The sequence below is a fragment of the Hyla sarda genome, chromosome 11 (assembly GCF_029499605.1).
Source record: "Hyla sarda isolate aHylSar1 chromosome 11, aHylSar1.hap1, whole genome shotgun sequence".
NCBI classification, from domain to species: domain Eukaryota; kingdom Metazoa; phylum Chordata; class Amphibia; order Anura; family Hylidae; genus Hyla; species Hyla sarda.
Window position 1 is genome coordinate 86865693 of NC_079199.1, and position 103823 is coordinate 86969515.

The 103823-nt window shown below is 45.3% G+C and overlaps 1 protein-coding gene across 3 annotated transcripts; it reads left to right on the top strand.

Moving 5' to 3' along the window:
- The first annotated feature begins 17416 nt into the window (after positions 1 to 17416).
- ARNT (aryl hydrocarbon receptor nuclear translocator) lies at positions 17417 to 98590 on the top strand. 3 transcript variants are annotated; one of them, XM_056545980.1, is made up of 21 exons: positions 17417 to 17643; positions 38956 to 39061; positions 40974 to 41018; positions 43518 to 43562; positions 55877 to 56090; positions 73422 to 73635; positions 73736 to 73838; positions 76632 to 76697; positions 77843 to 77928; positions 78305 to 78381; positions 78506 to 78640; positions 81324 to 81398; positions 85111 to 85262; positions 85524 to 85634; positions 88452 to 88527; positions 89768 to 89891; positions 91994 to 92096; positions 92879 to 93026; positions 93145 to 93289; positions 94812 to 94963; positions 97522 to 98590. In XM_056545980.1, the coding sequence occupies exons 1-21, from the start codon at positions 17622 to 17624 to the stop codon at positions 97609 to 97611; spliced, it is 2289 nt and encodes a 762-aa protein (XP_056401955.1). In that variant the 5' UTR covers positions 17417 to 17621; the 3' UTR covers positions 97612 to 98590. The 3 variants fall into 3 exon arrangements, with proteins under 3 accessions (XP_056401955.1, XP_056401954.1, XP_056401956.1); XM_056545979.1 differs by having other exon boundaries at positions 17420 to 17643; positions 91991 to 92096; XM_056545981.1 differs by lacking the exon at positions 17417 to 17643 and adding an exon at positions 34617 to 34787 and having other exon boundaries at positions 91991 to 92096.
- The last annotated feature ends 5233 nt before the right edge of the window (positions 98591 to 103823 follow it).

Sequence of the window (103823 nt, forward strand, 5' to 3'; positions counted from 1 at the left end):
CCGGAGCGCTCGGCGTAACAGTACCCCCCCCCTTGGGTCTCCCCCTCTTCTTGGGGCCTGAGAACCTGAGGATCAGACTTTTGTCCAGGATATTGTCCTCAGGTTCCCAGGACCTCTCTTCTGGACCACAACCCTCCCAATCCACCAAAAAAAAAGTTTTTCCTCTGACTCTCTTAGAGGCCAAGATTTCTCTGACAGAGAAGATGTCCGAGGAGCCGGAAACAGGAGTGGGAGGAACAGATTTAGGAGAAAAACGGTTGAGGATGAGAGGTTTAAGAAGAGAGACGTGAAAGGCATTAGGGATACGAAGAGAAGGAGGAAGAAGAAGTTTGTAAGAGACAGGATTAATTTGAGACAAAACTTTAAAAGGACCAAGATAGCGTGGTCCCAACTTATAGCTCGGGACACGGAAACGGACATATTTAGCGGAGAGCCATACCTTGTCTCCAGGGGAAAAAATGGGAGGAGCTCTTCTTTTCTTATCTGCGAATCTCTTCATGCGAGAAGAAGCCTGTAAGAGAGAATTTTGGGTCTCTTTCCATATGGTGGAAAGATCACGAGAAATTTCATCCACAGCGGGCAGACCAGAGGGCAAGGGGGTAGGGAGGGGGGGAAGAGGGTGACGGCCGTACACCACGAAAAACGGAGATTTGGAGGAAGATTCAGAGATTCTGAAATTATACGAGAATTCGGCCCAAGGTAGAAGATCTGCCCAGTCATCCTGGCGGGAGGAAACAAAATGTCGTAAATAGTCACCCAAGATCTGGTTAATTCTCTCTACTTGTCCATTGGATTGAGGATGGTATGCAGAAGAAAAATTTAATTTAATCTTGAGTTGTTTACAGAGAGCCCTCCAGAATTTAGACACAAATTGGACGCCTCTATCCGAGACGATCTGTGTAGGCAACCCGTGAAGACGAAAAATGTGTACAAAAAATTGTTTAGCCAACTGAGGCGCTGAAGGAAGACCAGGAAGAGGGATGAAATGTGCCATTTTGGAGAATCGATCAACGACCACCCAAATAACAGTGTTGCCATGGGATGGGGGTAAGTCAGTAATAAAATCCATACCAATCAGAGACCAAGGTTGTTCGGGGACAGGTAGAGGATGAAGAAAACCAGCGGGCTTCTGGCGAGGAGTCTTATCCCGGGCACAGATAGTGCAGGCTCGCACAAAGTCCACCACATCAGTCTCTAGAGTCGGCCACCAATAGAAGCGAGAGATGAGTTGCACAGATTTCTTAATGCCCGCATGACCTGCGAGATGGGAGGAGTGACCCCATTTGAGGATCCCAAGGCGTTGGCGTGGAGAAACAAAGGTCTTTCCTGGAGGAGTTAGTCTGATGGAGGCTGGAGAAGTGGAAATCAGGCAGTCAGGAGGAATGATGTGTTGAGGAGAGAGTTCAATTTCAGAGGCATCTGAGGAACGAGAGAGAGCATCGGCCCTAATGTTCTTATCAGCAGGCCGAAAGTGAATTTCAAAATTAAATCGGGCAAAGAACAGAGACCACCTGGCCTGACGAGGATTCAGCCGTTGGGCAGACTGGAGGTAGGAGAGGTTCTTGTGATCGGTGTAAATAATAACTGGAAATCTTGATCCCTCCAGCAGATGCCTCCATTCCTCAAGTGCTAATTTAATGGCTAGAAGCTCTCGATCCCCGATGGAGTAGTTCCTCTCCGCCGGAGAGAAGGTCCTGGAAAAAAAACCACAAGTAACAGCATGCCCGGAAGAGTTTTTTTGTAGAAGGACAGCTCCAGCTCCCACTGAGGAGGCATCAACCTCCAATAGGAAGGGTTTAGATGGGTCAGGTCTGGAGAGCACGGGAGCCGAAGAAAAGGCAGACTTGAGTCGTTTAAAGGCGTCTTCCGCTTGAGGAGGCCAAGACTTGGGATCGGCATTTTTTTTTGTTAAAGCCACAATAGGAGCCACAATGGTAGAAAAATGTGGAATAAATTGCCTGTAATAATTGGCGAACCCCAAAAAACGTTGGATGGCACGGAGTCCGGAGGGGCGTGGCCAATCTAAGACGGCAGAGAGTTTATCTGGGTCCATTTGTAGTCCCTGGCCAGAGACCAAGTATCCTAGAAAAGGAAGAGATTGGCATTCAAACAGACATTTCTCTATTTTGGCATAGAGTTGATTATCACGAAGTCTCTGAAGAACCATACGGACATGCTGGCGGTGTTCTTCAAGATTGGCAGAAAAAATCAGGATATCGTCCAGATATACAACAACACAGGAGTATAGGAGATCACGAAAAATTTCATTAACAAAGTCTTGGAAGACGGCAGGGGCGTTGCATAGACCAAAGGGCATGACCAGATACTCAAAGTGTCCATCTCTGGTGTTAAATGCCGTTTTCCATTCATCCCCCTCTCTGATGCGGATGAGATTATAAGCACCTCTTAAGTCCAGTTTGGTAAAAATATGGGCACCTTGGAGACGATCAAAGAGTTCAGAGATGAGGGGTAGGGGGTAGCGGTTCTTAACCGTGATTTTATTAAGACCGCGGTAGTCAATGCAAGGACGTAGAGAGCCATCTTTTTTGGACACAAAGAAAAATCCGGCTCCGGCAGGAGAGGAGGATTTACGGATAAAGCCCTTTTTTAAATTTTCTTGGACGTATTCAGACATGGCAAGAGTCTCTGGGACGGACAGAGGATAGATTCTGCCCCGGGGTGGAGTAGTGCCCGGGAGGAGGTCAATGGGACAATCATAAGGCCTGTGAGGAGGTAGAGTCTCAGCTTGTTTTTTGCAAAAAACGTCCGCAAAGTCCATATAGGCCTTAGGGAGACCGGTTACATGAGGAAGCACAGGGACACGGCAAGGTTTACTGGGAACCGGTTTTAAGCAGTCCTTGGAACAAGAGGGCCCCCAACTCTTGATCTCCCCAGTGGACCAATCCAGGATTGGGGAATGGAGTTGAAGCCAGGGAAGTCCAAGAAGGATTTCAGAAGTGCAATTGGGGAGGACCAACAGTTCAATCCTCTCGTGATGAGATCCGATGCGCATTAGAAGGGGCTCCGTGCGGAAACGTATAGTACAGTCCAATCTTTCATTGTTTACACAATTGATATAGAGGGGTCTGGCGAGACTGGTCACCGGGATGTTGAACCTGTTGACGAGAGAGGCCAAGATAAAATTTCCTGCAGATCCAGAGTCCAAGAAGGCCACAGCAGAGAAGGAGAAGGCAGAGGCAGACATCCGCACAGGCACAGTAAGACGTGGAGAAGCAGAGTAGACATCAAGGACTGTCTCACCTTTGTGCGGAGTCAGCGGACGTCTTTCCAGGCGGGGAGGACGGATAGGACAATCCTTCAGGAAGTGTTCGGTACTAGCACAGTACAGGCAGAGATTCTCCATGCGGCGTCGTGTCCTCTCTTGGGGTGTCAGGCGAGACCGGTCGACCTGCATAGCCTCCACGGCGGGAGGCACAGGAACAGGTTGCAGGGGACCAGAGGAGAGAGGAGCCGGGGAGAAGAAACGCCTCGTGCGAACAGAGTCCATATCCTGGCGGAGCTCCTGACGCCGTTCGGAAAAACGCATGTCAATGCGAGTGGCAAGATGGATGAGTTCATGTAGGTTAGCAGGGATTTCTCGTGCGGCCAGAACATCTTTAATGTTGCTGGATAGGCCTTTTTTAAAGGTCGCGCAGAGTGCCTCATTATTCCAGGATAATTCTGAAGCAAGGGTACGGAACTGTACGGCATACTCGCCAACGGAAGAATTACCCTGGACCAGGTTCAACAGGGCAGTCTCAGCAGAAGAGGCTCGGGCAGGTTCCTCAAAGACACTTCGAATTTCCGAGAAGAAGGAGTGTACAGAGGCAGTGACGGGGTCATTGCGGTCCCAGAGCGGTGTGGCCCAAGCCAGGGCTTTTCCAGACAGCAGGCTGACTACGAAAGCCACCTTAGACCTTTCAGTGGGGAACTGGTCCGACATCATCTCCAAGTGTAATGAACATTGGGAAAGAAAGCCACGGCAAAACTTAGAGTCCCCATCAAATTTATCCGGCAAGGATAGTCGTATTCCAGAAGCGGCCACTCGCTGCGGAGGAGGTACAGGAGCTGGCGGAGGAGATGATTGCTGGAGCTGTGGTAGTAACTGTTGTAGCATAACAGTCAGTTGAGACAGCTGTTGGCCTTGTTGCGCAATCTGTTGTGACTGCTGGGCGACCACCGTGGTGAGGTCAGCGACAACTGGCAGAGGAACTTCAGCGGGATCCATGGCCGGATCTACTGTCACGATGCCGGCTGGCAGGTGGATCCTCTGTGCCAGAGAGGGATTGGCGTGGACCGTGCTAGAGGATCGGTTCTAAGTCACTACTGGTTTTCACCAGAGCCCGCCGCAAAGCGGGATGGTCTTGCTGCGGCGGTAGTGACCAGGTCGTATCCCCTAGCAACGGCTCAACCTCTCTGGCTGCTGAAGATAGGCGCGGTACAAGGGAGTAGACAGAAGCAAGGTCGGACGTAGCAGAAGGTCGGGGCAGGCAGCAAGGATCGTAGTCAGGGGCAACGGCAGAAGGTCTGGAATCACAGGCAAGGAACACACAAGGAACGCTTTCACTGGCACTAGGGCAACAAGATCCGGCGAGGGAGTGAAGGGGAAGTGAGGTGATATAGGGAAGTGCACAGGTGTAAACACTAATTGGAACCACTGCACCAATCAGCGGTGCAGTGGCCCTTTAAATCGCAAAGACCCGGCGCGCGCGCGCCCTAGGGAGCGGGGCCGCGCGCGCCGGGACAGAACTGACGGGGAGCGAGTCAGGTACGGGAGCCGGGGTGCGCATCGCGAGCGGGCGCTACCCGCATCGCGAATCGCATCCCGGCCGGAGGTGGTAACGCAGCGCCCCGGGTCCGTGGAACCGACCGGGGCGCTGCAGTGAGGGAAGTGTAGCGAGCGCTCCGGGGAGGAGCGGGGACCCGGAGCGCTCGGCGTAACAACCTCATCAATGGTAAGTATGTTTTTTGTGAGTAAACAAAAAGAATCTATTTTGAATAGGAAAAGGCAAATTCATAGTAATATAAACATAAAGAATATTGGTTCAAACCAACTACTTATATTAACAAAATCAAAACTGAAACCGCTTCTTCATCACAAATTCACTGATGCAAGTTCCATACCAGTTCTTAAGTTTACTTTTTTTTGTGTCCCTCCCTATTACCCTTTTGTTTTCTTTCTTTTTATTTATTGTTATTTCTCCTTGTAAGGCCCCCTTTACATATGTCCGGCATCAGTTGTCCGTTCCCTTCGGCACTGCAAAAGCTGCGCCGGAGGAAACATGAAGCCAGAACCGATCCCATAGATTTGAATGGGACCGTTCACAATCATCCGGCGTCTCAGTTAAGATGCCGGATGATTGGACTCGCCGGACCGGCACAGACAGGGGAATGCATCATGCTTTGTTTCCCCGTCCGACAACCACAAATAATGGACGCCGGATTATGCACAATTGATGCACTTCTGGCATCAGTTGGTGCATCAGTTGTGGCAATTTTCATCCAGTTTCGCCAGAGCCATATATGTAAACCTAGCCTAACAAAATACAGATGATACATATTAAGATAGAGCAAAGTGTGCTAAAAATTTAGTGAATAGCTTAAATTACTACAGGATACATGGAAACCTTATTTACATTATTTTCTGTGTTGAAAATCCAATAAAAACATTTTAAAATACAAGTTTGAGATTATTTAGATTGGAGCAAAGACGTCTTAGGGGGATCTGATCACAATGTACAAATATATGAATGGACAGTACAGAGATCTTTCTAGTGATCTTTTTATACCTAGGCCGGTAACCATGACAAGGGGGCATCCTCTACGTCTAGAGGAAAGAAGGTTTCACCATCATCACAGACGGGATTCTTTACTGTAAGAGCAGTGAGACTATGGAACTCTCTTATGAAGTATTTATACATTCACTTCTGTGGGAGTCATGCAAAAGTAGGGGACAGGCTACCTGGGTGCTTCCAAAATCCCAGGCAACCTCTGACAGGAGTTTGTTGGGGAGACTTGTTTTGCCACTGAAAGTGTAAAAACAAGACTTAGGCTGGGTTCACATCACGTTTTTGCCATACCGTTTTCAATCCGTTTTTCTAAAGAAAACCGTATGGCAAAAAGACGGATGGACCAGTATGGGAAAAAGTAAACCGTATGCCTTTTTAAACCGTATACTGTTTCTAAAAGTGCATACAGTTCCGTCCCTTTTTATAAAAAAAAAAAAAAAACATAAGTTTTTGAAAATGTTGTCCATTTTTAATGGGAGGGGTCTTGGGTGGGGACTTTAGGATGCAAATGTGCAAAGTAAAAACCGTATACGGTTTCCCGTATGGAACCGTATACATGTGCGTTTACCGCTGCACACAGGATCGTCACCAGTAACTCTGCATACTAACAGAAAAGTTTGCATTGTACTCTTTGGACCTGAGGAAGGCACTTTGTGTGTGCCGAAACGCGTTGTCCACTCTTTTTGCAAAATAAACAAGTTTTACCTGTGCTGGCCTGAGTCTCTCAGTCCTTTCACATACACGAGCAGCACCTCCTAAAAGATCGTTGTTTCGTAGCTCCAGCTACCTATACTGTTTCTCCACTGGCTCTTGCATTAGAGCCCAGACCCGGTCGGAGCGCAGCAGCTCCCATCCAACAACTCACAACCACAATTTGTGAGCTACAAGCAAAATCAGGCACAAGATTCTGCATTGCACTTTTCACTGGGAGCGCCCCCTATTTTTGTCCTTCTCTACACACAGTCTAAATTTGAAGTCCTTTTACTAAGATGTATGATGATGATCTGCCTTTACCCAGGACATTTTATACTGGAAGCCTCAGGATAAAACAACTCTGCTTGCAATTTCTTCTGAAGCTTCTATTAGCACTATGCAGCAAAATTGATTATATGGTTTCGCTTTACCTCATATACATAAAACTCTTTCTATTATAAAGTGTTAGCAAACTCCAATGGACTACACATAAGCAAAGAATTGAATTACCCAATGTGCTGAATAAAAGTCATAAACAGTATAATGGCTTTGAGTGTTATTAGTTCATTTACATTGTGTTTGTTTATACATGTGACAATTAGATCTCATTTCGTTAGCAATGTTTAGGTTTCTATTCAATAAAAGCCAAGAATGGATCTGAGAAGAGATTCATTTTATAAGTGTCTTCTATTCATGGCTTTAAAACTTGAATGTGTGAATGCAGCCTGAATTGTAAGGTCCTTTAAGGTCAGGATGGGGAAGTGCAGCCCTAATCCCACCTGCTTCTCCATCCCTACCTACTTGGACTATCTGCCCTAGGCAATGGCCCCCAACTGGGTGACTGTCCCTTCCTAGCTCACAGGAAGGTTAGGATAGTCAGGGAGCCAGATCACAACCAAACAGGCACATCAGTGAAAAGTCAGAACCAAAACTGTAGTCAGAAGCCAGAGCCAAGGTCATTGCCAGGAGGTAACATTAGGGACAAAGTCAGTAACCATAGTAGAGTCAGAACCAGGAAGGAATGCCAGAAGCAGGAAATCAGGAAACATGCCAGGGTCAGAACACAGTAGATTTAAAGGAGAACTGCGTGAAAACATTGTTTTATCCCTTATGCCCGGACTGTCCTGCCTCGGCTGTTTATAGGCAGTGTCATGGTGCCTGGGCCCATTACATAAGTCCTTCAATGTAATATGTTTGATTATAAAACACAGACTTATATTGGGATATAACAACTTGTGTCACGATGCCGGCTGGCAGGTAGTGGACCCTCTGTGCCAGAGAGGGATTGGCGTGGACCGTGCTAGTGGACCGGTTCTAAGCCACTACTGGTTTTCACCAGAGCCCGCCGCAAAGCGGGATGGTCTTGCTGCGGCGGTAGTGACCAGGTCGTATCCACTAGCAACGGCTCACCTCTCTGGCTGCTGAAGATAGGCGCGGTACAAGGGAGTAGGCAAAAGCAAGGTCGGACGTAGCAGAAGGTCGGGGCAGGCAGCAAGGATCGTAGTCAGGGGCAACGGCAGAAGGTCTGGAAACACAGGCAAGGAACACACAAGGAACGCTTTCACTGGCACTAAGGCAACAAGATCCGGCAAGGGAGTGCAAGGGAAGTGAGGTAATATAGGGAAGTGCACAGGTGAAAACCCTAATTGGAACCACTGCGCCAATCAGCGGCGCAGTGGCCCTTTAAATCGCAGAGACCCGGCGCGCGCGCGCCCTAGGGAGCGGGGCCGCGCGCGCCGGGACAGAACAGACGGGGAGCGAGTCAGGTAGGGGAGCCGGGGTGCGCATCGCGAGCGGGCGCTACCCGCATCGCGAATCGCATCCCGGCTGGCAGCAGGATCGCAGCGCCCCGGGTCAGAGGACGTGACCGGAGCGCTGCAGCGGAGGGAGTGAAGCGAGCGCTCCGGGGAGGAGCGGGGACCCGGAGCGCTCGGCGTAACAGTACCCCCCCCCTTGGGTCTCCCCCTCTTCTTGGAGCCTGAGAACCTGAGGAGCAGACTTTTGTCAAGGATGTTGTCCTCAGGTTCCCAGGATCTCTCTTCAGGACCACAACCCTCCCAGCCCACTAAAAAAAAATTTTTCCCTCTGACCTTTTTGGCAGCCAAAATTTCCTTGACCGAGAAGACGTCCGAGGAGCCGGAAACAGGAGTGGGAGGAACAGATTTGGGAGAAAAACGGTTGAGGATGAGTGGTTTGAGAAGAGAGACGTGAAAGGCATTAGGGATACGAAGAGAAGGAGGAAGAAGAAGTTTATAAGAGACAGGATTAATTTGACACAAAATTTTGAAAGGACCAAGATAGCGTGGTCCCAACTTGTAGCTAGGGACACGGAAGCGGACATATTTAGCGGAGAGCCATACCTTGTCTCCAGGGGAAAAAACGGGGGGAGCTCTTCTTTTCTTATCCGCGAACCTCTTCATGCGTGAAGAAGCCTGTAAGAGAGAATTTTGGGTCTCTCTCCATATAATGGAAAGGTCACGAGAAATTTCATCCACAGCGGGCAGACCAGAGGGCAAGGGGGTAGGGAGGGGGGGAAGAGGGTGACGGCCGTACACCACGAAAAATGGGGATTTGGAGGAAGATTCAGAGACCCTGAAGTTATACGAGAATTCGGCCCATGGAAGGAGATCTGCCCAGTCATCCTGGCGGGAGGAAACAAAATGTCGCAAATAATCACCCAGGATCTGGTTAATTCTTTCTACTTGTCCATTGGACTGGGGATGATATGCAGAGGAAAAATTTAATTTAATCTTGAGTTGTTTACAGAGAGCTCTCCAGAATTTAGACACGAATTGGACCCCTCTATCCGAGACAATCTGCGTAGGCAACCCGTGAAGACGAAAAATGTGTACAAAAAATTGTTTAGCCAACTGAGGCGCAGAAGGAAGACCAGGAAGAGGGATGAAATGTGCCATTTTGGAGAATCGATCAACGACCACCCAAATAACGGTGTTGCCACGGGAAGGGGGTAAATCAGTAATAAAATCCATACCAATCAGAGACCAAGGCTGTTCGGGGACAGGCAGAGGGTGAAGAAAACCAGCGGGCTTCTGGCGAGGAGTCTTATCCCGGGCACAGATAGAGCAGGCTCGCACAAAGTCCCCAACATCCGTCTCCAGAGTCGGCCACCAATAGAAGCGGGAGATGAGTTGCACAGATTTCTTGATGCCCGCATGACCTGCGAGATGGGAGGAATGACCCCATTTGAGGATTCCGAGGCGTTGGCGTGGAGAAACAAAGGTCTTTCCTGGAGGAGTCTGCCTGATGGAGGCAGGAGAAGTGGAGATCAGGCAGTCAGGTGGAATGATGTGTTGCGGAGGGAGATCAACTTCTGAGGCATCCGAGGAACGAGAGAGAGCATCGGCCCTAATGTTCTTATCGGCAGGACGAAAGTGAATCTCAAAATTAAATCGGGCAAAGAACAGAGACCACCGGGCCTGGCGAGGATTCAGCCGTTGGGCCGACTGGAGGTAGGAGAGGTTCTTGTGGTCGGTGTAGATAATAACAGGAAATCTTGATCCCTCCAGCAGATGCCTCCATTCCTCAAGTGCTAATTTAATGGCTAGAAGCTCTCGATCCCCGATGGAGTAGTTCCTCTCCGCTGGAGAGAAGGTCCTAGAGAAAAAACCACAAGTGACAGCATGCCCGGAAGAATTTTTTTGTAGAAGAACAGCTCCAGCTCCTACTGAGGAGGCATCAACCTCCAATAGGAAGGGTTTGGAAGGGTCAGGTCTGGAGAGCACGGGAGCCGAAGAAAAGGCAGACTTGAGTCGTTTAAAGGAGTCTTCTGCTTGAGGAGGCCAGGACTTGGGATCAGCATTTTTTTTGGTTAAAGCCACGATAGGAGCCACAATGGTAGAAAAATGTGGAATAAATTGCCTGTAATAATTGGCGAACCCCAAAAAGCGTTGGATAGCACGGAGTCCGGAGGGGCGTGGCCAATTTAAGACGGCAGAGAGTTTGTCTGGATCCATCTGTAGTCCCTGGCCAGAGACCAAATATCCTAGAAAAGGAAGAGATTGGCATTCAAACAGACATTTCTCAATTTTGGCATAGAGTTGGTTGTCACGAAGTCTCTGAAGAACCATACGGACATGCTGGCGGTGTTCTTCTAGATTGGCAGAAAAAATTAGGATATCGTCCAGATATACCACAACACAGGAGTATAACAGATCACGAAAAATTTCATTGACAAAGTCTTGGAAGACGGCAGGGGCATTGCACAGTCCAAAGGGCATGACCAGATACTCAAAGTGTCCATCTCTGGTGTTAAATGCCGTTTTCCACTCGTCCCCCTCTCTGATGCGGATGAGGTTATAGGCGCCTCTTAAGTCTAATTTAGTGAAGATGTGGGCACCTTGGAGGCGATCAAAGAGTTCAGAGATGAGGGGTAAGGGGTAGCGGTTCTTAACCGTGATTTTATTAAGACCGCGGTAGTCAATGCAAGGACGTAGGGAGCCATCTTTTTTGGACACAAAGAAAAATCCGGCTCCGGCAGGAGAGGAGGATTTACGGATAAAGCCCTTTTTTAGATTCTCCTGGACGTATTCGGACATGGCAAGAGTCTCTGGGGCAGAGAGAGGATAAATTCTGCCCCGGGGTGGAGTAGTACCCGGGAGGAGGTCGATAGGGCAATCATAAGGCCTGTGAGGAGGTAGAGTCTCAGCTTGTTTTTTGCAGAAAACATCCGCGAAGTCCATATAGGCCTTAGGGAGACCGGTTACTGGAGGAACCACAGAGTTACGGCAAGGGTTACTGGGAACCGGTTTTAGACAGTTCTTGGAACAAGAGGACCCCCAACTCTTGATCTCCCCAGTGGACCAATCCAGGGTTGGGGAATGAAGTTGAAGCCAGGGAAGTCCAAGGAGAATCTCCGAGGTGCAATTGGGGAGGACCAAAAGTTCAATCCTCTCATGATGAGATCCGATGCTCATAAGAAGGGGCTCCGTGCGGAAACGTATGGTACAGTCCAATCTTTCATTATTTACACAATTGATGTAGAGGGGTCTGGCGAGACTGGTCACTGGGATGTTGAACCTGTTGACGAGAGAGGCCAAAATAAAATTTCCTGCAGATCCAGAGTCCAAGAAGGCCACTGTAGAGAAGGAGAAGGCAGAGGCAGACATCCGCACAGGCACAGTAAGACGTGGAGAAGCAGAGTAGACATCAAGGACTGTCTCACCTTTGTGCGGAGTCAGCGTACGTCTTTCCAGGCGGGGAGGACGGATAGGACAATCCCTCAGGAAGTGTTCGGTACTAGCACAGTACAGGCAGAGGTTCTCCATACGGCGTCGTGTCCTCTCTTGAGGTGTCAGGCGAGACCGGTCGACCTGCATAGCCTCCACGGCGGGAGGCACAGGAACAGATTGCAGGGGACCAGAGGAGAGAGGAGCCGAGGAGATGAAACGCCTCGTGCGAACAGAGTCCATATCTTGGCGGAGTTCCTGATGCCTTTCAGAAAAACGCATGTCAATGCGAGTGGCTAGGTGAATAAGTTCATGTAGATTAGCAGGAATTTCTCGTGCGGCCAGAACATCTTTAATGTTGCTGGATAGGCCTTTTTTGAAGGTCGCGCAGAGGGCCTCATTATTCCAGGACAATTCTGAAGCAAGTGTACGGAATTGTACGGCATACTCGCCAACGGAAGAATTACCCTGGACCAGGTTCAACAGGGCAGTCTCAGCAGAAGAGGCTCGGGCAGGTTCCTCAAAGACACTTCGGATTTCCGAGAAGAAGGAGTGTACAGAGGCAGTGACGGGGTCATTGCGGTCCCAGAGCGGTGTGGCCCATGACAGGGCTTTTCCGGACAGAAGACTGACTACGAAAGCCACCTTAGACCTTTCAGTGGGAAACAGGTCCGACATCATCTCCAGATGCAGGGAACATTGGGAAAGAAAGCCACGGCAAAACTTAGAGTCCCCATCAAATTTATCCGGCAAGGATAAGCGTATCCCAGGAGCGGCCACTCGCTGCGGAGGAGGTGCAGGAGCTGGCGGAGGAGATGACTGCTGAAGCTGTGGTAGCAACTGTTGTAGCATAACGGTCAGTTGAGACAGCTGTTGGCCTTGTTGCGCTATCTGTTGTGACTGCTGGGCGACCACCGTGGTGAGGTCAGCGACAACTGGCAGAGGAACTTCAGCGGGATCCATGGCCGGATCTACTGTCACGATGCCGGCTGGCAGGTAGTGGACCCTCTGTGCCAGAGAGGGATTGGCGTGGACCGTGCTAGTGGACCGGTTCTAAGCCACTACTGGTTTTCACCAGAGCCCGCCGCAAAGCGGGATGGTCTTGCTGCGGCGGTAGTGACCAGGTCGTATCCACTAGCAACGGCTCACCTCTCTGGCTGCTGAAGATAGGCGCGGTACAAGGGAGTAGGCAAAAGCAAGGTCGGACGTAGCAGAAGGTCGGGGCAGGCAGCAAGGATCGTAGTCAGGGGCAACGGCAGAAGGTCTGGAAACACAGGCAAGGAACACACAAGGAACGCTTTCACTGGCACTAAGGCAACAAGATCCGGCAAGGGAGTGCAAGGGAAGTGAGGTAATATAGGGAAGTGCACAGGTGAAAACCCTAATTGGAACCACTGCGCCAATCAGCGGCGCAGTGGCCCTTTAAATCGCAGAGACCCGGTGCGCGCGCGCCCTAGGGAGCGGGGCCGCGCGCGCCGGGACAGAACAGACGGGGAGCGAGTCAGGTAGGGGAGCCGGGGTGCGCATCGCGAGCGGGCGCTACCCGCATCGCGAATCGCATCCCGGCTGGCAGCAGGATCGCAGCGCCCCGGGTCAGAGGACGTGACCGGAGCGCTGCAGCGGAGGGAGTGAAGCGAGCGCTCCGGGGAGGAGCGGGGACCCGGAGCGCTCGGCGTAACAACTTGGAATTATGTTAATGAGTAACAAAAAAATAAAGATTAAAGAAAGCCCCAGTCTCTTATGTCTCTTGGTGTTTAAGTACAATCCAGACACTAATGAGATTTATAGGCGTTAACTAGCCTTATTAATTACACCATTTATGTATAATTCCACAGTGATATGATGATATCTGTTCACCTTAGTAGGGATTGCTTTAATGACATATGAGCATACATTCACTTGCAAATTAACCATCACTTTGGGGCAGCGTCATGACCTGGGGTGGACAGGGAGAGTGAGCCCTTAGCTGTCCCTAATAACACTCTCCTTGCCTACTTGCTCATCTGCCCTAAACGGCAGATCTACAACCACGGTGCCGGTCCCTTCCTGCACTTAAGTGCAATGGGCGTAAAAACAAATAGTACTGTACATAGACGGTCACTGGTCAGAAACATAACAGGAAAACAACCAAACAACTAGATAAACCAGACAGGATATAAATGTACAAACAAAGCAGGATATAGCGTACTAACATACAGTTCAGAAACCGGAACCAAGAAAAATGGCAGATATGCATAAATGAACAAGACTAGAAATGGAATGAATAGAGAGCAGAAATCAGAGATGCAGGGGATAAACAGATGAACTGAATGTCAAACACTAAACAGGTCCAGAAACATAGGAGGTGGAAGATAAAAAGGACTCGCGGTGGCGCTGCCTTGGAAGTCGAGGAATCAGATTTGGATGCAGTAGGTATTCTTAGGTAGCATGTATTTTATTCATACATACATAGCAATTGCATAGAAATTTGCATTTACCGACTCCGTAGAAGAGCCCGGTCGACTCTGCAGGCTGCAGCCTAGGACCTCCTGTTCGCTACCCTTATGCCAAGGGGTTACATGCACAAAACCAAGACTTACCTATGGTGAGCTTATTACTGAAGGGGACCTGGGACTCTCATAATCCACAGAATTACGCGAGGCGCTGCCCTCCATTTTTTCCTCTTATTTCCCCAGAAACATAGGACACTGACTGAGAACAGGATGAGTCTGAACAGACTCCACAAAAATCAAACTCCAAAACATGGAAGAAGACAGGTCAGGCTACCAAACAGGAATAATACAAAGCCAAACTCCAAACATGGAGAAATACAGGTCAGGATACCAAACAGAGAGAACAGACAAAGCAAGACTCACAGTGTGAACACATAATAAGATCACAAGGTTAAAGCAGAACGGACATACTGTACATAATCCAAAAAAAACGACAGATGTACTCCAGACTAAAATCTATCATAAAAAAGGCATATTAACTAACCATGGCTAAAACACAGATATATCACAATACAAATACAAGGTGCAAGATAAACCAGACATGGTCAGAATAGCACTAATCACCAGCAGCCAGTAACACCGGAAGAGGCCTTTTTATACCTCCCAGGGCTGGAGGGTTAACTCTTCCTAATCCAAGAAAGAATAACACAGAAAACAATATAGGCAACCTAGTGTCTGAATAGACCCCAACACAAAAAAATACAAAAACATACAAATGGACATTACAAGAAGATTTATCAAAACCTGTCCAGAGGAAAAACTGCTGAGTTCTAAAAAGGCCTCTAAATAATTAATGTTTATTTTAACCCCTTAAGGATCAAGCCCATTTTCACCTTAAAGGGGTACTCCGGTGAAAACCTTTTTTCTTTTAAATCAACTGGTGCCAGAAAGTTAAACAGATTTGTAAATTACTTCTATAAAAAAATCTTAATCCTTCCTGTACTTATTAGCTGCTGAATACTACAGAGGAAATTCTTTTCTTTTTAGAATTCTGTCTGATGACATCACGAGCACAGTGCTCTTTGCTGATGTCATAATAAAGATAACTCTTTATTTATTGTTGTCCTTAGTGGGATTTGAACCCTAGGCCCCAGGACTGCAAAGCAGCAGTGCTAACCACTGAGCCACCATGCTGCCCTTAACATACATCTGCTATGCACGGTTGCTAAAATGGACAGAAATGTCAGCAGAGAGCACTGTGCTCGTGATGTCATCAGTGTTCCAAAAAGAAAGGAATTTCCTCTGTAGCATTCAGCAGCTAATAAATACTGGAAGGATTAAGATTTTTTAATAGAAGTAATTTACAAATATGTTTAACTTTCTGGCACCAGTTGATTTAAAAGAAAAAAGGTTTTCACCGGAGTACCCCTTTAACCCCTTAAGGACCAAGGACGTATGAGTACATCCTTGGTCCCACTCCCGTGATATAGCGCGGGGTCCCACGGTGACCCCGCATCATATCACGGCGGGCCCGGCGTCATAGTGAAGCCAGGACGCGCCGCAAATAGTGCGCGGCACTGATCGCGGTGCAGCGCGCTATTAACCCTTTAGCCGCGCGCTCAAAGCTGAGCCACGCGGCTAAAACTGAAAGTCAAAAGTGCCGGTTAGCTCAGTGGGCTGTTCGGGATAGCCGCGGCGAAATCGCGGCATCCCGAACAGCTTACAGGACAGCCGGAGGGTCCCTACCTGCCTCCTCGCTGTCCGATCGCCGAATGACTGCTCAGTGCCTGAGATCCAGGCATGAGCAGTCAAGCGGCAGAATCATCGATCACTGGTTTCCTATGAGAAACCAGTGATCAATGTAAAAGATCAGTGTGTGCAGTGTTATAGGTCCCTATGGGAGCTATAACACTGCAAAAAAAAAAAAAAGTGGAAAAAAAAAAAGTGAATAAAGATCATTTAACCCCTTCCCTATTAAAAGTTTGAATCACCCCCCTTTTCCCATAAAAAAAAAAAACACAGTCTAAATAAAAATGAACATATATGGTTTCGCCGCGTGCGGAAATGTCCGAATTATAAAAATATATCTTTAACTAAACCGCACGGTCAATGGCCTACGCGCAAAAAATAGTCCAAAATTTGTAACAAAGGAATAAAAGGACTGTGCACCTAATGGAGAGACATCTCACCTCCAGCCCCAAACGCGCATTTTCGCCCGTGCGTTTTGGGCTGCAGGTGAGATGTCTCTCCATTAGGTGCACAGTCCTTTAATTCCTTTGTTACTAACTTTGTAGGTACCCAGCCTTCCTTTTCTCTATGCCTTTGTATTACCTTTCTCAATATGCTGTATATATTCCTACATCTATATACCTATAATACCGTACCTTACATCTATTTACTTTTGTGACATCCCTCTGTTTTCTGTTTGTGCCATTTGCCGCACCTGAATATATGTTTATTGTCTACTCATTTACGTTGTCCTTGTTTTTAAACAATAAAAGCTTATTATTAAATGACATTAATATATATCATGTGGTTTACTTTTTGGGGGTAATATTGTGACGCAACCACAGATAGTATCACTATTGATTTTAGTTTTTTTTTTGGTGACCTAAAACTACAACTCCCAGCATGCCCGGACAGCCGTTGGCTGTCCGGGCATGCTGGGAGTTGTAGTTTTGCAACAGCTGGAGGCGGTCTGGTTGGGAAACACTAGTATAGCATATGGTGCAACATTCCGGGAGTTGGAGGATTGGTTGGATAAATACCGGCCATTGCATTGCTGGTGTTTTTTAATATAAAGTGACCAAAATACCGGCTGTGCCAGTAAAACACCGGCCAGGTGGCAATCCTAATCACTGTGGCCTCAGCCACCATCCTATTGCTCTCTGAATACCTAATCTGACTAATACCTAAATAGGGACATGAGACTGCTGCTAAAATCGAAACTCCTACATGTTTCGCCACTTAACGTGTGGCTTTATCAAGGAGACATACTGACAGCAATCATTGATAAAAAAAAAAAAAAAAAAAAAAAAAAAAACTACACTCTCTACACATAAGAACTAAAACTCCCAACACACTCTCTGCACATAAGAACTACAAATCCCAGCACGTGCCGCTAAATGTCACAGAAAACGTCGCAAAAGTCGTTCAGCCAATCAGAGCGCCGAGCTCCCATCAACCAATCACGCCAAGGTATTCCCCGGTCAGCCAATCCCCGCGTTCTTACGCAACGTCCCTCTTGCGTCATGAGCCAATCTAACTTGCTAGCCGTACCCTACGCCTTTCCGTGAGACCGTCTGCTGATTTCTATTGGATGATTGTGCTGCCAATCAGATGCTGAGATTCCGCCCCCTCAGTAGTAGCAGGCTGAGTTGAGTTACACGACCCATATTCCCGTTTAGTTGGGTGAAAAAAAAAAAAAAAAAAGACAACATCGTATCGCTGCCGCCATCTTGTTACCGGGCAGCGGGAGGAGCGGACGTATTGGAGCTTTCGTGGGGGCTATAAAAGCCGGGATGGCAGCGGCCGCTCATCCAGGTAAGGCGGCGGGGGAGTAGGGAGGCCGGACCGGTGGTTGGGTCAGTGTTACCTGATTGGGGGGGACACCCCGAAAACTCCGTGCTCTATACTTTATGTCTTAGTGTTATGCTATTGAGTACGGGGACGGCTGCCAGAAACTTCCCCATGTATTGCGTCAGAGCCAAAAGTCTCAGCTGTGCGACATATACCCGGAATGTCGCAACCTGTCAAGTGAAGTTCTCTCAGAGTCACTGACTACCTCTCATCCTTATCAGTCCTTGAAATAAAAAATTGTGCGCAAAATGTCTTTCAGTGTTACTTGCTGAAATAAAATGGCGCAAGTCATTGGTAAGAAATAATAAACATATATATTTTTAGTGTTTGAGAGAGAATTACACAGGTTTAGCGTGTAATGCCGCCGGACGCCATGTTATGTGGTGCAGAATAGCACGGACACGTCGTAACTCTTTCACGTCTCCATTGTGGTATTTTTTACTTTCAATGGTTTCAAAAATGAAAATTATTATAATTTTTTTTGGAAACCTTTAATAAATATGTAGGGTTCTTACACCAATTTGTTGTCGCACACCTTTTTATTGTGTTTTGGTTGGCTTTACTTTCAATGTTTTTTTATACTAGTTGTAGTTTTACAATGTTCGGGTGCGTTCACACGCTATTACTAGCAGCCGGTTTCCGGTGCGGGAATACTGCTGTGAGTTACGTTACCATTGATTTAAAGGGTACCTCTCATCAAAAAAAAACTTTTGATATCTTATAGATTAATGTATGCAGAATAACTTTACAATTGCATGTTATTAAAAAATATGCTTCTTTCTATTTCATTTTCCACTTTGAAGAAATGACCACTAGGGGTCTCCCTACCAGTCCTGGCAGCAAGCATTTCAGACTCATGCTGGAGTCCTAAACACTACGAGCTGCCAGTCTGTTTTGTTCACAAAGGAGAACACTCAGAGCTGCCAGCCTGCTTTGTTCACAGCCTGTTTGGCTGTGAACAAAGCAGGCTGGCAGCTCTGAGTGTTTAGGACTCCAGCATGAGTCAGAAATGCTTGCTGACAGGACTGATCGGGAAAAATACAATAGAAAGAAGCGTATTTTTCATTAACATGCTATTGGAAAGTTATTCAACATTCATTAATCTAAAATATATCAAAAGTTTATTTAATGAGAGGTACCCTTTAAATGGGTCCACAGACAGTCCGCAATACTGTCAGATTTGCCGACTGTCCGCGGACCCGTTCAGATGAATCATAGTGAAACTCGCACCCTAATGGTCAGTTCACACCTGTGTATTTTGCTTTAGATTTTTTTGTTTTATTTTTTCCTTTACCTATTGAAGTCAATGGCTCTCATTTACTAAGAAAATAAATACATGGATTATTAAACTTACAATAAATTCCAAAACCGTAGAACTAGTATATAGTCTACCAACAAAATCATAATTCGCACATTATGACGCAAACAACGTGCGCAAAGGAATAAAAAAAGTTTGTAAGCGCTTACAAACTTTTTTTTTTCTCTGCGCACGTTGTTTGCGTCATAATGTGCGAATTATGATTTTGATTTTGTAGCTAGACTATATACTAGTTCTAAGGTTTTTGAATTTATTGTAAGTTTAATAATCCATGTATTTTTTTTCTTAGTAAATGAGAGCCATTGACTTCAATAGGTAAAGGAAAAAATAAAATATATTAAACAAACAAAAAATCTAAAGCAAAATGAATGGAATCAAACGTGAATGGAAAAAATACATGTATACTGGGATGAGAAAGTCCTGTGTGAGTACACAGCTGTATGTCTGTATATGAGGGTTATGCTACACAATAAAGAGAGTGATGTTTGAGGCACAGATTAAAGGGATGACAACTATAACGTCTTGGGGACGCAGGGGGTATGCATACGCCCTGCATCCCCGATCCTTAAAGGGGTACTCCGCCCCTTGACATCTTATCCCCTATCCAAAGGATAGGGGATAAGATGTCAGATCGCCGTGGTGCCGCTGCTGGGGACCCCCGGGATCCCCGCTGCGGCACCCCGCTATCATTACAGCACAGAGCGAGTTCGCTCTGTGCGTAATGACGGGCGATACAGGGGACGGAGCAGCGTGACATCATGGCTCCGCCCCTCGTGACATCACGGCCCGTCCCCTTAATGCAAGTCTATGGCAGGGGCGTGACGACCGCCGCGCCCCCTCCCATAGACTTGTATTGAAAGGGGGCGGGCCGTGATGTCACGAGGGGCGGAGCCATGACGTAACAATGCTCCGGCCCCTGTATCGCCCGTCATTATGTGCAGAGCGATCTCGCTCTGTGCAGTAATGATAGCGGGGTGCTGCAGCAGCGATCCCCGGGCTCCCCAGCAGCGGCACCGCGGCGATCTGACATCTTATCCCCTATCCTTTGGATAGGGGATAAAATGTCTGGGGGCGGAGTACCCCTTTAAGGACTCAGGGCGTACCTGTCCGCCCTGGTCCAGTATAATGGGTTTAAATCGTTCTCAACAGCAGAGAACAGGTTAAACCCGATGGGTCCCGGTTGTTAAGGGCAGCCAGGACCCACGGTTAATGCATTAACCCTCTAGACGCCGCGATCAAAGTTGACCGTGACATCTAAAACGAAAGTAAAAGAATCCGGGCAGCTCAGTGGAACTGATCGGTACTATTATGACAAAATTGCGATGTCCCAATCAGCTTACTGGACCACGGGAGGGTCCTCACCTGCCTCTCTGTTGTCTGATAAGCGATCTACTGCTCCATACCTGTGCAGCAAGCTAGAGCAGCAGATCGCCGGTTACAATGATCAGTGCTTTGCAATGGCAGAGCACTGATCAGTATATGCAATCAGAAGATTGCATGGCTTATGGCTTAAAAAAATTTATGAAATCAAAGTTAATTAACCCCTTCCCTATTAAAAATTTTAATCACCCCCCTTTTCCCATTTTTTAAATAAAATAATGTAATAAAGAATAGAAATAATCATATGTGGTACCGCCACGTGCGTAAATGTCTGAACTTTTAAAATATAAGGCTAGCTAAAGCACACGGTCGATGGCGTACACCTAAAAAAAATTCCAAAATTGTGCACTTTTTGGTCACTTCGTATACCATAAAAATATTAATAAATAAAAAGCGATAAAAAAAAAGTCCCATCAAAACAAAAATGCTACCGGTAAAAACTACAGATGACGGTGCAAAAAATGATCCCTCATACAGCCCCATACACGGGGGGTAAAAAAGTTACAGGGGTCATAAGATGCCAATTTTAAACATACTAATTTTGGTGCATTTAGTTTATAAAAAATTTTAAGTATTAAAATATAAATTGGGTATCCTTGTAACCGTATGGACCTACAGAATAAAGATAAGGTGTCATTTTTACACTGCATAGAAACGAGAGCCCCCAAAAGTTACAAAATGGCATTTCTTTTTTTATTTTTTTTATTTCACCCCACAAATAATTTTTTGGTTTTTTTTCCTCATGGTTACATTATAAAATAAGTGATGTCATTGCAAAGTACGATTGGGGATGCAAAAAACAAGCCCTTATATGGGTCTGTAGGTGCAAAATTGAAAGTGTTATGATTTTTAGAAGGGAAGGAGGAAAAAGCGAAAATGCTAAAATTAAAGTTTGCTGATCCTTAAGGCGTTAAGACAGAGCAAGAGTAGAGAGAACCATTAAAAGTGAATAACAGAACAAGCCAATAAATTAATATCAGTGTAAAGTGCAACCTGATAGAGCTTACTAAATAACAGCCACGGCCTAAAAGCAGTATTCAGATATAAAGTGTAGCTACAGAGACATACAGCTGACAGGACTTACCCCAGTTCCACACCAGACCTCCGACGTGTTTCGCCGGGATGGGCTTTATCCAGGAGTAGTGTGGGACTGGGTTAGCGTGGTATATATATCGGAGACAACCGATAACAACACAGAACATATTAGACTCCCCTGAGATGCATGGAGACTGGTCGCCGCAGACGGAACACACCATCTACTGTCATGTGACCGCTGCCTCACATGACGGCACCTCATAGAGGGGTGGAATCGCCTGTGAGCACTGGCGGATCTAGATCCGACGTTGCATTATTGAACTGCGCATGTCATGGTTAGCAAAGCGCAGGAGAATAATGGGCTCCACAAATTAGGGATCAACCGATATCGTTTTTTTAGGGCCGATACCGATAATCGGTGGAGGTTAGGGCCGATAGCCGATAACTTATACCGATATTCCGGTATAAGTTATCGGCTATTTATCCCACCGCGACACCGCTGCAGATCATTGATTTAAAGCGGGCGCTTTAAATGCACTGCAGTGGCTTTTGCGGTGCCATAGACCGCCGCCGCCACCCGCTTCTCTCCCCCTGCCTGTCCGGAGGTCCTGAGACCTATCACCGCCACCGACCCGCCGCATCGCGACCGCCGTGCAGCACCGCACCGCAACCGCCCCCCCGACCCACCGCACTGCCCCCCCGACCCACCGCACTGCCCCGGCCCGGCCCCATTGCCTCCCCCATCCCCAGTTTTATAATTACCTGTTCCCGGGGTCCACTCTACATCTGGCTCCGGTGACGTCCTCCTGAACTGTCACTGTGCGCACTGACGGTGACATTGCACACGTCATGTCACTGCGCACAGCGTAACGCAGGATGCAGCAGGAGCAAGAAGAAGCGTGGGCTCCGGGAACAGGTAATTATAAAACCGGGGATGGGGGAGGCAATGGGGCCGGGGCGGTGCGGTGGGGGGTGCGACGCGGATCGGGGCGGTCGCGGTGCAGTGGGGGCGGTGTGGGGCATTATCGGCTTATCGGCAAGGTAATTGCCGATACCGATAATGCCCAAAATCTGGATTATCGGCCGATAATATCGGCCATACCGATAATCGATCGATCTCTACTACAAATATGGCCGACTCTATCTTTATTGTGTAGCATAACCCTCATATACAGACATACAGCTGTGTACTCTCACAGGACCTTCTCATCCCAGTATACATGTATTTTTTTCATTCACGTGTGATTCCATTCATATGTTTTTTTTAATGTTGTCTTTTTCATACATTAATAAAGAATTGTCATTTCTATTAAATTTACTACGTTATTGGGGGTATTTTTGTGCGTTATGCGCCTGTAGGTGTCTATGTTGGTGTGTTTGAACCAGGAATCGGAGCTGGGATTTTGTAGGTTAATTTTATACCTTGCCTTGAATTGATTGAAGTCTTCTACTGAGACCTGTTAAGTGGTACATGGTGCCAGCTACTTGTGCCAATAGTGTCAGACTACAACACCTTTCTGGACTTGTTACCCACTAAATGTGCTGCTGCTAGATGAGGGTCACGGTGAATTCATAGGTTTGCCCGTTGGTTATTTGTACTAGGTTACTAATTTAAAGGAGTAGTCCAGTGGTGAACAACTTATCCCCTATCCTAAGGATAGGGGATAGGTTTGAGATCGCGTAGGGTCCAACTGCTGGGGCCCCTTGCGATCTCCTGTACGGGGCCCCGACAGCCCGCTGGAAGGGGGCGCGCCGACCTCCACACGAAGCGACGGCCGACACGCCCCCTCAATACAACTCTATGGCAGACCCCGAAGCGCTGCCTTCAGCAATCTCCGGCTCTGCCATAGAGATGTATTGAGGGGGCGTGTCGGCCGCCGCTTCGTGCGGAGGTCGACACCCGCTATCTGGCCGGAGAGCCAGGGCCCCGTACAGAGAGATCGCAGGGGGCCCCAGCGGTCGGACCCCCCCGCGGTCTCTAACTTATCCCCTATCCTTAGGATAGGGGATACGTTTTTCACCACTGGACTACCCCTTTAAGGAGACATTGTATTGCGACAACTGTGAGTTCCATCTATGGGCAGTATGCAATGGTGCGCTGTGGACTGATGCATGATGTTTGTGTTTACATCATAGTCTGGATGGTATTGTGCAATAGGAATTTATATTGCTTACTATCTGTATTTATTGTCTTTCTACGCTGCGGTACATGTATTATACCAATAGGCAGAATACAATAGGACTAGAGATGAGCGAACTTACAGTAAATTCGATTCGTCACGAACTTCTCAGCTCGGCAGTTGATGACTTTTCCTGCATAAATTAGTTCAGCTTTCCGGTGCTCCGGTGGGCTGTAAAAGGTGGATACAGTCCTAGGAGACTCTTTCCTAGGAATGTATCCACCTTTTCCAGCCGACTGGAGCACCTGAAAGCTGAACTAATTTATGCAGGATAAGTCATCAACTGCCGAGCCGAGAAGTTTGTGACGAATCGAATTTACTGTAAGTTTGCTCATCTCTAAATAGGACCTTTAATCATTGTGGACCCTGTTATACATTAAGGTAACTACTTTTTCCTTACAGTCTTCTCCATACTATCTATATCATTTTATTCATCAGTTACTGATCTGTGTATGTTGGTGTTTTGGTGTTCCTCTCCTTAATTTAACTTAAATCTCCTTGAGACGTGACATCTTTGTTCTAGAGCAGTGGCCCCCAAACTGTGGCCCTCCAGATGTTGCAAAACTACAACTCCCAGCATGCCTGGACAGCCAACGGCTGTCCAGGCATGCTGGGAATTGTAGTTTTGCAACATCTGGAGGGCCACAGTTTGGGGACCACTGCTCTAGACTGAGACAAATTGACAATTTATGTGACGGTGACCACTCTTTTCCATCCACCATGCTGAGATACATTAGGGTTTTTAACTCTTTTCGTCCACTATACATATTGAGGGAGATTTATCAAAACCTGTGCAGAGGAAAAGTTGCACAGTTGCCCATAGCAACCAATCAGATCACTTCTTTCATTTTCAACAAGGCCTCTGCAAAATGAAAGAAGCGATCTGATTGGTTGCTATGGTCAACTTTTCCTCTGACAAGTTTTGATAAATCTACCCCATTATCTTTTCATATCTTGTTCAAGGTTGTATTATTTACGTGCTTCTATTTCTCCTCTTCCCCTGATGAACCCATTGTCAACACTTGGTAGAAACATGTTGGCACATGGAGCATGAGAATTGTTGTACATAAGGCTGCCACGGGAATATTGCTTACCAATGGGGTAGTCTTTATAGTTTATCCCTTTCCACACTTATGGGTAGTAAGGGTTAGGACATTTCTAGGTAGGGTCATTTAGAAGATAAGTACTTACCTGTATCCTTATTCCCCTCCTTTGTAGGTCACTATTGGGCCTTACCATTTCCTTGTGTATGTTTTATATTGTATACCCCTAAGGTGGGCCATTTTTTCACTTGTGTTATGTGAATTCAGTTTTTTAACAATATTTAAATAAAACTTACATTTTATACAAACCATCTACGCCTCATTGGTAGAATTTGTTTATAGTGTATATGGATTGCTTTTCTCCAAGGGCATGTTAATCAACGCCATGGGGGGTGACTATTGATCCTGGTACCCCTTACTCTGTATTATATCACAATAGAAATATTATACACTGCTCAAAAACACAAAGGGAACACTTAAACAACACAATGTAACTCCAAGTCAATGACACTTCTGTGAAATCCCACTGTCCACTCAGGAAGCAACACTGATTGACAATCAATTTCATATGCTGTTGTGCAAATGGAACAGACAACAGGTGGAAATTATAGGCAATTAGCAAGACACCCCCCAGTAAAGGAGTGGCTCGGCAGGTGGTGACCACAGACCACTTCTCAGTTCCTATGCTTCCTGGCTGATGTTTTGATCACTTTTGAATGCTGGCGGTGCTTTCACTCTAGTGGTAGCATGAGACGGAGTCTACAACCTACACAAGTGGCTCAGGTAGTGCAGCTCATCCAGGAGGGCACATCAATGCGAGCTGTGGCAAGAAGGTTTGCTGTGTCTGCCAGCTTAGTGTCCAGAGCATGGAGGCGCTACCAGGAGACAGGCCAGTACATCAGAAGATGTGGAGGAGGCCGTAGGAGGGCAACAACCCAGCAGTAGGACCGCTACCTCCGCCTTTGTGCAAAGAGGCGCAGGAGGAGCACAGCCAGAGCCCTGCAAAATGACCTCCAGCAGATCACAAATGTGCATGTGTCCACTCAAACGGTCAGAAACAGACTCCATGAGGGTGGTATGAGAGCCCGACATCCACAGGTGGGGGTTGTGCTTACAGCCCAACACCGTGCAGGACGTTTGGCATTTGCCAGAGAAAACCAAGATTGGCAAATTCTCCACTGTCACCCTGTGCTCTTCAGAGATGAAAGCAGGTTCACGCTGAGCACATGTGACAGAGTCTGGAGACGCCGTGGAGAACATTCTGCTGCCTGCAACATCCTCCAGCATGTCCAGTTTGGCGGTGGGTCAGTAATGGTGTGGGGAGGCATTTATTTTTGGGGCCCCACAGCCCTCCATGTGCTTGCCAGAGGTAGCCTGACAGCCATTAGGTACCGAGATGAGATCCTCAGACCCCTTGTGAGACTATATGCTGGTGCGGTTGGCCCTTGGGTTCCTCCTAATGCAAGACAATGCTAGACCTCATGTGGCTGGAGTGGGTCAGCAGTTCCTGCAAGATAAAGGCATTGATGCTATGGACTGGCCCGCCTGTTCCCCAGACCTGAATCGGATTGAGCACATCTGGGACATCATGTCTCTCTCCATCCACCACAGACTGTCCAGGAGTTGGTGGATGCTTTAGTCCAGGTCTGGGAGGACATCCCTCAGGAGACCATCCTCCACCTCATCAGGATCATGCCCAGGCATTGTAGGGAGGTCATACGGGCACATTGAGGCCACACACACTACTGAGCCTCATTGTGACTTGTTTTAAGGACATTACATAAAGTTGGATCAGCCTGTAGTGCGGTTTTCCCCTATGATTTTGAGTGTGACTCCATATCCAGACCTCCATGGGTTGATAAATTTCATTTCCATTGATAATTTTGTGCGATTTTGTTGTCAGCGCATTCAACTATGTAAAGACGAAAGTATTTCATATGATTAGTTCATTCATTCAGATCTAGGATGTGTTATGTTAGTGTTCCCTTTATGTTTTTGAGCTGTGTAGAGAATGACATTGTGATAGGGGAGGTTTCGGCATGGGCCCGTCCTTTTTAGGACGACAACTCCGCCTAGGATCGGGCTATACCTGGGATATTGTAGGGAGTTTTAGGCTCCTGACCAATCCCCACTTTGTTGTCCCATGTTGAGTCCCTCCCTGAGTCACGGGGCTAGGACAAGAGATAGCCAGGCTTATATCTTAGCCTATTTATATTGTTCCAGTGGTGATATCAACTGGTGCTACCATTATGCTAGTGGCAAGTACTGTCCTTTATTTGTGTTTATGAGTATATATCCCTTTGTCGGGCACCTTTTTGGTTTATGTCCAGTTTTGTGAGGACATTTTTATGTGAGGACATTTCTAAGGTACTCCAATAAATGTTAAGTTTTAGTCTACATTTTGAATTACTACAATAAATACAACCCTTCACTCTTAGTAAATGAGGGTCAATGTGTATAGAAATCGGCAGCAGAAAATCTGTAGCAAATTACACAGGTGTAAATTTCTCCAGCAGACCCCATTGAAGTTGACATAATCTGCTGTAGATTTTCTGAGGCTAAAACCCACAGCAGGAAACTCTCAAGAGGTCCGCCTGTAATGTATTGAAAGACCAACAAAAAGAAAAGAGCTGTGGAAAGTGGAGGAAAAACTGCAATGTCGCACATTGGCTCTGACGCGATACATGGGGAAGTTTCTGGCAGCGGTCCCCGTATTCAATAGCATAAGACTTAGGCTGCATTTCATGTTTTTTTTTTTCCATCTGTTGAATATATTTTTTAGAAAAGGATAGCCTTAAATCATATGCCAATAAATCAAATCAGATGTGTCTAAAAATCTTTTATCTGTCAGACATATAGTAGGTTTTCATACATTTTTGAAAAAATCTCATTTTATATTTCTTGATCTTTCAGGATAGTTGTTAAGCTGCTGCTTATTTGTGTTTAAAACAAAATAGACAGTAATGTGAAAAAAATCGGGCAAAAACATAAATGGACCAAAATGGGTTAATTTGTTGGATTCAGTTTAGCAATAGAAGTAAATAGATATGTATAGATAATAGACAATTCTATGCAATTAAAGAGTACCTGCCACTAAATAAACTTTCAAAACTAACTCAGGCTATATTCCCTAACAATCATCTCACCCTTTAGAAAGCTGTGTATATTACCTTTATTCTTGCTCACATAGTGCAATCTCCCAGCAGGAGAAAGTGGGCGTTTCCCAGCAGGCATAACCTCACTGAAGCCTGCTGGGGGACCACTTCCGCCCTCACATGGTTGCAGCACTGTGATGAATAGAAGACCTCAAGCTCTGTGCAGCAGCTTTCAGTCTGTGCTTCTTTCCGTTAGGCTCTGTTCAGCTTTTTGTCTATGCAGCTGCTTTCAGTGAGGCTCTTTGCAGCTGTCAATCAAGCGCAGTGTAGAGAAGCACTTCCTGAGTTTGGTCTCCTGCCATTACAAGCAGGAGACCAAAATCTGAGATTTTGACCAGACAGAATGTGTTCTGGCCAAGAAGGGAGACCCCTGGTGGCCAGAAATATACAGCATATATATATATATATATATATATATATATATATATATATATATATATATAATTTATTTTTATTTTTTTTTTTTAACCGAACGCCAATTACAAAAGTTATTTATTTGGCGTAGGGAATCAAATATTAAAAATCATGTTTAATGACAGTGCCCATTTAGGGATATCACATGACCTTGACGGATGCAAAAATTGTGTTGTGAATGCGGACGTAGATGCTGTTTTCTTTTGGGTGACATACATGTGACAGTGTAGCCCTAGGGTGAGTTCACTGTGTTTTTCTCTCCATTTCACTGTGTCCATTGCAGTAAGTTTACTCTTGTTGTACACAAAAATATAGTGAACTACGCTATTGTGTACAGCAGTGGTCTTCAACCTGCGGACCTCCAGATGTTGCAAAACTACAACTCCCAGAATGCCCGGACAGCCGTTGGCTGTCCGGGCATGCTGGGAATTGTAGTTTTGCAACATCTGGAGGTCCGCAGGTTGGAGACCACTGGTGTACAGCATAGCAAAAGTGGTAGCATTAATGTATGTTTTCTGCAGGTCACCACCAATACCGCATTTATACAGTAAAACCTCTCTGGGACGACCACTTTAAATTGCATTGTGTGGCGGCAGCTCCCGGTCTCTGTTGTGTCATGTGACACTGGACAGGAATTGCCCGCTCAGCTAGTTGCGGCAGTGACCAGCCTAAGTCAGTGAATGGAATGAAAAGAGAATGAGGGAATAAAAGAAAAAAAGGCCAGCGCCTCGTGTGATACCGTAAATCAAGTGGATCCCCCAACAGGGTGTGCTCTCACCTGGTGACCCTCTTGAGGGTTAAGCGCGTCTCCCCTTTTGAGGGGTATTTGTTGGTGTCCGTGCTGCAGCCGAAGGTGCCTAGACCGGTGTCCTGTGCAGGAACCCGTTGGGTGCTTGGTGAGGAAGGAGAAAAAGAAGGCCCTTGCATCCGGCGCTGCTCGGTCCAAAGATGGTTCAGGGAAGACGTAGCTTACATTAAAATAGTTTATTTAAATGTAATAATAAAACTATTTTAAAAAGCATGCAGGCAATGACGCGTTTCGGGATCAGCATATCCCTTCTTCAGATTGCAGATGTATATAGGAAAAATAAAAATGGACATTAAATAGACAGCAAATGGGCGCCAAAGAAGATATTCCAGGTCAGAGGGCGTGTCTCCCACACTGTTCACTAATTATTCAGGAGAAATTTGTGCTTAGTTTTCTGGATCAGCGGGGTCCCTGCAGTCAGATACCCACTAATCTGCCAGGTAGACCTGCTAGTGGGTGTAGATTGTAATTGAAGTCCGCACCAGCTCTGGGACGCAGTCCTACATTGGTGGGACTTACTTAAAGGGGTACTCCGCTGCCCAGCGCTTGAAGCAAACTGTTCCGAATGCTGGAGCCGGCGCCAGGAGCTCGTTACATCATAGCCCCGCCCCCTCCCATAGCCTTTAATTGTGGGGGTGGTAGGGCTGGGCGGTATGACCAAATATGTGTATCACGGTATTTTTTTAACTTAAGGCAGTCCCTCGGTATATAACGGTATTTTCACCCCCAAATCATGTGACCCGCCAGCGCTGTTCTGCCCAACACCCCCCCCCCCCGCCCCAATCATGTGACCTGCGCGCGGTGTTTGGCTTCACCCCGCCGCCAAATCATGTGACCCGCCAGCGCTGTTCTGCCCCCCCCCAATTAATGATCAGCCGAGCGGGGTACTACTCGCATATGTCAAGCACTGCCCTCCTCCTCTTTATTGGGGGCCGCCGGTGATGGAACTCACTGTACGTCAGTGGTCTCCAACCTGCGGACCTCCAGTTGTTGCAAAACTACAACTCCCGGCATGCTGGAAGTTGTAGTTTTGCAACAGCTGGAGGTCCGCAGGTTTGAGACCACTGCTGTACGTTGTATCCCTATGCCCGGGCTGCAAAAGTTAAAGAAAATAAACTGTAACTCACCTACGTCGGTCTTACGCTGGGGACTAGAACGTCGGACAGCCGTCAGCCTATCACCGGCCGGAGCGATGTCCCGCCCCGGCCAGTGATAGGCCAGAGCCGGCCAGAGCTCCTTACATGACAGTGGGTTCAGCCTATCACTGGCCGGGGAGGGACATCACTCCGGCCGGTGATAGGCTGACGGCTCTCCGACGTTCCCGTCTCCAGCGTGAGGCCGACGTAGGTGAGTTACAGTTTATTTTCTTTATCTTTTGCAGCCCGGGCATAGGGATACAGTGTACAGCAGTGGTCTCAAACTTGCAGACCTCCAGCTGTTGCAAAACTACAACTCCCAGCATGCCCGGACAGCCAACGGCTGTCCGGACATGCTGGGAGTTGTAGTTTTGCAACATCTGGAGGTCTGTAGGTTGGAAACCACTGGCGTACAGTATAGAGTTCCAGCGCCCGGCGGCCCCCAACAAAGAGGAGGAGGGCAGTGCTTGCGGGTGACATATGTGAGTAGTACCCTGCTGGGCTGATCATTAATTGGGGGAGAGCAGAACAGTGCTGGCAGGTAACATAGGATTAGTTCCCCGATGTGGGGACGGGACAGCGCTGGGCTGATAATACATTCCCTAAGGGGGAGGGGCCAAACCGGTATTGCGGTATGGGAGTAAATTCATATCGTGCAGCCCAAAAAATTCGGTATTCGGTATGAACCGGTATTCCGCCCAGCCCTAAGGGGTGGGGCTACGACGTCACGAGCTCCTGGCGCCGGCTCCAGCGTTCTGAACCGTTTGTTCCAAGCGCTGAGCAGAGGAGTACCCCTTTAAGTAAGTCCCACCAATGTAGGACTGCGTCCCAGAGCTGGTGTTTTGTTCCAAACGCTGAGCAACGGAGTACCCCTTTAAAGGGGTACCTTAATGTTTGGGAATACGGGATAAGTGTCTGATCGCGGAGGGGAATATTGGGTCTGTCTCCAGCGCTTCCATAGAGAATGCATGGATTGTGTACTGACCCTGCGCTCCATGCATTGGGGAGATTCAGGGCCCGTTTGTGGAGATCATGGAGGTCGGACCCCCCCCAGTATCACACACTTGTCCTGTGAATAAAGGATATGTTTTTAAATGCTGAAGTACCCCTTTAAGACCTGTGTGTGAAATGCTGGTTTTGCTGCGGCTTCTTCAGTACCACCGAAGAAGAGGCTGACATTTTTTTTTAGCATCATACGTTCTTTCCTTTGGTTACCAGCACAAACTTCTGACGGTGAAGATGTCCGTAATGAAGAACACACAGATTTCCTATGGGCCGGCGTACACTCACACAGGAAGAACTATGGGAAAATCTGAGGCCTGTTCTATGGCCTGTTCTATGGTTTCTCCGCTAGCATGCAACATCCTGATATCTCCTCATTACAAGGAAATCGGGAAATGAAAGCAAGATGTCCGCCTTCTTGTTGTATTTTATTCCTATACAGCCAGTGACCTCATACAACCCCTTATCACTTCTGCAGTTAATCTGCTTTCCTCCTAATCCTCCCTGCACCTGAATCGGAGAAAAGAAAAGCCTCCACTCGGTAATAAATCCCTGCTGCTCAAAATAAGTTACACCCAGACTATGACGGCTGAGTAATGGTGGTAGTATCATCCCGAAGAGCCCAAAACTATGTATTACCTGCTGGAAACTATTCGGCTCGGTGTGCCGCTCCCGGCCTGGGATGTACAGTGTTCACTTCATACAAAGGCTTCTGTTGGGGTCTTTGCTGGTACATTATTTTGGCCTTCTGGACCCCAATGAAAGTTTTTTTTTTTTTTAGAGTTCGGCCTCTGTGCTCAGAAATGCTTTAGACTTGATAAACTGAAAGGAAAGTAAGAGTAAGGCCGGGTTCACACCACGTTTTTCAAATATGGTAACCGTATACGGTTTTCCGCAAAAAAACGTATACGACCGTATCCGAAACCGTATGCATAGAGAATGCATTGTTAACCGTATTCCAAATGTTGTGTACAGTTGCATCCGTTTTGCCTCGGATACGGTTTTGCCGATTTTTCAACCGTAGGCAAAAACGCTGTCGACCACGTTTTTGCCTGCGGTTGGAAAACCGTATGCGAACTGTATGCGGTTCTTTTAACATTGTTGTCTATGAGAACCGTACACAGAATTTCAGAATACGGTTGCACACGTTTTTTCTAATCCGTTTTTGGAGTTGACACATGCGCAGATTGGAATTTCAATAGAACAATAGTAACTTTATTAAATTGCTGGAAAACTAATTCCAACAAAAGAGCAAAACCGTTGGCAAAAACTGATGCAAACGGATAGAACCGTACGGGGAAAAACCGTATACGTTTTAATTTGGAGTCATACGGTTGTATAAGGTTGCATACGGTTTTTGCCATACGTTTTTTAGCGGAAAACCGTATACGGTAACCGTATTTGAAAAACGTGGTGTGAACCCAGCCTAAGAGAGCTCCAAGGTGCATTAAAAGAGATAAAACACAATATAAAAAGAAGGCATGAAAGCCGCTCGCCACAACGAGTTGTGTAACAACATACACAACAATGGCAAATGCATATGAGAAATGGAGATATTTGCTGCCCTCCGCTTATAGTAACAACGAGGATCGGTAAGACTTCAGACAGGACCCAGCTCCACGAGGCGCAGGATAAACTCAAAGGAAAGACCAAGTAAAATCCAATAGGTAGTTTATTCCCAGAATGCAAAGCATTTCACTGCAATTTTGCAGCTTCATCAGGCCTAATGAAGCTGTGGAATTGCAGTGAAACACATTGCATTCTGGGAATAAACTACCTATTGGATTTTACTTAGTCTTTCCTTTTGAGTTTATCCTGCGCCTCGTGGAGCTGGGCCTGCCTGAAGTCTTACCGATCCTCGTACAGGAAGGATGGATGGCCCGGACCACCCTCCCCGGACGGTCCCTGCAGCAACTGGGAAGGTGAGTCAGGGTTCTGGGATGGACAGGGGTCTGTATAATATACTATACCTACAGTAGGCCCTCCAGCTGTTGCAAAACTACAACTCCCAGCATGCCCGGACAGCCAACGGCTGTCCGGGCATGCTGGGAGTAGTAGTTTTGCAACAGCTGGAGGCACCCCTAGTTGGGAAAGACTGACCTATACTATACACTACTATATAGTCCAACATGCTGGGAGTAGTAGTTTTGCAACAGCTGGAGGCACCCCTAGTTGGGAAACACTGACCTATACTATACACTACTATATTAGTCCAGCATGCTGGGAGTTGTAGTTTTGCAACAGCTGGAGGCACCCCTAGTTGGGAAACACTGACCTATACTATATAGTCCAACATGCTGGGAGTTGTAGTTTTGCAACAGCTGGAGGCACCCCTAGTTGGGAAACACTGACCTATACTATACACTACTATATTAGTCCAGCATGCTGGGAGTTGTAGTTTTGCAACAGCTGAAGGCACCCCTAGTTGGGAAACACTGACCTATACTATACACTACTATATTAGTCCAGCATGCTGGGAGTTGTAGTTTTGCAACAGCTGGAGGCACCCCTAGTTGGGAAAGACTGACCTATACTATACACTACTATATAGTCCAACATGCTGGGAGTAGTAGTTTTGCAACAGCTGGAGGCACCCCTAGTTGGGAAAGACTGACCTATACTATACACTACTATATAGTCCAGCATGCTGGGAGTTGTAGTTTTGCAACAGCTGAAGGCACCCCTAGTTGGGAAACACTGACCTATACTATACACTACTATATTAGTCCAGCATGCTGGGAGTTGTAGTTTTGCAACAGCTGGAGGCACCCCTAGTTGGGAAAGACTGACCTATACTATACACTACTATATAGTCCAACATGCTGGGAGTAGTAGTTTTGCAACAGCTGGAGGCACCCCTAGTTGGGAAAGACTGACCTATACTATACACTACTATATAGTCCAGCATGCTGGGAGTTGTAGTTTTGCAACAGCTGGAGGCTGTAGGGTTGTTTGTTACATCTATTTGAAAGGGTACTCCACTGCCCCAGTGTTCAGATCATTTTAGTTCCAAAAGCCCATTTAGTTCCGCTACGCCACCTCAATGTAAAAAAAAAAAAAAATACCGTGATACTTTAGAAAAATACCGTGATACTCCTTTTTGGTCCTATCGCCCAGCACTATCCACCGGAGTACCCCTTTAATGTGCAGCGCCGTGTTTTGTGGATGTTCTCTCACATTTTCGCCTTGAGCTTTATTTTGGGTGGCGCACTTCCTTCTAGTGGATGTGGGTTTCTGAACTACTTGGAGAAGTGTATGGCGGTGACAGGAATGTATGTAGTCAGGATATGGTGACATGGTGCGTCGGGGGGTGCGGGACATTGTTTGATACTATTTGTGGTGTTCTCTGTCCTTCACCGCTGGCACATAATGAATATTCTTGTGTATTTTGGAGCAGTAAAACAATAGGAAGACTATCTGTGCGGCAGCGCTATGATCTGTGCAGATGGAAGCGGTGCAGTAATAACCTTGCATGTACTGATGGAAACCATATGACGGGGTTATAAATAGCGAAGCGACATGTGTTACTTGTTTAGTTTGCGAACCAAAATCTGCTGCAGTGTTGGAGCCGACTGTTACCATTATCTTCGTTATCCAGCAGGGTTTCCGCGGCTTTGTTATATTTTGTCTTATTTTTGTAAGTATTATACATACAGGGGTTTCTGTATTATAATTACTGGGGCACTGTTTGCACGCTGCTAGGGTCGGCCACGCCCATCGTGACATTGCGACCATGCCCCCTCAATGCAAGTCTATGGGAGGGGGCGGGACGCCCCCTCCCATAGACTTGCATTGAGGGGGCGTGGCGTGCTTCTTTAAAGGAGTACTCCGGTGAAAAGCTATTTTTTTTTATTTATTTTTTTTATCAACTGGTGCCAGAAAGTTAAACAGCTTTGTAAAAGACTTCTATTTAAAAATCTTAAAGGGGGGTACTCCGGTGAAAACCTTTTTTTCTTTGAAATCAACTGGTGGCAGAAAGTTTAAACATATTTGTAAATTACTTCTATTGCAAAATCTTAATCCTTCCAGAGGAAGTTTTTTTTCTTTTTAAATTTCTTTTCTGTCTGACCGCAGTGCTCTCTGCTGACACCTCTGTCCATGTCAGGAACTGTCCAGAGCAGGAGAGGTTTGCTATGGGGATTTGCTTCTACTCTGAACAGTTCCTGACACGGACAGAGGTGGCGGCAGAGAGCACTGTGGTCAGACAGAAAAGAAATTTAAAAAGAAAAGAACTCCCTCCGTAGTATATAGCAGCTGATAAGTACTGGAAGGATTAAAGGGGTACTCCGGTGAAAACCTTTTTTCTTTTAAATCAACTGGTGGCAGAAAGTTAAACATATTTGTAAATGGCTTCTTTTAAAAAATCTTAATCCTTCCTGTACTTATTAGCTGCTGAATGCTACAGAGGAAATTCCTTTCTTTTTGGAACACTGATGACATCACGAGCACAGTGCTCTCTGCTGACATCTCTGTCCATTTTAACAACCGTGCATAGCACATGTATGCTAAGGGCAGCATGGTGGCTCAGTGGTTAGCACTGCTGCCTTGCAGTGCTGGGGACTTGGGTTCAAATCCCACTAAGGACAACAATAAATAAAGTGTTGTTGTTATTATTATAATAACGTCAGCAGAGAGCACTGTGCTCGTGATGTCATCAGAGAGCATTCCAAAAAGAAAAGAATTTCCTCTGTAGTATTCAGCTTCTAATAAGTACAGGAAGGATTAAGATTTTTTTTAATAGAAGCCATTTACAAATATGTTTAACTTTCTGCCACCAGTTGATTTAAAAGAAAACAGGTTTTCACCGGAGTACCACTTTAATCCTTCCAGTACTTATCAGCTGCTGTATACTACGTTGAAGTTCTTTTCTTTTTAAATTTCTTTTCTGTCTGACCACAGTGCTCTCTGCCACCACCTCTGTCCGTGTCAGGAACTGTTCAGAGTAGAAGCAAATCCCCATAGCAAACCTCTCCTGCTCCGGACAGTTCCTGACATGGACAGAGTCTGTGTCAGCAGAGAGCACTGTGGTCAGACAGAAAAGAAATTTAAAAGGAAAAAAAAACTTCCTCTGGAGCATACAGCAGCTGATAAGTACTGGAAGGGTACTTATCTGTTTAACTTTCTGGCACCAGTTGATTAAAAAAAAAAAAAAAAATTCACCGGAGTACCCCTTTAAGGTACCCTGTTTTCTTGGCATTGTCACCTTAGATTGATTTTATAGTACTACATAGGTTAATCTGGATGGTTTGAGATGTTTGTTACATGAGAATCTTTTCCTCCTGTATGCTGGCTCCAGAAAGTTAAACAGATTTGTAAATTACTTCTATTAAAAAAATCTTAATCCTTTCAGTACTTATGAGCTTCTGCAGTTAAGGTTGTTCTTTTCGGTCTAAGTCCTCTCTAATGACACCTGTCTCGGGAAACGCCCAGTTTAGAAGCAAATCTCCATAGCAGACCTCTTCTAAATTGGGTGTTCCTGAGACAGGTGTCATCAGAGAGCACTTAGACAGAAAAGAACAACCTTAATCCTTTCAGTACTTATGAGCTTCTGAAGTTAAGATTTTTTAATAGAAGTAATTTACAAATCTGTTTAACTTCCTAGAGTCAGTTGATATATATATATATATATATATATATAAGTTTTTTCCTGGAATACCCCTTTAAGCTACTTTGTGGCTAAGGTTGACCCATGATGGACCACAGGGCAAGTCTCACCAAATATACCATAACGTTTTCCTTTGGCGATAAGGATGCAGATAATATGGATAAGGAAATATATAAGATGTATGAAGATTATATAAATAATATGGATGGCGATGTGCATGATGATAGGTACATAGATGATAAGATTAGCAAAAAAGGCAAAGGTTTATAGGGCTGGGTGGATGACCCCTCAAAAAAATGAAACCAAAAATTGGCCACAAAAATGGTTGTGAACTTGTCACATGTCTGTTACTTTATGCTAGGGCTGCATCTAACAAATAGTTGTAAAAATCAATTAGTTTGCTGATTATTGGTTCAGGTAATCAGATTAATAAAAAAAAAAGAATTAGGGGACCAGGGAAGGGTTAACTGGAGAATGGAAGGAAGTGGGGACTGCATTGTAAAGAGTTAAAGGGGTAGGGTAATTTTTTTTTTTTGTTATTTTTTTTTTTATATCATCTGGTACCAGAAAGTTCAACAGAGTTGTAAGTTACTTCTATTTAAAAATCTTAATCCTTCCAGTACTTATCAGCTGCTGTATGCTCCACAGGAAGTTGTATAGTTCTTTTCTGTCTGACCACAGTGCTCTCTGCTGACACCTCTGTCCATGTCAGGAACTGTCCGAAGCAGGAGAGGTTTGCTATGGGGATTTGCTCCTACTCCGGACAGTTCCTAAAACGGACAGAGGTGTCAGCAGAGAGCACTGTGGTTAAATTAAAAAAGAAAAGAACTTCCTCTGGAGCATACAGCAGCTGATAAATACTGGAAGGATTAAGATTTTTTTTAATAGAAGTCATTTATAAATCTGTATAACTTTGTGGCACCAGTTGATTTTAATAAAAAGTTGTTTTCCACCGGAGTAACCCGTTAACAGGAGAAAAGAGAGGCGACAGCACCTGGAAGGTTAATAGAGGGTTAGCGGGACGGGCAGCAACTGTAGGGTTAACAGTGGAGAAAAGAGGGGGGCAGCACCTGAAGGGTTAACCTATAAACCTCGCTGCAGGGAAGAAGTTGTTTACAGACCTTAGTGTCAGGAAATTGGCGGCTAGTCCTCTGATAAAGCTGGGTTGCCAGCGAAACGTCAGGACTCTGGCTTGTATCATGTTTTAATCTCAGTGGTTACAGTCATCACCATCACCTCCATATATTAATAGCCTCAACAGTGGCCATATAAATATAAGTGGCACACAAATGGAGAGGCATTTCAGTAGGCAGACACATGTATATGTGCTAGACTGACCCTGTGTGGTACTGGCACCCAGAGGGGTCTTGTTTAATCACCATATGTGTTTTTCTTTATTATTTTAAGGATATAATAAAAGTTATATTTTAATATTAGTTTTTTTTTGGAGGGGGGGGGGGTTCTAGTTTAGGGTACCCCTTTGGTGGTTTCTCCTAAAGTTGTTGTTCATTGTTAGTTACCCTGTAACCTCCTGGGGTTTGTTGTTTATTACAGTACAGTAAATATGCCTGTTAGGCTGGGTTCACACCAAGTTTTGCAATACAATTCCCGTATACGTGCTCAATTTGAAAACCATATGCATTGACTCTCCATTGAAAACCATATGCCAAACGATGCGTCCGGTTGTGTACGTTTGGCAACCTGTACGGTTTTGTCAGTTTTTTTTTTTTTCTCGTACCCAAAACTGTAGCGTACCATGGTTTTTGGTCCGGGTGAAAAAGCGCATTGAAACGTATATGTTTTTTTTTTAAACATAAGAGTCAATGGGAACCGTACAGAACCGTATGTGCATACTGTTCCATCCGGTTTTCATCATACAGTTTTTGACTTTGCACAGTTTTTTTCTTGGAATATCAATCAAACAAGTGAAACTTTATTCATAATGGAATGAAAAGTTAAAAACATATACAGATTTTTTCTTAAAAAAACGGATGCAACCGGACATCATTTTTCGAACTGTATACGGATTAAAATTTGTACACACGTTTTGATACAGTTTAGTCAGGTTTTGAGGAATCTGTTTTTTTTTTTTAATGAAAAACCTAATACAGGAACCGTATAGCAAAAACGTGTTGTGAACCCAGCCTAAAGTCTGTTTTTTGCTCATTAGCTGATTCCTTTTCTTTCTTTTTTCCCGTAGAGATGGCTTCGGATGTCCCTGCTCTCTCGGTGCCCTCAGGCAATCCAGGTTCAAGTTCCCAGGCCGGTGGGTCCATGGCGCAGAGAGGCAACAAGCGTCGCTCAGGGTATGATATGGTGATAATGAGACAGATGCTATAGATATGTACAGAACATAGCTTTCATATTGATGTGAGGGGATCATCCCAATAGCTGGCAGTTTAGCCCTAGCAGAGATCATCTTGATTCTCATTTGGCCCACATATACTGTAGTGCACAGCCAGGACCCTGTTGTACCTGCCAGGAACAGAGGAAAGGCCCACCCCCGTCAATTTAAATCTAAGAGGGCATGGTCAGGGTACACAGTATTATAAAGAGTAATTTAATTGTGTTCCAAATTCCCCCCTACCCCCCCAAAAAATAAAATTACATAGCACACACCACACATACAAGCTATTGCCATTATTGTAAAAACACTTAAAGGGGTACTCCGCCGCTCAGCGTTTTAAACTGTTCCGAACGCTGGAGCCGGGAGCTTAGGATGTCATGCCCTGCCCATGCGGGGCCATGACATCACGAGCTCTCAGCATCGGCTCCAGCGTTCGGAACTGTTGGTTCCAAACACTGAGCAGCGGAGTACCGTATATACTCGAGTATAAGCCGACCTGAATATAAGCCGAGGCCTCTAATTTCACCCCAACAACCCAGGAAAAGTTATTGACTCGACTATAAGCCTAGGGTGAGAAATACATCATCCCCCCCATGTAATCATCCAGACCCCCGTCATTAACACCCTCATCATCATCACCCTGTCATCATCCCCCCCTTCATCATCACCACCTGTCATCATCACCCTGTCATCATCCCCCCCTTCATCATCACCGCCTGTCATCATCCCCCCCTTCATCATCACCCTGTCATCATCCCCCCTTCATCCTCACCCTGTCATCATCCCCCCTTCATCATCCCCCCTTCAGCATTACCGTCATCATCCCCCCTCATCATCACTGCCTGTCATCATCCCCCTGTCATCATCCCCCCCTTCATCATTACCCTGTCATCATCCCCCCCCATCATCACTGCCTGTCATCATCCCCCTTCATCATTACCCTGTCATCATCCCCCCCTCATCATCACTGCCTGTCATCATCCCCCCTCATCATCACTGCCTGTCATCATCCCCCCTTCATCATCACCGCCTGTCATCACCCCCCTGTCATCATCCCCCCCTTCATCATTACCCTGTCATCATCCCCCCCCTCATCATCACTGCCTGTCATCATGCCCCGGTCATCCCCGCTTCATCATCCCGCCCTTTATCATTCCCCCTTCATCATCACCGCCTGTCATCATCCCACACCCGCCTCTCATCATCCCCCTGTCATCATCCCACAACCCCTCTTCATCATCTCCCTGTCATCATCCCCCCTTCATCATCACTGCCTGTCATCATCCCACATCCCCCTTCATCATCACCGCCTGTCATCATCCCACCCCCCCCCCTTCATCATCACCTCCTGTCAATATCTGAACAGTGGGCTTCAACCTGCGGACCTCCAGATGTTTAAAAAATACAACTCCCAGCATGCCCGGACAGCTGATGGCTGTCTGGGTATGCTGGTAGTTGTAGTTTTGAAACATCTGGAGGTCCGCAGGTTGAAGACAACTGAGGGCGGAGAGTTCACTCGAGTATAAGCCGAGGGGGGTGTTTTCAGCACAAAAAATCGTGCTGAAAAACTCAGCTTATACTCGAGTATATACGGTACACCCTTAACAAAAAAAAAATAAGGGAAACCACTGTGGAATGTTTTTTTTTTGTTCCCATCCTGCTCTCTCTTCCCCAAAAGAATTCTGAAAAAAAATTGTACCTTTAATTCATCTTTAAATGCAACAACCCCAAAATTATATTTGTTTTACATAAAACAAGTTTTCATTATGCAAAAATAAACCAATGGTTATTCCATTTTCAATTTGACTGTAAGGGGGTTAAGGCGTTATCTTTTATAATACTGCAATAATAGTGCTCTCTTTATTTCCCAGGCTGGATTTCGATGACGATGAGGATTCGAACAGTAAATTCCTCAGGTACATATATATTTTGTTTGTGTATTTTTCTGCAAAAATAAATAAATAAAAAAGCCACGAGTTATTTCAGCCAATAATGGTTACTGTAGCAGTTTATTTCTGCTTAATAACATAGGGAGAGATTTATCAAAACCTGCCTGGAGGAAAAGTTGCTGAGTTGCCCATAGCAACCAATCAGATCAACCTTTCATTTTTAACAAGGCCTCTGCAAAATGAAAGAAGCGATCTGATTGGTTGCTATGGGCAACTCAGCAACTTTTCCTCCGGACAGGTTTTGATAATTCTCCCCCATAGTCTTATGAAGCCCAATTGTCATATGCCAAGGTGGCCATACACATTAGATGATTGTCACTCGAGCCCACCAATCTTTTCTGGATTATTTCACCATTTATTATGTATGGCGGGGTCCTGATGGTAGATGTCAGGGGAGAAAAGGATTGGGCAGTTATAATTCACATGCCCGATCCATGGGGGAGATTTATCCAAACCTGTCCACAGGAAAAGATGCTGAGTTGCCCATAGCAACCAATCAGATCGCTACTTTCCTTTTTGAAAAGGCCTCTGCAAAAGGAAAGTAGCGATCTGATTGGTTGCTATGGGCAACTGGGCAACTTTTCCTCTGGACAGGTTTTGATAAATCTCCCCCCATGTTCTTTCTGGAGATGAGTCTTCACCAGGAGTGTGAGGCAGCATGTTTTTTGTTTTATGTGCATGGGTAAGGGGTAGTCAGAAGGCATAGTGGTCAGCTGAGCTCTATTTAGAATGTATGACCTGCCTATCATACCAGCCCCATCTTATTGCTACACTTATATTCTGTATAGACCAGTCGTCTCAAACTGTGGCCCTCCAGATGTTGCAAAACTTCATTTCCCAGCATGCCCGGACAGCCAACGGCTGTATCGGATGCATCAGTTTGTGTCCGTTTTGCATCCTGTACGGTTTTGTCAGTTTTTTTCCCGTACCCAAAACTGTAGCCTACCACAGTTTTGGTCCGGGTGAAAAACCGTATAGAAACGTAAACGTTTTTTTTTTTTTTTATAACATGGGAGTCAATGGGAACCGTACAGAACCGTATGCCTATGCCGAAACGCCAGCGTTGGGGTGGTGGCGCTCTAGGTGCCTGTCTTGTGACTCGTGGTAATGTCTGTTATTTACATGCTGTATATTAAATATTACTTGTGATTCTTGTGTAACTTGAGGTTTTATTTATACCATGTATGGCAGCTATTATGTATATACTACCGTATATACTCGAGTATAAGCCGAGTTTTTCAGCATGATTTTTCGTGCTGAAAACACCCCCCTCGGCTTATACTCGAGTGAACTCTCCGCCCTCAATGGTTTTCAACCTGCGGACCTCCAGATGTTTCAAAACTACAACTCCCAGCAGGCCCGGGCAGCTTATACTCGAGTATATACGGTAATAACAATTAGGCTAATTTTATGGCAGCCTTTTGTCCTCCCCCTCCTGAATGGAATCTCTCCTGTTTTTTAATTCCTATATCTAATAAAGATTTATTTGTAGTTGAAATATATATTTTTGAATGATTTTTTTCGATAGGTAGTATGTGTATGTATGGGAGGTCATATAGCACCACAAATTAGGGGGGTATTCATAGGCATTAATCCTAAACTTTGATAGTATTATACTTAAACCCCGTTATCTGAAATACGTTCATTCAGAACCGTATGTGCGTACGGTTCCATCCGGTTTCCACCATATGGTTTTTGGTAGAGATGAGGGAATTTACAGTGATTCGATTCGTCACAAACTTCTCGGCTCGGCGGTTGCTGACTTTATCCTGCATAAATTAGTTCAACTTTCAGGTGGTCCTGTGGGCTGGAAAAGGTGGATACAGTCCTAGGAGAGTTTCCAGCCCACCGGAGCCCCTGAAAGCTGAACTAATTTATACAGGATAAAGTCAGCAACTGCCGAGCCGAGAAGTTTGTGACGAATCGAATCGCTGTAACTTTGCTCATCTCCAGTTTTTTCCATGGAGTTTCAATCAAACAAGTGAAACTTTATTCATAATGGAGTGAAAAGTTAAAAACGTAGATGTTTTTTTCTTAAAAAACGGATGCAACCGGACATCATTTTTCAAACCGTATATGGTTTTTAACCACATACGGATTACAATTTGTACACACGTTTTGATACAGTTTAGTTTTAGTCCGGTTTTGAGGAATCCGTTTTTTATCAAAAACCTGATGCGGGAACTGTATTGCAAACACATGGTGTGAACCCAGCCTCCTACTAAATTTGCCTCTACTAAGGGCACTGCAGGGGAAATGCACAGATTAGGTGATCGCTGGGGATCCAGCGCAAGTGTTTTCCATAGACACATGACGCTCTGCACGTGTATCCCTGCATGGACTCCCAAGTGACAGATGTCCTGCTGGTTGTCACAACACAAGGTGTTGGCTCAGCTCTGGCAATTCAAGGGACTTTATTGTGAACCTCTTTTCATCTAATCGATCTGTTTCCCTTGTGAATTTCAGGTGTGATGATGACTCTCTCCCTAATGACAAGGAAAGGTTTGCAAGGTAAGTTATCCTTTGTTCTACGTTGGTATGCCCCGTACAGGGAATTCATTTGCTTGGATATATATATATATATATATATATATATACATACACAGTGGTCCCTCAAGTTACAATATTAATTGGTTCCAGGACGACCATTGTATGTTGAGACCAGAACTCTATGGAAACCTGGTAGTTGGTTCTGAAGCCACCAAAATGTCATCCAAAAATAGGAAAAAGTGAGAATTAAACAAAAATAAGTAGATAACTAATATAGATATAGCAAATTCTTTCATGTAAAAGTAAAGATCTGCTGGGAGCTGTAGATCACTGGCTATGTCAGTGTTTCCCAAAGAGGGTGCCTCCAGCTGTTGCAAAACTACAACTCCCAGCATGCCCGGACAGCCTTCGGCTGTCCGGGCATGCTGGGAGTTATAGTTTTGCAACAGCTGGAGGCACCCTCTTTGGGAAACACTGGTCTATGTAGAGGACAGAAGCTTCTTCAGGGTCCTGTACAGAACATGCAGTGTCCTAAAAAAAAAAAAAGTAAAATGGAGCCGCCCTCACCTGATGCCCAAAGGAGCGGCTAACCCTGGCACAGGTAAAGAGTAAAGAAAAAAAAACCTGAAAATGTAGCCAGCACCTAAACCCAATACACGGGTGCACGCTGCTGTGGCAAGTACAAAACATGTAAAAAAAAAAGAAAATGGCAGCAGCACACTTGGTCAACAAAATGGAGGCTCTTAGCGCACTTTTTGATCAAAATGTGTCCCCCCATCCACCACGCGGAGGTGGCCTCTTATCAGATGGGTCCCTAAACACTCACCTACCTCAGGCTGGGTGACATGTTGGATCCACTAACGATCCAAACCACCTCCTGTGAAAATAGGGGAGGGGATGCATGGCTACAGAGGGAGCCACTCCCCCCAAATTTGCACAGCAATTTTTTTACAGGTAAAGAGTACAGAACATGTAATACCTCCCTGTACTGTAGGGGGCGCTACCAGACACCAGTCAGTGCATGCACTTCAGTAATACAGGGGTTTTACCAGTGAAATGTCCATTCTGATTGGTCGGTTCTTCCAGCCATTGACACGTTTCGCAGATTCCATAGCATTGTATGTTGAGTCTGGTTTCAAGTTACAATGGTCCAGAAAAGACCATTGTATGTTGAAACTATTGTATGTTGAGGCCATTGTAAGTTGAGGGATCACTGTGTGTGTGTGTGTGTGTGTGTGTATATATATATATATATATATATATATATCTCAATGTGTACGTGTGTATGTTCCAGCATCACGTCCAAACGGCTAAAGATATTTCCATGAAACTTGGCCACATGTTACTTATATGTCAACAACAAACATAGGATAGGTGATTTAACCCTTACTCACCCCTTTTTGCAAGGGTCGGGGTTTTTGTTACAAGTCTATGGGAAATATATGTTACTGCATAACTTCCAAACTGCTGGAGATAATTTCGATAATACTTGGTCACATGTTACTTATATGTCAAATAAACATATATATATAAATTAGTTAAAATTAACCCCTAACCTACCCCCCATCCTATGTGAATGATGGGGTTTTTGTTTCAAGTCCCATACAAGTATATGGAGCTTCCGGTACCTTTCTCCGCACGTCCTGGTAAATGCGTCATATGGGGATGGGATATGAGGTCAGGATAGGAGGTGGGGATATGGGGTTGTGATATGAGGTTGGGATATAGGGACATAGTATGAGGACAGGCTATGAAGATGGGATATGAGGTTGAGATATTAGGATGGGATATGAGGAGGAGATTTGGAATCGGGATATGAGGAGAGGATATGGGGTCTGGATTTGAGGACAGCATATGAGGGAAAAAAAAACTTCCTCCTTTGTTGCTTTTCCTCCCCCACAAAGATTAGGTAGGAAAATCCGGGCAGTGTTGTATACTCGGCTAGTTTTATATAAAACACAACGGACATTGATGAGGAGCATAAAAAACAGTGAAGTGCTTCTGATTTGTGGCAACGTATTAGTGAACTGTGCTTGTTGCCTTCATGACGTGACCAGGACTGGTGCAAGGATTTTTGCCACCCTAGTCGAAAGCTAACTTTGCCGTCCCTTGACCTCCTCATCATCTAATAACCTTACTGGGGTGACACACTGTAACATACATCCTCCTCATGTAATCTCCTTACTACTGGGGTGACACACTGTAACAATCCTCCTCCTCATGTAATCTCCTTACTACTGGGGTGACACACTGTAACAATCCTCCTCCTCATGTAATCTCCTTACCACCGGGGTGACACACTGTAACAAACCTCCTCATCATCTAGTAACCTTACTGGGGTGACACACTGTAACATACATCCTCCTCATGTTATCTTCTTACTACTGGGGTGACACACTGTAACAAACCTCCTCCTTATGTAATCTTACTACTGGGATGACACACTGTAACATACATCCTCCTCATGTAATCTCCTTACTACTGGGGTAACACACTGTAACAAACCTCCTCCTCATGTAATCTCCTTACTACTGGGGTGACACACTGTAACAAACCTCCTCCTCATGTAATCTCCTTACTACTGGGGTGGCACACTGTAACAAACCTCCTCATCATCTAATAACCTTACTGGGGTGACACACTGTAACATACATCCTCCTCATGTTATCTTCTTACTACTGGGGTTACACACTGTAACAAACCTCCTCCTTATGTAATCTTACTACTGGGGTGACACACTGTATCAAACCTCCTCCACATGTAATTTCCTTACTACCTGGGTGACACACTGTAACAAACCTCCTCCTCATGTAATCTCTTTACTACTGGGGTGACACACTGTAATAAACCCCCTCCTCATGTAATCTCCTTACTACTGGGGTGATACATGAGGAGGGGGTTTGTTACAGTGTATCACCCCAGTAGTAAGGAGATTACATGAGGAGGGGGTTTGTTACAGTGTAATCTCCTTACTACTGGGGTGATACACTGTAACAAACCCCCTCCTCATGTAATCTCCTTACTACTGGGGTGACACAGTGGTGCTGGCTGGGCTGGTGCTTCGGATGCTGGCTGGCCACTATCTTTCTTGCAGCGTGCAGAGCGGCGCCCCCATCAAGAGGACTCTCTTGCTATCTCTGCACCCTTATAGTAACACTCCTGGGGCCGAAATATTCTGGCAGCATCATCCAGCGTGCTTCCAGCTGTTGCAGAACTACAACTCCCAGCATGCCCAGACAGCCTTTGGCTGTCTGGGCATGCTGGGAGTTGTAGTTTTGCAACAGCTGGAGGCACGCTGGCTGGGAAACACTGATCTAGTGAATGGGCTACTTTAGCTATACCACATTTCTTTGTTAGATGTATTATGAACAGGGACTTCCCTTTGTCCTCTCTCACCCTACGGGCACAGGTCACTCCATGCGGGGGAGGGTAGTGTATACTGGTGGCGCTCCATACATGCAGTGGAAGGAAGGGGGTGAATTGCTGGTGGCATGCGCTGACAGCGCTCCATATGAGCGCTCACTCACCCAGCAAGCTCTGACAGTAGGATTGATTTTGCTTTATTGTGGCGGTGAAGTGCGCCCCCGTCAAATGTGCACTATAGGCAGCTGCCTCTTTAGCCTATAGGAAGAACCGGCCCTGCGTGTGACAATTATCATCACTGGATGGTGCTTGATTTTAAGAAAGGATTCAGGAAGGTTCAGTACTCTGTGCCCGCCTGGGGTCTTGGCACAGTGCCATATCTTATGGGATTTATTGAGACCACCCATTAGGTATGACCAATAATCAATAAAGGTCTGACATGTAGGAGTCCCCCTGAATATTGCTTAGACATGTTTATTAATTTTGCAGCGATTTGTACACAATTGTGGCAGAAACGCACCATTTTTGCTGTATCCTAAAGGAAATGCTGATCTAGGTGGTCCCAGAAGGCTTCTTTCCAGGCTTGATTGATAGGTCTCTACTTGTGTATAGGGAGATAACTATCAGTCAACCGCAGTATAAACCAGATGGGTTCAAAACTGATAGACTGCTGTAATCTGGGAGCCTGTGCCCCTCCCATGCTGTATGTGCAGCATAAAATGTCTGATAAATAGGGATTTGTATAGGGTTTATTACTCTGTGGACAGAAAAAAAAAAAAAAAAAAAAAAAATATATATATATATATATATATATATATATATCATTTTATTTTATTTTATTTTTTTCAATTTAAACGAACAGCATGCTGTTTTTTTTTTTTTTGTTTGTTTTTTTTGTGTCTAGTTATATTCCAGTGAAATGATGGAAACCAATGAACCCCATTATCATCTGTAGGGTTTCGTAGGCTCCATTGTTGTCCAACATGCAGCAGACTGTCCGGCTTTGTTTTCTGCTGCTGTACATGACGGAGGCCCTGAACAGACATGTCAATCTAGTCTAGTATATACATATAGGGGGGTATTTATCAAAACTGGTTGTTCTATGTGGTTTTTTACCCTATTTTTTTTGCAGTGTTTTCGACGGACTTGCGCCGAATTTATCATTTGCCGCACGCTATATGGTAACTTTGGCGTTTATTGGGGTTTACTAGCCAAAACTGATGGTATGGCACTTTTTTATGTCAGTTTAAAAATGACTTTGAATTGCGACAAAATTGCAGTATTTGTAACCGTTTTTGCGACAAAGTATAAAAGGCGCTAATAGTAAATTCCCGACCACTGCAAAAAAGAAGCTGTCAAAAGTTGATTTGCAGTCGGAACCTGAAAACGACGTAATGTGAAAGGCGCAATGAAAAGTCGCAAATCGCGATGTCTCAGTGGAAATGCGACAATAGTACGCAATAAAAGACGTGTATATGCAATGATAAATACCCCCCCCCCCCCCCCCCCATAGTATATACATATGTATTGTAATGTTTTGTATTGTAATTCTACCGATCCTCAGAAAGAACATAACGTGTCATTTTAGGGGGCGTGGTGTAACGTCACATGGGACGTGGCTGTGACGTCACTACCCCTGACGCCCGGACCCAGCATACTAAACGAACGCCAGGTGCTGTACAGAGACCCCCGCGATCAGACATGTTACCTATCGTTTGGATAGGGGATAAGATGTCTAGTGTAGAGTACCCCTTTAAATGAACTGGTGCCAGAAAGTTATACAGATTTGTCAATTACTTTTTAAAAAAATGACTATTTAAAAAATCTTAACCCTTCCAGTACTTATCAGCTGCTATATGCTCCACAGGAAGTTGTGTAGTTTTTACCAGTCTGAGCACAGTGCTCTCTGCTGACACCACTGTCCGTGTCAGGAACTGTCCAGAGCAGGAGCGGTTTGCTATGGGGATTTGCTTCTACTCTGGACAGTTCCTTAAAGGGACAGAGGTGTCAGCAGAGAGCACTGTGCTCAGACTGGAAAGAAAGAACTACACAACTTCCTCTTTATGCTGCATGCAGCAGCAGCGGATAAGTACTGGAAGGGTTAAGATTTCTAAATAGAAGTCATTTACAAATCTGTATAACTTTGTGCCACCAGCTGATTTAAAACCTTTTTTTTTTTTCACCAGAGAACCCCTTTAAAAATTTATTTAAAAAAAATGGAAAAGTAAATTTGGGAAGGATGTGAATCCTTTTTTATTTTTAACATAAAAATGTTATTACAATAACTGACTGGAACCCATCGGGCCCCTAGGAATCACTTTACATGGTGTAAAAAGTAATGGCTAGCACATGTATTGACTCCGTGGGTCTGTGTTGTTACCAGGATCAGTACTTAAGCAGCTCTTGTGTGATATCAGGGATTGTTGGCTGCAGGCTTCCTCCTCGGTAATGATGTATCTGGAAGCCTCAGGCAAATGCTGCAGACTGGAGGGGGGGGGGGGGGGGAGACAATCTGGTAAACAAGGGACTTCAGTATTTCCCAACCAGGGTGCCTCCAGCTGTTGCAAAACTACAACTCCCAGCATGCCCGGACAGCCAAAGGCTGTCCGGGCATGCTGGGAGTTGTAGTTTTGCAACAGCTGGAGGCACCCTGGTTGGGAAACACTAAAGTAACTTGTTTATTAGTCAAAAACCAGAGTGATCTCGTCCCTCCTTACGTCAGAAATATACAGAGAATGTGAGACTAGAGATGAGCGAACTTACAGTAAATTCGATTCGTCGCGAACTTCTCGGCTCAGCAGTTGATTTCTTTTTCTGCATAAATTAGTTCAGCTTACCGGTGCTCCGGTGGGCTGGAAAAGGTGGATACAGTCCTAGGAGACTCTTTCCTAGGACTGTATCCACCTTTCCCAGCCCACCGGAGCACCTGAAACCTGAACTAATTTACGCAGGAAAAGTCATCAACTTCCGAGCCGAGAAGTTTGTGACGAATCGAATTTACTGTAAGTTCGCTCATCTCTATGTGAGACCCTCTTTCCTTTGTGAACATGAAAGTCAACACAATATTTTAGCCTGAGGAACTGAACCCTTTGTCTTTTTTGACCTCATTTTCTGTAAATGTGAACAGACATCGCATTTCCTGTTTTCAGTTTCATGGGAACTTTATTTAAAGGGAATGTGGCTTTAGAAAATGATTTTTTTTTTTTTTTATAATTTGTGGTGATTTTTTCCCTAATTTTCTATTTATGTAAAATAATAATCCTGAAATCTTGCAGTATTTAATCTGACCACGAGGCCGTCTGTCCCCATTTTTTTTTTTTCCCCGTTTAGGTTCCGTTGTTGCTGCTTGTAAACGGATTAGAAACGGTTGTAAAATAATCCCATTGACGTCAATGGGATATTTTTTTACAATCCTTTCACATCCGTTTGCACCCGTCTGCGCTCATTTTAGTTTTTTTTTTGTTTTTTTTTACGGGAGAAAAGGCGGTGCATGCACTCATTTTTCTCCCGTAAAAAAAAAAACGGAAGAAAAAAAAACGATACAGTAAGTTTAATATTAAAGTCTATGGAAAATGTCATCTGCTTGCATCCGTTTTTTGATCCGTTTTTACTTCTGAGCATGCTCAGAACAAAAAAAAAATTTTTTTTTTAATTAACTGAACAATAATGGATACAAACGGATACCATCCGTTTGCATCCGTTATTGTCAGTTTTTTTAAAAGTCTGTTTTTATTTATGACGGGAGAAGAACGGGACGGGTCTAGACGGCCGTGTGAACGCAGCCTAAGCCTAAAGCTAAGCAGAGACGTCCTGATCTGTATGTGATAAGGAAGAGACTGCTGGAAAGTGATCTGTACAGCATTACCGTGAAAGGTGACACCACTAGATAGCAAAGACAGTAGATGATGTGTACAACTCAGCTCCCCCCTCCCTGTGGAATGATCTCTTCTAAGGTCAGACTATGTCCAGTGACTTTTCACATTCATGTAAAAGGGAGAGCTTCAGTATATTGTTGCTTGGGTCCATGGGTCCTATTATAAAGCATAACTCTAGATACTGTTAAAACAGCTCAGGCAAGCTAGCCTGCATAATAATGTCCCAAAAATTAAGTAAATAAAACACTTTTAGTATCTGACTTAACTTGGTTAAATCAGGAAATCACATTTCCTTTAAGTGGTACAACATGCAGGAAGCTGCTGAGTCCGTGTTTATTGTGGATTTGGACCCCATTAATGGGGTACTCCAGTGAAAAGCAAGGATAAGGGATAAGATGTATGATCGTAGGGGTCCGGCGATCTCGGTGCAGCCCCCTAAATGGGGACATGACGTCACGGCCACACCCCCTAGTGATGTCACGCCTCTCAATTCATGTCTATGAGAGGGGGCGTGACGGATGTCATGCCCCCTCCCATAGACATGAATGGAGGGGGCATGGTGTGACATCACTTGGGGCGTGGCCGTGACGTCATGTCCCCCATCTTCTCGGAGGCAGCGCCCGCCACAGAATTCCGGGGGCTGCACCGAGATCGTGGAGGTCCCCAGTGGCGGGGACCCCTGCGATCATACATCTTATTCTCCATCCTTTAGATAGGGGATAAGATGTATAAAGTCTGAACACCCCTTTAAAGGAAAACTGTCAGCTTTCTCCCCCCGCACTAACCAGTGGTACTGGCTGGTAGTGCAGGGGACGCTGATCAGTTTGGTCTTTACCGTGCCCGGATCCGCTGCGCCGTTCGGTCTTAATCTTCTATTTTCTGTATATTCAAATGAGGTGCTAACTGGCACTCTGACGTCAGTGCCGCCTGCCGCAGCGCCACCCAGCTCATCAATATTCCTCCCCTCTCTCTTCATTACAGAGCGGGGAGAAGAGGGAGAGGCTGATGGAGGGGAGGAATATTGATGAGCTGGGCGGTGCTGCGGCCCGGCACTGACGTCAGAGGGCCAGTTAGCACCTCATTTGAATATACCGATAATAGAAGATGAAGGCCGAACGGCGCCGCGGATCCGGGTACGGTAAGGACCAAACTTATCAGCGTCCCCCATACTACCAGCCAGTACCGCTAGTTAGTGCAGGGGGAGAAAGCTGACAGTTTTCCTTTAAGCGCCTGCTGTACTGCATCATAAATATGTAGTGATCACAGTTACTGCATAGTCCGTCAGAGTAAAACAGCATTGGATCTCTTCGGCTCTCTTTTTATCGGTCACGTTCAGCGGTGCCTTGTAAATTTAGGCAGGTGCAGTTATTTGACTTTGTGATCAGAAAGCGACCACACTAGTATGCATGAAGGCGAATGAGAAACTGCGGCTTTATAACCATATCTCATGGCAATAGATCCTACCCCTAATATAAAGTGGATAACATTTACCTAATAAAATAAGGCATTAGAACACACAGATATAATACCACAAGGTGAGCTATGTCTGGGGTTCACCAGCTTCTGGTCCCAGATCTCCTCTCAGCTAAGCGGGTTGGTTTTGTTTCCAGGTCAGACGATGAGCAGAGTTCAGCGGATAAGGAAAGACTTGCAAGGTAGGAGCAGGAGCATGGCGAGAAACGCTGGTTGACGCTTCAAGTTGCCTCCGCTTCTAACTTTCTTCCTGTTCTGCACTTTCTTACAGTCTTTTACATGTTCCCTATAATGTAACGTTAATTCACCACCCAACAATACACATGGTATATGCTTGTTCTTGTGTGAATGATCTGAGGTTTATTGAAAAATATCATCATTTTCATGGGATACCTATTTATCACAAGTTCATCTTCCCCTGATGCTTATGCAGGGACGCCTTTCCTTCCCCCTTTTTTTTTTTTAAAGAGAATCTGCCACCAGTTTTGGCAAAACTAAACCACTGGTATTGCTGAATAAAGATTGTCATTGTGTAATGAACACTTCCTTTAGTATCTTAATGTGTTGCTTCATTATATTTGTATATTGTTCAATATGCAGACAAGCACTTAAGTGTATCGAATGTATCTTTAGGAGTACTGCTATACCTGCCCAGACTCCTCCCATCGCCTCCATCTTATTTCTCTAGGTCAGACATGGCTATTGGAGGAGATAGTAGGGATCAGGACGGTTGATGTGTAACATAGTGATATGTCGGCACTTCCGTGGAATTTGCAGTGGTGCGCGAGGTAGGGTAAAGCCACAGGGGGTGTGCAGCCTTATCCAATCATAGATTATCTCACACTGAACTGTTCTGGGCTGTGTGTAGCAGAGTGAGGGAGGAAGTTCTCCCCTGTATGGCTTCAGATGATGTCACGCCTGCTGGGGAACGCCCCTTCTCAGTCTGTGAATCTGAGACTGAGCAGAAAATACAGAGCAATATAAAGGTAGAAAACTAAAAAACAATAAAAATAAAGGCAGGGAGTGGTTTATCATGATGGGGGCAGTGAACTGGGAGGATTATAAAATATAACAAGATCATGACAGGTACTCTTTAAAGGTTTATAATTTTTTTTTGGGAGGGGAAACGGGAAGGAAGGGTAAAGTTCAGTGGGACAATAAAGCGGATAGGATAGATGGATTACCAAAGCCGTATAGTGGTGGATGTCCTGCTTCCATTGCCGCTGTCACTCTAAATAGGTGTAAAATATTTTATTTGCACTTTTACATGTATCATATAGTTGAAGATGGTGCACTTTTCCGGTGCACAGGTGATGGGGATATTACAGCGCTGTCCACAACCAAGGAAGAGGATGGAGCATCCTTGAAACGCGTTACATGTAAAATAAAAAAACTTTTAAACTACTCACCTTGGTTGTGGACAGCGCTGTAATATCCCCATCACCTGTGCACCGGAAAAGTGCACCATCTTCAATTTACGTTCCCTATGCCTAGCCGAGGGCAGGATAAGCTGCAGTCCTAGGTGGATGTCCAGGCGGAATCTCCATCACAACCCTCCGAAAGGATTACATGCCCACAAGAGTGTTGTGCCTCTTTCATAGCACAACACTATCTGTTGAGTTACTCTATTCATAGGGGCTCACCTTCTTTATATATTGTCCTTCACAGTGGAGCGCTTTTCCATCCTTTTTATTTCATGTATCATATAGGGTATCCTATACATGGGCTTTTTTGGCATTTTTATTTGATTACCCTAATATCCAGTAATATATGTCTTCTTTCAGTCAGATATTTATATATTTCCCGATTGAAAACTGTGCATCCCTGTTGTGTGTATTTCTGGGGGTCTAAGCACTTATCAAATGTCTTTATCATAAATACTTTATGTGGGGAAACGTTTAAAAATTTAAGTGAAACATATTTGTTATGGGGGTTCTGTATAGGTTGCACTCTCAGGCCTTATTTCTGTATATAGCTATAAATTCATCCATAGCAACTAGCAGGTCTAAAATTTATTCTTAGATCAATACTGGATTGGTGTTTTGTTTTAAAGAGTACCTGTCACCAAATAAAACTTTTCATATCGTGTTCCTTGTGTAATTAGCAGACACTTTCCCATTCACTTGCTTTTAAAATTATCAACATAAATATGTTTAAAATGTAATATAAAAAAATGTACACTAGGTGGCTCTGTTCTGTTCCCTGCCACAATTAACACAGTGAGTTCGGTCTCCTTCTGGCCTGGCAGGAGTCCAAACTCAAGAAATGTTTCTCTGCACTGAGCTTGATTGACAGCTGCACAGAAAGTGAAAGCTCCACAGATTCTCACAGAAAGACTGAAAGCTGAAGGAGAGCCTCACTGAATAGTGCACAGACTGAAACATGCACAGAGCTTCAGGTCTTCTATTCATCACAATACTGCAACCATGTGAGGGCGGAAGTGGTCCCCCAGCAGGCTTCAGTGATGTCATGCCTGCTGGGAAATGCCCACTTTCTCCTGCTGGGAGATTGAACTATGTGAGCAAGAAGAAAGGTATGATACACAGCTTTTTAAAGCTCAGTTTTTTTGTTTTTTTTTAAGGACAGGAGGGGTGTTAGGAGTAGTTAGGGAACATAGCTTGAGGTAGTTTAGAACAGTTTATTTGGTGACAGGTACTTTTTAAGGTTATGTTCACACATGCTCAATACGCTGCAGACTTTATGCTGCATATTTAATATAAATACATAGCTGAAATCGGCAGCAGATTAGGTACATGTGAATAAACTAGAGAGCAGAACAGTATTATACAGGCGCGGTATATGGAGCTTTCATGAATAAGACTACAAAGGAAAGTGAAAGTGAAACACAAATAACCTCAATGCAAAAAGCTGGTGGACAAGTTTACTGTGCCTCCAGCCTGGCACTTTAACTGATTGTGGTAAAGAAAATGCTCCCATACTTGGCACCATGGGCTTGTAAATGTAGTTACTAACGTTCTGTGATAGTTTTAAGTCTTTAAAGGGGAACTCCCATGGAAATTTTTTTTTTTTTAAATCAACGTGCCAGAAAGTTAAACAGATTTGTAAATTACTTCTATTAAAAAATCTTTACCCTTCCAGTACTTTTTAGCAGCTGTGTGCTACAGAGGAAATTCTTTTCTTTTTTAATTTCTTTTTTTGTCTTGTCCACAGTGCTCTCTGCTGACACCTGATGCCCGTATCAGGAACTGTCCAGAGCAGGAGAAAATCCCCATTGCAAACCTATGCTGCTCTGGACAGTTCCTGACACGAACAGAGGAGTCCGCAGAGAGCACTGTGGACAAGACAAAAAATAAATTCAAAAAGAAAAGAATTTCCTCTATAGCATACAGCTGCTAAAGTGTACTGGAAGGGTAAAGATTTTTTAATAGAAGTAATTTACAAATCTGTTTAACTTTCTGGCACCAGTTGATTTAAAAAAATAAAGTTTTCCACGGGAGTACCCCTTTAATCTCTGTTCTCCCTCCTCACTCTGATGTGCATGGCTGGCATGATGGCACGGTGTCTTATAACCCAGAAGATCTGGCCTGCCTGACTCTTACACTTTGTTTCTCGTTGTCTGCTCCTCAGTGCAGAGTGACCCTTGTTTACTGTGTTCTGTCACAGGGAGAACCACAGCGAAATTGAGCGGAGAAGAAGGAATAAAATGACCGCATACATTACAGAGCTCTCTGATATGGTGCCCACATGCAGCGCCCTGGCACGCAAGCCCGACAAGCTCACTATTCTACGCATGGCAGTGTCTCATATGAAGTCTCTGCGGGGAACCGGAAACACTCCCACAGATGGCGCCTATAAACCGTCATTCTTGACAGACCAGGTAAGGCGCTAGCAATAAGGCTGTTAGCTTCTATTTCTTTTCCTCTGAACAGCCGAGTGGAGTACCCCTTTAAATTGAGCCAAATCGTAATACCACACACAACCTGAGGGCAGGTGTGGTGCTGTTTTTGGAAGAAATTAGCTCTGTTTTACTATTCCTGGATAACCCCTTAGGCATATCTGGCAACTACTTATCCCCCTTTCCCTATGGCAATGTTTCCCAACTATGGTGCAAAACTACAACTCTCAGCATGCCCGGACAGCCGCAGGCTGTCCGGGCGTGCTGGGAGTTGTAGTTTTGCAACAGCTGGAGGCAAACTGGTTGAGAAACACTGCTGTAAAGTATATGTTATGTGATCCTTTCTGATTAAAGGGGTACTCCGGTGAAAACCTTTTTTCTTTTAAATCAACTGGTGCCAGAAAGTTAAACAGATTTGTAAATCACTTCTATTAAAAAATCTTAATCCTTCCTGCACTTATTAGCTGCTGAATACTACAGAGGAAATTCTTTTCTTTTTGGAATTCTCTCTGATGACATCACGAGCACAGTGCTCTTTGCTGACGTCATTATAATAATAATAATAACTCTTTATTTATTGTTGTCCTTAGTGGGATTTGAACCCAAGGCCCCAGAACTGCAAGGCAGCAGGGCTAACCAGTGAGCCACAATGCTGCCCTTAGCATACATCTGCTATGCACGGTTACTAAAATGGACAGAGATGTCAGCAGAGAGCACTGTGCTCGTGATGTCATCAGTGTTCCAAAAAGAAAGGAATTTCCTCTGTAGCATTCAGCAGCTAATAAGTACTGGAAGGATTACGATTTTTTAATAGAAGTAATTTACAAATCTGTTTAACTTTCTGGCACCAGTTGATTTAAAAGAAAAAAGGTTTTCACCGGAGTACCCCTTTAAGGTTGGGTTCACACCACGTTTTTGCAATACAGTTCCCATATCAGGTTTTTGATAAAAGAAACGGATTCCCCAAAACCTGACTGTATCAAAACGTATGTACAAATTTTAATCTGTATACGGTTGAAAACCCTGTATGGTTTGAAAAATGATGTCCAGTTGCATCTGTTTTTTTTAGAAAAAAATGTATACGTTTTTAACTTTTCATTATATTATGAATAAAGTTTCACTTGTTTGATTGAAATCCCAATCAAAAAAAGTGTGCAAAGTAAAAAACCATATGGTGAAAACCTGATGGAACCGTGCGCACATACAGTTCTGTACGGTACCAATTGACTCCCATGTTTAAAAAAAAAAAAAAAGTATACGTTTCAATACGTTTTTTTTCCACCTGAACCATAAACCATGGTAGGCTACGGTTTGGGTACGGAAAAAAAACTGACAAAACGTACAGGATACAAAACGTACACAACCTGATGCATCTTTTGGCATACGGTTTTCAATACGGTTCTGTACGGTTTTCAAATTGAAAACGTGTACGGGAACTGTATTGCAAAAACGTGGTGTGAACCCAGCCGTACTGAGACTAATGTGGTATACCACGCGACTCTACAAATCAGTATGCAAATTAGCTATCCTCAGACGTTTCACCATTTTAATGCAATCCACCGTACATAGAGAAATATGGCATCGGTTTAGGAATGGAGCCTGACCCATATGCAGAGTGAAATAGATCAGTAACATGACAGCACACTGCAATACATTAGTATTGCAGTGTACTGTGAAAGCAATTGCTTGTTCAAGTCCCATGGGGGACTAAAAGTATCCGTACAAAAGTTTTAAAATATAAAAAAATAAAAAACCCAAACTCACAAATACTAAATATTCAAAACGACCCTTTTTCCCATTTTCCGTTTAAAGAGGCTATCCAGGAATAGAAAAACACATCTATTGTCTTTCAAAACCAGCTCCTTGTCTGTCTCTGTATGGTTTTACAACTTGGCTCCATTCACTTTAATGGAACTGAGCTGCCAGAACCACACTTAAAGGGGTACTCCGCCCCTAGACAACTTGTCCCCTATCCAAAGCATAAGGGATAAGATGTCTGATCGCGGGGGTCCTGCCACTGGGCGTTTGTTTAGAGCATTGGGTATCATGAGTATAAAACAAGAAAAAGATGGAAAGACGGGCACCTCCAGAATACTGAAAAGTGGGTGCAATCAAATGGCTACAAACAAGCAAGACAAACTAGAAAGAAGCACAGTTAGCCACTATGAAAGACGCACACCACAAGTAATTGGTATGAAAAAATACAAAATAGAATCTTTATTATACACATAAATCATAAAACAAACATTTAAAACCAAAAATGATAGCAACATGGTGGAGGACTGTAATCCTGCAAAAACACCAGCCCCCCTAATGGACACATATAATCCAATGTGAGGTTCCCTGAAATAAAATGCAGGCAAGAGACGAGTGTCAAAAATGCATATCGCTGCCGGGCACAAATATATAGATACATACAAACACAATACCAAAATGTGCAAAAATCCTGATATAAATGCCAATGGCCCATGCAGCTGACACCCACTGATGCCTACCTACCTACTAACAAGTAGCATATACCAAAGAATAATCAGGGACACCCTCAACACCATTGGGGGACACAGCAGCAGATTTCTGATCGCGGGGGTCACACCGCTGGGGACCCCCGTGATCTCGGCTACGGCACCCTAGACATCCGGTGCACGGAGCGAACTTTGCTCCTTGCCGGATGACTGGCGATGCGGGGCAGAGGCCCGTGACATCATGGCAGCACCCCGCTCGTGATGTCACGGCCACGCCCCCACAATGCAAGTCTATGGGAGGAGGCGTGACGGCCGTCCTGCCCCCTCCCATAGACTTGCATTGAGGGGGCATGTCCGTGATGTCATGAGCCTCCGCCCCGCATCCCCAGTCATCCGGCACGGATCGAAGTTCGCTCTCTGCACCGGATGTCGAGGGTGCCGTAGCCGAGATCACGGGGGTCCCCAGCGGTGGGACCCCTGCGATCAGACATCTTATCCTCTATCCTTTGGGATAGGGGGAAAAAGATGTCTAGGGGCAGAGTACTCCTTTAACCTGGAGACAGACAGGGAGCGGTTTTTAAAAGAAATTAGCTCTGTTTTTCTACTCCTGGATAACCCCTTTTAAAAATGTTATTGTCATCGCCTTATATAGGAGATTTTAGTGCACTAGTACTATTATTTGTGCTGTTATAGGTGATGAAGATTGGTAGAAAATAACCCTTCACTGGGGTTGAATATGTGAGTACAGTAAGATGCTTTATGATTCTGTAAAGATACATTCACCTGGGTTTACAGTCTAATGGTCGTCTGTGAATCCATCTCCGCTCTGCACCGGTCACGCTGCTCTTTCCTGATTTATGTGACAGTCGTGTAAAATTCCTGTAATGTAGGTGATGGGTGAGGAGAGGAGGTACTAGTTCATTTCCTTATTTACACGAGTCTTCTATCACCTCACATAGAGTCTGGGTCACCACGAGGGTTCATACCGAATACCGAAATTTTTTTCCTGCACGATATGAATTTTAACCCATACCGCAATACCGGTTTGGCCCCTCCCCCTCGGGAATTAATGAATTATCAGCCGCAGCACGCTGTCCCCACTTCGGGGAACTAATCATATGTGACCCGCGAGCGCTGTTCTGACCCCCCCCCCCAATTAATTATTAGCCCAGCGCTGCTCTGCGCTTCCCCATCGGGGTAAATACTCACATATCACCCGCAAGCGCTGCCCTCCTCGTCCTCCTGTTTGTTGCGGCCGCCGGTGCTGACACTCTATACCAGTGGTCTTCAACCTCCAGATGTTGCAAAACTATAACTCCTAGCATGCCCGGACAGCCGTTGGCTGTCCGGGCATGCTGGGAGTTGTAGTTTTGCAACATCTGGAGGTCCGCAGGTTGAAGACCACTGCTCTATACTGTATCCCTATGCCCGGGCTGCAAAAGGTAAACAAAATAAACTTTAAAGGGGTTATCCAGGAAAAAACTTTTTTATATCTATCAACTGGCTCCAGAAAGTTAAACAGATTTGTAAATTACTTCTATTAAAAAAAAAAATCTTAATCCTTTCAGTACTTATGAGCTTCTGAAGTTAAGGTTGTTCTTTTCTGTCTAAATCCTCTCTGATGACACCTGTCTCGGGAAATGCCCAGTTTAGAAGAGGTTTGCTATGGGGATTTGCTTCTAAACTGGGCGTTTCCCGAAACAGGTGTCATCAGAGAGCACTTAGACAGAAAAGAACAACCTTAACTTCAGAAACTCATAAGTACTGAAAGGATTAAGATTTTTTAATAGAAGTAATTTACAAATCTGTTTAACTTTCTGGAGCCAGTTGATATATAAGAAAAAAGTTTTTTCCTGGAATACCCCTTTAACTCACCTTCCCCGTCGGTCCGGACCAGAGAGCCGTCAGCCTATCACCGGCCGGAGAGCCGTCAGCCTATAACCGGCCGCAGCGATGTTCCTCCTCGGCCGGTGATAGGTTGAGTGCACTGTCATGTAAGGAGCCGGCTTCTTACATGACAGTGGGCTCAGCCTATCACCAGCCGAGGCAGAACATCGCTGCGGCCGGTGATAGGCTGACGGCTGTCCGACGTTCACGTCCCCAGGAAGAGCGTAAGTCCGACGTAGGAACATGCGTTAAAGTTTATTTTGTTCACCTTTTGTAGCCCGGGCATAGGGATACAGTATAGAGTGTCAGCGCCGGCGGCCGCAACAAACAGGAGGACGAGGAGGGCAGTGCTTGCGGGTGACGTGAGTAGTACCCCGATGGGGACAGCGCAGCGCTGTGCTAATAATTCACTTGGGGGGGGGATACCGTTATATACCGTGGAACCGCCATAAGTTACAAAAATACCGCGATACACATATTTGGCCATACCGCCCAGCCCTACTTCAATCATAAGAGATACTGGGGGAGATTTATCAAAACCTGTGCAAAGGAAAAGTTGCCCAGTTGCCCATAGCAACCAATCAGATCACTTCTTTCATTTTGCACAGGCCTTGATAAAAATGAAAGTAGTGATCTGATTGGTTGCTATGGGCAACTGGGCAACTTTTCCTCTGGACAGGTTTTGATCAATCTCCCCCATTGTCTATAGATAAGAGGCTCCCAGGTAAGAGAAAACCATCTAGTCTTTTCTCCCATCCGCTGTCATGTGTTCTCCGGTGAAAAAAAAAAATATATATATATATATATATATATATATATATATATATATTTTATTTATTTTTTTCAAAATCAACTGGTGCCAGAAAGTTTTACAGATTTGTAAATGAATATAATCCTACAAAAAAGCCTCCGCCAACGCTGTATATACTACCCATATAAACATATATATCCTACAGAAAATATGGTAGACTAAATTGATGGGAAACAGACAGAAGTGCAAATAAAGACACATAAAAAAATCCCAGAACAACACAACAGGTAATGTGTGCAGTACTGGGGGCATTTTCACCTCTGCGGGGGAGGCATAGTTTGTCAGGGTGTTTACTATCCTCCATCTGTCCATATACTTTATAGGTATAGATGCACTTTTGGCCTAGGGAGTGTGCAATAGATCCTGACTTTTTCATTGCCGAAATCTTTACATTGCAATATACACGTTTAGAAGTTTTTACTAGAGATGAGCGAACTTACAGTAAAGTAAGTGTTTCCCAACCAGGGTGCCTCCAGCTGTTGCAAAACCTCAACTTCCAGCATGCCAAGGGCTGCCGTTTATACTGAAAGTTGGAGGCACATTGGTTAAAAGACACTGTCATAGATATTTGTTGGAACTCTCTTCAATATCAGATGTGTGTGGCACCTGGGAGCTTTTATACAGGCATCAGGTGTCAGCAGAGAGCACTATGGACAAGACAAAAAAAAGAAATTCAAAAAGAAAAAGAATTTCCTCCGTAGCATACAGCTGCTAAAGAGTACTGGAAGGAAAAGGATTTTTTTTAATAGAAATAATTTACAAATCAGTTTACCGTATTTTTCGCCGTATAAGACGCACTTTTTCTTCCCTAAAACTGGGGAGTAAAAGTCGGTGCATATTATACGGCGAATACACCCCTATCGCGGTGGTCCCTGCAGCCATCAACGGCCGGGACCCGCGGCTAATACAGGACATCACCGATCGCGGTGATGCCCTGTATTAACCCTTCAGACGTGGCGATCAAAGCTGACCGCCGCGTCTGATGGGAAAGTGACACTAACCCGGCTGCTCAGTCGGGCTTTTCGGGACCGCCGCGATTTCACCGCGGCGGTCCCGAACAGCCCGACAGAATAGCCAGGTTAGTGCTTACAGGACACCGGGAGGGACCTTACCTGCCTCCTCGGTGTCTTCTCCGTTCAGGGATCCCCTGTATGGCCGGCGCTCTCCTTCCTCGTCATCACGTCGTCGGCGTGCGTAACGACGTGATGACGGAGAGCGAGGATACCCGGCCGGCAGCAGAGACGTTCCGGAGCGAAGAGGGCACGGCGACAGCGATGGAGCGACATCCAGGGCAGCGGTGACTGGTCCGGAGCGGCGGGGACACGTGAGTATTACCTCCTATGCAAAATAAAAATTAAGGTTTTGAACCCAATAGTGGTCTTCAATCTGCGGACCTCCAGATGTTGCAAAACTACAACTCCCAGCATACACAGACAGCCAGCGGCTGTCCGGGAATGCTGGGAGTTGTAGTTTTGCAACATCTGGAGGTCCGCATGTTGAAGGCCACTATTGGGTTCAAAATCTTAATTTTTCTAGATTTTGCACCTATAAATTGGGTGCGTCTTATACGCCAGTGCGTCCTATAGGGCGAAAAATATGGTAACTTTCTGGCACCAGTTGATTTAAAAAAAAAAATGATAATTTTTCCACCGGAGTACCCCTTTAACTCGTTGTGTGATTAGTAAGTCTGCTATCATTTCCAAGATCTCTGCTTGCAGTCAAGTGAATGGAAACAACAAAGATGTTCCCATAACAACCAGTTACAACTCAGCTTCCATATTTTAAAGAGCTTAAAGGGGTTATCCAGGAAAAAACTTTTTTTTATATATATATATCAACTGGCTCCAGAAAGCTAAACAGATTTGTAAATTATTTCTATAAAAAAAATCTTTGTCCTTTCAGTACTTATGAGCTTCTGAAGTTGAGTTGTTCTTTTCTGTCTAAGTGCTCTCTGATGACACGTGTCTCGGGAAACGCCCAGTTTAGAAGTAAAATCCCCATAGCAAACCTCTTCTATGCTGTGCAGTTCCCAAGACAAGCAGAGATGTCAGCAGAGAGCTGTGTTTCCAGACAGAAAACCACAACTCAACTTCAGCAGCTGATAATTATTGAAAGGATTAAGATTTTTTAATAGAAGTCATTTACAAACTAGTTTAACTTTCTGGAGCCAGTTGATATAAAGAAAAAAGTTTTTTCCTGGAATACCCCTTTAACACTTCTTCTTGGTACAAGACGAGCAGTCAGCCAATCAATGGCTGCAGTGGTGTTGGTCTAAGTCAGTGTTTCCCAACCAGGGTGCCTCCAGCTGTTGCAAAACTACAACTCCCAGCATGCCCGGACAGCCAAAGGCTGTCCGGGCATGCTGGGAGTTGTAGTTTTGCAACAGCTGGAGGTACCCTGGTTGGGAAACTCTGATCCAAGCCAGTGGTTGGTTGAGCAGACAGATTATACGGAGACATCTCGTCTCTGGAACAGGCAGAAGCAGTGAGCAGCAAAGGACCGAAAGTCCCTGAAATGGGAGCCGCGGGACCAAGGTAGATGAGCATCGCTTATACTTTTCATTTTTACAATATGCACAGCAAAATGTAATGTTGCTGACATAGCCCTTTATCTGACTGCAAGCAGAGATCTAGAAAACTGGAACAGTATGGAAAAAAGTAAACCGTATGCGTTTTTAAACAGTATACTGTTTTTTTTTAAAAGTGCATACAGTTCCGTCAGTTTTTATTTTTAAAAAAACCCATACGTTTTTGAAAATTTTGTCCATTTTTAATGGGAGGGGTCTTGGGTGGGGACTTTAGGATTCAAATGCGCATGTGCAAAGTAAAAACGTATACGTTTTTCCCATATGGAACCGTATACATGTGCGTTTCCCATTGACGTCCATGTTAAAAAAAAAAAAACGTATGCGGTTGCAGTAAGGTTTTTAAACCGGAGACAAAATTGTGGTCAACCACGGTTTTGACTCCGGTTTAAGAACCGTATGCACTTTTAAAAACAGTATACTGTTTAAAAACGCATACGGTTTACTTTTTCCCATACTGTTCCATCCGTTTTTGTTTTTGCCATATGGTTTTCTTTAGAAAAACGGATTGAAAACAGTATGGCAAAAACGTAGTGTGAACCCAGCCTCACACATAGAAACACCGTGGTGTTTTTTTTTTTTTTTTTTTTTCCTTTTACAGACTTTGGGAGAATTAACAAGAAATAGAAATGTTCTATCAGGTTAGGTCTTTTCTCCTGTAGAAGAAGGCACCACACATCTACCTACATGTGGGGACTTGTGTACCATCCTGAACATTGCTTTGCCATCTGTCTGAGCCCTTATCGCCATAAACTGGAAACTTCTTTATGCTTAAAGGGGTACTACAATGGAAAACATTTTTCTTTAAATCAATTGGTGCCAGAAATTAAATAGATTTGTAAATTACTTCTATTTAAAAATCTTAATCCTTCCAGTACTTATCAGCTCCTGTATAATACAGAGGAAGTTCATTTTTTTTTTCATTTTTTTATTTTATTTCCTTTCTGCCTGATAACAGTGCTCTCTGCTGATACCTCTGTTCATTTTAGGAACTGTCCAGAGCAGGAGCAAATCCTCATAGAAAACCTATCCAGCTCTGGACAGCTCTGGATGTCAGCAGAGAGCACTGTGGTCAGACAGAAAGGAAATTCAAAAAGAAAAGAACTTCCTGTGGATCATACAACAGCTGATAAGTACTGGAAAGATTAAAGGGGTTATCCAGGAAAAACTTTTTTTTATATATATCCTGGCTCCAGAAAGTTAAACAGATTTGTAAATTACTTCTATTAAAAAAATCTTAATCCTTTCAGTACTTATGAGCTGCTGAAGTTGAATTATTTTCTGTCTAAGTGCTCTCTGATGACACGTGTCTCGGGAGCTGTCCAGAGTAGAAGCAAATTCCCATAGGAACTGCACAGAGCAGAATAGGTTTGCTATGGGAATTTGCTTCTATGCTGAACAGCTCCCAAGACACGTGTCATCAGAGAGCACTTAGACAGAAAAGAACAGTTCAACTTCAGCAGCTGATAATTATTGGAAGGATTAAGATTTTTTAATAGAAGTCATTTACAAATCTGTTTAACTTTCTGGAGCCAGTTGATCTAAAAAAAAAAAATTATAATTTTTTCCTGGAATACCACTTTAAGATTTTTTTTTTTATATATATATATTTTTGGCACCAGTTAATTAAAATTTTTTAAAGTGGAGTACCCCTTTAAAGAATTCTCCGGCTAACGACATCTGAGGAGTTGGCTATCTTGTCTCACAGATGTCTGATGTCTCCATCCTAAGGCCGGGGGTTACACAGTGACTTGAAGCCACGGGTGAATTGTGGCCACATTGCTGTCATAGCACAATTGGGATAAATGCAAGCAACCCCTGCAAAATCATAAACTCTGTGACATTTAGTAATACATATTTCCTATAGATTATATAGTGCCGGCTTGTTCCGTAGCATTGCACAGAGATTGATCACTCTCACAGTCTTTTGTCCCTATCTGAGACATGCGCATTAGAGCTGTTCTGTAGGAAGTTAATAAATCTCCCACTATGTTGTTGTTGGGCCTCAGTTATGTAAGTTCATGTCACGATGCCGGCTGGCAGGTAGTGGATCCTCTGTGCCAGAGAGGGATTGGCGTGGACCGTGCTAGTGGATCGGTTCTAAGTCACTACTGGTTTTCACCAGAGCCCGCCGCAAAGCGGGATGGTCTTGCTGCGGCGGTAGTGACCAGGTCGTATCCACTAGCAACGGCTCAACCTCTCTGACTGCTGAAGATAGGCGCGGTACAAGGGAGTAGACAGAAGCAAGGTCGGACGTAGCAGAAGGTCGGGGCAGGCAGCAAGGATCGTAGTCGGGGGCAACGGCAGGAGGTCTGGAACACAGGCTAGGAACACACAAGGAAACGCTTTCACTGGCACAATGGCAACAAGATCCGGCGAGGGAGTGAAGGGGAAGTGAGGTATAAATAGGGAGTGCACAGGTGAACACACTAATTGGAACCACTGCGCCAATCAGCGTCGCAGTGGCCCTTTAAATCGCAGAGACCCGGCGCGCGCGCGCCCTAGGGAGCGGGGCCGCGCGCGCCGGGACAGGACAGACGGAGAGCGAGTCAGGTACGGGAGCCGGGGTGCGCATCGCGAGCGGGCGCTACCCGCATCGCGAATCGCATCCCGGCTGGAGACGGTATCGCAGCGCACCGGGTCAGTGGAGCTGCCCGGAGCGCTGCGGTAGCGAGAGAGAAGCGAGCGCTCCGGGGAGGAGCGGGGACCCGGAGCGCTCGGCGTAACAGTACCCCCCCCCCCTTGGGTCTCCCCCTCTTCTTAGAGCCTGAGAACCTGAGGAGCAGACTTTTGTCTAGGATGTTGTCCTCAGGTTCCCACGATCTCTCTTCAGGTCCACAGCCCTCCCAATCCACCAAAAAGAACCTTTTACCTCTGACCGTCTTGGAGGCCAGTATCTCTTTCACTGAGAAGACGTCAGAAGAACCGGAGACAGGAGTGGGAGAAACTAATTTGGGAGAGAAACGGTTGATGATGAGTGGTTTAAGAAGAGAGACATGAAAGGCATTAGGAATACGGAGAGAAGGAGGAAGAAGAAGTTTGTAAGAGACGGGATTAATTTGGCACAAGACTTTGAAAGGACCAAGATAGCGTGGACCCAGTTTGTAACTGGGGACACGAAAGCGGACATATTTAGCGGAGAGCCATACCTTGTCTCCGGGAGCAAAAATGGGGGGAGCTCTTCTTTTCTTATCGGCAAACTTTTTCATGCGAGATGAAGCCTGTAAAAGAGAATCTTGGGTCTCTTTCCATATGGTGGAAAGATCACGAGTCACTTCATCTACAGCGGGCAAACCAGAGGGCAAGGGAGTAGGGAGGGGGGGAAGAGGGTGACGGCCGTACACCACGAAAAATGGGGATTTGGAGGAAGATTCAGAAACTCTAAAGTTATACGAGAATTCGGCCCATGGTAGAAGATCTGCCCAATCATCCTGGCGGGAGGAAACAAAATGTCGTAAATAATCACCCAAGACCTGGTTAATTCTTTCTACTTGTCCATTGGATTGAGGATGATATGCAGAAGAAAAGTTTAATTTAATCTTGAGTTGTTTACAGAGAGCCCTCCAGAATTTTGACACGAATTGGACGCCTCTATCCGAGACTATCTGTGTGGGCAACCCGTGAAGACGAAAAATGTGTACAAAAAATTGTTTAGCCAACTGAGGCGCTGAAGGAAGACCAGGAAGAGGGATGAAATGTGCCATCTTGGAGAATCGATCAACGACCACCCAAACAACAGTGTTGCCACGGGATGGGGGTAGGTCTGTAATAAAATCCATACCAATCAGAGACCAAGACTGTTCAGGGACAGGCAGAGGATGAAGAAAACCAGCGGGCTTCTGGCGAGGAGTCTTATCCCGGGCACAGACAGTGCAGGCTCGCACAAAGTCCACGACATCCGTCTCCAGAGTCGGCCACCAATAGAAGCGAGAGATGAGTTGCACAGATTTCTTGATGCCTGCATGACCTGCGAGATGGGAGGAGTGACCCCATTTGAGGATTCCGAGGCGTTGGCGTGGAGAGACGAAGGTCTTTCCTGGAGGAGTTTGCCTGATGGAGGCTGGAGAAGTGGAAATCAGGCAGTCAGGAGGAATGATGTGTTGCGGAGAGAGTTCAACTTCCGAGGCATCCGAGGAACGAGAGAGAGCATCGGCCCTAATGTTCTTATCGGCAGGCCGAAAGTGAATTTCAAAGTTAAATCGGGCAAAGAACAGAGACCACCTGGCCTGGCGAGGATTCAGCCGTTGGGCAGACTGGAGATAGGAGAGGTTCTTGTGATCGGTGTAAATAATAACTGGAAATCTTGATCCCTCCAGCAGATGCCTCCATTCCTCAAGTGCTAATTTAATGGCTAGAAGCTCTCGATCCCCGATGGAGTAGTTCCTCTCCGCCGGAGAGAAGGTCCTAGAAAAAAAACCACAAGTAACAGCATGCCCGGAAGAATCTTTTTGTAGAAGGACCGCTCCAGCTCCTACTGAGGAGGCATCAACCTCCAATAGGAAGGGTTTAGATGGGTCAGGTCTGGAGAGCACGGGAGCCGAAGAAAAGGCAGACTTGAGCCGTTTAAAGGCGTCTTCCGCTTGAGGAGGCCAAGACTTGGGATTGGCATTTTTTTTGGTTAAAGCCACGATAGGGGCCACAACGGTAGAAAAATGTGGAATAAATTGCCTGTAATAATTGGCGAACCCCAAAAAACGTTGGATAGCACGGAGTCCGGAGGGGCGTGGCCAATCTAAGACGGCAGAGAGTTTGTCTGGATCCATTTGTAGTCCCTGGCCAGAGACCAAGTATCCTAGGAAAGGAAGAGATTGGCATTCAAACAGACATTTCTCTATCTTGGCATAAAGTTGATTGTCACGAAGTCTCTGAAGAACCATACGGACATGCTGGCGGTGTTCTTCTAGATTGGCAGAAAAAATCAGGATATCGTCCAGATATACAACAACACAGGAGTATAAGAGATCATGAAAAATTTCATTAACAAAGTCTTGGAAGACAGCAGGGGCGTTGCACAGGCCAAAGGGCATGACCAGATACTCAAAGTGTCCATCTCTAGTGTTAAATGCCGTTTTCCATTCATCCCCCTCTCTGATGCGGATGAGATTATAAGCACCTCTTAAGTCCAGTTTGGTAAAGATGTGGGCACCTTGGAGGCGATCAAAGAGTTCAGAGATGAGGGGTAGGGGGTAGCGGTTCTTTACCGTGATTTTATTAAGACCGCGGTAGTCAATGCAAGGACGTAGAGAGCCATCTTTTTTGGACACAAAGAAAAATCCGGCTCCGGCAGGAGAGGAGGATTTACGGATAAAGCCTTTTTTTAAATTTTCCTGGATGTACTCCGACATAGCAAGAGTCTCTGGGGCGGACAGAGGATAGATTCTGCCCCGGGGTGGAGTAGTGCCCGGGAGGAGGTCAATAGGACAATCATAAGGCCTGTGAGGAGGTAGAGTCTCAGCTTGTTTTTTGCAAAAAACATCCGCAAAGTCCATATAGGCCTTAGGGAGACCGGTTACAGGGGGAACCACAGAGTCACGGCAAGGGGTACTGGGAACCGGTTTTAGGCAGTCCTTGAAACAAGAGGGCCCCCAACTCTTGATCTCCCCAGAGGACCAATCCAGGGTTGGGGAATGGAGTTGAAGCCAGGGTAGTCCAAGGAGGATTTCGGAAGTGCAATTGGGGAGGACCAAAAATTCAATCTTCTCGTGATGAGGTCCGATGCACATTAGAAGGGGCTCCGTGCGGAAACGTATGGTACAGTCCAATCTTTCATTGTTTACACAATTGATGTAGAGGGGTCTGGCGAGACTGGTCACTGGGATGTTGAACCTGTTGACGAGAGAGGCCAAAATAAAATTTCCTGCAGATCCGGAATCCAGGAAGGCCATAGTAGAGAAGGAGAAGGCAGAGGCAGATATCCGCACAGGCACAGTAAGACGTGGAGAAGCAGAGTAGACATCAAGGACTGTCTCACCTTTGTGCGGAGTCAGCGTACGTCTTTCCAGGCGGGGAGGACGGATAGGACAATCCTTCAGGAAGTGTTCGGTACTGGCACAGTACAGGCAGAGATTCTCCATGCGGCGTCGTGTCCTCTCTTGAGGTGTCAGGCGAGACCGGTCGACCTGCATAGCCTCCACGGCGGGAGGCACAGGAACGGATTGCAGGGGACCAGAGGAGAGAGGAGCCGGGGAGAAAAAACGCCTTGTGCGAACAAAGTCCATATCCTGGCGGAGCTCCTGACGCCTTTCGGAAAAACGCATGTCAATGCGAGTGGCAAGATGGATGAGTTCATGTAGGTTAGCAGGGATTTCTCGTGCGGCCAGAACATCTTTAATGTTGCTGGATAGGCCTTTTTTAAAGGTCGCGCAGAGGGCCTCATTATTCCAGGATAATTCTGAAGCAAGAGTACGGAATTGTACGGCGTACTCGCCAACGGAAGAATTACCCTGGACCAGGTTCAACAGGGCAGTCTCAGCAGAAGAGGCTCGGGCAGGTTCCTCAAAGACACTTCGAATTTCCGAGAAGAAGGAGTGTATAGAGGCAGTGACGGGGTCATTGCGGTCCCAGAGCGGTGTGGCCCATGACAGAGCTTTTCCAGACAGAAGGCTGACTACGAAAGCCACCTTAGACCTTTCAGTAGGGAACTGGTCCGACATCATCTCCAAGTGCAGGGAACATTGGGAAAGAAAGCCACGGCAGAATTTAGAGTCCCCATCAAATTTATCCGGCAAGGATAGTCGTAGACCAGAAGCGGCCACTCGCTGCGGAGGAGGTGCAGGAGCTGGCGGAGGAGATGATTGCTGAAGCTGTGGTAGTAGCTGCTGTAGCATCACGGTCAGTTGAGACAGCTGTTGGCCTTGTTGCGCTATCTGTTGTGACTGCTGGGCAACCACCGTGGTGAGGTCGGCGACAACTGGCAGAGGAACTTCAGCGGGATCCATGGCCGGATCTACTGTCACGATGCCGGCTGGCAGGTAGTGGATCCTCTGTGCCAGAGAGGGATTGGCGTGGACCGTGCTAGTGGATCGGTTCTAAGTCACTACTGGTTTTCACCAGAGCCCGCCGCAAAGCGGGATGGTCTTGCTGCGGCGGTAGTGACCAGGTCGTATCCACTAGCAACGGCTCAACCTCTCTGACTGCTGAAGATAGGCGCGGTACAAGGGAGTAGACAGAAGCAAGGTCGGACGTAGCAGAAGGTCGGGGCAGGCAGCAAGGATCGTAGTCGGGGGCAACGGCAGGAGGTCTGGAACACAGGCTAGGAACACACAAGGAAACGCTTTCACTGGCACAATGGCAACAAGATCCGGCGAGGGAGTGAAGGGGAAGTGAGGTATAAATAGGGAGTGCACAGGTGAACACACTAATTGGAACCACTGCGCCAATCAGCGGCGCAGTGGCCCTTTAAATCGCAGAGACCCGGCGCGCGCGCGCCCTAGGGAGCGGGGCCGCGCGCGCCGGGACAGGACAGACGGAGAGCGAGTCAGGTACGGGAGCCGGGGTGCGCATCGCGAGCGGGCGCTACCCGCATCGCGAATCGCATCCCGGCTGGAGACGGTATCGCAGCGCACCGGGTCAGTGGAGCTGCCCGGAGCGCTGCGGTAGCGAGAGAGAAGCGAGCGCTCCGGGGAGGAGCGGGGACCCGGAGCGCTCGGCGTAACAGTTCACAATAAATGTTTTCTGTTCTTTATTTTTTCTAACCAAAATGTGAACAGATACTGGCAGGTGGAACATGCAAAGACATTTACAAAGGAACATTTCCTCTAAAGTAACACAATCTGCATAACATGAAAATTCATCAAGAACCAATAAGTCTGACATTAGGGCTCCCACAGAGGTTGTCACACCATTTCTTTAGCAGCCCAAGCAAACGTTCAAAAGCTGATAGAGAAATCTCTGTATGAGGGTGGTTTTCGTAAAGGTGTACTCGGCTGGAAAACTTTTAACTTAAAAAAAAATAAAAATATATCAACTGGTGCCAGAAAGTTAAACAGATTTGTAAATTACTTATATTTAAAAATCTTTATCCTTCCAGTACTTATCAGCTGCTGTTTGCTCCACAGGAAGTTCTTTTCTTTTTGAATTTCTTTTGACACCTCTGTCCGTGTCAGTAACTGTCCAGAGCCAGGAGCAAATCCCCATAGAAAACCTCTCCTGCTCTGGATAGTTCCTGACACGACAGAGGTGTCAGCAGAGAGCACTGTGGTCAGATGGAAAGGAAACTCAAAAAGAAAAGAACCTCCTGTGTCGAGCATACAGCAACTGATAAGTACTGGAAGGATTAAGATTTTTAAATGGAAGTAATTTACAAATCTGTTTAACTTTCTGGCATTAGTTGATTTAAAAAAAAAATTTTTTCACTGGGGTACCCCTTTAAATAAATTTACCTCTGGTCATTTTGGAGGTTTTGTCTCTAATTCACGATAAGTTCTCCATTTGCCGGTGAGTCATTCCGAATTTAGGTTATCAAGTTTGATCTTTCTGGCATCAGTTGATTTAAAAAAATAAAATAAAATGTTTTCCAGTGGAGTACCCCTTTAAAGAAATAAACTTTGGCCACAATAAAAAATAATGGCCACAATGCATAATATGTGATGGACTTAAAAAAATGATCACATGAAACCCGGTCTAGGTAAGGATGGGCTCTTTCCTAGAGGTTTCACTGTGTATCCAGATAACCCCCTTTTACAACTTTAGAAAAGCCATGTGACATCTAGGCAAAAGAAGATCATCTGGTTAATCTTATATAAGCAGTAGATCACTTTAATCAATTGGGACTTGCATGGGACTTCCTGTAAATCTGTATCCTGATCACTGAAGCCTTCCACAAATCTAAGGCTCGAAATTTACTGCGTTATGTGAACACCTATCTTGCTGCCGGAGACGTTAACAGATGTACGCAGTACTTTAAAACTTCTCTCTACTTCTTATCTCTGCAGATAGGGGATAAGGTTTAAAGTACTGGATCACTGCTTTAAAAAGTACCTGTCACAGAATAAACTTTTCTAAACTAACTCAGGCTATGTTTCTTAACTACACCTTATACTCCTCCCACCCTTATAAAAACTTTCAGAGCTTTAAAAAGCTGTGTATCTTACCATTCTTCTTGCTCACATAGTGCAATCTTCCAGCAGGAGAAAGTGGGTGTTTCCCAGCAGGCATGACATCATTGAAGCCTGCTGGGGGGACCACTTCCGCCCTTACATGGTTGCAGTGCTGTGATGAATAGAAGACCTTAGGCTCTGTGTATCTTTCAATGAGGCTCTGTGCAGCTGTCAATCAAGCTCAGTGCAGAGAAGCGCTTCCTGAGTTTGGTCTCCTGGAGGAGACCAAACTCGCTGAATTAATTGTGGCAGAGAACAGAGCCCCCTAAAAAATGTTATATTGATCATTTTAAGCAAGTGAATGGGAAAGTGTCTGCAAATTACGAAAGGAACACTATTAAACGTTTTATATGGTGACAAGTACTCTTTAAGTCTGAGATGCAAATTAAATTATTTCAAAGGAAGTAAGCTCCTAGGGCCAAGACTTTTTACTGTAAAACGTAACTCTTTTTTTCCCCCCTCCTTGTGTAGGAATTGAAACACCTGATTTTGGAGGCTGCAGACGGCTTTCTTTTTGTTGTGTCATGTGAGACAGGAAGGATTGTGTACGTTTCTGACTCTGTCACTCCTGTCCTCAACCAACCACAGACGGAATGGTTTGGAAGCACTTTGTATGACCAGGTTCACCCAGATGATGTGGACAAGCTTCGAGAACAACTGTCCACGGCAGAGAATGCCATGACAGGTGAATAACGGGCTTTATTCCTCTACGTGATGACCAGGTGCTTTTATTTATGTGTCATTTAACCTATTTCTTTTTTTTTTTTTCCTTCGTTTTTTTTAAGGGCGCATCCTCGATCTTAAAACTGGCACAGTGAAGAAAGAGGGTCAGCAGTCCTCCATGAGAATGTGTATGGGTTCGCGGAGGTCATTCATTTGCAGAATGAGGTATGGTCTGCAGAATGTACAAAGCTCTCAAGGTTTACGGGGTTAACACTCCACTCTTGACTACACGTTATGAATTGCAACACAGAAATGATGTTGGACACTATGACTTCTTCCTTCTAGGCATTGGTGTACGTACCAGTGGTCAGAGCCTTACAATGAGACATTGGTCACATGATCCTGAAGATTTAGGCACACCTTTTATTAACCCCATGAGGACACGCAGCGTACATGTACATTGCTATGCCCTGGTACTTAGCACACAGCAACGTACGTCACAAGGTTACACGATCACCGCATCTCCCATCGCAGCAGCTGGGACCTCATGGATAATGGCGGACATCAGCGATCATGCTGATGTCCACCATTAGCCATTTAGATGCTGCGATCAATACTAATCACAATATTGAAAGTATGTGCTGGGTTTGGGGGACTCATTGGACCACCTGTAGCACAAATGCCGGGTTCCATGAATCAAGATGATGGACAGAGACTTCCTTACCTTCTCCACAAACGGCGTAGCCCCACAATCTACTCTGTTAACGTAACTCCAGGAGTTACAAAAACAGAGTAGCACATGGGGTATATCGTTTGTGCAACTCCCATTAAAGAGTACCTATCATCCAATTTATTTTTTAAATATGTTATGGTTTATTAAATATGAAACAACTTTCTAATTGGATGTATTTTAAAAAAATGCTTTATTCTATGTCTATTTTCAATTTGAAAATGTGGCCACTAGGGGTCTCCCAAGAAGTCCCTGTCTGCAAGTGTTTTTTCAGTGTTTTTGGACTCACGCCGGGCTCTGGCTGAGCACGTGACTAGCTCAGCGCAGCTCCCCACCTTTCAATCAGACAGGCGCGAGCGAGCGCTGCCCTCGCACCAGTGCAGGGCGCACCCCTGACCGGCCGGCAAGCAGCGTCTTTAGGCTCCTCCCCCTGACAGGGAGAACCGGCGTGTGCTGGCCCTGAGTCAGTGGGGCGCTGTTCTGTATTTAGGACACATCGGGTCTGCCCTGGAGTATCCCATACGTGTAATCGAGGTCTTCCTTTGGCATTTATTATAAATGGGGATTATACAGGAAGAAGGGCGGAAGCCGGCCCTGGCAGGCATCAGATGACTTCACACCTGCCGGGCCACGCCCAGTTCCTCCCCTCGCACACAGCTCCAAACTGAGCTACCAAAGGTAGCAGAAATTCGGTATTTACAGGGGGTTTTGAATTAAAAAAAGGACAGGGATAGATTAAGGAACAGATGGGGAGGGGGATTAGGGAAAGTGTAGTTGATGATAGGTACTCTTTAAGATCAGTGGGAGTTACACAAATTGCATAACTTCACTGCTTCGGCTGCTTTAGGCTGTTCCGACCCCTGCCAACAGGCTGGAGTAGCCGGAAAAAGCAGGAAGTAACCAGGTGGGACAACCTCTTTATCGGCTATGGATACATTTGCATATTTTTAGCACAGTATATGTATTACCTAGAACAGAGTTTCTTAACCAGTGTGCCTCCAGCTGTTGCAAAACTACAACTCCCAGCATGCCCAGCCAGCCTTCGGCTGGCTGGGCATGCTGGGAGTTGTAGTTGTGCAACAGCTGGAGGCACGCTGGATGGGAAACGCTGATCTACAATAAAACTTGTCTGTAGTTTATTTTTCTTCAGCTTGCACATATTAGGGTAAATGCACACTAGATGACTAAATCTGCATTAAAATCTGCTGGGGTTTTGTTGCAATTTTCTGTGAACTTCTTGTGCCAGCAAACTATTTAGTATACATTTACCCTTAAAGGGGTACTCCACCCCTGGCATCTTATCCCCTATCCAAAGGATAGGGGATAAGATGTTAGATCGCCGCGGTCCCGCTGCTGGGGACCCCGGGGATCGCCGCTGCGGCACCCCGCCATCATTACTGCACAGAGCGAGTTCGCTCTGTGCGCAATGACGGGCGATACAGGGGCCGGAGCAGCGTGACGTCATGGCTCCGCCCCTCATGACATCACGGTCCGTCCCCTTAATGCAAGTCTATGGCAGGGGGCGTGACAACCGCCACGCCCCCTCCCATAGACTTGTATTGACAGGGGCGGAGCCGTGACGTAACGATGCTCCGGCCCCTATATTGCCCGTCATTACGTGCAGAGCGAACTCGCTCTGTGCTGTAATGATAGCTGGGTGCTGCAGCGGCGATCCCCGGGGTCCCCAGCAGCGGGACCGCGGCGATCTGACATCTTATCCACTATCCTTTAGATAGGGGATAAGATGTCTAGGGGCGGAGTACCCCTTTAACAATACACTGCAAGCATCTTGAATCTGTTCAGCCGGCTCCCTGTCGGTTCACTTTCCATCCGCTCATCTCTTATGTTCATCTCGGCTCAGATCTGATTTTATATTTCAGCTTAGATGCTCATTCATGAGTAGAAAAGGGGTTGAGATGACAGGAAAAGGCTGAAAAATAATGTAATTAAAACCAAGTTCAGAAATATGTTACTCAACAGAATACATAAAATTAACTTAAAATATGCAAAGGTGTCCATAGCCTGCAATGCCTGCCAACCTTTCCCTGCCGGGCAGAATAGCCATATATTGTGTCATCCATAGTCTTATTGATTCCCATATCTATTTTTCGTTCTTGCTACCGACCTTTTAGTTCCTGTCTTTTATTTCCTGTATTCTAACTGGTTAGAACTCCACGATTGTTCTTGCATACATCACCCTACATGTCACCAGATTAATTTACCTTTTACTTGCATCAAGGCTTTGTTAAACAATAAATAGGTTTTGCCTTTTTTTTTGCCTTTTTCAGATGTGGGAATGCTCCCGTGGATCCGACCTCCATGAACAGGCTCAGCTTCATGAGGAACAGAAACAGGTGATTGGGCTTATCATATTATTGACAACATCGTAGCCACCTGATTTATGTTTTAAAATAGGGCAAAAAAAGTTGTGTGTTATTAATAGTGACCAGTCAGATGGAGTCCTAGTGTTATGTGTGACTCAGTTTAAAGGAAATCTGTCACCAGTGTCACCTGCACTAACCTGTCGGTACCAACAGGTAGTGCAGGTGACACTGATGACAATGGTACTCACCTCATCCCGTTCTGTGGTGGGGATCTCCGGTAATATTGTCCATTAAAGGGGTATTCCAGGAATTTTTTATTTATTTGACTATGTTACAGGGGCTGTAGTTAGTTTAGTTCATAATATAGTGTCTGTACCTGTGTGTGACTGTTTTCTCACAATTCTTATGTGATTTTTACCCCAATATTTATTTTTAACAGCATTCAAAATGACTGTTGTCTCAGATCTTTCCCAGGTTGCAATGCGGCCGAGACCTGACTCACTAGTCAGCTGATGACAAGGAGCCTGTCTGCTTCAATGGGTGGAACGATCTGCAACTAATGCAACAGCTGTAGCCACCTTGATTGAAAACCACAGGTCTTTTGAATGGATGCAGCTCATTTATGTTTCAATGGGTGGGGCGGCTGATGTGTAGGAGGGAGGAAAATGGAATTATGGGATTTGTAGGCAAAAGAAGAAAAAGTCAAACAGGAAATACCAGTTCACAAAAAGCTAGCCACAGTGTTATGGTAATCTCATGACATAGCCATTTAGCCCCAAGACAAGCGCAGATCCTTCCTAAGCATGTCCATTACTGTTTGCCAGGTACGTACTAAAATCATCTTATGGTGGAGAGCCCCTTTAAGCCTCAGGTCCGTCCGGCTCGGGGCATGGGTGGAGCCTAGTGACGTCACCACTGCTGCTCCTTGCTGGGTCCCGCTGCTAGAGAACAGCAGCCGTGAAGTCACTAAGCTCCACCCGTGCCCCAAGCCGGCCCGGAGCTGAAGCTTAATGGACAAGTTACCAGAGATCCCCACCACGGAACGGGACAAGGTAAGTACCGTTGTCATCAGTGTCACCTGCACTATCTGTCGTGATAGGTGACACTGGTGACAGATTTCCTTTAAAGATTTCTTTCTAAAATTGAGTCTTACGATGTACCTGTTTGTGTCATAGGAATGGTCTTGGTCCCCCTAAGGATGGAGAGACTCAGTTTGTGGTTGTACATTGCACAGGATATATTAAAGCATGGCCACCTGCAGGTAACTCTTAACAAAATATTCTTGAAGTGGCACTGAGTTCTCAGAAAAACTTATCCCCTATCCAAAGGATAGGGGATAAGTTTTAGATTGCGTGGGGTCCAACCACTGGGACCCCCCTGTGATCTCCTGCAGGAGCATGTTGACCCCTGCACGAAGCGGTGGCCAGCATGCCCCCTCCATTTAGCTCTATGGGAGAGTCAGAGATACATGGAGGGGGCATGTCAGCTGCCGCTCTGGTCCCGGAAAGAGGGGTCCCGTGCATCTAAAACTTAACCCCCTATGCTTTAAATAAGGGATACATTTTTCTGCCTGATATATTTCCTTTAATGAAACCAGCCTGAAATTGGATATTATTATGTGATTGTGATATTGACAGGTGTCACATTACCAGAGGATGACCAGGATGCAGGACAGAGCAGCAAGTTCTGTCTAGTGGCCATTGGCAGGTTACAGGTGAGTTATCATTTTTACCCGGATGTAAAAGGTCAAAGCTGAGTTTTTTTTTGCCTTTTTGCTTATTTAAGCTGCATGATAGTGGATCCTCATACAGGCTATACTGTTATTCCCTTTCCATTAGGTAACAAGCTCCCCTAATTGCACAGATATGAATAACATCTGCCAGCCTACAGAGTTCATCTCTCGACACAGTGTGGACGGCATGTTTACATTTGTGGACCATCGATGTGCTGCAACTGTAGGCTACCAGCCGCAGGTATGTAAACAATTCATCTGATAAATCCCCGTTTCTGGACATGAGTAGATATGTAGCTTATATAATAGACAACAAACCAAGATACCAAGATAAAAGACCGTGCTTCAATTATATGAGAATTTTATTAAAATAAATACATACAATATATAAATGAATCAATCCTGACACAGGGCCCTTGTGACAGGAAGGTAATAGTAAAATAGTAAAAGATGATCAGATGAACACTACTACAATATGCTGGTAATAAATCACTCAATGCACTTGTTGCATTGTATAATCCGGCATTTGTTTGTCTAGTGTATACCAATCTAGTAAAAAGTCCTGTTAAATACAGCCTGAAGGAAAAGTCCTGTTAGGTAACCTGGAGGTTTAGCCCCGTGGCCAATAATTTTCCAGAGAGGGTAAATAAATGATGGAAATATCTCACCCTATAGATATACGGCTGTGACGTTGGCAGGCATCTGATGTAATCTGCAGCCGCGCTGTTAGTGCAGGAGACGTCTTGAGCTGTAATAGGAACGCTGGGGAGCGCTGCTGCGGCTGGTCCGATGGCACGGGACACAATACAAGCCGCAGGATGTCAGATGAGACTGTAGCTGGAGCGCTGCTGTGGCTGGTCCGATGGCACGGGACACAATACAAGAAGCAGGATGTCAGATAAGTCTGTAGCTGGAGCGCTGCTGCGGCTGGTCCGATGGCACAGGACACAATACAAGCCGCAGGATGTCAGATGAGGCTGTAGCTGGAGCGCTGCTGCGGCTGGTCCGATGGCACGGGACACAATACAAGCCGCAGGATGTCAGATAAGTCTGTAGCTGGAGCGCTGCTGCGGCTGGTCCGATGGCACAGGACACAATACAAGCCGCAGGATGTCAGATAAGTCTGTAGCTGGAGCGCTGCTGCGGCTGGTCCGATGGCACAGGACACAATACAAGCCGCAGGATGTCAGATGAGGCTGTAGCTGGAGCGCTGCTGCGTCTGGTCCGATGGCACGGGACACAATAGAAGCCGCAGGATGTCAGATAAGTCTGTAGCTGGAGCGCTGCTGCGGCTGGTCCGATGGCACGGGACACAATACAAGCCGCAGGATGTCAGATGAGGCTGTAGCTGGAGCGCTGCTGCTGCTGGTCCGATGGCACGGGACACAATAGAAGCCGCAGGATGTCAGATGAGGCTGTAGCTGGAGCGCTGCTGCCGCTGGTCCGGTGGCACGGGACACAATACAAGCCGCAGGATGTCAGATGAGGCTGTAGCTGGAGCGCTGCTGCTGCTGGTCCGATGGCACGGGACACAATACAAGCCGCAGGATGTCAGGTAGATGCAGCACCGGACTAGCAGGTCCGGAGCCCTCGTGGTTATGGCTTCTGACGTCAAGACTGTTCTGAAAGTCAGCAGGGAGACGGAATGGTGGATCGACAATTCACCTCTAGAAGTTGGATTTGCCGGCTGTTTGCTGTACAAATCGGTCCATAGAATAGTAGTGTGTCTTTGAATAAACAGATAAGTCTAGATGCGTTTCAGGGTACTTATGAGGAGCATATACTGTCATGGCCGTAAATGTTGGCACCCCTGAAATTTTTCAAGAAAAAGTATTTCTCACAGAAAAGGATTGCAGTAACACATGTTTTGCTATACACATGTTTATTCCCCTTGTGTGTATTGGAACTAAACCAAAAAAGGGAGGAAATAAAGCAAATTGGACATAATGTCACCAAACTCCAAAAATTGAGTAGTAGTGTTCATTTACCTGCTGATCATCTTTTACTATTTTACTATTACCTTCCTGTTACAAGGGCCCTGTGTCAGGATAGATTAATTTATATATTTTATGTATTTATTTAAATAAAATTCTCATATAATTGAAGCACGGTCTTTTATCTCAGTAAATTTCATCATGTACCATTAAATACTGGTGATATTCTTGAGGTTTTGGATATATTTGTTGTCTATTATATATATTTTCCTATAACACCTAGGGTATAAGTGTATATCCAATTTACCTCGGACTACTTAAAGGGGTCATCCAGGAAAAAAATTTTTTTTTATATATCAACTGGCTCCAGAAAGTTAAACAGATTTGCAAATAACTTCTAGTAAAACATCTTAACCCTTTCAGTACTTATGAGCTGCTGAAGTTGAGTTGTTCTTTTCTGTCTAAGTGCTCTCTGATGACACCTGTCTCAGGAACTGTCCAGAGTAGAAGCAAATCCCCATAGCAAACCTCTTCTACTCTGTGCAGTTCCCGAGACAAGCAGAGATGTCAGCAGAGAGCACTGTTGCCAGACAGAAAACAACAACTCAAATTCAGCAGCTGATAATTAGTGGGAGGATTAAGATTTTTTTAATAGAAGTGATTTACAATTTTGTGTAACTATCTGGAGCCAGTTGATATATAAAAAAAAAAAAAAAAAAAAAAGTTTTTTCCTGGAATACCCCTTTTAATTGTGAGCTGTACTACTCCTTTTTCTCTTTTGCTAGATATGTAAATTGTCTTCCATGTAAATTTCGTTTTCCATTGCAATAGCCTCCCAGACATTAGATTCAATTTTCAGAATCCTGCCCCTCTGACCTTACCTTGCATGAAAGTACAGTGTGTCTTCCTATAACAGATCAAACCTTGTTTATTCTGTAATTTTAAAGGTCACATCTATTTCTACTTTAATGTCTTTAAATTTGGTTTTAGGAACTGTTAGGAAAAAGCATTGTGGAGTTTGCGCACCCTGAAGATGAGCAGCTGCTGAGAGACAGTTTTCAACAGGTAATCTGTACATACATTGACAAACTCCCTCCAAAAGAAACCATAGATTACAATGGAAATTGTTGATACAAACGGCTGTTGCCCCTTTCCCTCGTAAATATGCATGAAAGAGATAAGCTACTCCATGGTTACATAATTGGATTGTGCCTCATGTTGTGTACGTCTTCTTTGTGCTTCCAAAACATCTTTGATTTGTTTAGGCCTGGTCTCCCCAAGATTACTGACGGTATCATGTGGTATCTGGCAGTAAAATGTTAGCAGACGATCCTCTAAAGGGGTACTCCGCTGCCCTGCTTCGGAAGCTCCGCTCCCCAGCGTCCGGAAGTTTCTTGTTCTGAACGCTGCGTGCGGACTTCCGTGTTCAGGGCTGCCCCTCGTGACGTCACGCCCGCCCCCTCAACGAAAGTCTATGGGAAGGGGGCGCGACGGCTGTCGCGCCCCCTTCCCCTAGACTTTCGTTGAGGGGGCGGGCGTGACGTCACGAGGGGGCGGAGGTGTGATGTCACGAGGGGGCGGCCCTGAACACGGAAGCCTGCACGCAGCGTCCGAAACAAGAAATTTCCGGACGCTGGGAAGCGGAGCTTCCGACACAGGGCAGCGGAGTACCCCTTTAAGTTTTAAGTGAAGCCTCCATGGTTTTTCAGCACATCACACAGATGCTGGAAATAAGATGCAGAGAATCTGGACGATGGAAATAAGATGCGGAGAATTTGGAGGCCAAGTCAACACCATTTTTCTTATTCCTCAAGATTTTTTGTAGTCTGGCAGGTCACCTTGTCCTGCTTTAACCATTTAAGGACTAAGCGTCTTTCAGTTTTTTCAATTTCGTTTTTTTCCTCCTTACATTTTAAAAATCATAACCCTTTCAATTTTGCACCTAAAAATTCCATATGATTGCTTTTTTTTTTTGCGCCACCAATTCTACTTTGTAATGACATCAGTCATTTTACCCAAGATTCTATGGCAAAACGGAAAAACAAAATCATTGTGCAACAAAATTGAAGAAAAAATTCCATTTTGTAAATTTTGGGGGCTTCCGTTTCTACGCAATAAATTTTTTCCGTAAAAATGACAGCTTATCTTTATTATGTAGGTCAATACGGTTAAAATGATACCCTACTTATATAGGTTTGATTTTGTTGGACTTCTGGAAAAAATCATAACTACATGCAGGAAAATTAATATGTTTAAAATTGTCATCTTCTGACCCCTATAACTTTTTTATTTTTCCACGAACGGGGCAGTATGAGGACTCATATTTTGCGCTGTGATCTGATGTTTTTATCGGTACCATTTTGTTTTGATCGCTTTTTATTCAGTTTTTTATAGTATAAAAATAGACCAAAAATACCCTATTTTGGACTTTGGAATTTTTTTGCATGTACGCCATTGACTGTGCAGTTTAATTAACGATATATTTTTATAGTTTGGACATTTACGCACGCGGCGATACCACATATTTGTTTTTATTTTTACTTACACACTTTTTTTTTTTAAAGGAAAAGGGTGATTCTGATTTTTTATTAGGGAAGGGGTTCAATCACATTTATGAACTTTTTTTTTATTTTTTTTTATGCAGTGTTATAGCCCCCTCTAGGCTATAACATTGCATACACTGATTGCAGGCACTGTTCAATGCATTGCCATAGGAATGCATTGATCAGTGTTTTCTGCGCTTGTTTGCTCAAGCCTAGGGAAGAAGGTAAGGCACCTTCCGCTGTTCGGGATGCCGGGATTTCACCGCGGCGGTCCTGAACAGCTCAGCTGAGCTAGCCGGTATGGATTTCTCCCCTTTCAGACGGCATCTAAAGGGTTAATACCGAACATCAGCCCGATGGCGATGTCCGGTATTTGCCGCGTGTCCTGGTTGCTTATAGCAACCGGGACCCCGCAGATACGAAGCGCGCTCAGCTTCTTAGCGTGCTTCACAGATCGGGAGCCGGCCATGGACGTAAATATACGTCTGTGGTCGTTAAGGGGTAAAAAGACCGTTACCATTAGTGACTACCAATGCCATGAAGGAATGTACTAAGTCTGCAGCAATTTTTACATAGGTGGCACATGTCAAAGTAACATCCATATAAATGTCAGGATCTAAGGTTTCCAGTAGATCAATGTCCTGAGCATTACACTGCCATCCACATGGTGTAATAGAAAACAGGACACAGACCTTATGCTCACATGCCCATTATAGGGTTTTTCTGTGGGGACAAGAGTCAGCGTGGGCACTCTGACCAGTCTGTGGCTGTACAGCCCCATATGAAGCTGCTACGCACCATGAGTTCTGACATTTTTCCCATCATAGCCTGTAGTAACTTGTTTAAACATGAGTGTTCAGCAGCTCTTCTCTGGGATTGGACCAGACAGCTTAGTTTTCTTCCCCGTCTGCATTCATCTACTTTGGACAGGATCTTATTGCTGGTTCACCGATTGTGCTTCCTTTAACCACATTTGGTCCTTACTTTTGCCCATTTTTGCTTCCAACATATCAACTTCAAGAAATGACTGTTCTATTGCTCTCTAATCTATGCCACACCTTGATGGATGAGGAAAGGATAAAAGATGTGGAACCTCTGGACGGCGCCTTCCTTGGAAATTGAAAAAACTTGCCAGAGCGTTAAAAAGGCAAATTTTTATTTGTAAAATGGTGCAACTTAAAAGTTTCGAAATCCTGACCGGATTCTTCGCCAGGCAGTATGAGTTACAGAGAAAGAGGCGCCAGTTTTTAAATGTTCAAATAATAAAACTACTGCCGGGTCAGAGGGTAAAAGGGGAAGGGAGATAAAAGAACCATACAATAAACAGTATGCAGACCATATAACAAAATTAAATTGAATAGAATGTCTTACAATGTAATCTTTGAACGAGGAAGCTGAAAACAGTTTAGCAGAAAAAACTAATATACTAATATCCGTACTTGCAGGAAAATCGCTAGCTGACCTGACATTCTAACTTTTAGCCGACCAGCACAAAATCCCTGCCAATGAGTTGTTGCCGGTATGGCAACATGAACTAGACTAGGTTTTGTGGCTATACATCACGCCTCCTGTTGAAGCGCTGGAGACACTCAGAATGGAGCCCTCCGCTGGGTCTAGACATAATGAAAGAACCTTCCTAACAGGTTAATGCGCATAATGGATGACGGTTAAATGAAAATAGGTGTGGGTAATAACAGGGATGTCTCGTTATGCAAGCTGGGATTCCACACTAAACTAGCGGGATGCGAGTGGTTTTGTTATATATATATCTCAGCCAACCCAGCGGGGTGCAAGTAATTTATCGCTGCGGTGATTTGCTACAATGTAAAGAGACATTCGTTTGTTACAATGTAGCTGGCATGAGAATGCCTAGCTTTAGCTTATGATATCGTTTTTTGCCGACTGAGGGGAGGTAAGATGAAGTACTCCACAATAGTCCCTGCTTATTTTGCAGCGCTGGGGAAACACCAATCCTAGGTATGAAAATTTGATTTGATCTATCAACCTAGAGGGAGCAGTTTCCATTGCTTTGTTTCTTATCTGATGCGAGATCATGTATCATATCTCCCCTCAAGGAGGCGGAGCCCCGGGTCTGCTCCGGGCCGCACCGCCTCTTTCTGCCTACATCACGTAGTTGATTGACAGAATATGCTTGTGAATCCCTAGTGCACTGTATGTGCAAGCTTCGCTATGACCTGTGTTATAAAGAGTGTGGTTATTGTGTCTCCCTTCAGGTGGTGAAATTAAAAGGTCAGGTTCTGTCCGTCATGTTCCGCTTCAGATCCAAAAGCCGTGAGTGGCTGCTGATGAGAACCAGCTCATTCACCTTCCAGAATCCCTACTCTGATGAGATTGAGTATATCATCTGCACAAACACCAATGTAAAGTAAGTGGCATGGGTATGACTGGCATGCTAATCATTTAATGGGGAATTCAAGGGATATCATGTGACCTAAAAAAAAATCTGAAATGTTTCATCTAGGAGAAATAAATTGGGCAACTTCTTATGTCACAATCATTTTCTCGAAATGTCTCATCTACAAAAGAAGTTTACTTCTGTAATTATTATCATGTATTTTTTATTTTTTTTGGTTTTGCTATTTTAAGAAACTGTTTGTCTCAGAATTAAATCTTCTCTTGTTCCTAGGAACACTAACCAGGAGGCGCGGCCAGCCCTGGCCAGCTCTATGCAGAGACCACCACTAGGCCAGAGCATTGCACACTCTCTAGAAATGGGTCCAGGACAGTTGACTGCCAGGTGAGAAACATGTGGGCGGTAGTAGAGGGCAGCATGGCTAGGGTCTGGGAAACTTACATCTCTCACTGGCTGTGGTTTATAAAAATACATTTATGGGGACATGACAACCATGACTGTGTAATGTGTGCATAATTTATAATCTGTATGTTCACCCTACACAGACCCATAGTCAGAACTACTTCAAGATCCCAACCAATAATCCCAATATTGATATACCTTAAGGACTGAGGGCGTATGGGTATGCCCGTGGGAATTTCGGATATCTATCAGCAGGCACCCCGTGCAAACCCCTGGGGGGGGGTCCTGAGACCTCCCCCATGTCAATTCAGACCGGCGATTCCGGGTCAATCGGGTCCCTGGTGACCCGAAAAAAAAAGGGTGAATGGGGCTGTCCGAGACAGTCCCATTCACCCTTACCCAGCAAGAGTGAGGTGGCACGGGTGCCGCCTCACGATCACGTGATTGATCGGTCGGAACGACCGACCAATCACAACCCTGCTGGCCGGTGATCGGGACGGCGATTGGGGCCGGCGGGGGTCTCCTACCTCACCCTGGTCCGGCGGGGGTCCAGTCTAGTGCGGTGGCGGGGACAGGAGCAGCAGGATTGGTGGCAGCAGCTGCGGCGGTCCCGGCGGCAGAATACAGCAGGAGGTGAGGCCTGTTCACCTCCTGCTGTTGCTTAGCAACAACTCTCAGGATGCAAAGCCAAAGGGCATGCTGAAAGTTGTAGTTTTGCAACAGCTGGAGTTCCAACTACAACTCCCAGCATGCCCTTTGGTAGTCTGTGCATGCTGGGGGTTGTGGTTATGCAACAACTTGAGGCACATTTTTTTCTATGAAAAAGTGTGCATCCAGCTGTTGCATAACTACAACTCCCAACATGCACATACTACCAAAGGGCATGCTGGGAGTTTTAAAAGTGTGCCTCCAGCTGTTGCAAAGCTACAACTTTCAGCATTCCCTTCGACTGTCAATGCATGCTGATTGTTGCAGTTTTGCAACAGCTGGAGGTTGTTTTGCAACCAGTTACCTAACTTAGTGTTTTGCAACCAGTGTGCCTCCAGCTGTTGCAAAAATACAACTCACAGCATGCACTGAGAGACTGTACATGCTGGGAGTTGTAGTTTTTCAACAGCTGGATTCCTCCTAATCCCTACTCCTATAAAACATAACTTTTATTTTGTTTAAATTATAACTGAACCAGGAGAATTATTAAAATCACAGCTAATTCCACCAATCCTTCCCAGTAATATTTCTCACTGTTCTGATTTAGAACTAGTAGGGGGGGGGGGGGGGGGGGGGGTATTCAGCACCCACTGGTGCTGACAAATAATGCAAAATTATAACATTCGATCAGGCTAACTGCCAGTTTGGGGGGCGATTGCACCTGCAGTGCGCAATGCCTCTCAATTATTCTAATACATCAGTGGATACTAGCGCAATTAAAATCATGTTCCTGCTACCATCCCTCATGTTTCGCCACTGCATGTGGCTTTATCAAGGATGGCAGGTAGCTACCTGCCATCCTTGATAAAGCCAACCTAGCGAACCTATGCTGCTCTGGACAGTTCCTGATACGGGCATCAGGTGTCAGCTGCGAGCTCTGTGGACAACACAAAAAAGAATAAAAAAAATCAAAAAGAAAATAATTTCCTCTGTAGCATACAGCTGCTAAAAAGTACTGGAAGGGTAAAGATTTTTTAATAGAAGTGCCGTATTTTTCGCCCTATAGGACGAACCGGCATATAAGACGCACCCTATTTTTAGGTGCAAAATCTAAAAAAATAAAGATTTTGAACCCAATAGTGGTCTTCAACCTGCGGACCTCCAGATGTTGCAAAACTACAACTCCCAGCATGCCCGGACAGCCGTTGGCTGTCCGGGCATGCTGGGAGTTGTAGTTTTGCAACATCTGGATGTCTGCAGATTGAAGACCACTGCATAGGAGGTAATACTCACGTGTCCCCGCCGCTCCGGACCCGTCACCGCTGCCCTGGATGTCGCTCCATCGCTGTCGCCGTGTCCCCGTTGCTCCGGAACGTCTCTGCTGCCGGCCGGGTATCCTCGCTCTCCGTCGCCGTCATCACGTTGTTACTCACGCCGACGTACGTACGCGACGACGTGATGACGAGGAAGGAGAGCGCCGACCATACAGGGGATCCCTGAACGGAGAAGACACCGAGGAGGCAGGTAAGGTCCTGTAAGCGCTAACCCGGCTATTCAGTCGGGCTGTTAGGGACCGCCGCGGTGAAATCGCGGCGGTCCCGAACAGCCCGACTGAACAGCCGGGTTAGTGTCACTTTTCCTTCAGACGCGGCGGTCAGCTTTGATCGCCGCGTCTGAAGGGTTAATACAGGGCATCACCGCGATCGGTGATGTCCTGTATTAGCCGCGGGTCCCGGCCGTTGATGGCCGAAGGGGCCGCCGCGATAGGGGTGTATTCGCCGTATAAGACGCACCGACTTTTTCCCCCCAGTTTTGGGGAAGAAAAAGTGCCTCTTATACGGCGAAAAATACGGAAATTTACAAATCTGTTTAACTTTCTGGCACCAGTTGAAATTCCACCAGAGTACCCCTTTAAAAACTACTACCCATGAAACAGTTTGGTGGCCTCATAGAGATTAAACAGAGCATGGTAAGCATTGTTTGTTCTGGGAACATTTCGTTGCTGTTCTTGGGATCGGTAATAGTCCTAACAGTCAGACCCCACTGATCAGACTGTTACCCTATATCCTGAAATAACCCTTTTTAATCCTATAGAACTTTTCACATATTTTACCATACTGACTGTTGTAACACAACATTTTTTTCACACAGACAACAGCCGCCTTCACAGCCAGAACTGGATGTTGTTCCCAGCAGAGATAATTTGGGTGCATACGGTCACACGCAGGTGAGTCACAAACTCTGTTACTATAATTGACTATAACTGTGTTTTCCCCTCATCTAAACAGTTTTAAGGGTTGTTGGGGAGATTTATCAGTTGAGGAGGAAGAGCGGTGCAGTTACCCATAGCAAGCAATCATATTGCTTCTTTCATTTCCAAAAAGGCCTCTAAAAAATTAAGGAACCAATCGAATTGATTGCTATGGGCAACTGCTCCACTCTTACACCAATTTTGATAAATCTTCCCCTGTGTACATTGAAATGTGTATCTAAAAACCCAAATTAGCTTGGACCTTAATGGGTTACCGTATTTTTCGCCGTATAAGAAGCACTTTTTCTTCCCCAAAACTGGGGGGGGGAGAAAAATCGGTGCGTCTTATATGGCGAATACACCCCTATCGCGGCGGTCCCTGCGACCGGGACCCGCGGCTAATACAGGACATCACCGATCGCGGTGATGCCCTGTATTAACCCTTCAGACGCGGCGATCAAAGCTGACCGCCACGTCTGAAGGGAAAGTGACACTATCCCGGCTGTTCAGTCGGGCTGTTCGGGACCGCCGCGATTTCACCGCGGTGGTCCTGAACAGCCCGACTGAATAGCCGGGTTAGTGCTTACAGAACACCGGGAGGGACCTTACCTGCCTCCTCGGTGTCTTCTCCGTTCAGGGATCCCCTGTATGGCCGGCGCTCTCCTTCCTCGTCATCACGTCGTCGCGTACGTGCGTAACGACGTGATGGCGGCGACGGAGAGCGAGGATACCCGGCCGACAGCAGAGACGTTCCGGAGCGACGGGGACACGGCGACAGCGATGGAGCGACATCCAGGGCAGCGGTGACAGGTCCGGAGCGGCGGGGACACGTGAGTATTACCTCCTATGCAGTGGTCTTCAATCTGCGGACCTCCAGATGTTGCAAAACTACAACTCCCAGCATGCCCGGACAGCCAACGGCTGTCCGGGCATGCTGGAAGTTGTTGTTTTGCAACATCTGGAGGTCCGCAGGTTGAAGACCACTATTGGGTTCAAAATCTTTATTTTTTTAGATTTTGCCCCTAAAAATTGGGTGCGTCTTATACGCCGGTGCGTCCTATAGGACGAAAAATACGGTAAGTTTCTCTCTTTTGAAATTCACCTGTAGACACTTTTTGACTTGTCACTAGACATAGTGTCCCATTGCAAAAAATGGAAGATGGCAAATGCAGACATAGTTGTAGTTGTGACTTTTGTTAATTTTGCCTTGTTAAAGGTCCCGGTTCAGTCAGTGTCGGCAGCAATACCTGATCATAGCAAATCTCTGGAGAAATCAGATGCCCTCTATGGACAGGAGAGAGATTCTAGGTTTTCTGAAATCTACAACAGCATTAACCCAGGTAAGTCAGTCATGGAGGGTGAATAGATAGGGGAGGTTAATGGGAGCGGTAGAAATCCTTATTCGGACAGGTAAGCACCCCAAATGGTGTCTGAAGTTTTATTATGTAACTCACAGGAATTATCAGAGCTCCAACTATATAATGAAGATATATTAATCTACACAGTTGTACTTTAACCCCTTCCTGCCCTGTTCCTGAAGCTGTGCCCAGACTATGGTTTGGGGGTGTAGACAACCTGCTCTAAAGGCCAGGATCGGAGATAACTCTGTTTTAGGTGGTGCGGTTAGCATTGACCTTGCCATCTAATTGGTTAAAATAAGAAAGAAAGAGAGGGGTCTCCTTTTGTCACTTTCTGCACCTCTCCAGTGTGATCATAGGATCTTACTGGTAGATGTTGACGCTATGGGCCTAAAAAGATCCCCCAGGTTTACTGTGCCAGGGCCAAATAGACTGCCTGGCAGTGTAAAGCTGGTTTCTTGCCTCAGTAATTTGGTCAGTATTTTGCATCAATATTTGTCAAAATTAAAGTCAAAATCAGTAGTGGAATCTATAAAGAAAAAAATGTACTGGAAAGAATTGGTCCTTTTCTGTGTTTTTGACCAACTCCTATTTTTGGCTTACAAATACTGTTAGGTTAAAGGGGTACTCTGGTGAAAAACTTTTTTTTTTTTTTATTTATTTTTTTAGATCAACTGGTACCAGAAAGTTAAACAGATTTGTAAATTAGGTCTATTAAAAAATCTTAATCCTTCCTGTACTTATTAGCTGCTGAATACTACAGTGGAAATTCTTTTCCGTTTGAAACACAGAGCTCTCTGCTGACATCATGACCACAGTGCTCTCTGCTGACATCTCTGTCCATTTTAGGAACTGCCAGCGTAAAAGGAAATCCCCATAGCAAACATATGCTGTTCTGGGCAGTTCCTAAAATGGACAGAGATGTCAGCAGAGAGCACTGTGGTCGTGATGTCAGCAGACAGTTCTGTGTTTCAAAAAGAAAAGAATTTCCGCTGTAGTATTCAGCAGCTAATAAGTACTGGAAGGATTAAGATTTTTTTAATAGAAGTCATTTACAAATCTGTTTAACTTTCTGGCACCAGTTGATTTAAAAAAAAAAAAGAAAAAAAGTTTTTCACTGGAGTACCCCTTTAAACCAGCCTAATATAATGCAATTATGTTAATATTATTGTTTAACAATACAGTACAGACGTATTACCTTTTATTATGTAAGTGATTCCATTAAAAAAGTACCGTAAAAGAAAATGCTAAAATCCCTATAAAAAAAATTATGAAAACTACAGCTCGTCCAGCAAAAAATTAACTCTCAGACAGCTTCATTGTGCAAAAATAACATTTACTGATCTTGGAATGCGTTAGCGCAAAGAATGTTTGTTGTTTTTTTTATTTTTTTATGTTTATTATGAAACCTAGTAAAACATTAAAACAAATTTGATAATGATCTTCACAATAAAGTTAAAAGGGTACTCAGCTGCTCAGCGTTTGGAACAAACTGTTCCAAACGCTGGAGCTGGCGCCGGGAGCTCGTGACATCATAGCCGTGCCCCCTCATGATGTCACGCCCCGCCCCATCAATGGAAATCTATCAGATGCCACACCCCCTCCCATAGACTTGCATTGAGGGGGGCGGGGCGTGACGTCATGGGGGGGGGGGGGGGAACTATGACGCCACGAGTTGCCGGCTCCAGCATTCGGAACAGTTTGTTCCAAGCGTTGAGCAGCGGAGTACCCCTTTAAAGGTGTTTCTACTGCACAGTAAGCCCTCATATGGTTACATTGACAGAGACATTTCAAAAGTTCTGTCTTTCCAAATGTGGAGATGAATTAAAAATGGCGGCATCATTAGGGGGATGGAGGATAATGAATACCATGGTCTCTGTGTTCCCCAATGAGGCCCAATATTGCTGCCCACAGATCATGTTATACATTTGTGTTTCAAACTCTACTAAGAAAGTTTGTTGATCAGACTCAAGTATGGACGCCTGACATGACCAGAATATCTTCCATTAGCCTTTTTTCTCTGTGCCACAAACCTGTTGTCTTTCAGTACAGAGATTTTCCCATTTTTTTTCTTGCTATAGTAGACCAGAATAAAGCACTAAATCCCAGTGGAGTCCCAGGCAACCAGCAACTCTTCCCACAAGCCAGCTCCTTCACGCCTGCTCCCCGCGGAGTGGACAACTTCAGGTGAGAATCCAGCAAATGTGCAAGTTGTATTGGCATTTATGCATAAAGATTCACTTAAAGGGGTAGTCCAGTGGTGAAAAACTTATCCCCTATCCTAAGGATAGGGGATAAGTTTGAGATTGTGGGGGGTCCGACCGCTGGGGCCCCCTGCGATCTCTCTGTACGGGGCCCCGGCTCTCCAGCCAGATAGTGGGTGTCGACCCCCGCACAAAGCGGCGGCCGACACGCCTCCTCAATACATCTCTATGGCAGAGCCGGAGATTGCCGAAGGCAGCGCTTCGGCTTTGCCATAGAGTTGTATTGAGGGGGCGTGTCGGCCGCCGCTTCGTGCGGAGGTCGACACGCCCCCTTCCCGCGGGCTGTCGGGGCGCGGGGGGCCCCAGCGGTCGGACCCCCGCGATCTGCAACTTATCCCCTATACTTAAGATAGGGGATAAGTTGTTCACCACTGAGTCACCACTGGACTACTCCTTTAAAGGGGTACTCCGCTTCTCAGCTTTTGGAACAAACTTTTCCGAACGCTGGAGCCGGCGTGGGGAGCTTGTGATGTCATAGCCCCACCCCCCCACCCCCTCATGACGTCACACCCAGCCCCCTCAATGCAAGTCTATGGGAGGGGGCGTGGCTGCTGCCACGCCCCCTCCCATAGACTCGCATTGAGGGGGAGGAGCGTGATGTCATGATGGGCACAATAGGAACTTTTCTAATAATTTATATGTGACCGTTTCTAATAATAAATCTATCTATCTATCTATATATATATAATTTTTTTCTATTTAAAGGAGCGGTGGGATAGTTTCTCCAGGTAACATTATCCAGCAGCCTGCGTCTGCAGGGCAGATTCTCGCCCAGATATCACGGCATACCAGCCCCACACAAGTCACTGGCACAAACTGGAGCTCTGGTACACGTCCATCATTCACAGCACAGGTTAAAAAAAAAACAAAAAAACATTGCATTTATTATTTATAATAGCTATAATCATATTCTTGACATTGTTGGATTTTCAGCTTTGTATTTCCACCACTTCCATTGTTCTGATTTACAGGCTGCAAAGACCCAGTCCCCTCCATTTGGCATAAACAACTTCCAGACGACTCCTACCAACTTCAGCCCATTGTCCTCCCAGAGTTCAACCTCCTCTCCTGCTGGAGCCACATACCCCAATATGGCCAGTAGAAGCAACAGCTTTGGTAAATAGAATAGGCCTGATGTGTGTTCTGTCCTTTTGGGTTTTCATTTTTTTCTCAGTAGATCTTGTTTCATTTAGCAGAATAAAGGCATTCTGTGTGAGATTAGCTGGGAAGATCATGTTTTGAGAGCTATGATCAGAGTGTTTAGAAAGCTGGGGCTTCAATGAAGATAACTGGCTCACACTGCGCTGACCGACCAGGACACGATGTGGAGGATAAAAGTGGACTTTAATAACCAAGATGCAACGTGTTTCGCTGCGCATGCGCAGCGAAACACGTTGCATCTTGGTTATTAAAGCGTACCCGTCAGATCCAACAAAAAAAACTTTTTTTTAAATATATCACTCAGTACCTAATCCTGACCATGTACATCTAATTTTTATGTGTCTAGCACCTTTATTTATTTTTTTATTACACTTTAAATTTAGCTCACTAGTCTGAATTCCTCTCAAAGGGAGGGGGCGTGGCCTCACTGTTCAGTCTCCGCCCCCTCCCGCAGTATGCTGTCTGCTCACATCTACCCTCGCATTAGCAAAACTAAAACTCCCAGCTTGTCCTCACTGACAGTAGCCGGACACAAGCGGACAGTGGGAGGATTTTTCCTCCAGCTGTGAGCCCTGCGCTCACAGCTGTCAATCAAGGAAGTGTGTCCATGACATAGGTGATGACGCATGGACACAGCAGGACTAGTATGTGTCCAAGCAGGCAGGTGGGGGGGGGGGGTAGTTGTTTGACTGGCTTTTTCATATGAAATACTGAAAATGTTCTAATGAAAGCAATTGCTAAACCTATTGGTTATACATGTTTTACAACATATCAAAAGTATTTGCATCTGACAGCGCCCATTTAAAGTCCACTTTTATCCTCCATATTGTGTCCTGGTTGGTCAGCGCCGTGTGAGCCGGTTATCTTCATTGAAGCCCATCCTTTGTAATCCCTTGCCAGCAGACGACCTACCATCTTTTGTGCCTTGATCATTGTTGTGTATGAATCTACACAACCACCCAGGGAGAGCAGTTATCTGTTTCTTCTCTCACACCGGGTATCATCATTATTAGCCTATGGGGCGCTTGTTCTTTTACTTCTAATGATCAGAGTGTGTCTGCCACGCTTGCTGATGGTTTCCAATAACAATCTGCTGCATTGTGAATGCAGCTCTGCAGTATGATTATGATACAGACAGTAACACAGGATCATTACTAGTGAAGGAGCGTATTCACATAGCCTCCATTATGCTTTCTATGTGTCAATGGTTTCTTTCTCATACCTTTAAAAAAAATTAAAAAAAAATAAAAAAAAAAAGAAGGTGTACCAAGGTATACTTTCCTAGTAAATGCCCCAAAAAAATATCTGTCAAGTCTATATGTGAGTATGGAAACATTTTGTAAATGCCCCAGGAGCATTTTCTTTGCAAACGCTGAACACACAAACCAAATGTGGTGTGAATATAGTCTTACCCTATATAGTAGTGTTCATACTTATTATTGTCCCAATACTGACATTTCATGTTCTGTCTCTCTAGCCACAGAGGTGGGTCAGCCTCGGGTACCCTTCCAGACACGGGCTGCAGATGCTGTAGGAGTGTGGCCCCAGTGGCCCCAAAGTCAACATCACGGCCAAAACAGTGCAGAGACTCATGTCCAGCCACAGACCAACCAATCAGAGGTCTTTCCAGTAAGTCTATTCTCAGTCAATAAGTACATCCTGACACAGTCTCTTCTTAGGCAAAGGTAGATGTTTGTTAGATGTAGAGCAGACTGATATGGTCTGTGTAATCTGCAGGTTTTGAATCTTTTTGGTGCCTCTTCTGTTTTTCTGTTTAAAACATTTCCTGTCTCTTCTGTACTTCCTGACGTACTGGAAAGTTAGGTATACACATAAAGGGAAAAGTTCCCTAAACACACATATACAACAATTAGTACAATACTGTCTCATGAAGGTTGTGCTATGGGTTCTGTGTTTATATGCCCCTGGAAATACATATTCATAACATTTATGTGACACTGTTGTACTAAATGTGGTGTATCAGGGATGTGGAAATCCTATCGCCCGGGCGTGCAGTTCTGGGCACCGGGCAGGTGAATTTTTCAGGCAAGCAGGGCAGGACCCAAAAGCCCCTGACTAGAGCCCACTCCATACCGGGGAACCCCCAGCTGATTTCAGCAGCTGGGGGCCACCACTAATAACCGGCATGCGGCGATCACTGCAGCCGGCTATTAACCCTTTAGATCGCCACAGTCAAAGCTGACAGCAGCGTCTAAACATGTAAATGCTCCCTGTTGGTCTTGTGGGGTGGATGCCCCCCTCCCCCCACCACATGATCGGGGGGGGGGGTGCGATCCACTGTAGAGGTAGGGCTACAGTGTGCCTGGGGACCATGGCTCTGTCATTGATAGAGCCTGGCTGGACCAGGCTTTATCAATGGAGCTCAGAGCACACAGATCAATGGAGTTCAATAGAACCTATGGGTATAGAACATTGTTCCTGGGATTTATTCTGATGTCATATTGGGGTCGGGAAGGAATTTTTTCTCTGTCATGGGGCAATTAGCATCAGCCTCATGGGAAGTTTCTTTTGGATCACCACAGTAGGTTTTATCACACAGTTGATAGAATGAACGGACACACTCACCACTCCGGTAAGCTGTGCAGACGATATATACAGTGCAGAAATAAGTTGCTGTGCTTCAGACAGGTACGCGGCCAGACAGCTGGAGAACGGTGACAGCACTGCACGCCTCTCTACACTGTGACCGTAGGGTTTTATGTTGAACTCAATGTCTTTTTTTTTATTTTTTATTTTTTTAACCTAATTAACTATAAACTATGTCTAAATAAGATACAGTGCTAAACTTAAAGAGGTTAAATGCAAGGAATAGGCTGATTTAAGGAGGTTAAAGACCCTGCATATGTCATGTCATTTTATCATTATTTCCCTATAGTACTGTACTGTAATAGCATGGTATTTGCAGGTTGTCCTAACAAAAGCTAGTGTACTTATACACAGGCTAATCCAAATGCCTTTATAGGTTTACTGACACTTATAGCTTTGTAAATAGGAAAGTTTTATGTGAATTCGTAAATAATTAATAAATCATTTCAGGATTAAACATTTTTATAAAATGCTCATAAAAAGTAATAAAAATGACAGTTACAAAGCAATAAGTATATACTCGAGTATAAGCCGAGTTTTTCAGCACGATTTTTTGTGCTGAAAACGCCCCCCTCGGCTTATGCTTGAGTGAACTCTCCGCCTTTCAATCCCTTCTCAGTGGTCTTCAACCTGCGGACCTCCAGATGCCTCATTTTCACCGGGGGGGCCCTCTTCTCCACGCTCCGGGCCTGCCCCGGACTAGTGACGTTGCCTTGACGACGACGCATAGGGACGCGCATGACGAAGGCCGCAGTGGTCTTCAACCTGCGGACCTCCAGAGGTTTCAAAACTACAACTCCCAGCATGCCCGGACAGCCGATGGCTGTCCGGGCATGCTGGGTGTTGTAGTTTTGCAACATCTGGAGGTCCGCAGGTTGAAGACCACTGATGAAGGGATTGACAGGCGGTGATGATGAAGGGGGGGGGATGATGATGGGGGTCTGGAGGATGACGGGGGTCTGGATGATGACATGGGGGGATGATGTATTTCCCACCCTAGGCTTATAGTCAGTCAATAACTTTTCCTAGGTTTTTGGGGTGAAATTAGGGGCCTTGGCTTATATTTGGGTTGGCTTATACTCGAATAAATATATATATATATATATATATATATATATATATATATATATATAGTACTTTTTTTTATTTTCTTTTTTTTACATGTACATACATATAGTACAGAAGAAGGAGCGAGGCCTTGTACAAGTATTCATTAGGTATTTAAAGGTGGCCATACACATAAACGATTGGTTTGCAGTCCATATTAACCATTACAATTGTTCAAACTGTTGATCAATGAAACAATGGGCAAAAGAGAATGATCTTTCTGGGAAATTTTTAAAGAATTTTCTTTTTTGAAACAGCTTTCCTGGATGAAAATTTCAAACATGGCCCCTTCAGACAATAACAATCCTCCATCTGTTGGCTGAATATAATCATTTGTTATTCAATTTGACCCAATGAATGACCATTTCGGTTGAAATCCTCCACATTTTTCACCTTTTTAATGTGTATAGGTCGCATAGATACCTGGGTCTTCAAGGGATTTCATTTTTAACGTGTTGTCTATTCATTTGTAGGACATGTTGTCCATGTTGGGGGATCAGACCGCAAACTACAACAATGAAGAGTTTTCCGAGCTCAACATGTTCCAGTCTTTTGCTGAGTAAGCCGCGTTGTCTGATGCGCAGATGATGGAATCCAGATGCCTACAAAACGAGCAGTTGCTCCTCTTCCTCCCCCCTCAATCACTTACGCCTTTCTCTTGATCTCCTGCAACAGCTGAGGAGTGGAGATCACCATATGCGGTGAGGGAGGGGAATTATACGAGAAGGACGTTGACACCGGGACATGGGGAGAAACATCACAGGGACACCACAGAACTGCCTTCTATATGAACTAAGGAGAGACCTGATCTTATTCTCTTCAGTCTTCACCAGCTTTAAATCCCAAATATTGTGCCACTGATTATTTTTCATTTGGAAACCTTGCCTCCCTGAAATCAGGTGACAAGAAACCCCCACCCCCTCACCGACCCGAAACATTTCATTATTTTATAGTGACCTTAATGAGACTATAAAAGGCTCTATCAGGGATAAACCTTGCGTAAGATAATCACAAATGTAGCTGGTGCCTTTTTATCATGTCAGGACAGGAAATCCTAAGATGATCTCTAGAAGACACAGAATTTGCGCAACCCACCAGTTGTAGTGCACCTAACCATACCAGTATATATTACTTCAGATCACAGAGACACACTTAAAGGGATATTCCAGGAAAAAACTTTTTATTTTTGTTTTGTTTTTTCATATCAACTGGCTTCAGAATGTTAAACAGATTTGTAAATTACTTCTATAAAAAAAAAAAAAAAAAAAAATCTTAATCCTTCCAATAGTTATCAGCTGCTGAAGTTGAGTTGTTCTTTTCTTTCTGGCAACAGTGCTCTCTGCTGACATCTCTGCTTGTCTCGGGAACTGCACAGAGTAGAAGAGGTTTGCTATGGGGATTTACTTTTACTCTGGACAGTTCCCGAGACACGTGTCATCAGAGAGCACTTAGACAGAAAAGAGCAACTCCACTTCAGCAGCTCATAAGTACTGAAAGGATTAAGATTGTTTAAAGGAGTAGTCCGGCGCTCATTTTTCTTATTTTATCCCGTCCGGGCTGCAAAATAAAAGAAAACACACTTTCTCTTACCTGCCAACGAGCCCCCAGAGCTCCGGTACAGGTGTTCGGTCCTCGGGCTGTATTCTTCTTACTTCCTGTTATCCCGGCACGTCACACGGCACTTCAGCCTATCACTGGCCGAGGCGGGACATCGCTGCGGCCGGTGATAGGCTGAAGCTCCGTGTGACGTGCCGGGCTAACAGGAAGTAAGAAGAATACAGCCCGAGGACCGAACACCTGTACCGGAGCTCCGGGGGCTCGTTGGCAGGTAAGAGAAAGTTTGTTTTCTTTTATTTTGCAGCCCTATCCCGTCCGGATAAAATGGGAAAAGTGCGCGCCGGAGTACTCCTTTTAATAGAAGTAATTTACAAATCTGTTAAACTTTCTGGAGGCTGTCCAGACATGCTGGGAGTTGTAGTTTTGCAACAGCTGGAGGCACCCTGGTTGGGAAACTGATCTAAGCAGACCTGTGTATCTCTATGGATATTGTACACAAACAAACCCATTGTGCTCTGATCCCATTTATACTGCTCTATACCTGCTTGTTGCCGGTGCTAGACGAATGGGCATAGGGCGTGCACTATACACTCTATAGACAAAAGTATTGGGCTTCACCTCTTCATCATGGGATTTAGGTTTTTAAAGATTTTTTTATAGAAGTAATTTACAAATCTGTTTAACTTTCTGGAGCCAGTTGAGATTTTTTATATATATATATATATATATATATATATATATATATATATATATAAAAATAAATCCATAATTCCCTGGATAACCCCTTTAAGAAGTCAAGCCTTAACCCCACGTGCTTTGAGGACATATTTGCTTGTTTTGTATCTGCTTATTTATCAAGCATTGAAAACTACAATTTTTATGGAATAATTGGGAAATAGTAAAGGTCCCAATCAGGTAACCTAGGGCCACCTTGAAGGGGTTGTCTCAATGACATATGTCCTCTCAGGGCGTGTCATGGGTGTGGAGGTCTTCCGCAAAGGACTTGGTCTAGGAGAGTGTTTCCCAACTAGTGTGCCTCCAGCTGTTGCAAAACTACAACTCCCAGCATGCCCGGACAGCCAACGGCTGTCCGGACATGCTGGGAGTTGTAGTTTTGCAACAGCTGGAGGCACACTAGTTGCGAAACACCAGTCTAGGATACTCCCCCTGGTAATAGCAGCTGACTGCCAGAAGTTAGAAAAGCCAGACCTGCAGTGAGCATCCGATCACTAGGGCGGGCAACTTTTATTTACAGAAGGATGGTCTTCGTAAGACAGCCCCCCTTACCAAAAGGGTGAGTTCTTGTTTAGATATTTTATAATACACCATATGGATTGAAATCTTTTAACAATCATTGTCAACATGGCCGCCATGATGATGATAAAAAAAAATAATAGCGTTTGAAACAATCCCTCCAAAAATCCGTCTTTTAAGCACTTTATAGAAATGATTACCCAGAAGTTCCCAGTATTGGATGTTCTCACTGATCAGGCACCGGAAGACCTCTAAGGCTGCATTCACACCACGTTTTGTACATACGGGTGCCGGATCCGGCCGGGGGAGAGGGGCAAACCGGGGCACTCCCATACCCCAGCCGGATCAGCCTGTGACTCCATTTACTTTAGTGATCCGACCGGTGTCAAACGGTGACTCCGGTCGGCTCCGTTTTGACCCGTATGCGGTTTCCTGACCGGACCTAAAACCATAGTATACTACGGTTTTAGGTCCGGTCCAAATTCGGATACAGGTCAAAACTGACCCGACCGGAGTCACTGTTTGACTCCGGTCGGATCACTAAAGTAAATGGAGTCACGGGCTGATCCGGCTGGGGTATGGGAGTGCCCCGGTTTGCCCCTCCCCCGTCCGGATCCAGCACCCGTATGTACAAAATGTGGTGTGAATGCAGCCTAAGGCTCAAACAGTATAACCTCACACTATATAACTTATTCTGGTAATCCCAGGAATAGCACAGATTTCTACGTCTTGTATTACGTAACACACATTTCTTCTGCAGGATGAATGGCTTCTTTCTTGACTTTTCCTTGCTTTCTTTGGTTACTTCAATACTTTATTTTTTTTGTGCAAAAAGTGTTTTATGTGTATACAATATGAAATAATATAATTTTATGAGAATTTATACTTGTTCCTGTAAACAGTAGTTCTCAGTGTCTTATTCCCCTGGTTGACTTCCTCAGGTATGGAGATGGCCTGTGTGTGTGTGTGTGTGTGGAGTGGTTATGGCTAAGGCTGCGTTCACACGGCCGTCTAGACCCGTCCCGTTCTTCTCCCGTCAAAGATTAAAAAAAACGGACAATAACGGATGGAAACAGATGTTATCCGTTTGTATCCATTTTTGTTCAGGTAATAAATCCCCCAAATTTTTTGTTTTTTGTTCTGAGCACGCTCAAAAGTAAAAAAAAACGATTGAAAAAACGGATGCAAACGGATGACATTAAAGGCTCATCCGTTTTCCATAGACTTCAATGTTAAATTTACTGTATCCGTTTTTTTCTTCCGTTTTTTTGGACGGAAGAAAAAAATACTGCATGTGCCGTTTTTTCTGCCGTAAAAAAAAACAAAAAACAGAAATGAGTGCAAACGGGTGCAAAGGGATTGTAAAAAAAAAAAAAAAAAAAAAATCCCATTCGCATGAATGGGATGTTTTTTTAACCGTTTTGAATCCGTTTAAAGCCTGCAAGAAAGGAAACAAAATGGGGATAAAATAACGGGGACAGACGGCCGTGTGAACGAGCCCTAATCCTAAAATGTGGCAGGTGAGTCTAAGAAGGTGAAAAGCCTATGTGCTGGTAAAAGCATACTTTACCTAAGCCAGTGTTTCCCAACCAGGGTGCCTCCAGCTGTTGCAAAACTACAACTCCCAGCATGCCTGGACAGCCTTCGGCTGTCCAGGCATGATGGGAGTTGTAGTTTTGCAACAGCTGGAGGCACCCTGGTTGGGAAACACTGACCTAAGCAGACCTGAGTATCTCTATGGATATTGTACACAAACAAACCCATTGTGCTCTGATCCTCTGCATTTATACTGATCCATACCTGCTTGTTGCACGTGCTAGATGAATGGGCATAGGGCGTGCACTATACACTCTATGGACAAAAGTATTGGGCTTCACCTCTTCATCATGGAATTTAGGTGTTTAAAGGGATATTCCAGGTTTTTTTTTTTATCTTACTATGCAACGGACTGTAAAGTTAGTGTAGTTCATAATATAGTGTCTGTACCTGTGTGTGATGGTAGTCTCACAATTCTTCTGTGAGTTTTATTTTTAACAGCATACAAAATTATGTCGTCTCAGGTTTTCCCAGGTTGCAGTGTGGCCTGAGACATTACATCACTAGTCAGGTGACGACAGAGAGCATGTCCTGCTTCAGTAGGGGGACAGATCATTCTGCAACTAATTGTATTTTTTGCAACAGCTGGAGGCACCCTGGTTAGAAAACACTTTTGCTTGGCATGCAGCTCATTTGTATTTCAATGGGTGGGGTGGCTGATGTGTGAAAGGGAGAAAAGTGACCTCACACTTACAAACAAGGAATTATGGGACTTGTAGGAAATAGCAATGGGACTTAAAGAATATAGTCAGTGCACAAAAAGATAGCCACAGCGTTATGGTAATCTCACAAGATAGCCATTCAGCTCCAAGGAAAGCATGGATCCTTCCTAAGCATGTTACTTTATGGTGCATTACACCTTTAAGTCCCATTGCCACGGGTGTGTAAAAAGTCTGCTTCCTTAAGGACGCAGGGCGTACCCATACGACCCCGTTTCCGAGTCCTTAAGGACTCAGGGTGTACAGGTACGCCCTATGTTTCTCCCCTTCCTGCCGCTCACCGGGCGGGGACTGGAGCGGGATGCCTGCTGAAATCATTCAGCAGGCATCCCGTGACAATGCCTGGGGGGGTCCTGAGACTGGTGACCCGATAGCCCGGAAAATAGGGATGATTGGAGCTGTCAGACAGCTCCGACCATCCTGAAGGATAGGAGCGAGGTGGCAGGGGTGCCACCTCCTCCTATCCCTGGCCATTGGTTGGTTAGGACTAACCGACCAATGGCAGGAGGGGGCGGGAGAGTTAAAGTTGAAATCCCCGCTCTGCCTGCCCCTGGATGTCGGGGCAAAGCGAAGAGAAGATGCCGGCGGGTACCAGAATGCAGAAGGAGGCGGTGGGATCGGCGGTGGAGGCAGCAGTCAAGATCAGTGGTAAGTGATCTTCACTGCTGCCTTCTAGGACTTACTAAACTACAACTCCCAGCGCATGCCCAGACAGCCAAAGGCACAAAAAAATGTTTTTCCACCTGAGGACCCCTTTAAGTTTCTTCCCTCTAAGATGCTCCACCTTCAACTGTGAATGATATTATTTAGAAGTGTAAGCATTGAGAAACTACAGCAACTAGAGTGTGGTCACTGCTGAGACGCATGTATTTATTAAAAGTTGGCCGGTTGCTCTTAGCAACCAATCAGATTGCTTCTTTTATTTTTTTTTATTTTTTTTTTAAATGCCTCTGAAAAATAAAAGAAGGGATCTGATTGGTTGTAATAGGTAACAAGTTAACTGTTCCATTGCACAGGTTTTGAGAATTCTTCCCAATAATGCAGAAAAGTCTCCTAAAGCACGGGTCTCCAAGCTGGAGACTTCTAGATGTTGCAAAACTACAACTCCCAGCATGCCCGGACAGCCACTGGCTGTCCGGGCATGCTGGGAGTTGTAGTTTTGCAACATCTAGAAGTCCACAGCTTGGAGACCTCTGGTGTAAAGCACGATGTCACTGCACTATTGAGTGGAGGAAATGTGTTCTGTGGAGTAACCGATCATTGAGTAACCGATCATGCTTCTCTGTCTGCCCTTTGAGTCTGGGTTTGGTGAATGCCGGTGTAGTGCCGTAGAATGTGTTTTGCCATAGAATGTGATAGGTTTTCTTAGCACTTTTCAGTGCTTTAGCATCACAGCCCCATCACATTCAATTGGCTGACACCTGCCCCCTGCCATTGGTTGCTGTTGCTGGTGGGGTGTGTGCGTGTCACGTGACATATATATTCTTCCCCAAACACCGTTCACTGCAGTGCAACTTCGGCTACAACAGCAAGAAGATGTCTCCTGCTGTGATAGCCCAAGCTTCATGTGGAAAGCGCTTGTGGTGGACAAGATGACAGTGGGAGGATGGAGCATGTCTCCTCCCGCTGTCAGCTCCTCTGCAGCACCT

Bases quoted from the DNA above. Each gene is read 5' to 3' on its own strand.
- ARNT (XM_056545979.1), top strand. From the start codon at position 17,622: ATGGCAGCGGCCGCTCATCCAG. The intron at 17,644-38,955 runs GTAAGGCGGCGG...TTTTTCCCGTAG, and splicing joins GGCAGCGGCCGCTCATCCAG to AGATGGCTTCGGATGTCCCT. The intron at 43,563-55,876 runs GTAAGTTATCCT...GTTCTGTCACAG, and splicing joins GACAAGGAAAGGTTTGCAAG to GGAGAACCACAGCGAAATTG.